Raw genomic sequence first — 144179 nt, 5'->3', positions numbered from 1 at the left:
TTCCATATAACCTGACTCCACCCGTTGCCTCTTCAGAGCAGTTTCTCAGAGCTGTCTGAAAGTTGGTCTCTCAGACTGCAGTCCTCATTTTGCCCTAAATAGAATTCTCATGTTGTGCAAAATTTTATTTTCAACCATTATGGCAACCAACGAAGTGACCCAGAGTGGATTTCCCTCTTTCACCTGAACTCCACAAGGAACCAAAGCCTTGGTACCAGCCCTCTTCCACCTCCTTGGGGATTCCAGACAAACTGAGTAAGTCTTCCCTGGTTCTCAGATCCCTTGTATTGTTTGGTGATCCTGAGTTTTATTGGGCAGTGTATAGCAGGTACTTGTTCCCTCCAAGTTGAAAGATACTGGAAGCCAAGTTGAGAGATACCAGGGAATGCTTGCCCAGGTGAAGATACTGGGAGTGAGGGCTGGTTGAAAGACAGCAGTGTTTGGCTCCATTGTAGGAGACTAAGTGGTCTTGGCTGAGTGGTTAGATAAACTGATCTGATGCTTTCCCTCAATTCAGCTGCCTTAATAGAAATTGTGGGGATAAAAGTGAAGACAATTACGATGATGTGATCACTCACCTAGAGCCAGACCTCCTGGAATGTGAAGTCAAGTGGGCCTTAGGAAGCATCACTACAAACAAAGCTATTGGAGGTGATAGAATTCCCGGTGAGCTATTTCAAATCCTAAAAGATGATGCTGTGAAAGTGTTTCACTCAATATGCCAGCGAATTTGGAAAACTCAGCAGTGGCTACAGGACTGGAAAAGGTCAGTTTTCATTCCAATCCCAAAGAAAGGCAATGCCAAAGAATGCTCAAACTACCGCACAATTGCACTCACCTCACATGCTAGTAAAGTAATGCTCAAAATTCTCCAAGCCAGGCTTCAACAGTATGTGAACCATGAACTTCGAGATGTTCAAGCTGGATTTAGAAAAGGCAGAGGAACCAGAGATCAAATTGGCAACATTTGTTGGATCATCGAAAAAGCAAGAGAGTTCCAGAAAAACATATGTTTCTGCTTTATTGACTGTGCCAAAGCCTTTGACTGTGTGGATCACAAGAAACTGTGGAAAATTCTGAAAGAGATGGGAATACCAGACCACCTGACCTGTCTCCTGAGAAATGTGTATGCAGGTGAGAGAGTCAGTTCCTAGACAAGTTGATAGGGAGTCTAGGGGTCCCCAAGGAGAGAGGGGTCTGGAATTCTCAAGGAGGAAGAAAGGACAAGCTTTTTTTTTTTCTTTTCTCCACATTCCTTAGGATTATATAACAATAATGTATCCTGCCTAAGGACAGTCTTTGGATTCAACCTTTTGTTACCTTAAGATGTAAATTATGGGAGTGGGTCCGATGAAGTCTTTACAACCTCCAGACATTCTTTGGATTATATAACCTCATTGTTAACACTAGCAAGCGGGTACTCTTTCTGCCCCCTTCTGATGCCTATGTCAGAAGCTTTCTCTATCTCCTTTATACTTTAATAAAACTTTATTATACAAAAGCTCTGAGCAATCAAGCCTCGTCTCTGGCCCCGGATTGAACTCTTCTCTTCTGGGGGCCAAGAATCCCGGTGTATTCGCGTGATTCAACAACAACCTTTCATCTTGGGGGCTCGTCCGGGATGCTTCAGGACAAGGTAAGGATGCTTGGAGCTTTAGTTCTTTGTTCTCTTAGCGAACACTTTTTCTGCTGGGCTTTACTAACTCTACCATGTGCTTGTGTGAATGAATGGCAGGCCCTGCGTGAAGCAAGTAAGGGGCCCTGCTCTGCGGTTCCACAATGATCTAATATGGCTTATGGCAGAAACCTGTCAGGGGTTTATACCGACCTGCCAATGCCAAGAGGCACCCAATGTCTCCTTCGGGAACCGACCAGAAATGGGCAAAGCGTGTGGACCGAACTCTCCTTTCTCGGTCAAACTTTTTGGTCTCTTTGACCATTTCATAACTCCTTGGGAATTAGAAGTACTAACCTAATCTATCGGATCATAGACTTTCAAGGGATTTGTGATCTATATTTTATTGTGTACTGTGGCTTAGGTCCCAAACTTGGATTGGTAGTCAAGAAAGCGCCTAGCCTCGCTAGGAATCGGAAGTTTGGAAGCTAGATGGAGCTCTAGCTCCCAGAACATCTCTGAGGTTAAAGGTTACTCAGATTGGGACGGCGATGGGTTTTTTTTTCCCCTTTGGTAACGCCGGCTCTTAGTGGATCAGAGGAGGCTGTTATACTGGTGTGGTGATGCTTGGAAAGAACATCTGTTTTATGTTCACGTCGGTCTTATTGTGGTCAGGAAATACTCAGGGTCGTGCAAAGGCACTCAAGTGACGAATGTTTCCCACAGTGGTTTTAGCTTGGGAGGCATTCCGGAAGGTTACTCTGATTCACCCCGGGTGACATCAGAGGCAAGCAAGGTTAAGGGTGAAGAGCTGGACGTCAAGTAGGGATGCTATCAAGTCTACCCCTGGTACATCCCCACCCCATCTCGGTGGTAGAACCGGGAGGGACGAGTACGGCACCTGCATCGGTAAGGGACAGACTAAGTCCGACCAGGAAGGAAAAGCTTTTGGTGTAACGTCTGTCTACACCCCCATCTAGAGCAGGGAGGGACGCCTCCGGTAGAAAAAATGGCGCTGGTTGCTTTTTTTCTCTCTTACAGATGGGTGCTAACAATTCCAGCCTCACTCCTTTGAACTGTGTCCTGAAAAACTGGGATAGATTTGATCCCCAGGGCTTAAAGAAGACACACCTGGTCTTCCTATGTGATACTGCATGGCCACGGTATCCATTGGAGGACGGCGAACGGTGGCCAGTTGGAGGATCTCTTAAGTATAATACTGTTCTACAATTAGACCGGTTCTGTAAGGAACAAGGGAAATGGGTAGAAGTAGCATATGTGTTGCCCTTTTTCTCTCTGCGAAATATGCCAGACTTATGCCCTAAGGGTATAGATTTGGGCGTGAAATCTTCAACTCCCTCCTGTCCTCTTACTTTGCCCCCATGCTGGGGACTCCAAACTGGGATTCAAACTGCCCACATGGAGGTCCAAACAACTCCTGTCTCATTACGACCTCAGACTACTCTGGTTTCAGTAGAAACTCAGACCACCAAAGTAAGAGATGAGATGGAGGACAGGAGACAAAGAGAAGAGGAAAAACAGGTTTCTCCAATCTATCCCTGGGATCATATGCGCAGAGCAGCCAGAGAGACTGAGGAACAGCCACACAAGCTGTTGCCTCTTTATGAAACACCCACCAGGAGAAATAATCAGTCTGTGAGAGTTAATAAGCCTTTTTCTTATCAAGAAATACAAAGAATCAAGGAGGATCTGGGAGACTATTTAGAGGACCCAGAAAAATATATTAGAGCTTTTAAAGGTGTTACTCTGCTTTATGACCTCACTTGGAAGGATCAAAGACTCGAGTTCTGGGGAAAGTGGTTGCTTATGGAGATGAATGGCTTTGTAATGAATCAGTAGGGAAGAGGGAGAACGAGATAGCGGCCCTCCCCACTGGGAATCAGGCGGTCCCAACTATAGAACCAGACTGGGACTACAACACAGCTAAAGGAAGATGGTCAGAGTCATTTTGTTAGATGTATTCTTGAAGGACTTAGGCAGGCATGTTCTAAGCCTTTAAACTATGGCAAATTGGCAGATATAGAACAGGAGGAAAAAGAAGCTCCTGGTAAATTCCTAGATAGACTGAGAGAAGGCCTTCGCAGATTCACTGAGATTGATCCCGAAAGTGAAGAGGGAAAAGTGATCTTAAAGGATAGATTTCTCACTCAGTCGGCTCCAGATATCCGCCGTAAGCTATTAAAACAGGCGTATGGACCAAATCAGTCTTTAGATACTCTGTTACAACTGGCTCAGACAGTCTATTATGGTAGGGAATATGAGGAAAAGAAAGAAAGGCAAAAAAAAGACAAAGGAAAAGGCGGAAAGCCTTCGCCATGGCTATGAAAAACGTTCTTAAACAGCCTGAGAAAAATGCCCAGAGGGGCCCAGGTGAAAAGGGATGGGCTTGCTACTACTGTGGAAAGGAGGGGCACCTCAAGCGGGATTGCCCTCAGGCATCTAAGCCGCCCCTGGCTCCATGTCCGGTCTGCAAAGGACCACACTGGAAGAGAGACTGCCCCCAGAGGCGTAGGTCTCCCGGGTCGGACTCTCAAGACAATCAGGACTGAAGGTGCCCAGGGGTCCCCACACAAGCTCCCGTCCTAATTACACCTGAGGAACCCCGGGTATTAATAGTTGTGGGGGGCCAATCCGTCGATTTCCTTTTAGATACTGGGGCAACTTATTCTGTGCTCACTGAAGCCCCTGGCCCACTTTCTTCCCTATCCGCTTCGTAATGAGACTGTCTGGACGAGCCAAAAGGTATTATTTCAGTTATTCTTTATCTTGCAACTGGGATTCTGTGCTGTTTTCACACGGGTTTCTGATCGTGCCAGAATCTCCCTCACCCCTTTTGGGAAGGGATATACTGAGCAAGGTCCATGCCTCTGTTTTTATGAATATGGAGCCCTCCCTTTCTCTCCCTTTAGTTGAACAAAATGTAAATCCTAGAGTATGGGCTGATGGAAAATCTGTGCATCGAGCACAAAATGCTATTCCTGTAGTTGTTAAGCTCAAAGACCCACATGTATTTCCACATAAGAAGCAGTATCCACTGAAACCTGAAGTTAAGGAAGGGTTAAAACCCATCATCGAAAATTTAAAGGAGCAGGGACTATTAATTCCCTGTAACAGTCCTTGCAACACTCCTATTTTGGGTATAAAGAAATCAAATGGTAAATGGAGACTAGTTCAAGATTTACAAATAATAAATGAGGCTGTAGTTCCTTTACACCCCGTGGTGCCTAATCCTTATACTCTATTGTCTGAAATTCCTGAACAAGCCAAATATTTCTCAGTAATTGATTTAAAGGATGCCTTCTATTCAGTGCCTTTGGCGGAAGAAAGCCAATTTCTATTTGCCTTTGAAGATCCTACACAGCCAGCTTCTCAGTTAACCTGGACAGTTTTGCCCCAGGAATTTTGTGACAGTCCTCACTTATTTGGACAAGTTTGTCACGGGATCTGCAAAACTTTAATAGCTCTGAAGTAGTGGTGTTACAATATATAGATGATATTTTGCTCTGTGCTGAGACAGAGGAAGCTTGTTCGCGAGCCTCAGAAGATTTCTTAAACTTTCTGGCAGACTGTGGTTACAAGGCATCAAGAGAAAAGGCTCAGCTTTGTCAATAATCGGTTAGATATCTGGGCCTAATCATATCAGAAGGGACTAGGGCCATAGGCCCTGAGAGAATTAAACCTATACTAAATCACCCCCTACCTATGACTTTAAGACAATTGAGAGGATTTTGGGGAATCACAGGTTACTGTTGCATTTGGATTCCGGGCTACGGGGAACTTGCCCGGCCTTTATATAAACTTATAGCTGAAACTCAGCAGGCCCAAACTGACAAACTGGTTTGGTCTCCAGAAACTCAAAAGGCTTTTAAGGTTCTTCAGACTGCTCTCCTGCAAGCTCCAGCTCTGAGCTTGCCCACGGGGTCAGAATTTAATTTGTTTGTCACTGAAAGAAAAGGTGTGGCACTGGGAGTTTTGACACAACCCCGGGGGCCTCACCAGCAACCTATTGCTTATCTATGCAGAGAATTAGATGTAGTTTCACGTGGGTGGCCCCACTGCCTAAGAGTAATTGGGGCAGCGGCTTTATCAGCACCTGAAGCTTTAAAAATAATTAATGGACGAAACCTTACTGTATTGACTTCTCATGATGTGAGTGGAATCTTAAATTCTAAGGTTAATATTTGGATGACAGACAGTAGGCTTCTTAAGTATCAGTCATTGTTGTTAGAAGGACCAGTAACTAGGCTTAAAGTTTGTGGAAATTTAAATCCTGCCACTTTCCTTCCTAAGAAGGAAAATGAAACACTTGATTACGATTGTTCTCAATTCCTAACTTTAAACTATACAGCTCGGGAGGATCTAAAGGATACCGCATTAGACAATCCTGACATGGAAATATTTACAGATGGCAGTTCTTTTGATCAGGATGGAAAGCGTAAAGCAGGTTATGCAGTGGTGACTGCTGAACAGGTTTTGGAAGCAAAATCTCTCCCCCAGGGAACCAGTGCTCAGTTGGCGGAGCTTGTGGCTCTGACCTGAGCTCTAGAGTTAAGCAAAGGGCAGCGGATGGGCCTGATAACCTATGCGAGCTTACTTCTGCTGACTCCAAATATCCTGAGTCTGCTGTTGGATCCTCAAGAAAATGCCTTCCTGTCCTGGGCTCACTCTTATGCTGCATTCCACAATCGGTCTAACTGCTGGGTCTGCGGAGCACTCCCCTCTTCGTCAGTGGAAGGCTTCCCATGGTGGACATCCGCACTTCAAGGAAAAGACTTTCTCCAAGTCTGTGAATACCTTCAACAACAATCACATGCGATGTTTCTTCTTCATCTGATGACATCTACCAACCCTAAAATGGACTGGTGCAACACTTTGTACTTTAACTACGGACATAATGTGACTTTTATTTTCGATTTTAACTTGTTTTAATGACTATGTTGCCTACATCTGTAATTGTATAACTGGATTTGTTCTAGCCGCATGAAAGCTTTTAAGTTACAAATGGTTGCTCAAACTCCTGCTACTGCTGTAGCTTCCTCCAGCTACTATTTGGGGCCCCTGGATCAGATATCCTCAATATGAGGATTAGGAGAATATGTTGCCTCACCAATTTAGGGACAACGCCCCTTGTCAGCTCGGAAGCAGTTATGGAATGAGAACGACGCCCCTTTTCCCTAGGCAACATAATTCTCCTAAAAGAAAAGGGGGGAATGAGAGAGTCAGTTCCTAGGCAAGTTGATAGGGAGCCTAGGGGTCCCCAAGGAGAGAGGGGTCTGGAATTCTCAAGGAGGAAGAAAGGACAAGCTTTTTTTTTTTTTTTTCTTTTCTCCACATTCCTTAGGATTATATAACAATAATGTATCCTGCCTAAGGACAGTCTTTGGATTCAACCTTTTGTTACCTTAAGATGTAAATTATGGGAGTGGGTCTGATGAAGTCTTTACAACCTCCAGACATTCTTTGGATTATATAACCTCATTGTTAACACTAGCAAGCGGGTACTCTTTCTGCCCCCTTCTGATGCCTATGTCAGAAGCTTTCTCTATCTCCTTTATACTTTAATAAAACTTTATTACACAAAAGCTCTGAGCGATCAAGCCTCGTCTCTGGCCCCGGATTGAACTCTTCTCCTCCGGGGGCCAAGAATCCCGGTGTATTCGCGTGATTCAACAACAACCTTTCACAGGTCAAGAAGCAACAATAAGAACCGGACATGGAACAATAGACTGGTTCCAAATGGGAAAAGAGTACGTCAAGGCTGTATAATGTCATCCTGCTTATTTAACTAATATGGAGAGTATGTCATGAGAAATGCTAAGCTGGATGAAGCACAAGTTGAAATCAAGATTTCTGGGAGAAATATCAATAAGCTCAGATACGCAGATGACACTTCCCTTATGGCAGAAAATGAAGAAGAACTAAAGAGCCCCTTGATGAAATTGAAAGAGGAGAGTGAAAAAGTTGGCTTAAAACTCAACATTCAGAAAACTAAGATCATCTCTTCCCATCACTTCATGGCAAATAGATGGGGAAACAGTGGAAACAGTGACAGATTTTATTTTTGGGGGCTCCAGAACCACTGCAGATGGTGACTGCAGCCATGACATTAAAAGACACTTGATCCTTGGAAGAAAAGTTATGACCAACCTAGACAGCATATTAAAAAGCAGAGACATTACTTTGCCAGCAAAGGTCCTAGTCAAGGCTATGGTTTTTCCAGTAGTCATGTGTGGATATGAGAGTTGGACTATAAAGAAGGCTGAGTGCTGAAGAATTGATATTTTTGAACTGTGGTGTTGGAGAAGACTCTTGAGAGTCCCTTGGACTGCAAGGAGATCCAACCAGTCTATCCTAAAGGAAAGCAGTCCCAAATATTCATTGGAAGGACTGATGCTGAAGCTGAAACTCCAATATTTTGGCCTCCTTATGTGAAGAACTGACTCATTTGGAAAGACCCTGATGGTAGGAAAGATTGCAGGTGGGAAGAGAAGGGGATGACAGAGGATGAGATGGTTGGATGGCATCACTGACTCAATGGACATGAGTTTGAGTAGGTTCCGGGAGTTGGTGATGGACAGGGAAGCTGGGCGTGCTGCAGTCCATGGAGTAGCAAAGAATCAGACACGATTGAGCGACTGAACTGAACTGAACTGAAAAGTGAACATGTTACATGAGAGCTTTGCTTTGAAGCAAAGGGGCAAGACTCCTCCTGGCTGATTATAGCTTTCTCAGATGATTGAGAAATTTACAGGAGTGGTGCAGGAGAGTCCTCATAATGTGCAGTGGTCCCATATGGAAACCCACTCATTAAATAAAACACTTGCTTGCCAGGAATCTAAAATAAGAATTGGCTATTTAGTGATCCAAGAAACTGGATCTGCTAAAGGGAGAAAACTAAGACACATAAGAAAGCTGAAACAACGCTGGGATGATGCCTTGGAGGAGTTAAGCTCACGGGAGCACAGTGGCCCACCACACAACTTCATTTGTAAAGTTTATCCCTGACGAATTCAAGTAAAACGGGAAATAAAATCTCTCAAGTGGAGAAACAAGGAGCATTAGAAAATCAACCTCTGACTAACACCTCAGCCAGATTCATGTACAATATGTACGGAGCTCATACTTGCAAGTACCTAGTTATTTGGGGAAAATATACTAAAAAAGATCTCAACTTAAAATGGCCAAATTGGGATTCTTTTGATATTTCAAAATTGATATTTTTGCACAGACAATTAGAAAAAGCTAGCCATAAGATCAAATAGACTAAATGGAATGCTTATTTTGATTGGTATTTAGAAGCATCTAAAAGAGGAAATGATAGGGTTCTTTGCAGGAAACCAACAAGAAAATGCTTGAAACTATATGAGGACTAAAAAAAAGGTCACTAGCACTGATTGTCCTCTGCTTCTCCTGTGTATCCTCTTCTATCTGAATTACCTGGCTCTGATGCTATCTTTTTCTCTTCCAACTCCTTTGCCTCCTGCTGCTCCCTTCCCCAGCAAGGGAAGATTAAAAAAAAAAAAAAAAAAAAGCAGAAGTGATTATATCTCCCTTTAAGGTGAAACCTATTACAGGGAGAGGTCAACTGTCCTTGGTGCTTAAATACACACCCTGGACCCCAGCAGAACTTAGAGTCTTGGCTAAAGAATTTTCTCCATCTGAGTCAAAATCCATTGGGATTTGCTAAGAATTTTGTATTAACTATCCAGACCTACAAACACAGGTTTTTAGATCAGTATCAATCAGTATTTACCATTTGGAAATTAAAGGATATTTTGCCCTAAAAATGAGGGAGCTCATTTATTACATACACAGTTAAGGTTAAAAAGCTGGCTTGGTAAAAATATCATTTCAGAATTCTGACTTTAAACAAAGGCCTTCTAAAGGGGAACTTGCATTTCTCAGTGTCTTTGAGATGTAAATTACTTTCCTAGGACTTTCTTTGTACGTGTGCATTTGTATGTACATGTTTTGAAAACTTGACCTCTGTCACACTATTTATGAAAGTAAACTCTCCAGAGTTTACTTAGGTTACATCCTCCCCCACTGTCTTCTGAAGAAACCTCTTGCATCTTAGTGGTTTGAATCACTATGGTATATATATATATATATAATATATATATATATATATTATATATATAATGGTTTTATTAATGGCCACATATTGGCAACACTAACAAATCAGTGAATCTAGAGCACTCTCATTATAAACAGCTGTTTTATTGGTAGCTATAAAAACAAAAATCAAATTACACGTTGAAAAAATATATCTAATGATTAACCTAATAAATTATTTAGTTTAAAACAAGAAAAACTGGCTTGGAAAGCTTCCTTTGAGGTCTTTGCTTCCCCTCAGTGGGTCTTACAGATGCTAATAAGAGTATTAGAATAGTTAATGTTAACAGGAAAAACTTGTAAGGAAAGTCTAGATACTATTTCCAACAAGGTAGAATTTTTTTTCTTTTTTTTTTTTAATTTATTTTAATTGGAGGTTGATTATAATATTGTGATGGTTTTTGCCATACATTCACATGAATCAGCCATGGGTGTACTTGTGTCCCCCATCCTGACCCTCCCTCCCACATCCCTCCTCATCCCATCCCTCAGGGTCATTCCAGTGCACCACCCTGAGCACCCTGTCTCATGCATCAAACCTGGACTAGTGATCCCTTTCACATATGATAATATACATGTTTCAATGCTATTTTCTCAAATCATCCCACCCTCGCCTTCTCCCACAGAGTCCAAAAGTCTGTTCTTTATATCTGTGTCTCTTTTGCTGTCTCACATATAGAGTCATCGTAAACATCTTTCTAAATTCCATATATATGCGTTAATATACTGTATTGGTGTTTTTCTTTCTGACTTACTTTGCTCTGTATAATAGGCTCCAGTTTCATCCACCTCATTAGAATTGATTCAAATGCATTCTTTTTAATAGCTGAGTAATATTCTATTGTGTATATGTACCACAGCTTTCTTATCCATTCATCTGCCGATGGACATCTAGGTTGCTTCCATGTCCTAGCTATTGTAAAGAGTGCTGCTATGAACATTGGGGTACACGTGTCCAAGGTAGAAGTTTTTAAAGAATTATCTCAAGTGAATAATGAAATCTTTAGATGGTTATTTAAAATGGGACAAACAAAATGGACATTTATGTCATTAAAACAGAAGGTTTTAATATTACTACACTGCTGCTGCTGCTAAGTCGCTTCAGTCGTGTCCAACTCTGTGCAACCGCATAGACGGCAGCCCACCAGACTTCCCTGCTCCTGGGATTCTCCAGGCAAGAACACTGGAGTGGGTTGCCATTACTACACTACTTAAATGGGCCAAAAGTGACTCCCTACTTGTCCCTAGCATTGAAAGCTAGACAAGAGCATTCTATTTATCCCAGTTTTAAAATATTTAAGAGGCTAAAAAAATTTACACTGAGATGCCTGACCAGCAATTATTTGAGGCAACACTTAGGCCAAAGAGCCTGAATTCCTTGGCTCAACACCCCTGTGGGGATCCTGGAGCCTTTTATATAAAAGTGGATAAAATGGGCAGGAAATTAAATAAAGAAGAAAAAAGAAGTCCTAAAACTCCTCCTGTAAGAGCAAAGCTTGTTGATATGATCCTCAGTCAGTTCAGTTCAGTTCAGTCGCTCAGTCATGTCGACTCTCTGTGACCCCATGAATCGCAGCACGCCAGGCCTCCCTGTCCATCACCAACTCCCGGAGTTCACTCAGACTCACGTCTATCAAGTCGGGGATGCCATCCAGCCATCTCATCCTCTATCGTCCCCTTTTCCTCCTGCCCCCAATCCCTCCCAGCATCAGAGTCTTTTCCAGTGAGTCAACTCTTCGCATGAGGTGGCCAAAGTACTGGAGTTTCAGCTTTAGCATCATTCCTTCCAAAGAAATCCCAGGGCTGATCTTCAGAATGGACTGGTTGGATCTCCTTGCAGTCCAAGGGACTCTCAAGAGTCTTCTCCAACACCACAGTTCAAAAGCATCAATTCTTCGGCACTCAGCTTTCTTCACAGTCCAACTCTCACATCCATACATGACCACTGGAAAAACCATAGCTAATGAAGAGTAAAGTCAATGATATAAAAGTTGACAGAATTGAGATGAAAGTGTATAACACTGGTGTATTTGAATGTACCTTAAATAAGATGATTATATTTCTTTTGTTTAATTATATTGTGGAATAGGCATGTTTCACTGGGGAATTCGTCCCCTGTGTGGTATTATAAACAAAGCATATAAATCTGCACCTCAGTTAATATTAAAGAAAAACAGTAGGGTTACCTGAGCCATACAAATAAATAAAAACTGTAAACTAACATTCAAGGGCTAATACAAATAAAAATAGTGATTTTGTTGTGGATTTAATTTATAAACTCGGAAAGAAGGTCTTTGCTGAATGCCTTATATAAACCTTTGAGGGCATGTGTCAACTAAATGCACAACATAAAAGTTGTGAGTTAAATTTTATTTGGAGCAAAATGAGGAGTGCAGCCTGGGAGACAGCACCTCTGATAGCTCTAAGAAACTGTTCCAAAGAGCCAGGGAGGAAAGATCAGTATATATGTGATTTTGGTAAAGGAAGAATACATGCAATTAAGCACATACTTTTCCAGAAGGTTTCTACCAGTCTTATGAAGCTTTTGCTAGTCATGAGGAATAGTCATCTCCATGAAGGATTTTAGTGCTTTTCTATATATGTGGAGATACAAGAATTGGGTTCATAAAATCAGTTCCTGAAAATATCTAACTGAAAATCTGTCCTGCCAGTTTTTCCTTGAACACAAAGTATCTCATTTCTACTCTACACAATTAATTCCTTTCAAGGGGTATTGAAGATCAGCAGCTATAGCAGCATATGCTTTAATCCTTTTAGAGGCAGATGGCAAGTACCCATGGCAAGTGCCAATTTGTAGTTAACAGGGCCCCTTCTTGGTCATAAATTTAACCATACTTTGGGAGACATTTCATGACCATTTCAATCCTATGGTCCTAGGAAGTCTCATTCCTATGTTTGGCGAAGGTTTCACTGATAGTCCCCTCATTATGGTATTACTGGACTAGGTCTTATCAACAGTAATCAAAGGGTTCTGGGCCAACCTGTTTTACTCAGATTGTTATGGTCAGGGAAAATTCCCTCTTGTTGTATCCATATCTAGAGTTATACTATTACAATCACTGATCTAATATAAAACTATTTTTGTAGGAGGCTCTGTCACACATTTGGTAATATACGAAACAACAATCTTATAAAACTGGCAAAGTATAAATAACATAGCTAGCAGTATTATTAAAGTCATAAGTAAGAATTAAGCCAAGAACTTCCATTAGGTGTTATTCAGTTGCTCAGTCGTGTCTGACTGTTTGCAACCCCTTGGTCTACTGTATGCCACGCTTCTCTGTCCTTCACTATCTCCCAGAGTTTGCTCAAACTCTTGTCCATTGAATCGGTGATGTCATCCAACCATCTCATCCTCTGTCTTCCCCTTCTCTTCCTGCCTTCAATCTTTCCCAGCATCAGGGTGTTTTCCATTGAGTTGGCTCTTCACATCAGGTGGCCAAGTGTAGCCCAGTATATACTCAGATCATCTAACTTTGTCTGTTCTGTACCAATCTTTATCTTTCAGGGAAATTATACATTGGCATTGTTCATAAGGATCCCAGCCCAATTTTCCAATGTTACTAGGCTGGTTATCCTTAGTATAATTTGATTGTTCCCAGATAAAGGAGGGCCTTAAAACTTAAATGACCACAGCTTGGTGTTAACCACATAAATCCATCCCATAATTGTGGGAAGTTTTATTCTTTGGCTAAATTTTTGCTTGTTGCTCTGACTGAGCTTGAGTGACTTAGAGGAAAAATCATATTTATGGCCAGGGTCAAAGCAGGTATGTATTACATACAGGTAATTGGCCAGAACCCAGCAATTAGATTGATTTTTTAAAATTAGCATACGATTGTGTCCATGATAGAAAACATATGCAAAGGTCCAAGAAGTCAAGAAAACAGTATAAACTAAACGATCATATGAATCAGGTCCAGCATCTTGGGTAAACAATTTTCTGATGTTGTCTTCTTGGCCTGTTTTAAATGTTGTTTCCTTTGAGCATTGTTTTAAGGTGAGTTTGAGGTCACCAGTCTGGTGCAGGGGCATATAGAAGTGGCAATTAATCCAAGAGTCAATTTCCCTTGTTTCACTGTGCATGAGCTAGTTAAGAGTACATGATAAAAAGTCCTTCCGTCCAGGTTGGAGGTAATCCTTTAAATTGTGTCTTTTCCAGTATACATAATCCCTGCTTGCAGGTTTTGGGGCATCTTATCTTCATCCAGAGATTACTGAGATAAGCCTCAGAAACAAAACTTAGAGTGTCCTTTAAATAATTTAATTAACTTAAAGCATAACATCAAAGAACTCTCTGTGAAATGAGTCAGTAAATACAGACCTCCATTAGTGTAACTGGTATTTAATGTTCATTAAAACATTATCTTTTTCTCTCTAAAATTTCTCTCATTTCTACCAAATACATCCAAATTAAAACTAAATTATGGCAAATAAGAAAGTCTGGTTTCAGTAAACTTGGCCTGATAATAATTTATATAACTATAATTGATCAAGTAGGCTTTTTGCTTTGCTGAAACTTATAAAAATCATATTTATTTATTTTTTAAATTATTTGGCTGTAATGGGTTTTAGTTGCAGCCCGTAGTATCTTTGATATTCATTTGGACATGCAGAATCTTTAGGTGTGGCATGTGAACCCTTGCAGCACGTGGGATCTAGTTCTTTGACCACGGATTGAACTTGGGTCCCCTGCATTGGGAGCGCAATCTTAACCTCTGGACCACCAGAGAAGTCCCTTTTTGTTTATTTTTAATTGGAGGATAATTGGTTTACAATATTGTGTTGGTTTCTTCCATATAGCAAAATGAATCAGCCATAGGTATACATATGTCCCCTCCCCCTTGAACCTCCCTCCCACCTCTTATACCATCCCACCTCTCTGGGTTGTCACACAGCACCCATCTGAGCTCCCAGTGATATATAACAGCATCCCACTAGCTATCTAAATGATGCTAAAGCTGAAACTCCAGTACTTTGGCCACCTCATGCGAAGAGTTGACTCATTGGAAAAGACTCTGATGCTGGGAGGGATTGGGGGCAAGAGGAGAAGGGGACGACAGAGGATGAGATGGCTGGATGGCATCACTGACTCGATGGACGTGAGTTTCAGTGAACTCCGGGAGTTGGTGATGGACAGGGAGGCCTGACGTGCTGCAATTCATGGGGTCGCAAAGAGTCGGACACGACTGAGCGACTGATCTGATCTGATCTGATATATGTTTTACTCCTACTCTTTCAATTCATCCCACCCTTTCCTTCCGCTGCTGTGTCCACTAGTCTACATCTGCATCACCTTGGCTACCCTGCAGATAGGTTCATCAGTATCTTGTTTCTAGATTGCATATGTATGCATTAATATACCAAATTAGTTTTTCTCTTTTTTGAAATTTTAATTGAAGACTAATTACTTTACAATATTGTAGTGGTTTTTGCCATACATTTAAATAAATCAGCCATGGGTGTACATGTGTACCCCATCCTGAAACCCCCTCCCACCTCCTTCCCTACCCCATCCTTCAGGGTTGTCCCAGTGTACCGGTTTTGAGTGCCCTGTTTCATGTATTAAACTTGGACTGGTGATTTCACATGTGGTAATATACATGTTTCAATGCTGTTCTCTCAACTCATCCCACCTTCGCTTTCTCCCACAGAGTCCAAAAGTCTCTTCTTTATATCTGTGTCTCTTTTGCTATCTCGCATATAGGGACATCATTACCATCTTTCTAAATTCCATATATATGTGTTATTATACTGTATTGATGTTTTTCTTTCTGACTTACTTCACTCTGTATAATAGGCTCCAGTTTCATTCACCTTATTAGAACTCATTCAAATGAGTTCTTTTTAAAAAATTAATTTATTTTAATTGGAGGCTAATTACTTTACAATATTATAAAGTTTTTTGCCATACATTCACATGAATCAGCCATGAGTGTACATGTTTCCCCCATCCTGAACCCCCTTCCCACCTCCCTCCCCAACCCATCCCTCAGGGTTGTTCCAGTGCACTGGCCCTGAGCACCCTGTCTGATGCATCGAACCTGGACTGGTGATCTCTTTCACATATGGTAATATACATGTTTCAATGCTATTCTCTCAAATCATCCCACCCTCGCCTTCTCCCACAGAGTCCCAAAGTCTGTTCTTTACACCTGTGTCTCTTTTGCTGTCTCACATATAGGGTCATCATTAACATCTTTCTAAATTCCATATATGTGTGTTATTATACTGTATTGGTGTTTTTATTTCTGACTTACTTCACTCTGTGTAATAGGTTCCAGTTTTATCCACCTCATTAGAACTGATTCAAATGCATTCTTTTTAATAGCAGAGTAATATTCCATTGTGTATATGTACCACAGCTTTCTTATCCATTCATCTGCTGATGGACATCTAGGTTGCTTCTATGTGCTAGCTATTGTAAAGAGTGCTGCGATGAACATTGGGGTACACGTGTCTCTTTCAATTTTGGTTTCCTTGGTGTGTATGCCCAGCAGTGGGATTGCTGGGTCGTATGTATGCCCTAATTTTTATGATTTCTTTTCTTCTACTAACCCTGGGGTTCTTCATTTCTTCTTTTTGTAGTTGCTTTAGGTGTAAAGTTATTTGATTTTTCTCTTGTTTCTTGAGGTAAGCTTGTATTGCTATGAACCTTCCCCTTAGCACTGCTTTTACTGAATCCCATAGGTTTTGGGTTGTCATGTTTTCATTTTCATTTGTTTCTATGCATATTTTTATTTCTGTTTTGATTTCTTCTCTGATTTATTGGTTATTTAGAAGCGTGTTGTTTAGCCTCCATATGTTTGTATTTTTAATAGTTTTTTCCCCATAGTTGATATCTAATCTTACCACATTGTGATCAGAAAAGATGCTTGAAATGCTTTCAATCTTTTTTAATTTACCAAGGCTAGATCTATGGCCCAGGATCCTGGAGAATGTTTTGTGTGCACTTGAGCAAAAAGGTGAAATTCATTGTTTTGGGGTGAAATTTCCTATAGATATCAATTAGGTCTAACTGGTCCATTATATCATTCAATGTTTGTGTTTCCTTGCTAATTTTCTGTTTGGTTGATCTATCCATAGGTGTCAGTGGGGTATTAAAGTCTCCCACTATTATTGTGGTAGTGTTAATTTCCCCTTTCATACTTGCTAGCATTTGCCTTACATGTTGCAGTGCTCCTATGTTGGGTACATATATATTTATAATTGTTATATCTTCTTCTTGAATGGATCCTTTGATCATTATGTAGTGTCCTTGTCTCTTTCCTTGGCCTTTATTTCAAAGTCTATTTTATCTGATATGAGTATTGCTACTCCTGCTTTCTTTTGGTCTCCATTTGCATGAAATATCTTTTTCCAGGCCTTCACTTTCAGTCTGTATGTGTCCCTTGGTTTGAGGTGGGTCTCTTGTAGACAACATATATAGGGGTCTTGTTTTTGTATCCATTCAGCCAGTCTTTGTCTTTTGGTTGCAGCATTCAAACCATTTACATTTAAGGTAATTATTGATAAGTATGGTCCCATTGCCATTTACTTTGTTGTTTTGGGTTTGAGCATATAAACCTTTTCTGTGTTTTCTGTCTAGAGAAGATCCTTTAGCATTTGTTGAAGAGCTGGTTTGGTGGTGCTGAATTCTCTCAGCTTTTGCTTGTCTGTAAACGTTTTGATTTCTCATTCATATTTGAATGAGATCCTTGCTGGGTATAGTATTCTGGGTTATAGGTTTTTCTCTTTCATCACTTCAAGTAGGTCCTGCCATTCCCTTCTGGCCTGAAGAGTTTCTATTGAAAGATCAGCTGTTATCCTTATGGGGATCCCCTTGTGTGTTATTTGTTGCTTTTCCCTTGCTGCTTTTACTAGTTGCTCTTTGTGTTTGATCTTTGTTAATTTGATTAATATGTGTCTTGGGGTGTTTCGCCTTGAGTTTATCCTGTTTGGGGCCCTCTGGGTTTCTTGGACTTGGATGGCTATTTCCTTCCTCATTTTAGGGAAGTTTTCAACTATTATCTCCTCAAATATTTTCTCATGCCCTTTCTTTTTGTCTTCTTTTTCTGGGACTCCTATGATTCGAATGTTGGGGCGTTTGACATTGTCCCATAGGTCTCTAAGATTGTCCTCATTTCTTTTAATTCTTTTTTTCTTTTTTCCTCTCTGCTTCATTTATTTCCACCATTCTATCTTCCACTTCACTTATCCTATCTTCTGCCTCAGTTATCCTACTGTTGGTTCCCTCCATAGTGCTTTTAATCTCATTTATTGCATTATTCATTATTGATTGACTCTTTTTTATTTCCTCTAGGTCCTTGTTAAACATTTCTTGCATCTTCTCAATCCTTGTCTCTATAGTCTATTTATCTGTAACTCCATTTTGTTTTCAAGATTTTGGATCATCTTTACTATCATTATTCTGAATTCTTTTTAAGATAGACTCCCTATCTTCTCCTCTTGTTTGGTTTGGTGTGCATTTATCATCTTCCTTTACCTGCTGAATATTTCTCTGCCTTTTCATTTTGTTTAGATTGCTATGCTTTGGGTGGCCTTTCTGTAGGCTGGAAGTTTGTGGTTCCTCTTTATTGTGGAGCTTGATCCCTGTGGGTGGGGTTGAACTATTGGCTTGTCAAGGTTTCCTGGTTGGTGGAGCTTGCATCTATGTTCTGGTGGGTGGAGCTGGATCTCTTCTCTCTGGAGTGCAGTGAAGTGTCAAGCTATGAGTTTTGGCGTGTCTGTGGGTTTGATGTGACTTTGGGCCGCCTGTATTTTGATGCTTAGGGCTGTGTTTCTGCATTGCTGGAGAATTAGCATCATATGTCGTGCTCTGGAACTTGTTGGCTCTTGGGTGGAGCTTGGTTTCAGTGTAGGTATGAAGGCTTTTGGATGAGCTCTTGTCTATTAATGTTCCCTGGTATCAGGAGTTCTCTAGTGTTCTCATGTTTTGGAGTTAAGCCTCCTGCCTCTGGATTTCAGTCTTATTCTTACAGAAGGCTCAAGCCTTCTCCATTCATACAGCACAGATGATAAAACATCTAGGTTAATAGTGAAAAGATTCTCCACAGTGAGGGACACCCATAGAGATTCACAGAGTTATATGGAGAAGAGAAGAAGGAGGAGGGAGATAGAGGTGACCAGGAGGAGAAGAGGAGCAGTCAAAGGGGGAGAGACCAATCTAGCCAGTAATCAGTTCCCTAAGTGTTCTCCAAAGCCTGGAACACCCAGAGAGATTCACAGAGTTAAGTAGAGAAGAGAAAGGGGATGGAGGAGGTAGAGGTGAGCTGGAGGAAAAACGGGAGAGTCAAAAGGGGAGAGCAATCAAGCCAGTAATCACACCCCTAAGTGAAAATGGATTTTGAAGATTAAATTCTTAAAGGTACAAAATTGATAACAAATACCAAAAAGCAAAGATTAGAAATATGGAGTAGAGGTTAAACTCTCCAAAATACAATATTAAAAATATACAACCAAATCAATCAAAAATTATAAAAAAAATAGGGACTTCCCTGGTGGTCCAGTGGCTAAGACTCCAAGATCCCAATGCAGTGGGCCTATGTTCAATCCTTGGTAAGGGAATTAAATCCCACATGCTGCAACTAAAGACCTGGTGCAGTCAAATAAATGAATATTTTAAAAGAAAAGTTTTATATTTATATGAAATTTGCTTTAAAATAGGGTCTTTGTTTTGTAGGGTAGTATTAGGTTATAAAAATGAAAATTAAAGGAGCAGTAAAGAACTTGAAAAAATTAAAAGATGATAATATTAAAAATATATCTAGAGTTTCTCTGAAGCTGTTGTGGGCAGTGGGGTCAGTTCAGTTTCAGATAATTCCTTGTTCCAGCTTGTACTTCTTCTCAAGGTCTGTAGGCCCCTTCCAGTGTTTAGTCAATGTTATCTACAGGGTTTTGATCTGTTGTACTTGTCACCTCCAGAGTGGTTCCCTCTTCTCTGTTTATTTCAGCTTCCTCTGTTTGCAAGTCTCTTCAGTGTCTAATTTCCGCCCAGACACAAGGGGGCAAAGGTGGTCACTTATTTAGGCTCACTTGTTCAGTTGTGTTGTGGGGTGGGAGGGACACTGCAAACAACTATCACTGGTGTGTGTAGGGAGTGCTCACAGTGTATAGACCACACTGGGTTTGCCCCAGCTCATGGTGGCGTGTGCTTTCCAGGTCTACACTGCTTAGGCTCCAGGTTGCTGTGCAGGGGTACTGTCCAAAGCAGGCCCTACTGTTCGTGCACTTCCAACGTCTAAGCTGTTCAGATTCAGGTTCTCAGGTACTCTGCAAGGGCACAGACTCGGTTGGGCCTGCGTTTTTTGCCCTTCTCAGGTTTGAGCAGCTGAGGCAGCCAGGTGCTTGGTGAGTACACTGTCCCAGGTGGGCTGTGCGTCTTAATCACCTTCCCAGTCCTGGCCTCTCGGTTTCCCAGGTGTGCCTTGGGAGGACCGTCTCAGTTGTGCTGTGTGTCTCCTCTCGGGAGCTAATCTCAGGCTGCGACCCTCGTGGCAGATGTCAACCATTCAGGATCCCAGAAAGACGTGGTTAGCAACTGGGAGCCTCCTCACAGTTTGGTGGAGGATGCCAGTCTCTGGGGCTGAGATTGCCCCTTGCCTTGCTGCTCTGGCTGTCACATGCCTGCCTCTCTGCCTCCAGCAGGGGGGAGGGGCCTGTATGCAAATGGCTAGCTCTTCTTTGGCATCCATTCAATCCTTTGTTCTGGGTGGGCCAGTCTTCATGATAGGTTAGAGCCTTTTGTGAGAAAGTCCTCTTTTTTTTTTTTTTTTCCTCTCTGGCTATCCCACAGTTTGGGTTGCTATCTCACGTTAACTCCCTCAGATTGTCCTCAGGGCATTCAGGCCTGGTCCTTACCCTAAGCATGTAGCCCACGCCTCCCTGTCCAGCCCCCACTCACTGCTGGTGGACGCAAGCGTCTGGGCTACTTCTCTGCTGGGGTTGTGGTTAGGCGTGTATTCTGTGTTTTGTTGTTTTTTCCTCCAGTTTTGTTGCCCCCTGAATTCAAAAACTACCCACAGAGGCTCTGGTGAGAGGGTTTCCTGCTGTTTGGAAATTTTCTTCATGACTACCTCCCCAGGACCAGTCTCCTTCCCTAACTCTTTTGTCTCTCTTTTTGTCTTTTATATTTTGTCCTACCTCCTTTTGAAGAGAAGGGGCTGCCTTTCTGGGTGCCTGGTGTCCTCTGCCAGTGTTCAGAAGTTGTTTTGTGGAAGTTGCTCAACATTCAAACAATCTTTTGATGATTTTGTGGGGGAGAAAGTGGTCTCCCCGTCCTATTCCTCTGCCATCTTGGGACTGCACCCCTGTTTTTCTGACTTCACTCTGTATAATATGATCTAGGTTCATCCACCTCATTACAACTGAGTCAAATGTGTTCCTTTTTATGGCTGAGAAATATTCCATTGTGTTTAGGTACCACAGTTTCTTTATCAATTCATCTGTCGATGGACATCTAGGTTGCTTCCATGTCCTAGCTATTGTAAATACTGTTGCAATGAATATTGGGGTACATGTGTCTTTTTCAATTCTGGTTTTCTCAGTGGATATATCCATTACTGGAATTGCTGGGTCATAGGATAGTTTTCAGCTTCTTTGGTGGCTCAGATGGTAAAGAATTTGCCTTCAATGCAGGAGAACCGGATTCAATCCCAAAGTCAGAAAGATCTCCTGGAGAAGGGAATGGCTACCAATTCCTGTATTTTTGCTTGGAGAATTCCGTATTCTTCCCTGGCAGTCTACAGTCCATGGGGTCACAAAGAGTCAGACATGACTGAGCAACATTTTCACTTCATGGTAGTGTTATTCATTCTTTTTAAAAGAATCTCTATACTGCTCTTGATAGTGACTGTATCAATTTGCATTCCCACCAACAGTGCAAGAGGGTTCCCTTTTCTCCACACCCTCTCGGGATTTATTGTTTATGGATTTTGGGGGGATAGCCATTGTGACCAGTGTAAGGTGATACCTGATTATAGTTTTTAATTTGCATTTCTGGAATAATGAACAATGTTGAGCATAATTTCATGTGTTTATTAGCCATCTATATGTCTTTGGAGAAATGTCTGTTTAGGTTTTCTTTAAGTTTAATTATGTCCCATTTGTTTATTTTTGTTTTTATTTCCATAACTCTGTGAGGTAGGTCATAGAGGATCTTGCTGTGATTTATGTCAAAGAGTGTTCTGCCTGTGTTTTCCTCTTAAGAGTTTTATAGTTTCTGGTCTTACATATAGATCGTTAATCCAGTTTGAATTTATTTTTGTATATGGTGTTAGTAAGTGTTCTAATTTCATTTTTTTTACATGGCTTTGTCCAATTTTCCCAGCATTATTTATTGAAGAGACTATCTTTTCTCCATTGTGTATTTTTGCCTCCTTTGTCAAAGATATGGTGCCCATAGGTGTGTGGGTTATCTCTGGGCTTTATCTCTTGTTCCATTGGTCTGTATTTCTGTTTTTGTGCCAGTACCATACTGTCTTGATGACTGTAGCCTTGTAGTATAGTCTGAAGTCAGGAAGGTTGGTTCCTCCAGATCCATTCTTCTTAAAATTGCTTTGGCACATTGAGTCTTTTGTATTTACATACAAATTGTGCAATTTTTTGTTTTAGTTCTGTGAAAAATATCTTTGATAATTTGATAGAGATTGCATTGGATCTGTAGATTGCTTTGAATAGTATAGTCATTTTCACAATATAGATTCTTCCAGTCCATGAACATGGTATATCTCTCGAACTGTTTTTGCTGTCTTTGATTTCTTTCATTAGTGTCATATAGTTTTCTGCATACAAGTCTTTTGTCTCTTTAGGTAAGTTTACTCCTAGGTATTTTATTGTTTTTGTTGCAGTGGTGAATGGGATTGTTTCCTTAATTTATCTTTCTGATTTTTCATTGTTAGTGTATAGGGATGCAAGGGATTTCTGCGTATTAATTTTATATCCTGTGACTTTGCTATATTCATTGATTAGCTCTAGTAATTTTCTGATGGCATCTTAGGTAGAGTATCATGTCATTTGCAAACAGTGAGAGTTTTACATCTTCTTTTCCAATCTGGATTCCTTATTATTTCTTTTTCTTCTCTGATTGCTGTAGCTAGGACTTCCAAAACTATGTTGAATAATAGTGGTAAGTGTAGGCACCATTGCCTTGTTCCTGATCTTGAAGAAATGCTTTCAGTTTTTCACTGTTGAGAGTAATGTTTGCTGTAAGTTTATCATCTATGTCTTCATTATTTTGAGGTATGTTCTTTCTATACCTACTTTCTGGAGAGGTTTTTTTTTTTTTTTAATGTCATAAATGAGAGTAAAAATTTTGTCAAAATCTTTCTCTGCATCTATTGAGATGGTCATATGATTTTATCTCTCAGTTTGCTAATATTGTGTATCACATTGATTGATTTGCATATATTGAAGAATCCTTATATCCCTGGGATAAAGCTCAGTTGATCATGATGTATGATTCTTTAAATATATTGTTAGATTCTGTTTGCTAGAATTTTGAGGTTATTTGCATCTATGTTCATTAGTGCTATTTGCTGTAATTTTCTTTGTTTGTGGCATCTTTTTAAGCAGAATTGAAACATTTATCTTTTCTGTCTATCTGCTCCATCCAGAGATTGTAAAATGTTAGGTTTCCAGCAGCTTTATCAGATAAATCAGGAAGGCTACCTCACTAACAAGTACAGAAATCATAAGATATTTGGGGGACCTTGTAAAGAGAGGAATTCACCTAGATCTCTTAGGCGAAATTACTGCAGATGGTGACTGCAGGCATGAAATTAAAAGATGCTTGCTCCTTGGAAGAGAAGCTATGCCCAACCTAGACAGCATATTAAAGAGAAGAGACATTACTTTGCCAACAAAGGTCCATCTAGTCAAAGCTATGGTTTTTTCAGTGGTCATGTATGGATGTGAGATTTGGACTATAAAGAAAGCTGAGTGCCAAAGAATTGATGCTTTTGAACTGTGGTGTTGGAGAAGACTCTTGAGAGTCCCTTGGACCGCAAGGAGATCCAACCAGTCCTTCCTAAAGGAAATCAGTCCTGAATATTCATTGGAAGGACTGATGCTAAAGCTGAAGCTCCAATACTTTGGCCTCCTGATGCGAAGAACTGACTCATTAGTAAAGACAATGATGCTGGGAATGATCGAAGGCAGGAGGAAAAGGGGATGACAGAGGATGAGATGGTTGGATGGCATCACCAACTCGATGGACATGAGTTTGAACAGCCTCCAGGAGTTGGTGATGGACAGGGAAGCCTAGCATGCTGCAGTCCATGGGGTCGCAAACAGTTGGACACGACTGAGCAACTGAACTGAACTGATAATTAGTTTGAGGGGAAGGTTTTCCTTCTACCTGGAAAATACAGACTCAAACCAGTAACTTTTCAGACAGAAACCATAAAAATAGTAACCATTTTCACCAGTTCATTGAGTTCTTTTGTTAACTCTTTTTGTTAGCAGTTTATGAATGTCATTAAGATTCTTTAATTTCTTGTCCAGTTTAGTATAATGGTCTGAAAGTTAGAAACTTGTATTTTAACAAAGATTCTTTCTGTATATCTTCTTGAAGAGAAAGCATTTTGCAAAGGCATTACAGTGAAACCGTAAGTGTCTATAATGACAAAAGACTTACGAAGGCACGTTTAAATCTGATTACAATACAACTGACAAAGAAGCTTGATTACTGCTATGACATATAACACTTTAAGATAACAACTAGAATTATGACTATCATTTTACCAGAACGTATCACATTTTTGGGAATTCCATATGATTTCTCAATTATTTATATTATTAATATTTACCATACAATATAACTTAAGAATATTTATTACTCATTTGACAATACTTCTCATGTAATTTAACATACCAAATTAATCTAATTAGCTTAATATTTCTCTTTGGGATATTTCAGGGGCCCTTTGAAGCATCCTGAAATTAGACAGAAGTCAAAGGACTTCATTAAATTTTGATTTAGTAAATTTTATCAATAAATATCAAGAGGTTAAAACATTCAGATAGGATCATAGGTCACTGTGAAACAATATTTATTCACTTAGTTGAAGTTGCAATAAAAGATTTCAAAGTCTAATACAGAGTAGATCACTTAAAAGTAAGGAACTTAAAATCTGTTATCAAAGGTAGTTCATCATCTTAGGAAAACTTGTACTATGCACAAAACTCTTTTTTCAGGGTCTGCTTTCCACAAAGCTTTCTCGCTTTCTGTAGCCATCACTTAATTTGCCCATCTAGTAACAAACACCTGTAAGTCAGACCTACTACCTTTTTCCTTAATAAAATGCAATTCCATTCCTCAGACCTTCTTTACTAAAAAAATGCATCCCACTTTTCTTATGCAACCATAAACTGTCCTTTATATCAGCACTCTAGATTGGTGAACACAAATACTTGTGATAATTTCTAAAAATACTTGCTTTCTTATAGAGAACATTTCAGGATGTACCTAACATATTCATTAATAGTGCAAAATATCTTTAACTTATCTGTGAGAGGAAGCCAGTGCTCAGTAATTAATGTTTCAGTATCTTATTTTATTTGGGAGTGACCTACCTATTCAATAACTTCCATCATTTAATTTTGCACAACCCTAGATTTTCAAGTTACCAAAATCTGAAGAGATTTAAACATAATTATTCTTAACAGATTTTATCTAAAAGTCCTTATCTCATTTACATTTCTTTTCTTAAAAGTTTCTTCACATTGAGTTACTTTCCTTGCTTACAAATTTCCCACAGATATAATAAGATCTTATTCAGCTTATATTAAACCTAGCCACAATAAAAGTATTATACTTAATGTTGATACTATAAGTGCTTACTTTTCTTTAGACCAATTAAATCAGAGCTTATTACAAATAAACCTTAGCAATACTATCCAAAGACGTATACTGAAACATACATATGTCCAGCCAGACACAACAAGATATCCAGCTTCATCCTCTAGGCTTAGTCATGAATCAGATATCACAGTATAAAACTCACTAGTTTATAAATAGCAGTTGGAATTTTTAAAAAATTTAAGGCTTCATACTCCTTTTTCCCCCTTCAGTTTCAGAAATTAAAGTTAATCTACATAAGATGTGATTCTGAGATGTGTCTATCATGAGATACGTCTACATAAGATGTGATCCTCAAGGCACAGGAAACAAAAATCAGGTTCTTTATATAGGACTTATCCCTTCAGAACTTATTTTCTTTCAAGCAAACTTTCTCTGTGGGTTGGAATGAAACTGGTTGGAAGTCAGTTAACCTTCTACTGGTATTGTGTACTTAATTGGCACAATTGAAGGTTCTTCGTTTTCATAGATACACCCTTTTATTTCTTTTAATGATTCTGAAAACTTGATCAGCCAGCGTAACAAATGTTTGTGTGTAACTTGGACCAACCTACATTGTCTAATTATTAGAGTAGTCAAATCCAGATCTAAGGCTTCTAAAAAGGCAGAATTAAGTAAAGGATCATTTTGATGGTTAAAGAATGACTCAGGTGTCAAGCCAGAATATTGTTTAGAAGTTTTTTATTTTTTTTCAAACCATTCCTAACAATCCAGAATTGATTCATTCGATCTTTGCTTGCACTGTTGAATCTCTGTCCACTCTACAGTTTTAGGAAAAAGCTCTGGGATAAATTTGAATTATTTTTGAGCTAATTCCTTACATTCATTTTGAGCCTATGTTTCCAAATCCATTAAGGGATGTTTCCATCCTGCTTCCTCTATTCATTCCCTTGTTTTGCTTTCAGAAACTAACAGCTGTAATAATTGATACAGATCTGAAAATTTGGGCTTGTAGGACTGGATGGTTAACCTGAATTCCTTAGCAAATCCCAATGGATCCTGACTTTGATCAGGAAATTCCTTAGCTAAAGCTTTAAGTTCTCCTTAAGGGAGCTATAATTACTTCTGATTTTTTTTTTTTTTTTTTAATCCTTCTTTGCTTGAGCAAGGGAAGCAGCAGGACATGGAGGCATTGGATAATTTGGAAGAGATAGCATCTGGCCAGTTAATTCAGAAAGAAGAGGATACTCCAGGGGAGCAGAGGGAGAGACAGTAACAGAGTACCAGCAGCCTTTTCTGTTCTGATACAGTTTCAAGAGAAGTTTCTACATACCAAAGTAAGTATTTCATTCAGTCTGCCTGATATTATGGCCAGCTTGTTTAACCGTGTATATCAATTTTGGAATATCAAAAGAACCCCAATTTGGCCATTTTAGGTTGAGAGCTCCTTTAGTATAATTTCCCCAGTTAACTATGTACTTGCAAATATGAGCTCTATACGTATTATACATGAATCTGGCTGGAGTGTTAGTCAGAGGTTGGCTTTCTGAAGCTCCTCATTTCTGTTTTTGAGAGATTCTATTTCCCATTGTTTGTTGAATTTGTCAGGGATAAAATTCACTGCTGAAATTGTGTGATGGGCCTATGTGTTTCTCGTGAGCTTAATTCTTACAAGTGTCACCCCAGACTCATTTCAGCTCTTCTTATATGTCTCGGTTTCTTTCTTTAGCAGTTTAAGGCCACCATGAGTGCTCAGATTGCTGAATGGCCAATTCTTATTAATGACCCCTGGTGAGCAAGTGTTTTAGTTAATGAGTGGGTTTCCCTATGGAACCACTGCACAGTATGAGGACATGGCCTCTACTACTCCTGTAAATTTCTCACTCACCCGAGAAAGCCATAACTGGCCAGGAGGACTGTTGTCCCTTTTCTGTGGAGCAAAGGTCTCATGTATTAATAATAGTTTCCCTTTTATCCCTACAATTTCTATTAAGGCAGCCAAATTGAGAAAGTGTCAGATCGGCCTTTTACCTAACCACTCAGCCAAGACTGCTTAGTCTCCTACAGCTGAGCAAACCCTGCTATCTTTCAAACAGTGCAATGGGCTGCTGCTGGTACCAAAGCTGCACTTGTTCACAGAGTTCAGGCAAAGGAGGGAAGTCCACTCTGGGTCACATCACTCGTTGCATTACAACTGTTGATTTAAAAAAAAAAGCACATTGTGAGAGCTGTGAGTTGTTTCATGTTGGGCAAAATGAAGACTGTGACCTGGGAAACAGCATCTCAGATAGCTCTGAGAAGGGCTTCCCAGGTGTCAGTAATGGTAAAGAATCTGCCTGCTAATGCAGGAGACATAAGAGACACAGTTCCGATCCCTGGTCAGGAAGATCCCCTGGAGGAGGGCATGGGAACTCACTCCAGTATTCTTGCCTGGAGAATCCCATGGACAGAGGAGCCTGGAGGGCTATAGTCCATAGAGTCGCAAAGAGTTGGACATGACTAATTGACTTAGCATGGTTTTGGTGGAGGGGGAATACATGAAATCAAGCACATATTTTCCCAGAAGATTTCTACCAGTCTTGTGAAGCTTATTCCAGTCACAAGTAACAGTCATCATCATGAGGGATTTTAGTGCCTTTCTAAATATGAGGAGATACAAGAATTGGGCTCCTTAAATTGGCTCCTAAAAATAACTATCTGAAGACTTGTCCTGCCAGTTTAACCCTGGGTACAAAGTGCTTCATTTCTGCTTTCCATTCTGAATTACTTTCAGGGTGTGTTGAAGGTTGGTGGCTTCAGTAGCACACGATTCCTTCCTTGTAGAGGTAGATGGTAAGTGCCCATAACATGATAAATTGGCTCTGCAGGTGGCACTAGTGGTAAAGAACATGCCTGCCACTGCAGAAGACACAAAAGACTCAGATTTGATCCCTGGATTGGGAAGATCTCCTGGAGGAGGGCATGACAACCCACTCTAGTATTCTTGCTTGGAGAATCCTACAGACAGAGGAGCCTGACAGGCTACAGTCCATTGGGACACAAAGAGTTGGACACAACTGAAGGGACTTAGCATGCACATAGGCATGATATATTAAACTCTAAAATTCTAGGACATAGAGCTCATAAGACAAATTTCAATTTCATTATAAAATCTTATTATTGATTAATCTTTTAGTATCTTTTAGGTGACAGACCTATTCTTAGGGGAACTAAAAGCAACTGTCTTTCTCTTGCAAATCTCTACAAATACCAGAATGTAAATATCCAGTCTCATCACTTCATGGCAAATAGATGGGGAAACAATGGAAACAGTGACAGACTTTATTTTCTTGGCCTCCAAAATCACTGCAGATAGAGACTGCAGCCATGAAATTAAAAGACACTTGCTCCTTGAAAGAAAAGCTGTGACCAAACTAGACAGCATATTAAAAGGCAGAGACATTACTTTGCCAACAAAGGTCTGTCTAGTTAAAGCTATTGTTTTTCTAGTAGTCATGTATGGATGTGAGAGTTGGACCATAAAGAAAGCTGAGCACCGAAGAACTGATGCTTTTGAACTGTGGTGTTGGAGAAGACTCTTGAAAGCCCCTTGGACTGCAAGGAGATCAAGCAAGTGAATCCTAAAGGAAATCAGTCCTGAATATTCATTGGAAGGACTGATGCTGAAGCTGAAACTCCAATACTTTGGCCACCTGATGCAAAGAACTGACTCATTTGGGAAACACTGAGGGCAGGAGAAGGGGATGAGAGAGGATGTGATGGTCGGATGGCATCACTGACATGATGGACATGAGTTTGAGTAGGCCCCGGGAGTTGCTGATGGACAGGGAAGCCTAGCGTGCTACAGTCCATGGGGTCGCAAAGAGTCAGACACAACTGAGCGACTGAACTGAACTGAACTGAAATACAGTCCACAAGGATGAGACTGAGCCTAATTAGGTCAATCAGGCAAGACCAGAAATCAAGGGAAAAATTGACAAAGTTGTAGTTTTAAAATTCAAAATGCTGAGAATAACTCCCTTAGCCAAGCTTTACAAATAGTAAAGCCTTAGTCATCTGAGGAAACAGCTTTAATCTATTCTAACTGTACTTTTTAAACTAATAAGTTTACATAGTAATACCTGATTCATAACTTAGTTTTTTTTCTGTTTTTTTTTTTTTTTTTTAAACCTTGTATTATTGAGGGACTATAGCTGAATAACAGTGTTGTGCAGTTTCAGGTGAACAGCAAAGGGATTCACCCACACATGTATATGTATCCATTCTCCCCCAATTCCCCCTATCATCCAGGCTGCCACCTAATACTGAGCAGAGTTGCATGTGCTATACAGTAGTTCCTTGTTGATTATCCATGGAAAATATAACATTGTGTACATGTCTATTGCAAACTCCCTAACTGTCCCTTCTGCCTGGCAACCATAAGTTCATTCTCTAAAGTCTATGAGTCTGTTCTGGTTTTGTAAGTTCATTTGTATAATTTTGTTATAGATTCCACATATAAGGGATGTCATATAATACTTCTCCTTCTCTGTCTGACATACATCATTCAGTATGACAATGTTTAGGCCCATCTATGTTGCTGTAAATGCCATTATGTCAGTTTTTTAATGGTTGAGTAATATTCCACTGTATATATGTACCACATCTTTATCCATTCCTCTGTCAATGGGCATTTAGGTTACTTCTATGTTTTGGCTATTGTAAACACTGCTGTAATGAACATTGGGGTGCATGTATCCTTTGGGTACAACAAGGCCGTATATTGTCCCCCTACTTATTTAACTGCTATGCAGAATACATCATGCAAAATGCCAGGTTAGATGAATTCACAAGCTGGAATAAGGATTTCCAGGAGAAATCCCAATAACCTCAGATATGCAGATGATATCACTGTCAATGTAGCATGTGAAAGGAACTTAAGAGCTTCTTGATGAGGGTGAAAGAGGAGAGTGAAAAATCTGACTTAAAACTCAACATTAAAATTTAAGATCATGGCGTCTGGTTCCATCTGATGGGCAGGGCCATGCTCAGTACATCTTTAATCCAATATTCTGTTGATGGGCTGGGCTATGTTCCCTCCCTGTTGATTGACCTGAGACTAGACTATGGTGGAGGTAATGAAGATAATGGTGACCTCCTTCAAAAGGTCCCATGCACACACTCCCACACTCAGTGTCCCTGACCCTGCAGCAGTCTACTGCCGACCCACGCCTCCACCAGAGACTCCTGGACACTGACAGTCAGGTCTGGGTCAGTCTCTTGTTGGGTCACAGCTCCTTTCTCTTGGGTTCTAGTTCATACAAAGTTTTGTTTGTGCCCTCCAAGAGTCTGTTTCCCCAGTCCAGTGTAAGTTCTGTAATCAAATCCCACTGGCTTCAAAAGTCAAATTCTCTGGGAGTTCTCAGTCCCTTTGCCAGATCCCCAGGTTGGGAAATCTGTTTTGGGTACTAGAGCTTTCTTAACAGTGCGAGAATTTCTTTGGTATAATTGTTCTGTTGTTTGTGGGTCATCTGCTCGGTGACTCTATGGTGGGGTTAATGGCAACCTCCTCCAAGAAGGCTTATGCCACAGGCTGTGTGACACAGGTAGCTGCACTAAGAACCCCTGCCCCTGCAGGAGGCCGCTGATGACCCGAACCTCTGCAGGAGACACAAACACAGGTCTGGCTCAGTCTCTGTGGGGTCTGTGAACAAGACCCAGATTGCCCCAAAGTCAGTCTCTCCCATCCAGAAGATTCCATAAACCTCTTATCCTTATTCGTCAGAGGGCAGACAAAATGAAAACCATAATCACAGAAAACTAATCAAACTTATCACATGGACCACAGCCTTGTCTAACTCAATGAAACTATGAGCCATGCCATGTAGGGCCAGCCAAGATGGATGGGTCATGGTGGGGAGTTATGACAAAACGTGGTCCACTGGAGAATGGAGTGGCAAACTACTTCAGAATTCTTGCCTTGAGAACCCCATGAACCATATAAAAAGGCAAAAAGAACACTGAAATATGAACTCCCCAGGTAAATCAAGGTAAATTAGAAGTGGTCAAGAGGAGATGTGGAGAAGGAAATGGCAACCCACTCCAGTATTCTTGCCTGGAGAATCCCAGGGACAGAGGAGCCTGGCAGGCTTCTGTCTGTGGGGTCGCAGAGTCAGACACGACTGAAGCGACTTAGCAGCAGCAGCAGCAATGTGATACACCACTTTAACAAATTGAAAGATAAAAACCATATCATTATCTCAACAGATGCAGAGAAAGCCTTTGACAAAATTCAACATCCATTTATGATAAAAAAAAACAAACAAACAAACCTCCAGAAAGCACAATAGAAGGAACATACCTCAGGATAATAAAAGCCATATATGATAAACCCACAGCAAACATTATCCTCAATGGGGAAAAATTGAAAGCATTTCTTCTAAAGTCAGGAACAAGACAAGGGTGACCACGCTCACCACTACTATTCAACATAGTTTTAGAAGTTTTCGCCACAGCAGTCAGAGAAGAACAAGAAATAAAAGGAATCCAGATTGGAAAAGAATAAGTAAAACTCTCACCATTTGCAGATGACATGATCCTCTACATAGAAAACCCTAAAGACACCAGCAGAAAATTACTAGGGCTAATCAAGGAATATAGTAAAGTTGCAGGATATAAAATTTCTGTGTATTAACACAGAAATCCCTTGCATTCCTATACATTAACAGAAAACAGATTAAGGAAACAATTCCATTCACCATTGCGATGAAAAGAATAAAATACTTAGGAATAAACCTACCTAAAGAAACAAAAGACCTATATATAAACTATAAACCCTGATGAAAGAAATCAAAGAGGACACAAATAGATGGAGATATATACCATGTTCATGAATCGGAAGAATCAATATAGTGAAAATGAGTATACTACCCAAAGAAATCTATCAGATCAGATCAGTCGCTCAGTCGTGTCCAACTCTTTGCGACCCCATGAATCGCAGCACGCCAGGCCTCCCTGTCCATCACCAATTCCCGGAGTTCACTCAGACTCACGTCCATCAAGTCAGTGATGCCATCCAGCCATCTCATCCTCTGTCGTCCCCTTGTCCTCTTGCCCCAATCCCTCCCAGCATCAGAGTCTTTTCCAATGAGTCAACTCTTCACATGAGGTGGCCAAAGTACTGGACTTTCAGCTTTAGCATCATTCCTTCCAAAGAAATCCCAGGGCTGATCTCCTTCAGAATGGACTGGTTGGATCTCCTTGCAGTCCAAGGGACTCTCAAGAGTCTTCTCCAACACCACAGTTCAAAAGCATCAATTCTTCAGTGCTCAAACTTCTTCACAGTCCAACTCTAACATCCATACATGACCACAGGAAAAGCCATAGCCTTGACTAGACGAACCTTTGTTGGCAAAGTAATGTCTCTGCTTTTGAATATGCTATCTTGGTTGGTAGATTCAGTCAATCCCTATCAGGCTACCAATGGTATTTTTTACAGAACTAGAACAAATAATTTCACAATTTGTATGGAAATATAAAAATCCTCACATAGCCAAAGTAATCTTGAGAAAGAAGATTGAAACTGGAGAAATCAACCTTCCTGACTTCAGACTGTAGTACAAAGTTACAGTCATCAGGACAGTATGGTACTGGCACAAAGACAGAATTTTGATCAATGGAACAAATTAGAAAGCCCAGAGATAAATCAACACACCTATGGACACCTTATCTTTGACAAAAGAAGCAAGAATATACAATGGAGAAAAGACAATCTCTTTAAAAAGTGGTGCTGGGAAAACTGGTCAACCACCTGTAAAAGAAAGAAACTAGGACACTTTCTAACACCATACACAAAAATAAACTCAAAATGGATTAAAGATCTAAATGTAAGACCAGAAACTATGAAACAAGGAAAACATAGGCACAACACTCTGACAGAAATCACAGCAAGATCCTGAATGACCCACCTCCAAGAATAATGGAAAGAAAAGCAAAAATAAACAAATGGGACCTAATTAAGCTTAAAAGCTTTTGCACATGAAGGAAACTAGAAGCAAAGTGAAAAGACAGCCTTCAGAATGGGAGAAAATAATAGCAAATGAAGCAACTGACAAAGAATTATTCTCAAAAATAGACAAGCAGCTCCTGCAGCTCAATACCAGAAAAATTAATGATGCAATCAAAAAAATGGGCCAAACAACTAAACATACATTTCTCCAAAGAAGACATACGGATGGCAAACACATGAAAAGATGCTCAACATCACTCATTATCAGAAAAATGCAAATCAAAACCATAATGAGTTGCCATCTCAAGCCGGTCAGAATGGCTGCCATCAAAAAGTCTACAAACAATAAATGCTGGAGAGGGTGTGGAGAAAAGGGAACCCTCTTACACTGTTGGTGGGAAGGCAAACTAGTACAGCCACTATGGAGAATAGTGTGGAGGTTCCTTAGAAAACTGGAAATAGAACTGCCATGTGACCCAGCAATCCCACTGCTGGGCATCCACACTGAGGAAACAGAATTGAAAGAGATACGTGTATCCCAGTGTTCATCGCAGCACTGTTTACAGTAGCTAGGACATAGAAGCAACCTAGATGTCCATCAGCAGATGAATGGATAAGGAAGTTGTACATATACACAATGGAATGTTACTCATCTATTAAAAAGAATGCGTTTGAATCAGTTCCAATGAGGTGGATGAAACTGGAGCCTATTATACAGAGTGAAGTAAGTCAGAAAGAAAAACACCAATACAATATATTAATGCATATATATGGAATTTAGATGGAGAAGGAAATGGCAACCCACTCCAGTATTCTTGCCTGGAGAGTCCTGTGGATGGAGGGGCCTGGTGGGCTGCCGTCTATGGGGTTGCACAGAGTTGGACACGACTGAGGCGACTTAGCAGCAGCAGCAGCATGGAATTTAGAAAGATGGTAATGATGACCCTATCTGTGAGACAGCAAAAGAGATACAGATATAAAGAACAGACTTTTGGACTGTGTGGGAAAAGACGAGGGTGGGATGATTTGTGAGAATAGCATTGATACATGTATATTACCATATGTGAAATGCATCACCAGTCCTAGTTCGATGCATGAAACAGGGCAGTCAAAACTGGTGCACTGCAACAACCCAGAGGGATGGGATTGAGACAGAGGTGGGAGGGGGTTTTGGGATGGGGGACACATGTACACCTGTGGCTGATTCATGTCAATGTATGGCAAAAAAACACCAAAATATTATAAAGTAACTAGCCTCCAATTAAAATAAATTGGTTCAGTTCAGTTCAGTCATTTAGTCGTGTCCAACTCTTTGCCACCCCATGAACCGCAGCATGCCAGGCCTCCCTGTCCATCACCAGCTCCCGGAGTTTACCCAAACTCATGTCCATTAAGTCGGTGATGCCATACAACCATCTCATCCTCTGTCGTCCCCTCCTCCTGCCTTCAGTCTTTTCTAGCATCAGGGTGTTTTCCAATGAGTCAGTTCTTCGCATCAGGACTGGTAAATGTAGATAAAGGTTTACCAGTAAGTATATACCCTTATATGGGAGAAGGCAATGGCACCCCACTCCAGTACTCTTGCCTGGAAAATCCCATGGACGGAGGAGCCTGGTGGGCTGCAGTCCATGGGGTCACTAAGAGTCGGACACGACTGAGCGGCTTCACTTTCACTTTTCACTTTTATGCATTGGAGAAGGAAATGGCAACCCACTCCAGTGTTCTTGCCTGGAGAATCCCAGGGATGGGGAAGCCTGGTGGGCTGCCATCTATGGGGTCGCACAGAGTCGGAGACAACTGAAGCAACTTAGCAGCAGCAGCATACCCTTATATGGTCAGGGTAGTGTATTAATCACTTATAAAGATAGGATTAAAATTAAAAGACAAAAGTAGTAAAAATAGCTATAACTACAATAGTTAAAGTTGTAGCTAATTATAACTACAAATAAAAAAAGTGTAAAATATGATAACATAAAATGTGGGGAAGAGAGTAAAAATGTTGTTTAGAAAGGAATCAAACTAAGGTGTTATATATAAAACAGTGAACAAAATGGCAATAAGCAATAGTTTAATAAATTAATTGCATAATAATTGCATATAATTTAAATGCAAGTGGACTAAATTCTGCAATCAAAGGACCTGGAGGGACTGGATAGATTAAGAAAAAGACTCATCTATATGCTTCCTAGAAGAAATGCACTTTAGATAAAAGTGGGAGGGTAACAGGTAGGAAGATCAGAGGTCCTCAAGGGGCAGGAGGAAATAAACTGCAAGTGGCAGATTTTTTTTTTCCCCCTTATCTGTTGACAAAACATGTTCTGCTTAAGACTAACCTCTTTTTTTCTTTTCTCAAACCTTGGACTGATAATGGCTCAACCACTCAACCTTTATTCTTGTCAATTGTTTTATGGCCAGAGATGACACACCTTGTGCCATCCTATCTCAAAGATGCATATTGTGGGATAGGGACATGGTGAAACTCCCTCAGTCTTGAGTCATTTCTTTTATCTGATTAGAAGCTCGCTAACAGACAGAAAATGCCTTGCTAAAAACTAGCAGGCAGGCATTCTTTCTGCCCTCTTCTGATGTATATATCAGAAGCTTTCTCTATCTCTCTTAAACTTTAATAAAATTCTGTTACACAGAAAGCTCCAAGTGGTCAAGCCTGGTCTCTGGCTCGGGATCAAAATCCTCTCCTCCAGAGATCATGAATCCTGGCATAGCATAAGGCTTGCAGCAGCAACCTTTCAAAAGGACAGAAAAAGACTGAAAGCAGAGTTGGAAAAAGGTGTCCCATGTAAATGGAAATCAAAAGAAAGCTAGGGTAATTTTACTTATATCAGTCAAAGTAGACTTTGATTGTAATAAGAGACTAAGAAGGATACTACATAATTATAAAGGGATTAATCTACCAAGAGATTATAACATTGTAAATATTTATGCACTCAATATGTAAGCACCTAAATATATAAAGCAAATATTAATAGACCTAAAGAGAGAAATAGATTGCAATACAATTACAGTAGGAGATGTTAATGGACCACTTACATCAACGTGTAGATCATCCACCAGATGGAAAATCAATCAGGAAATACTGCCTTAAGTGATATTTCAAACTTGATGGAGTTAGATATTTACAGAACATTCCACCTAAAAGCAACAGAATGCACATTCTTCTCAAGTTCACACACAACATTTCCCAAGATAGATCATATATTAGGTCACAAACTTGAAATTATGTCAAAAATATTTTCTGACCACAATTATATAATCTAGAAATTAATTATATGAAAACTGGAAAATTCAGAAATGTATGGAGATTAAGCCACATGCTATTGAAGTAGGTCAAAGAAAAAGTCAAAAGAGAAATTAAAAATACCTAAGATAAATGAAAATGGAAGTGGAACATACCAAAACTGATGGGATGCTGCACAAGTAGATGTAAGAGGGGAGTTCATAGCAATAAATGCCTACTTTAAGAAACAAGACTCAACAACCTTGCACCCTAGGAAACTAGAAAACGAAGGTCCAGTGAAGCCCAAAGTTAGTATGGGAAGGAAATAAGAAAAATTAGAGAAGAAATAAATGAAATAGACACATAATAGAAAAGATCAATGATGGAGCTGGTTACATGAAAAATAACAAAATTGTGAAAACTTTACGTATACTGACCAAGAAGAGAGAGCAATCAATGAAATTAAAGAAGAGATGTTACAACTGATACAACAGATACATGCACCCCAAATTCATAGCAGAATTATTTACACTTGTCAAGATACAGACGCAAGCTAAGTTTCCATCAAGAGGTGAATGGATAAAGAAGTTGTGGTATGTATATAGTTATCAATCTCTCTCTCTCTCTCTATATATATATATATATACACACACACATATATACATATATATATATACACCATATATATATATATATATATATATATATATATATATATATGGATATATCAGTTCAGTTCCATTCAGTTGCTCAGTTCAGTTCAGTCACTCAGTTGTGTCTAACTCTTTGTGACCCCATGGACTGCAGCAGGCCAGCCTTCCCTGTCCATCACCAACTCCTGTATTTTGCTTAAACTCATGTGCATCTAGCCAGTGAAGCCAGTTTGCTTCACAGGAGTTAGCAGAGAAGGCTCTAGGGAAGAATAAAAAGAGGATCAGATCAGATCAGATCAGTTGCTCAGTCATATCCGACTTTTTGCGACCTCATGAATGGCAGCACACCAGGCCTCCCTGTCCATCACCAACTCCTGGAGTTCGCTCAGGCTCACGTCCATCAAGTCAGTGATGCCATCCAGCCATCTCATCCTCTGTCGTCCCCTTCTCCTCCTGCCCCCAATCCCTCCCAGCATCAGAGTCTTTTCCAGTGAGTCAACTCTTCGCATGAGGTGGCCAACGTACTGGAGTTTCAGCTTGAGCATCATTCCTTCCAAAGAAATCCCAGGGAAGATCTCCTTTAGGATGGACTGGTTGGATCTCCTTGCAGTCCAAGGGACTCTCAAGAGTCTTCTCCAGCACCACAGTTCAAAGGCATTGATTCTTGGGTGCTATGCCTTCTTTACAGTCTAGCTCTCACAACGGTTTTTGACCACTTGGAAGACCATAACTTTGACTATATGGACCTTTGTCAGCAAAGTAATGTCTCTACTTTTTAATGCTATCTAGGTTGGTCATAGCTTTTCTTCCAAGGATCAAGCGTCTTTTAATTTCATGGCTACAGTCACCATCTGCAGTGATTTTGGAGCCCAAGAAAATAAAGTCTGTCACTGTTTCCATTATTTCCCCATCTATTTGCCATGAAGTGATGGGACCAGATGCCATGATCTTAGGTTTTTGAATGTTGAGTATTATTAAGCCAGTCTTTTCACTCTCCTCTTTCACTTTTATCCTGAGCCTCTTAAGTTCCTCTTCACTTTCTGCCATAAGGGTGGTGTCATCTGCATATCTGAGATTATTGATATTTCTCCTGGGAATCTTAATTCCAGCTTGTGTTTCATGCAGCCCGGCATCTTGCATGAAATATAAGTTAACTAAGCAGGGTGACAATATACAGCCTTGACATACTCCTTTCCCAGTTTGGAACTAGTGCATTGTTCCATGTCTAGTTCTAACTGTTGCTTCTTGACCTGCTTACAGATTTCTCAGGAGGCAGATAAGGTGGCCTGGTATTCCCGTCTCTAAGAATTTTTCACAGTTTGCTGTGATCCACACAATCAAAGGCTTTGGCATAGTCAATAAAGAAGAAGTAGATGCTTTTCTGAAATTCTCTTGCTTTTTCTATGATCGAGCGGATGCTGGCAATTTGATCTCTGGTTCCTCTGCCTTTTCTCAATCCAGCTTGTGCATCTGGAAGTTTTCGGTTCACATACTGTTGAAACCTAGCTTGGAGAATTTTGAGAATTACTTTGCTAGTGTGTGAAATGAGTGCAATTGTGTTGAAACATTCTTTGGTATTGCCTTTCTTTGGGATTGGAATGAAAACTGACCTTTTCCAGTCCTGTGGCCACTGCTGAGTTTTCCAAATTTGCTGGCATATTAAGTGCAGCACTTTCACATCATCATCTTTTATGATTTGAAATGACTCAGCTGGAATTCCATCACCTCCACTAACTTTGTACTTAGTGATGCTTCCTAAGACCCACTTGACTTTGCATTCCAGGATGTCTGGCTCTAGGTGAGTGATCACACCATCGTGATTATCTGGGTCATTAAGATCTTTTTTGTATAGTTCTTCTGTGTTTTCTTGCCGCCTCTTCTTAATATCTTCTGCTTCTATTAGGTCCATAACATTTCTGTCCTTTATTGTGACCATCTTTGCATGAAATATTCCCTTGGTATCTCTAATTTTCTTGAAGAGACCTCCCGTCTTTCCCATTCTATTGTTTTCCTCTATTTCTTTGCATTGATCTGTGAGTTAGGCTTTTTTATCTCTCCTTGCTATTCTTTGGAACTCTGCATTCAGATGGGTATATTTTTCTTTTCTCCTTTGTCTTTCACTGCTCTTCTTTTCTCAGCTATTTTTTAGGCCTCCTCGGACAACCATTTTGCCTTATTGCATTTCTTTTTCTTTGAGATGGTTTTGATTACTGCCTCCCGTTCAGTGTCATGAACCTCCATCCATAGTTGTTCAGACACTCTGTCTATATATATATATATAAAGTGGAAAAGTGAAAGTGTTAGTCACTCAGTCATGTCTGACTCTTTGTGACCCCCATGGACTGTAGCCTGCCAGGCTGCTCTGTCCGTGGATTTTGTCAGGCAATAATACTGGAATGGGTAGCCATTCCTTTCTCCCATGTATCTTCCTGACCCAGAGATTGAGTCCAGGCCTCCTGTACTGCAGGCAGGCTCTTTACCATCTAAGCCACCAGGGAAACCTTACACACACACACAAACACAGAGGAATACAGCTCAGCCATAAAAAATTTTGCCATTTACAACAACGTGGATGGGCTTGGATGGTATTACACTAAGTGAAACAAATCAGAGGAAGACAAATACTGTACGATATCACTTATATATGAAATCAAAAAGAATACAACAAACTAGTGAAAATAACAAAAAAGAAGCAGACTCACAGATACAGAGAATGAAGTAGTAGTACCAGTGGGGAGATGGAAAGGGGAGGGGCAAAATTTGGATAGGGAATTGAGGTTAGAAACTACTATGAATATAAAATATAAGCTACAAGGATATATTGTACAACAGGGAATATATTACATGCAATAATTTAGCCAGTATTTTATAATAAGTATAAATGTAGTGTAACCTTTAAAAACTGTGAATCACTGTATTCTACACTTGAAATTTATATAATATTGTACATGAAGTATGTTTGACAGAATTTACCTGGGAAGCCATTTGGACCTGGATTTTTGTTTTAGGGGATTTTGTCCATTACCGATTCAATTTCTTTACTAGTAACCAGTTTATTCATTTTCTATTTATTTCTGATTCAGTATTGAAAGACTATATGTTTCTAGGAATTTATCCATTTCTCCTAGGCTGTCTAATTTGTTGATATATAATTATTCATAGCATTCTCTTAGCCTTTGTATTTCTGTGGTATTGTAATTTCTCCTCTTTCATTTCTGATTTATTTGGACACTTTTTCCTGGTGAGTCTGGCTAATGTTGTATCAATTTATTTATTTATTATTATTATTATTTTTACTTTACAATATTGTATTGGTTTTGCCATACATCAACATGCATCCGCCACAGGTGTACATGTGTTCCCCATCCTGAACCCCCCTCCCACCTCCCTCCTCATACCATCCCTCTGGGTCATCCCAGTGCACCAGCCCCAAGTTTCCTGTATCCTGCATCGAACCTGGACTGGCGATTCGTTTCTTATATGATATTATACATGTTTTATGTTGTATCAATTTCATCTTTTCAAATAACTAACTTTTAGTTTCATTTATCTGTTCTATTGTGGGTTTTTTCTCCATTTCATTTATTTCTGCTCTGATCTTTATGATTTGCTTTATTCCACTAACCTTGGGGTTGGTTTATTTTTTCTAGTTTCTTTAAATATACATTTAGAGTTTTTGCTTCAGATTTTTCTTATTATTTGAGGTGTACCTATATCACTATGAACTGCCCTCTTAGAATTACTTTTGCCTCATCCCATGGGTTTTGGAAAGTTATATTTGTGTATTCATTTGTCCCAAGTTAATTTTTTATTTCCTCTTTGATTTCTTCATTGATTGAGTGATTGTTGAGTAGTATGTTGCTTAGTCTCCACATGTTTGTATACTTTCTAGTTTCCTTCTTGCAACTGAGTTCTAGTTTCATTCCATTGTGATTGGAAAAGATGCTTGACTTGATTTCAAACTTTTTATATTTATTGAGACTTGTTTTGTATTCTAGCCATGCAGTCTATCCTGGAGAGTATTCCTTGTGCACTTGAAAAGTGTGTTCTGCTGTTTTTGGATCGAGTTTTCTATATATATCTATTTTTTTTTTAATTTAATTTTATTTTATTTTTAAACTTTACATAACTGTATTAGATTTGCCAAATATCAAAATGATTCCGCCACAGGCATACATGTGCTCCCCATCCCGAACCCTCCTCCCTCCTCCCTCCCCACTCCATCCCCCTGGGCCGTCCCAGTGCACCAGCCCCAAGCATGCAGCATCGTGCATTGAACTTGGACTGGCAACCCATCTCACACATGATATTTTACATGTTTCAACGCCATCCTCCCAAATCTTCCCACCCTCTCCCTCTCCCACAGAGTCCATAAGACTGTTCTATACATCAGTGTCTCTTTTGCTGTCTCGTACACAGGGTTATTGTTACCATCTTTCTAAATTCCATATATATATCTATTAAGTCTATACAGTCTAATGTGTTTTTTAAGGCCGTGTTTCCATATTTATTTTCTTCCTGTGTGACCTATCCCTTGATCTAAGTGGGGTATTAACATCCCCTACTATTATTGTATAGCTATCTATTGCTCCCTTTATTTCTGTTAAAATTTGTTTTATCTATTTAGGTGCTCCTATATTAGGTGCATAAATGTTTACAAATTTTGTGTCCTCTTGTTGGATTAACCCTTTTTTTCATTCTGTAATGTTCTTCCTTGTATTTTATTACAGTCTTTGTTTTAAAGTCTATTTTGTGTGATACAGAGTATTGCTACTCCAGCTTTCTTTTGTTTTCCATTTACGTGGAACTTTTTCCATCCCTTCACTTTCAATCTATGCATGTCTTTAGATATAAGATGTGCCTCTTATAGGCTGCATGTAGATGGGTCTCAGTTTCTGTCTTCTGTTTTTTAACTTACCTAGTCAGCCACCCTATATGTTTTGATTAGGGCAGTTAGTCCATTGACATTTACAGTGATAATTGACTTCCCTGTTGGTCCAGTGGTTAAGACTCTGCCCCTCCAATCCAGGGGACAGGGTTTCGATCCATGACTGGGAAAGTTCCACGTGTTACATGATGTGGCCCAATAAATAAATAAATTAGATAAGATGATAATAGATATGCACTATTGCCATTTTGTTAATTTTCATTGTGTTTTTTGTTGTTTTGTGTTATCTTTTTTGTCAGTTTCTTTCCTTCTACTTTGATGGATTCCTCAGTGTTATATTTGGATTCTTTTTTCATTATTTTTTGTTATTCATTGTAGGTTTTTAGTTTGTGGTTATCATGAGGTTCATATATAATGACCTTTACATGTATCTGTGTATTTAAGCTGATAGTCACTTAAGTTAAAAGTATTCTAAAAGCACTACACTTTTCCTCCCCCCAACACATACACACTTTTGGTGTCATATTTTTACCAGTCTTTATTTTGTGTATCTCTTAACTACTTATTGTTAAGTAAATCATCAGAAATTTAAGTATTTGTTTATACATTTGCCTTTACCAGTGAGATTTTTCTTTCATATTCTTTTTTCTAGTTGTGGCCTTTTTCTGCCAAACATGACCCTTTAACATTTTTTGTAAGGCCAGTTTAGTGGTAATGAACACCTTTATTTTTTGCTTGTCTGGGAAACTATCTGTCTGTCCTTCAGTTATGAATGATAAACTTGCTGGATCATGAGTTTTTTCCTTTCATCATTCTATATCCTGTTACCCCGTTATGGCCTGTAAAGTTTCAGCTAAGAAATCAGCAGATAATCTTATGGCATTTCTCTTGTATGTGATTAGTTGTTTTTCTTTTGCTTCTCTTAAGATTTTCCCATTAACTTTTGCCATTTTAATTATAACATATCTTGGTGTGAATCTCTTTGGGTTCATCTTTTTTGTGACTGTCTGTTTTTCCTGTGCCTGGATGTGTTTCTTTCCCCAGGTTAGGGAAGTTTTCAGCCATTATTTCATCAAATAGTTGTTTTTTTTTTTTCTCCCCCTTTCTCTCTTCTCCTTCCAGGACCCCTATGATGTTCGTGCTGGTATGTCCAACGTTATCCAAGAGGTCCTTTAAACTCATCTCATTTAAAAATTTTTTTCTTTTTGCTGTTTTGTGTGAATTCCATTATTCTATCTTGCAGATCACTACTCCATTATTCTGCATCATCTAATCTGCTGTTTATTCTGTTTAGTATGTTTTTATATCATTTATTGTATTTACATTTCTGATTGGTTCTTTTCTATATTTTCTAAATATTTATTACATTTTTTCATTGATTTCCTCCAGTCTTTTCCTAAGTTTGGTGAGCATCTTTATAATCATTTCCTTGAACTCTATATCAGGTAAATTACTTACCACCATTTCTTTGGGATTTTCTTCTGGGGTTTTATTCTGTTCTTTCACTTGGAACATATTCTTCTGTCTCTTCATTTTGTTTGAGTTTTGTTTCTGCTTCTGTGAATTATGTGAAACATCTAAGTCTCCTGGTTTTGAAGAAGTGGCCCTGTGTTTGAGTGTCCCATGTATAGACTGCTTGTGTCTAGTGACTTTGACAGGTCAGCTGCAGCTAGAGCAGCCCTGGCTGGGGAAGTCCCTAGGGAACACTGAGCCACAGGTCACCTTGGTTGGATAGCTGGGGCTAGAGCTAGAGCCACTGTGGGCTGGGAGGAGTTCAGGGGGATTCAACAATGGCACAGACCAGTGCCTCTGACCCCAGAGAGGGCCCCAGCAGTTCCTTGCCCATTTGGCAGAAGCTCTAAAATAGTAAACAGGTTTTTTCCTGTATAATCTAGGTTCCCTATAAACGTTTTTTTTTTTTTTTTTTAAATTTTTGGTTCTTTGTTTTCGTGTTTTGTGTGTGTGTTTGTGTCCTAACATGGGTGTATGCTCAGGCCACTCAGCTGTATCCCTCCCTACTCTATCTCATCCTGAAGGGGGGTAGGGTTCTCATGGATACCATATCTATGTCTTTCCTACTTATTTCTGTGTGGTCCTTTATGTGAAATAGTTGTTTAATCAGCCTTCAGGGCTTCTTCAGGAGGAATTGTTCTATATGTAGGCATAGATTTGGTATTTCATGAGAGGAGGTGAGCTCAGAGTCTTCCTATGCTGCCATCTTGCTCTTCTCCCATTTCCTTTAATATTTTGAACAAAATTTCTTTAAACTAATGGTTACTTTGAAGTCTCTGATGTCAAATATGACATCTAGTCCTGCTCACATGCAGTTTTTGTTATCTGCTTTATTTCCTGTTTATGAGTCACATGGTCTTTTTTTTTTTTTGGATGTCTCATAATTTTTTTTATTTTTGAAAAACTAGCCATTTTAAGGAATTTGTCAGTTACTGGATTCTAACCTCTTACCCTCTCCAAGACTTTTTTATTGTTCTTTTCCTATTGTTGTTGTTGTTTTTGATGGGCTGTTTTAAAGAAGTCTATTACTTAAATTGTGAAGCTTTTGATGTTGCTCCTCAGAGGGTAAAGTTTCAAGTATATGCATAGTCACTTTGGGATCAGAAATTTTAGCAATGCTCTCTTTGATTATCTCTTTCTCTGAACTCTCTTTTAAACTGATTTATATATCATTATACATCACCTATTAGGTGCCACTAATTACTAGATGACTGTCATAATGTTTTAAACAATGCTCTGAGGAATAAATTTCTCATTAATCTAATCCAGTTAAATTCATGAAATGATAGTTGTTGAAGGCTGTCTTTGGGAGTTGTTCTACTTCAAGGAGGCCTCTCTCTTCTTAGCTATATCTTTCTGTGGTTCTCTCCAGTGAACTAGCTGTCTATGGTATATCTTCTTGCTCTTAATTGAGAGGAACTAATGATTTGCAGACTGTCCTTGGACTTGTGTACACTGTTTCACATAGTCATTTGCTCATGGAGATTTCATGCTCATTTTCTTGTGGATTGCCTCTAACCCTAGGAAAACTCTGAAAAACTACTATGGGTACTGGGTGGAGTGGTAGTCTATTGAAGTACAGACTTATTTCCCTCTGTGAAACCTCTGACCTATAAGAAAGCTGGGACAAGGGGGAGAAGTCAGAATTCCAGTATTCAAGGTCTGACACACCTGCAGTAGAATATCTATCCTGTCAATAGGGACTGAGTTAAGGAAAGGAGCCCTTAAACTCTTGGCTACACTCACTAGGGATTCAGTCTTTTCAATTTGGAATTTTAGGGTACAAAAAAACGCTGGCAACCTGTCATTTGAGGTTGATATGGCAAGCCTTGATTGGAAGCTAGACACAGACCTTACATGCTTCAAAAATTTTTACTTAAGATGGATCATAGACCTAAACATAACATGCAAAACTATAAAAATTCTAGAATATAACATAGAAGATCTAAATGACCTTGGGTTTGACAATGACTTGTTAAATTCAGCATCAAAAGAATGATTCATTAAAGAAAGAAATGATAAATTGGACTTCATTAAAATGAAAATTTTCTGCTCTGCAAGACATTGTCAAGAGACTGAGAAGGTTCAGACTAGGAGAAAATATTTGCAAAAGATATATCTTATAAAGAACTGTTCTCCAAAATATAGAAGAAACTCTTAAAGTTCAATAATAAGAAAATAAACTGATTTTCAAATAGCCAAAAATATGAACAAACATTTCACTATAGAAGAGTTACATATGGAGAATAAGTTTATGAAAAGATGCTCAACATCTTATGTCATTAAAGAATTGTAGATTAAAACAACAGTATCACTACATACCTGTTAGAATGCCTAAAATTCTAAATACTGACTATGTCAGATGTGGCCAAGGATGTGGAGCAAGAGGAACTCTTATTCATTGCTGATGGGAATGCAAAATGGAAGAGAGTTTGGCAGTTTCTTACAAAATTAAACATTGACTTATTGTGCCATCCAGCAATCACATTTCTAGATATTTATCCAAATGAATGAAAACTTAGAACTACACCAAAACCTACACATTAATGTTTATATTGGCATTATTAATAATGGCCAAAAATTGGAAGGAACCAAGATGTTCTTTAATAGATGAACGGATAAACTATCGTTCATTCACAAAGTGAAACATTATTCAGGGATAAAAAAGAAATGTTATCAAGCCATGAAGAAACATGGAGAACTTTTAAATTCATATTGCTAAGTGAACGAAACCAGTCTGTTAGTTTATTTTATGAATTAGGATATAGTTTATCTTGGGCAACATTCCATGTACAATTGCAAGGAATATGAATTTGACTGCTATTGTGTATAGTGTTCTACAAGTTTCAGTTAAGACAAGTTGATTCTAGTGCTGTTTATGTCTTATTAACTTTCTAGCTAACTGTTTTGTTAAACGTTTTTCAGTTCAGTTCCGTCGCTCAGTTGTGTCCGACTCTTTGCGACCCCATGGACTGTAGCACGCCAGGCCTCCCTGTCCATCACCAACTCCCAGAGTTTACCCAAACTCATGTCCATTGAGTCAGTGATGCCATCCAGCCATCTCATCCTCTGTTGTCCCCTTCTCCTCCTGCCCTCAATCTTTCCCAGCATCAGAGTCTTTTCCAATGAGTCAGCTCTTCGCATCAGGTGGCCAAAGTATTGGAGCCTCAGCTTCAACATCAGTCCTTCCAATGAACACCCAGGACTGATCTCCTTTAGGATGGACTGGTTGGATCTCCTTACAGTCCAACGGACTCTCAAGAGTCTTCTCCAACACCACAGTTCAAAAGCATCAATTCTTCGGCGCTCAGCTTTCTTCACAGTCCAACTCTCACATCCATACATGACCACTGGAAAAACCATAGCCTTGACTAGATGGACCTTTGTTGACAAAGTAATGTCTCTGCTTTTTAATATGCTGTCTAGGTTGGTCATAACTTTCCTTCCAAGGAGTAAGTGTCTTTTACCATCTGCAGTGATTTGGGAGCCCCCAAAAATAAAGTCAGCCACCATTTCCACTGTTTCCCCATCTATTTGCCATGAAGTGATGGGACCAGATGCCATGATCTTCGTTTTCTGAATGTTGAGCTTTAAGCTAACTTTTTCACTCTCCACTTTCACTTTCATCAAGAGGCTTTTTAGTTCCTCTTCACTTTCTGCCATAAGGGTGGTGTCATCTGCATATCTGAGGTTATTGATATTTCTCCCGGCAATCTTGATTCCAGCTTGTGCTTCTTCCAGCCCAGCGTTTCTCATGATGTACTCTGCATATAAGTTAAATAAGCAGGGTGACAATAGACAGCCTTGACGTACTCCTTTTCCTATTTGGAATCACTCTGTTGTTCCATGTCCAGTTCTAACTGTTGCTTCCTGACCTGCATATAGGTTTCTCAACAGGCAGGTCAGGTGGTCTGATATTCCCATCTCTTTCAGAATTTTCCACAGTTTATTGTGAGCCACACAGTCAAAGGCTTTGGCATAATAAAGCAGAAATAGATATTTTTCTGGAACTTGCTTTTTCGATGATCCAGTGGATGTTCTAACTTTTTTCATCTAGGTATAATTGACAACATTAATTTCAGCTGTACAGCATAATGATTCAGTATTTGTATACACTGTGAAATGATAGCCACAATAAGTCTAGATTCCCTCTGTCACTGAGATAAAATATGAAATATAGTATTATTGACTATTATCACCATACTGTAAATAATATCCAAAAGCCTTATTTATGACTGGAAATTTGTATTTCTTGACCCCCCTCACCCATTTTGCTCACCCCTCAAACCCCTCCCCTCCAACAATAACCAGTCCATTCTCTGTGTCTTTGAGCATTTTTTTTTTTTAATTCCACATAAGTGAACTCATATTTGTCTTTCTCTGACTTATCTCACTTAGCATAATACCCATAAGGTCCACCCATGTCACATATGACAAGATTTCATTCTTTTGTGTGTGTATATGTCTACTTAAATTCTCTGCCTGTTTTTTGAATTGGGAGATTTTTATCATTCAATCGTAGGTGTTATTCATATATCTTAGATATTAACCCCTTGTTAGATATGATTTATAAATATCTTCTCCCTAAATTTAGTAGGTTGCCTTTTCATTTTGTCAATGGCTTCCTTTGCTGTGCAGCTTTTTAGTTTAATGTAGTCCCATTTGTTTGTTTTTGCTTCCCTTGCCTGGGGAGATATATCCAAAAAATATTGCTATGATTTATGTCAAAGTGTCCTGCCTATGTTTTCCCCTTGGAGTCCTATGGTTTCTGGTCTTACAACTAGATCTTTAAACCATTTTTAGTTTATTTTTGTATATGGTGTTAGAGAATGTTCCATTTCCAACCTTTTATATGTAGCAGTCCAGTTTTCCCAGTACCACTTGCTGAAAAGATTGTCTTTTCCCCATTGTATATTCTTGCCTCTTTGTCATAGACTAATTGACTCTAAGTGTGTGGGTTTATTTCCGGCCTTTCTATTCTGTTCCATTGATCTATATGTCTGCTTTTGTGCCAGTACCATACTGTTTTGATTACTATAGCTTTGTAGTATAGTTTGAGATCAGGGAGTGTGATGCTTCTCTAGTAATCTGTAAGAGTAAAGTATTGAAATCTCCAGATATAATTGTGGGCTTGTCTGTCTCCCTGCAGTTCTCTCAGTTCTTGGTTCAGTTATTGTTATGTCTTCTTGGTAAATTGCCGTCTTTATCATTATGTAATGTCTATCTTTATCTTGAGTATTTCTTCTTCTAAAGTCTAATTTTTTATATTAATGTAGACTCTCCAACTTTCTTTTGATTAGTGTTTGCATAATACAATATTATCTATTTTTATTTGAAATTAATTTCTGGTAGAAAGCATTTACTTGGGTTTCATAGAAGATTTTAATAACTAAATATATTATGGGACTATACAAGATTTCCTATATTGTTCTTGAATTGGTTTTGTTAAGTTACATTTTTCTAGGAATTCTTTAGTTTCCTTTAAATTTTCAATCCTATTCATATAAATTGTTGAAACTGTTCCTTACTCTTCTTAATCTCCCTTTTCATCTTTGTTTTCCCTTTCTTTCATATTATTTCCCTGTACCTTTTCATCTTGATGAATCTCCCACATTTTTGTCTATTTTATTAGCTTTCTAAAAGAAATGTGAAATTTTATTGACCTTCTTTGTCTTTATTTTCTATTTTATGAATTTATGCTTTTGCCTTTAATACCTTCTTCCTTCTGCTCCCTCCTCCCTCATTGTTCCTACTATGTTTGTAGGTTGGATACCTAGCTGATTAATTTTCACCCTGCCATTTAATATGCGTATTTAAGGCTGTAAACTTCCCTCAAACCATGCTTTCATCGTGCTTTTTATATGTAGTATTTTCATTATGTTTAAACATTAAGTATTTTAATTTGTCCCTTATGATTTCTTTGATCCATTTATTTTTGTGTTTTTAATTGCAAAATATATGTAGATGTTTTATTTACCCTCTTTATTAACATATAACTTAATTGCAATATAGCCTGACAACATGGATGCTATGATACCAATTCTATAAATTAGTAAATAATTTTTTAATGGAGAATCAATTATTTTTTGAACTTTATTTTTTCTTTTTGATTTTTTTATTTGGGTGTGCTGGGTCTTTTTTGCTGTGCAGGCTTTTCTCTAGTTGTGGAGAGTGGGGGCTACTCTGGTAGATGGGCTTCTCATTGGGGCATCTTGTCTTGTTGTGGAGCACAGGCTCTAGAGCGTTCAAGCTTTGTTAGTTGTGGCTCCCAGACTCTAGAGCATAGGCACAGTAGTTGTGGTGCATGGGCTTAGTTGTCCTGTGGCATATGGGATGTTCCTGAACCAGGGATAAAATCTGTGTCTCCTGCATTGGCAGGTGGATTCTTTACCACTGAGCCACTAGGGAAGTACCTTGAATTTTAATTAATTCTTAATTTACAACTATTCTTGATTTACAGAAAATTGCAAAGGTGGTACAGAAATTTTCCATATACTCACACCTAGTTCCCTCTGTTTTACAAAATCTTTCATTGTTATAATACATATTTTAGAATTAGCAAAGTAAAAATGATACATTATTAACTAAAGCTATATCATGCAAATTTACTCAGTTTTTACCTAATATCCCCCCCTTTTTTCTCTGTTTCAGATCCCATGTAGAATACTACAAAGTTTCTCAACAAAACATTAGCAAACTGAACCCAACAGCACATAAAAAAAGAATCATACACCATAACCAAGTAGAATTCATCCCAAGTTCAAAAGGATAGTTCAATATATGCAAATCAATCAAGGTATTTTTAATTTCCTCTTTATTACTGACCCATTCATGGACCACAGCCTTGTCCAACTCAGTGAAATTAAGCCATGCCTTGTGAGGCCATCCAAGAACAACGGGTCATGGTGGAGAGTTCTGACAGAATGTGGTCCACTGGAGAAGAGAATGGCAAACCACTTCAGTATTCTTGCCTTGAGAACCCCATGAACAGTATGAAACGGCAAAAGGATAGGACACTTAAAGATGAACTCCCCAGGTCCGTAGGTGCCCAATATGCTACTTGAGATTAGTGGAGAAATAACTCCAGAAAGAATGAAGGGATGGAGCCAAAGCAAAAACAACACCCAGTTGTGGATGGGACTGGTGATAGAAGCAAGGTTCAATGCTGTAAAGAGCAATATTGCATAGGAACCTGGAATATCAGGCCCATGAATCAAGGCAAATTGGAAGTGATCAAACAGGAGATGGCAAGAGTGAACATCGACATTCTAGGAATCAGCAAACTAAAATGGACTGGAATTGGTGAATTTAATTCAGATGACCATTTTATCTACTACTGTGGGCAGGAATCCCTTAGAAGAAATGGAGTAGCCATCATGGTCAACAAGAGTCCGAAATGCAGTATTTGGATGCAGTCTCAAAAACGACAGAATGAGACGGTTGGATGGCATCACCGATTCAATGGACATGAGTTTGAGCAAACTCCAGGAGTTGGTGATGGACAGGGAGGCCTGGCAAGCCACAGTTCATGGGGTCACAAGGAGTTGGACACGACTGAGCGACTGAACTGAACTGATTGACCCATTGGGTTTTTGGTAGCATGTTGTTTAGTCTCCATGTAATCATTTTTTTTTCATTTCACTTTCTGTGGTTAATTTCTAGTTCTATTCCACTGTGGTCAGAAATGATGCTTGAAATAATTTCTGTACTCTTAAATTTGTTGAAGCTTGGTTTGTGTGATAATAAGTGGTCAATCCTAGTGAATGTTCCATGTGCACTTGAAAACAATGTGTATTTTTCTTTCTTTTTTTTTGATGTAATGTCCTAAAAATATCAAGTCTGTTTTATCATTAAATATTTCTGTTGCCTTATTGTTTCTGTCTGGAAGATCTTTCCATTGATGTGAGTGGGGTGTTAAAGTCTCCTACTATTATTATATTCCTGTCAGTTTCTTCCTTTAGGTCTGATATGTATTTGGGTGCTCCTATATTAGGTGTATATATGTTGATGAGTAGAGAATCCTATATTATCTTATCATTATATAGCGTCCTCCTTTATCTTTCTTCACGCCTTTGTTTTAAAGTCTATTTTCTCTGATATATGATATTGTGACACCTGCTTTATCATTTCCATTTGCATATTTTCCATAGTCTCAATCTGTGCGTGTCCTTTGCCCTACAGTGGGTCTCTTGTAGGCAGCGTGTCATAGGCTCACTTTTTCCCCCAATTTGCTACTCTGTTTCTTTTGGAGCACTTAGTCTCTTGACATTTGATGTAATTATTGATAGTTATGTATTTATTGCCATTTTAAACCTTGTTTTGTCACTGATTCTATGTTTCTTCTTTGTTCCTTTCTTTTTCTATTTTTCCTTTTGTGGCTTGATGATTTTCTCTCATATAATGCTTATGTTCTTTTTTTTTTTTTTAATCTATTGTATGCTTTTGATTTGCAGTTACTCTGTCAAATATGTAAACCCCTTCATATATCTACTTACCTTAGACTAGTAGTAATAGTCTCAATATTCTGGGGGAAAAAATCTACATTTTCCTACTGTCTACCCCCAAATTTCATGATTTTGATGTCCTCTTTTACATCTTTTTTTTTTCTTGCTGTTCATTGTGGTTATCACTTTTACACATTTTCTTTTTTTCAAATCTGTGTATTGACTTATTTTCCAGTTATGATTTTCCCTTTCCTATGTATTTTTACTTCTTTTCTAGAGAACTTCCAGTATTTCCTTTAGTACTGCTATATTCTTATTTTTTGCTTCTCTGATAAATTCTTCCTCTCTCCTATTCTAAGTGGGTAGAGTATCCTAGTTGTTGATTTTCCCCTTTCAGGACTTTGAATATATATCTTTCCACTTCCTTCTGGCCTGCAACATTTCTGTAGCGAGATCAGCTGTTATCCTTATGGGGGTTCCTTTATAATTAACTGTTTTTCTCTTGCTTCCTTAAGAATCCCATCTTTAACTTTTTCCATTTCAGTTAAAATGTCTTGGTGTAGATATGTTTGGGTTTATATTGTTTGGGATAAACAAGCATCCATCTTCTGTGTTTCCTGTACCTGGATTTCTGTTTCCTTCTTTAGGTTTTGTAAGTTTTCAGGCATAAATTCTTCAAATATATTTTTGACACCCCCTTTCTCTTTCTTTTCCTGGAATCCTTATTATGCATTGTTTGGCACACTTTATATTATCCCATGGGTCTCTTATATTGCTTTCATTTTTTCCCCCCAATTTGGCCTTCTGTCTGCTATTCTGATTGGATGATTTCCATTTTTCTATATTCCAAGTCACTTATTCATTCTTCTCCATTGTTCATTCTGATTTTCATTGGCCTTAGTTGAGCTTTTCTCTGCAAAACGAGTTTTCTAATTGTTCTTCTTTATAGTTTCTGGTTCCTTTTTACAGTACTCTGCATTTCTGTAGATAGCCTTAATTCCTTCAGTATTTTCATTATTTCCCTTTTGAACTCCGTGTCTGTTATACTGAAGAGGCCTGTTTTATTGTTAATTTTTTTCAGGGAAATGCTCATTCTTTTAACTGGGAGTGGTTCCTCTGCTCCATTTCACCTATATTTACCTAAGTTTAGGAGATACATCAATTGTGGTCTTGGAGAATTATTTGTCTTTTGCCCCTTTCCTTAGCCTTTGCTGTTTTCCCCTTGATAGGGGGTGGGCAGATGCAGTGGTGGGTGCCTGACCTTGGGGTTCTCAGCTCAGGCAGACAGCTCAGGTGCACACCTGGGACATATGATGGTAGCACAGGAGTTTACAACCACTCCTTGAGTTTGGATGGGTGTCAGCAGGGGCCCAGGACCACTCCTGGTATCTGGGCAGGTGGTAGTGATTTCCAACAGTCCCTGGAGCCTGTGTAGGTAGTGTTCTGCCCTCTGTGAGCATTCACACAGGGAAAAAGTCTATAATCCAGTGCAATCCCTCCCCTCATACACCCCACAAACAATGGCAACTGGACTCTAAGGTGGCCCAGGCTTCCTCCGCTTACACTCCCAGCCACAGTTGCACTGGATTCTGCCGGGAGACAGCACGGGAGTCCCCACCCATAACAAGATTATGTGGGAAAGTTCTGGTGGGCAAGGTGTGCCAGAACTCGAGGGGTGCCCCTCTGGGCCTGCCTGAGCGTCTACCCCAAAACCAGAGTCTGCCTGCTTTACTGCTTTGTGCTTTCACCTACACCTCTGACTTTACAGGGGGCTGTCCCCCACCACCATCTCTCTCTCTGAAAGAGTTAACTTACAGCTCCAGTTAATAAAGCTCCTGGGCGTGACAAGAGTGTTTTAGTTCACAAACCCCTCAGATGGCTAACTTGCCTGACAAGTTTACCGGGACTCCTACAGCTATGCATACGATTGTTTACAGTCTCCCAACTGCGAGAAGCACGGGAAGCTTAAGATATTCAAATAGCTTAGAGCCTCTCAGAGAGTTAGAAGCTGTCAGAATAAAACTAGTAGAAGATTTCATTGATGAGCCGATGCTTGCTGCCAAGTTTCCACATCCCCTGTATTGTATCCTTGAATGTGTATTAATTTAGTTGGTATGTAGAAAAAATAAGTAGTGGCCTTGGTGTTAGCGACTTTAGACCCTTAAGGTAATAAATTCTTTCCTTTGTTGTAAACCCACTGCACCTCTGCCCTATAGGAATGTAACTTTATCTAACACCTTTGGAGGATGGCGCCAAACTTTAAAATAATTACTGTTAGAGAAAATAAGTCTTATGGTTGACAAACCTTTGTCAGAGTCATAAAATGTTAATAGGCCTTCTGGCCAGAAGATGATGTAAATCTTTTTGTATTTGTATACCATAAATTTACAGAAAAGAAAGCCTGGTCTCAATAAGGATCAAAGACTGCTGACTTTGCATGATTTCACACCCCCATTATCCTCTATGTGCAACTTATAGTATAAAAGCCCCTGTTGAAAATAAAGCTATGGGCCTTGCTCACCAAAGCTTGGTCTCCCTGTGTCGTTGTTTCCTTTTCCTCCTTTTCTCTTCTGTTCTTCCTTCATGCCAAAATAATTTGGAGCCCGGGGGTCCTCTGTGACCACTTATTTGCCTGGGCTTCTAAGACCCACTCGAGAAGGTGCCTAAGGTGGGGCACCTTCCGCTATTCGAGAGGGCACCTGCGGCCTCCGTGGTCAGAGCAAGTTTGGTGTCATGAACTTTATTGATTTCCCACGTAAACCAGTTATTATTGAGCCTCTAATAAATCTCTCAGCCTTTGCTATCCCTTAATCGCCAATGCCATCATCCTGAGGGAATCCCTGGATCCAACCAGGGCTGGACCCGGGTAGGATTCCTACTCCTTCCCCAGCCTGTCTACCCATAGCCTATCCCAGTCCTCTCACAGGGTTTTATCTCTGAAGCCCGAGTTTCAGTATCCAGCCTCCACCAGCACTGGAAGATGTGCGTGTCAGGCTGAGGAGTGCAGGACATCAGCACTGACCATCTGTGCAGTTCTCCCTCTGCTCTGGCTGCAGAGAAATGGCTATTGCATTTTCCTCTGAGGCTGTGAAACTCCTTTTCTTCTTTCACAGTTCCCTCCTAGGGGTGCAGGTCCCATCTTGATTCCTTTCTTGCTTTCCTTTTTCCCACCCAGTTACACTGTGACTTTCTTGCCTTTTTAGCAGTCAGAGGTCTTCTGGCAGTGTTCAATAGATATGCTGTGAAAATTATTCCACATGTAGATGTATTTTTGTTTTATTTATGAGAGAGGGTGAGCTTTACATCCTATTTTCTGCCATCTTGTTCTTTCTCCCAAGAATCAATTCTTGCAAGCATTCCAAATGTACTTCAAATGAATTGTGTTTTCTGTAACTCAAGTCAGAAGTGTATATATTTCCATTCACATTTTGTAAGGCTTGTAATTTGTGTTGTTTAAATCTTCTGTATGCTGTTGATTTGTATATGTGATTTCTCAATAACTGAAAAGAGCTCTCAGTTGCTTGGTGGATTTTTCATATGAAATATTATGTGACACAATATAGTGTTTTTAAGTAATTCTAATGACATGGAAAAATGCTTATTTATTTTCAAATGAGCAAGTTGGAGATTAACAAGTACAATGTCAATTTTAAACTGTTACACTTTTTTAAAGTTGTAAAAGGAAACATGCAAGTGTTAAGATTTTGAGTTGTAAAATTATATTCTTTACTTTTTTATTTATACCTTTCACTTTATTTTTTTAACTATGACCACCTGTTACTTTTATCATCAAAAATAAGACTATTTTTTTTTTTTTAAAAAAGAACAAGCCCAGCCCAATGCAGTCAATCTCATGACATTTTCCGCTGCTATCTTCACTCAGAAGGCCATACTGTTGTCCCCCTGTATACTTGTTGTTCTCTTGCTCCTTCAGGTACTGGACTCATTGCAGATGAATATCCGCCAAAGTGAGAGACAAGAGAGTGACACCATCTCTCTAGGAGCATGAAACCACTTAGTTAAACTGGCTTTGGCAGCCACAGTCTGCTCCTGGTATCAATCTCAATGACCTACACAGGGAACAGATGTCTTTAAAAGCTAAAATGCCCATCTTATATAACTGGAAGTTTCCCCTCTTCTAAATCTTTCTTCTGATGAAACAATCTTTTAAAACCCTTCTCCAAAGCAGCTCTTCTTTTTTGTTTTAGATAGTATATCATGCTTTGTGGAATGACAAAGGTCCAAGTATTGACTTTTCATTGTACTGTTTTCTTATGCCAATATCTGGTGTTTGGGGTTGCCTGAAGTCATTCTGCCCACGGTTTCTGGCCCATTAATCCTATTAAAAAGAAAAAATAAAATAAAAATGGAGCTATATGGTACTATTTGTGTCATTTCCTCTGTCCTCAACCCCTTTAACACCCTGTCATTGAACCAGAGGGTTCTTCTAAGTTGCAAACTTTTTTGGGGGTTCTTTCTTTATAAAGGTCAACAGAAACCTCCACAAAGGCAGACCTACCTGAGAAGAGAGGCTGGTAGTGACCCGCACGAGTAGCAACAGAAATAGTGCAGCACAACAACTTATCTTCAATCTACCTTTAAAAAGTACAAGTTCATGAAGTGAGTCTCAGTGCTTCCTCCAATTAAGTAAAGGATTTTATGACTTCCTTCAGTTCTCTCTTCTCCCTCCCTCCCTCCCTTCATTCTTCAAGGAAATGAGTTCATTCCTATCTTCACTCACAAACAGCAGAGATCATGGTTTGCTTCCTTCAATCATGTAGACTTTTAGGTCTAATACCCACTAAAATGTCAAGCATTTGTTACTCTATAATGGGATATCATAGTTTCCCTCTCCTTCCTCTCTGCACTGCACTCCTTCTCTCCACATATCCAGAGAGAAACATGAGGTCACTCCCAAGATTCACTGAAGCTTCATTCACTCATTCACAATAAGGCTCTTCCCAGCTGGGGCCTGTTACAGACATATGGCCTGGGGGAAGGGAAAGAAAAAACACTTGCTAAAACCCATCAGCATGGAGCAGGAAATGAAAAGTGGCTAGAGAGAGCAAGGAGTGCACTGCGATTCTGAAGAAAGGAGAGGCATGATATAAGATAAGGCATCAGAAGATGTGATTATGGGTGTCCTGAGCAATCATTGAGAATATCTGAGAGGTATAAGACTTTCCACTTTTCCCATACCCTATCTTTCCCATTTCCAAGAGACAAAAAGTAACCAGGACTCCTGACAGTTTACTATTAACCCCTAAGATTTGTGTCCTTACATACCACATGTATGCAAATCTTAAAATCTCTGATGAGCAAGTTAGAAAGGGATACAAGCTCTCCTACTGATTTCATAATCAGTTGAGACATCAAGAGTAAATCCCGGGGCTGAGGTCCAGTTGCTGGCCGTGGTTAGTGTCTGTGGTGGCTGCCAGGAGATAAGATAGGAGTTGGTATTAGGCTGATTAATATGAGTATTCCCCAACTAAAGCAGTAATTATGACAAATTCAACCCCAACTTTAGCATTCATACCTCCTTGGTTCTTAACAGATGGAAAGAAGTGATAGTGAAGGAGAAAAACTCCCAGTGCCAGAGGAAGTAGAAAGTTACGGTTTTTATTTGCTTTAATCAGTATATCTCAGTCATGGGACTGAAGGAAAAAGGATTATAAACACAGGGGCTGGGGTTACTTTCAAATCAACTAACTGCCTTCCTTCCATAAAGCTGGGGTTTTATGTTGCTGAAACTTAAAACTCATCTCTGGGGGCCTATATTCTATATTTCAGCATTGGAGATCTGGCAGTTTTTGACTACATGAGGTCCTTTTTATGGGAAGTGATAGTTCATATATACACATAGAGTACAACTTCTGAAAACAGAAAGGAACTGAGAGGGCTAAGTATGCAATTGAAAAGAGCAACCTGTGGTCTGGAGAGTCTTCAAGAATGTGATCTCTCTGTTGAGTCATGCTTTGCAAAGCTGAGATGAAGAGGCTGTAGTCATCCTTTGAATTTTTTCCTTTTCTTCTCCTTCATGAAGTCTTCTACCAGCTTCTCCTGAGGAATAAATATATCGCAGCCCCCACAGGAGGGGATAGGCTGTCTGAAGGCCTGGTCACTCTAACACACTGGCTCTAAACCTTCATTGGAATATTGACTTGTTTGAAGACTATAACAAAAGAAAAAGGACTGCATGCGGTGTCAGAGGGCTCCCAGAGACTCACCCTAAACTTTACCTTCCAAGTTCTAAGGGCTATTTCTTTGCATCAATTTCCAGCCCTCCTTCCCAACAACACAGGGAACATCTACAACAGGGCCACTAAACTGGATGTATCCTGACCCTAAATGGCTTTTACAAAGTGGTTTTGTTATTCATCCACTGATGTGGGCTTTCTTTTGTCTACTCTTTACCTTAAAAGCTCAATTAGATAATAGGACTGTGTCTTGTTCTGAATTAATATGTGTTTTTTAGGAACTGTGCCTATCTTTTAAAGGACAGTTCTAGTTCACTCCTCAACTCAGAGGCTCAGAGGCCAAAGCATATTATGGAACACAGCCAACAAAAGCATGTACCATGTAATCAAGCTACATCAAGGTCAAGGAGAAATTTTGATCCTAAATCTTTTTCTGACACTTTCAGATGACCAGCCTTCTGCTCTTTCAAAGAGTTAGGAGACAGCAACAGGATTGCACCAGTGCTAAGGGCCAGCAGTCTAACCCTAACCCTCGCCTGGGATTGCTGTTTATTTTCACACAGGATATGTGACAGACCAAAAGGGAGAAACATATGGCACACAGCAAAATGTCAGGCATAGAATAAGCACTTGATAGAGAAGGGAATCATTTTAGATGTGCATTCTGCCAGCCAAAACCTCAGTGCAATGGGCAAACAACGGTTTTTGCATCTTCTAGTAATTTCCACCCACTGCATCCTTTCTTCTCTTGCACCTGCACAGTTGTCATGTGCCAACCCCTAGATCATTCTTCAGTCACTGAAACCTATTTTATCTAGCCCTCAGTGTTCATTCCTAACCTGGCTTTTGCTATAATCCTGGGTCATTTCAATACCCAAGTAAACAACCATCTGACATCCTAGCATCACGGGTATCTTGATCACTCCAGTTTTTAAATTTTACCATTCCAAAGTTCAGTCTCTGATATAGATCCTATCATACCATTTTCCAAAGACTCAGCACCCATCTTGATCATACTAAGGCCACTTTTTCTATGTAGACTCTGACCTTCCTTCCATATACAGTCTGGATCCTCAAATCCATTGGTGTGTAACTCTTCTCTTGCTAGCTGTCCATCCCTCAATCATGCTCATTCAGTCATGTCTGACTCTTTGTGACCCTCTGGACTGTAGCCCACCAGACTACTCTGTCTATGGAATTTTCCAGGCAAGAATACTGGAATGGGTTGCCATGCCCTCCTCCAGGGGATCTTCTCGACCCAGGGATAGAACCTGCATCTCCTGTGGCTCCTGCACTGGCAGGCGGATTCTTTACCACTGAGCCACCTGAGAAGCCCCTAAAGCCCCATCCCTCAATCAAGCAAAATCAATTCTAGGCGACCGAATGCTACTTGTGACAATGGCCCAAGATTACCTTTTCTTTTCCTGAGTCTCTAATCAAGTTTCAAACTAGTTGCTCACTTTGATATGGCCTGGATATTTCTTAAGACTCTTGTTTCTGTAATCCTGTCCCTGGTCAGCTTCCTCTCACCCACCTCTACAATTACAAATCTCCAACACCCTTATCAGTACTGTTTCTAATTCCTATTCTTATCACTATGCCCCAGTAAAGAGGTAACTCCTTTGATCTAAGGCTAGCCCTCTGCCTATGTTCTAAGAGCCATACGTCATCATCTCTCTCCCATATGTACAATATCTCCCTTCTCCCTTGCCTTTTAGTGTGTGAGTATGCTCAATTTTCTCCTATATTAAAAGGGAGCTTATATGATTCACTGTAGGGCCTTGATGGAATGGTTTAACGTGTATTCTAGTTGTCACATCTTCTAATAGAAGGCTTCTCATGAAGCAATAATGATTAATCACAGTAAATAAGAAAAAGGAAATATGAGCCTGTTGAGTGGTGAACATAAACTAAAGGCCTACCTGTTAATGTAGGTAAGGGGTTAGCTGAGGTAAAGTTGAAAGGGGAAAACTGTGAATACCAGCAACAGGAGCAAACCCCAGACTGTGAGGATGAGTTTCTGATCAATGATCACTCTGGTCCTACCCAAGGAACAACTCGTAGCAAGTGTAGTGTAGTAACAGCAGTGGTGGCAGCGGCAGCAATGCAACATCTGCAAGTAGCCAAGACTAAAATACAGGCATGGAAACAGAGTATTTCATGGAAAACACAATATTAAATATGACATATATATGGCACGTATGCTGCTAATCCCCTTCCCCCACCCCCAGCAAACATCACTAATTAGTTATAATCCTCTTTCATACTGAGTTGACACCTGGCTTCAGAACTGTTTTTATAGAACATAATAAAGACAGGTACTATCAATCAACTGGAGATGGTTCTTGAGATGAAGTATATTTGCTGTCTTTGCACTACACAGAAAAGTCCTTGGCAAAAGAATTAGAAGACAGGAGTGAGCTTCAGAAGAAAGCATACTGAAGACAGCTTGGACGTTGTAGGCAACTGGCGGGGACAAGATGAGCCCATGGAGATCACAGAGCAGGCGCCCAATTAATGTCTGTTGATGATTCATTTTTTCATTCAACAAACATTTAATGAGGCCTACAATGTGCACCGGATTAGGCACTGCGAATACAAAGATGAATAAGGCACTGTCCTTGCCTGTAAGGAATTTAGAGTCTGGTAGACGAGAGCCATAGACACGGACAATGATAATACAACCTGATAAGTGCTAGGACACTTAGCAGGTTGTATTATATCCATCCGAGTAGGATTTCTTCAGGTTGCTGTTGGATCCATGAAGTCCTCCCAGCCACCAGGGCCTGCTGTTGTTTCTGTCATGCGGTGAATGTCCCAAGAACTAACAATGATAGCTGTAATTTATAGCGTGCTTATAACACACACTTTACAATATCCTCATGAACACCCTGCAAATTAATTATTATATATTAGATTAAGAAACTGAGGTTCAATTAGGTTAAGTAACATGCCTTAGATCACATAGCTAGTAATAGGTTTCAAATCCAGTTTTGACCAATTCCAAAGTATTTTTCTACATTTTTTAGGATAACTTTATTCAGTTTAGGTATTATACAAAATTTCAACAGTTTTATATTTGGAAATAAGAGCAAATGCAATAGATTAGTGATCAGGGCATGGACAAAAGTCATCTGGTTTCCCAACCTATTTCGCAGAGGGGAAAAAAAAACAGCAGAAAAGTGACTTCCCTCTAGCATGCCACTGAAAACCTTGAGATCAGGTAGCTTTACTTTCTTTTGCAAACCCCAACATCCTTATTGACAATATAAAATGTTAAGTACCTTTAGTTAACTATGTTTTTTAAATCCTTGTCAAGGTTAACATCATTATCAACAGCTACAGTTCATATAGCATTCAGCATACCCCACATCTGTTCCAAGCAATTTACACAAATAATCCCATTAAATCCTTATATTCCCACCCCCACTCATCATTGCAAAAAGATATCACTAATTCTATTTTACATAAGAAGAAATAAAGTACCACAGAGAGGTGAAAAACCATGCTCAAAACTACACTGGTAAGTATGAGACTAGATCTGAGTGCAAGGCCCAAACTGTCACTGTACTGTTTTGCTGTCCTGCTCAGGGCTTCCTCTTCCAACCCTTCTCCCCTCCACTGCTCTTCAGCATGGCTAGTTATATAAGGTTCACTGAAAATACAAAAGGTCTACTTAAACATACTTTCCAATCAATTATTCTAGTCACAGAAGGCCATTCTCTGAATCCTCTGAGCCTTAAGGAGAGAATTTGCCAAATATTGTATTTATATTGCTTTGAGAAACAAGAAAATCAATTCAGGATATATTTATATTTTTAATTATTGTAAATATTTTTTGCCAGGAGATATAACCATAAACATTCAAAAATCCTTAAACAAAATAAAGCATTAAGACAATAACAACCAAGGCCATTTCTTCCTTGAGAGGGTATAAAAGCCTCCAGTTTTGGTAAAAAATATTTTGGAAGATACGTGACAGTGTGGGTAGCCCTGCTACTGATGAGAAGGATCAAGAACTTAGTAACACTATGAGAAGTCTGTGGCTCTTCAGTTGTCTTTCTTAGAGTCGACATTTCACATATGGCTGCCCCACCCCCTAAAGGAACTTGCAAAATCTGTGCAGCCAAGCCCTGGTCTTGAAGGAACCAATGGCAACGCCTAAATAAAAAAACATGGAAGGATCTTTCATGAAGGTCGAGGTGGGGATGGAGGATACCCATTTGCCAGTCTGAAAGCCTGAATTTTCCCATGTTCTAATTATATCTATAATTTGTTTAACATTGTATTTAAGAGGTTATCTTCATTGTCACTCCTTCCAGCTTTAGATCATTTATCATCTTAACTACTATAGTATCCTTCTAACTGATCTCCCTGTCTAGATCTGAAAATCTTCCATAACTTACTACCATCTCAGTGACCATCAAAAGCATCCCCTTCTTAAAATACTCAAAATGAAATCCAAATTTAATTTGCTTTGATTCAAAATAAGACTTCCCTGGTGGCTCAGACAGTAAAGTGTCTGCCTATAATGCGGGAGACCTGGGTTCAAACCCTGGGTCGGGAAGATCCTCTAGAGAAGGAAATGGCAACCCACTCCAGTACTCTCTCACCTGGAACATCCTATGGACAGAGGAGCCTGGCGAGCTATAGTCCATGGGGTCACACACGACAAGAGTCGGACACAACTGAGCAACTTCACTTTCACTTGATTCATTTCACACTATATAAAGGTCTATTCCCAGCCCACATTTACAACCTAATTTCATGAACTAACTGTAATTCCCAATTTATCATTCTATTTCTAATCTCCATACTTTTTCTGCTTAGTCAACCTTTACTTTTTTTGAGATTCAGCTTAATCATCAGTTCCTCTAACCTTTGCATGTCCAGATTCAGTCAAATGATTTCTCTTCTGAATCCCACAGTATCTTGTACATACCTCCATTGTAGAGCATACCATACTGTTGTAATTCTCTGTGTACATGTCAAACTCTCACTAGGCTGAGAACTCCTTGAGGGCAGGAATCATGTTTAATTCATCTCCATATCCCCATCACCCAGCACAGTGTATGGCAGCAAAAAGACGGCAGAGAGAAGCTGAAGATGCAGAAAAGAGAACAATAAAGCAATATTCTTGAACTGAGGCATAATACAAATGTAATGAGTGAGTTGAAACTGTAGAAAGATATATTTTAGCTCAATGTTGCAAAGAGCTCTTAAAAGAAGAGTCAAACTAACTCAGGGAGTTCCCCACTACTAAGTGCCCTTACTTGGAGGCTAAAAGACTGTTTCTTGGGTATATTATAAAAGGACTTGAATTAGGGTCAAATTAAAATAACCTGTTTTAGATATGAGATTTTTTTTTTTTAAGGTCCTTCCACATCCTTGAAGTTCTAAATCTACAACCTATGCTATAATCAAAAGAGCCATCACTCTGAGCCCATGAGAGAATGGTGGCTCCCAGAGACCAGAGACTCTCTGGACAACAGCTGAGGTCTTATTTCATTCCTATTCATTAGTAGACTGTGCAATATAACTCATTTTCCAGTGGCCTGCTTCCCAGGCGACCCTTGACCCTGAAGGAAGAAATACTTTAAAAGCTTTAAAGGCCACCAAGTAGAACCACATAACCCAAGATATCTTCTATGACCTGCTACCTAAAGCCTTACATTTCTTCCTTAAATGTGACCTTAAAGTGCATGTAATCGAACCTTTCATATGGGGAGATTCTCAAATTCCACTAGGTTATTACTTCCAAAAGTATTTTCACCTTTGGACCTTCTTGAACCTATTACTCCATTAACTAGAATTGCCTTTATGCAACAAAACCAACTATCCTTGACTTCATAAGACATCTGAAAACAAACTGTCCATTTTGGAGTTGTTTCCCAGAATCTAAATGTCTCTAATTCCTTTAATGCTTTTCATAGGACCTAAACTTAATACCTCTCTGTATCCTAGATGGTCTCCTTTAGCTACCTCTTAGAGAGTTGCTCTTAAAACTGAAGCAAAACCATCAAGTGGAAAAGGATTCTTATCTCTATGAGCTTTTTGTAGTGAAAACACAGTTACCTCTACACTGGAGGGTTTGAAGATTTTTAATGGTTATATATACTATAAACAATAAACAGAGTTCCCAGAAGCTTGCAGGATGGAAGAAGCATTTTGAAATCAATAGGAATGCAAGTGATTTCTGTGTACTGAACCTTGTATCCCATGACTGCTAAATTCACTGATTAGCTCTAGTAATTTTCTGATAGTTTGTTTTGGGTTTACTATGTATAGTATCATGTCATCTGCAAATAGTGAGAGTTTTACTTCTTTTCCTATCTGGATTCCTTTTATTTATTTTTCTTCTCTAATTGCCATAGCTAGGACTTCCAAAACTACATTCAATAATAGTGGTGAAAGTGGACACGCTTGTCCTGTTCCTGATTTTAGATTGAATGCTTTCAGTTTTTCACCATTGAGAATAATATTTGCTGTGGGCTTATCATATATACCTTTACTACGTTGAGGCAGTTTCCTTCTATGCCCATTTATTGAAGTGCTTTGACCACAAATGGGTGCTGAATTTTGTCAAAGGCTTTTTCTTCATCTATTGAGATGATCATATGATTTTTATCTTTCAATTTGTTAATATGGTGTATTACATTGATCGATTTGCATATATTGAAGAATCCTTGCATCCCTCGAATAAACGCAACTTGATCATGGTGTATGAGCTTTTTAATGTGTTGTCAAATTCTGTTTGGTAGAATTTCATTGAGGATTTTTGCACCTATATTCAATGATGATACTGACCTGTAATTTTCTTTTTTTTTCGTTGTCTTTGCCTGTTTTTGTATCAGGGTGATTGTGGCCATGCGGAATGAGTTTGGCAGTGTTCTTTCCTCTGCAGTTTTTTGAAAGAGTTTCAGAAACATAGGCATTAGCTCTTCTCTAAATGTTTGATAGAATTCCCCTGTGAAACCATCTGGCCCTGGGCTTTTGTATTTTGGGAGATTTTTTATCACAGTTTCAATTTCGGTGTTTGTAATTGGCTTGTTCATAATTTCTATTTCTTCCTGGTTCAGTCTTAGGAAGTTGAACTTTTCTAAAAATCTGTCCATTCCCTCTATGTTGTCCATTTTATTAGCATGTAGTTGCTCATAATATTCTCTTATGATCCTTTGTATTTTAGTGTTGTCTGTTGTAACCTCTCTTTTTTCATTTCTGATTTTGTTGATTTGATTTTTCTCTCTTTTTTCTTGATGAGTCTGGCTGGAGGTTTGTCAATTTAGTTGATCTTCTCAAAGAACCAGCTTTTAGTGTTATTAATCTTTGCTATATTGTGAAAATGACTAAACTATCAAATGCCATCTACAGACTCAATGCAATTCCTATTAAATTACAAATGGCATTTTTCACAGAACTAGAACAAAAAATTTCACAGTTCATATGGAAATACAAAAGATCCTGAATAGTCAAAGCAGTCTTGAGAAAGAAGAATGGAGCTCAAGTAATCTACCTTCCTGGCTTCAGACTACACTACAAAGCTACAGTCATCAAGACAGTAGGTACTGGCACAAAAACAGAAATATAGACCAGTGGAACAGGATAGAGAGTCCAGAGATAAACCCATGCATCTATGCTGCTAAATGGCTTCAGTTGTGTCCGACTCTGTGCGACCCCATAGACGGCAGCCCACCAGGCTCCTCTATCCCTGACAAAGGAGGCAAGAATATACAATGGGGCAAAGACAACCTCTACAGTAAGTGGTGCTGGGGAAACTGGACAGCAATGTGTAAAAGAATGAAATTAGAACACTTCCTAATGCCATACACAAAGATAAACTCAAAATGGATTAAAGGCCTAAATATAAGACCAGAAACTATAAAACTTTTAGGGGAAAACATAGGCAGAACACCCGATGACATAAATCAAAGCAAGATCCTCTATGACCCACTACCTAGAGTAATGGAAATAAAAACAAAAATAAACAAGTGGGACCTAATTAAACTTAAAAGCTTTTGCACAGCAAAAGAAAGTAGAAACAAGGTGAAAAGACAACCCTCAGAATGGGAGAAAATGATAGCAAAGGAAACAACTGACAAAGAATTAATTTTCAAAATATACAAGCAGTTCATACAACTCAATACCAGTAAAACAAACAACCCAATCAAAAAGTGGGAAAAAAGACCTAAACAGACATTTTTCCAAAGACAACATACAGATGGCTAACAAACACATGAAAAGATGCTCAACATTGCTCATTATTACAGAAGTGGAAATAAAAACTACAATGAGGTACCACTTCTTACCAGTCAGAATGGCCATCATCAAAAAGTCTACAAACAATAAATGCTGGAGAGGGTATGGAGAAAAGGGAACCCTCTTGCATTGCTGGTGGGAATGCAAATTGATACAGCCACAATGGAAGATGGTATGGAGATTCCTTAAAAAGCTAGCAATAAAACCACCATATGACCCAGCAATCCCACTGCTAGGAATATACCCTGAGGAAACCAAAGTTGAAAAAGACACATGTCCCCAGTGTTCATTGCAGCACTACTTAAAATACCTAGAACATGGAATCAACCTAGATGTTCACTGACAGATGAATGTACAAAGAAGTTGAGGTACATATATACAACGGATTAGTCATAAAAAGGAATGCCTTTGAGTCAGTTCTAATAAGGTGGACAAACCTAGAGCCTATTATCCAGAGTGAAGTAAGTCAGAAAGAGAAATATAAATATTGTTCCCTAATGCATATACATAGAATCTAGAAAGATGGTACTGAGTAATTTATTTGCAGGGCAGCAATGGAGAAACAGATAAAAAGAACAGACTTATATACATGGGGGAGGGAAGGAGGGAGAGGGTGAGATATATGGAGAGAGTAACATGGAAACTTACAATATGATATGTAAAACAGAAAGCCAATGGGAATTTACTGTATGACTCAGGGAACTCAATCAGGGGCTCTGTAACAATCTAGAAGGGTAGGATGGGGAGGGAGATGGGAGAGAGGTTCGGGAAGGAGGGGACATGGGTGCACCTGCCTGATTCCTGCTGATATTTGAAAGAAAACAACAAAATTCTGTAAAGCAATTATCCTTCAATTAAAAAATAAATTTTTTTAAAAAGAATTTATTATTAATGAAAATGTAAACAACATATAAAAAGATATATAACTCAATTCTAGTGAACATAGGATTTGAATATACATTTCTCTAAAGAAATACAAATGGCCAATCAGCATACAAAAAGTTGCTCAACAGAGATATACTAGGCAAAACCACATGAGATACAAGATACAGATGTTCCTTGAACAACATGGGTTTGAACTACATGAGTTCATTTATAGATGGATTTTTTTCAGTACTAAATACTGTAGTACTAGATAATCCATGCACATGAGGAACCTCAGGAGGAATAGCATATATGGAGGGCTTACTATAAGTTACATATAGATTTTGCGCTGTGAGGAGGAACAGTGCTCCCAACCCCTGTGCTGTTCGAGAGTGAACTACACTTAACATCCACCAGGATGGCCATTTATAAAAGAAAAGTGAGAATGGAGATAAACTGACATCCTCATAAATTTCTTGGTGAAAATGTAAAATGATGCAGTTACCTTAGTAGCCTGTCAATTACTCAAAAGAGTATATGGAGAGTTGCCATATTACAAAGCAATTGTAACACAAAGTAAATAACTGAGGAAAATGTCCACACAAAACCCAAAATATCGTTCAACTGATGAATGAATAAAACAAGGTTAATCCATAAAGTGGAGTATTATTCAGCTAAAAACTGGAATGAAGTACTAACATATACTATGTGTGTGTGTGTGTTCTATCACTCAGTTGTGTCTTACTCTCTGAGATCCCTTGGACTATGGCCCACCAGGCTCCTCTGTCCATGGAATTTTCCAGGCAAAAATACTGATGTAGGTTGCCATTTCCTCCTTCAGGGGATCTTCCCAACCTAGGGATTGAACCAGTGTCTCCTGCATTGACAGGGGAATTCTTTACCACTGAGCCACCTGGGAAGCCCAATCTTAATGAGAGGCACTTGGAAAAACGTCATCTATGATGGAGAAGTTGGGTGATATGGACACAACCATATGTCCTCCTTGAAGAGTAAATGGACAAAAATCCACTCAACTCAATTGAGACAGTGGTGTGCTGTTGATATCCCCACTGCATTTTATATTCTGCTTCATTACAGCAATTTTCTTATTAGGCAGAGGTTGTTTTGCATGTCTGTCCCCCACCCCCATCCCCTAAGTGTGTGCTGCAGGCGGGCAGGGTCTGTGTCATCCTGTGCCCTGGAATCTGATGCTACATGAGTTCAGTTCAGTTGCTCACTTGTGTCAGACTCTTTGTGACCCCGTGGACTGTAGCACACCAGGTCTCCCTATCCATCACCAACTCCCAGAGTTACACAAACTCATGTCCATTGAGTCAGTGCTGCCATCCAACCATCCTCTATTGTCCCCTTCTCCTCGCCTTCAATCTTTCCCAGCATCAGGGTCTTTTCAAATTAGTCAGTTCTTCACATCAGGTAGCCAAAGTATTAGAGTTTCAGCTTCAGCATCAATCCTTCCAATGAATATTCAGGACTGATTTCCTTTAGGATGGACTCGTTCTATCTCCTTGCTGTCTAAGGGACTCTCAAGAGTCTTCTCCAAAACCACAGTTCAAAAGCATCAATGCTTGGGTGCTCAGCTTTCTTTATAGACCAGCTCTCACTTCCTTACCTGACTATTGGAAAAACCATAGGCTTGGCTAGATGGACCTTTGTTGGCAAAGTAATGTCTGCTTTTTTAATATGGTGTCTAGGTTGGTCATAACTTTTCTTCCAAGGAGAAAGCATCTTTTAATTTCATGGCTGTAGTCACCATCTGTAGTGACAGAGGCCCCCAAAATAAAGTCTGTCACTGTTTCCATTGCTTCCCCATCTACTTGCCATGACGTGATGGGACCAGATGCCAGGATCTTCGTTTTCTGAATGTTGAGTTTTAAGCCAACTTTCTCACTCTCCTCTTTCACTTTCATCAAGAGAATCTTTAGTTCTTTGCTTTTCTGCCACAAGGGTGGTATCATCTGCATATCTGAAGTAATTGATATTTTTTCTGGCTATCTTGATTCCAACTTGTGCTTCATCCAGTCCAGCATTTCTCATGATGAACCAGCATACAAGTTAAATAAGCAGGGTGACATTATACAGACTTGACATACTCCTTTCCCAATTCAGAACCAGTCTGTTGTTCCATGTCCAATTCTAACTGTTGCTTCTTGATCTGCATACATATTTCTCAGGAGGTGGGTTAGGTGGTCTGGTATTCCCATCTCTTGAAGATCTTGTTGTGATCCACACAGTCAAAGGCTTTGACATGGTGAATAAAGCAGAAAGAGATGCTTTTCTGGAACTCTCTTGTTTTTTTGATGATCCAACAGATGTTGGCAATTTGATCTCTGGTTCCTCTGCCTTTTCTAAAACCAGCTTGAATATCTGCAAGTTCACGGTTCACATACTATTGTAGCCTGGCTTGGAGAATTTTGAGCATTACTTTGCTAGAGTGTGAGACTAGTGCAATTGTGCAATAGTTTGAGCACTCTTTGGCATTATGTTTCTTTGGGACTGGAATGAAAACTGACCTTTTCCAGTTCTGTGGCCACTGCTAAGTTTTCCAAATTCGCTGGCATATTGAGTGCAGCACATTCACAGCATCATCTTTTAGAATTTTAAATAGCTCAACTAGAATTCCATCACCTCCACTAGCTTTGTTTGTAGCGATGCTTCCTAAGGCCCACTTGACTTCACATTCCAGGATGTATGGCTCTAGGTGAGTGATCACATCATCATGATTGTCTGGGTGATGAAGATCTTTTTTCTATAGATCTTCAGTGTATTTTTGCCACCTTTTCTTAATATCTTCTGCTTCGGTTAGGTCCATATCATTTCTGTCCTTTATTGTGCCCATCTTTGCATGAAATGTTCCCCTGGTATCTCTAATTCTCTTGAAATGCTCTCTGTCTTTCCCATTCTATTGTTTTCCTCTATTTCTTTGCATTTGATCACTGAGGAAGGCTTTCTTATCTCTCCTTGTTATCCTTTGGAACTCTGCATTCAAATGGGTATATTTTCCTTTTCTCTTTTGCCTTTTGCTTCTGTTCTTTTCATAGCTATTTGTAAGGCCTCCTCAGACAATCATTTTGCCTTTTTTGCATTTCTTTTTTGGGGGATGGTCTTGATCACTGCCTCACGTACAATGTCATGAATCTCCGTCCATAGTTCTTCAGGGACTCCGTCTATCAGATCTAATCCCTTGAATCTATTTGTCATTTCCACTGTATAATTCTAAAGGATTTGATTTAGGTCATACCTGAATGGTCTAGTGGTTTTCCCTACTTTCTTCAATTTCAGTCTGAAGTTGGCAATAAGGAGTTGATGATCTAAGCCATAGTCAGCTCCCGGTCTTGTTTTTGCTGATTGGATAGAGCTTCTCCATCTTTGGCTAAAAAGAATATAATCAATCTGATTTCAATACTGACCATCTGGTAATGTCTGTAGAGTCTGAAGACTCTGGAGCGTATTCTCTTGTGTTGTCGGAATAGGGTGTTTGCTATGACCAGTGTGTTCTCTTGGCAAAACTCTATTAGACTTTGCCCTGCTTCATTCTGTACTCCAAGGCCAAATTTGCCTGTTAGTCCAGGTATCTCTTGACTTCCTACTTTTGCATCCCAGTCCCCTAAAATGAAAAGGACATCTTTTTTGGGTGTTAGTTCTGGAAGGTCTTGGAGGCCTTCATAGAACCATTCAACTTCTTCAGCATTACCTGTCAGGACACAGACTTGGATTACTGTGATATTGAATGATTTGCCTTGGAAATGAACAGAGATCATTCTGTCATTTTTGAGATTGCATCCAAGTACTGCATTTCGGACTCTTGTTGACTATGATGGCTACTCCATTCTTCTAAGGGATTCTTGCCCATAGTAGTAGATATAATAATCATCTGAGTTAAATTCACCCATTCCAATCCATTTTAGTTTGCTGATTCCTAAAATGGCAACGTTCACTCTTGCCATCTCCTGTTTGACGACTTCCAATTTGCCTTGTTTCATGGCATGGACCACAGTCTTGACTAACTCCACGAAACTATGAGCCATGCTGTGTAGGGCCACCCTAGACAGACGGGTCATGGTGGAGAGTTCTGACAAAACATGGTCCACCGGAGAAGGCAATGTCAAACCACTTCAGTATCCTTGCCTTGAGAAACCCATGAACAGTATGATAAGGCAAAAAGATAGGACACTGAAATATGAACTCCCCAGGTTGGTAGGTGCCCAATATACTGACACCACATAGCAGCATCTAAATCACCAAAACATGCTAAGTAAAAGAAGCTAAACACAAATGTTACATATTGTATGATTCCACTCATATGAATGACCAGAAGAGACAAATTCATAGGAACAAAAAGTTAGATCAGTGGTTTCCAGGGTTAGCAAACAGGGAAAATGAGGAATGACTGCTAACGGGTCTGGGGCTTCTTTCTGGGGGGAATGAAAATGTCTTACAGTAAGACAATAATGATGGTTGCAGAACTCTATGAATATACAAAAAACTACTGAAACTTTAAAAGGGTAACTTTTATGGTATATTAATTATGTCACAATATAGTTGTCTTGTTTCGTTTTTAAAGAAGTTAACTGCCTTACTCAGAGTCGCACTGATTAGCAGGGTTGCTAACATCAGTGTTCTTACTATAAAATATTTAATCTTGTTATTACAAAACTGAAATGACCCTTGTTAGCTATAAATCCAGACTGACACCAAATAATGGTTACCAGTATTTTGACAATGCTGCTGCTGCTAAGTCGCTTCAGTCATGTTCGACTCTGTGCGACCCCATAGACAGCAGCCCACCAGGCTCCCCTGTCCTTGGGATTCTCCAGGCAAGAACACTGGAGTGGGTTGCCATTTCCTTCTCCAATCCATGAAAGTGAAAAGTGAAAGTGAAGTTGCTCAGTCATGTCCGACTTCTAGCAACCCCATGGACTTGCAGCCCACCAGGTTCCTCCATCCATGGGATTTTCCAGGCAAGAGTACTGGAGTGGGGTGCCATTGCCTTCACCTATTTTGGCCATAAGTTAAGGTAAATTAAGTGTGCCAGCATCAAACTTCCCAATATGTGTTACACGTAACACAAAGCATGTTGGCAAAGATTTGAGATAAAATACCACATGGAGATTAGTCTTACCATTGAAATATTTTCATCCACTAGCACACGTAAGCCTTTCAATGACACCATGAAGTCAGAAGATGATCCCATAATACAGCTGGGCCAAATGATGATCTAGCAGAGAAGTAGCAGAGGCAACACTGTAAAAAAACCATCACCAAAGAACTTCAAAACCAGAAAAGTACCACATTTGACCATAGGTGGTGAAAAATCTTAGCAGGACCACATCTATATAACAGAGGGGTGCTCAGCCACCAACTAGCCACTTATTTTTAATAACAAGAAAACATGACAATTCTGTACCAATGTAAGGCAGTAAAAAAAATTTTTTTTTCCTTAATGGTAGAAAAAGTCTGTGCTGTGCTTAGTCCCTCAGTCATGTCCAACTCTCTTTGCGACCCCAAGGATTGTAACCTTCCATGCTCCTCTGTCCATGGGGATTCTCCAGACAAGAATACTAGAGTGGGTAGCATTCCATTCTCAAGGGAATCATTCCAACCCAGAGATCGAACCCAGGTCTCCCACACTGCAGGAGGATTTTTTACCATCTGAGCCACCACGGAAGCCCAAGAATACTGGAGTGGGTAGCCTATCCCTTCTCCAGGGGAACTTCCTGACCCAGGAGTTAAACTGGGGTCTCTTGAATCACAGGCAGATTCTTTACCAGCTAAGCTACCAGGGAAGCCCCCAGAAAAAGTCTAAGACCTACCAAATATATTTGAATTACCTTGGTGACTATGGTTTAGATTAATGCTGTTCAACAAATAACAACAGCAAGACAGAAATAATGACCATTCACCAATATAAAACTCAGGGATACATTTTTTTTATCATGATTAAACTAATATTGGCAGTATAACAAATCATAGGACTGTAGTTTCATAATATAGCAAGTAACAGGACCTCCAGAACCAATCAGTCCATGGTTGACAGATCCTAATACCAAATTATTTTGCTAGTTAACAAAGTTCCACACAGTAAACTGGAGGAGCAAATGAAGGCTAAATGGTTAATACTATTAGAATATGCCCAGTCTAAATAGCAACACTGAACTAAAAGTAAACCATGAAAAGTTCTGCATGTAAAGCAGTATAATATACTGAGCAACTCAGGTGACAACACTAAAGCATACCACCTAAACAAGTTTTGCCATTAAAGAAAAAGATTCTGGGGGCCGGTCCTAAGACGGCAGAGAAATAGGACAGGAAGACCACTTTAACCTCCACAAATTCATCAAAAGATCATTTGAATGCTGAGCAACTTCCATAAAACAACTTCTGAATGCTGGTGGAGGACACCAGGCACCCAGAAAGGCAGCCCATTCTCTTTGAAAGTAAGCAGGACAAAATATAAAGGACAAAAAGAGAGACAAAAGAGTTAGGGATGGAGAGCCGTCCCAGGGAGGGAGCCGTGAAGGAAGAGAAGTTTCCATACACCACTCTCTCACCAGCAGGTCTGTGGGGAGTTATGGAATCTCAGAGGGCAACGTAACTGGGAGGGGGGAAAAAAAGTCCACAGAATACATGCCTTAACTACAACTCCCAGTGGAGATAGCCCAGATGCTCACATCTGCCACAGCGAGTAGGGGGAGGTGGGGGGTGGGGTGGGGGGGAGGCACAGGTTGTATGCTTAGGGTAAGGACCAGGCCTGGATGTCCTGAGGACAATCTGAAGGAGCCAACATGAGATAGCAACCCAAACTGTGGGATAGCCAGAGAGAGAGAAAAAGAGAGAGAAAGAGGAAAAAAAAAAAGAGAGAGAAATTTCCCACAATTAGCCCTAACCTAAGTCATAGCCTGGCCAGCTCACAGAACAAAGGATTAAGCGAATACCAGAGGAAAGCTAGCTGGCTGTGGACTGGCCCATTGCCCTGCAGGAGGGAGAAAGGCAGGTGGATGACAGCCAGAGCTGGAAGGCGAGAGGCAATCTTGGCCCCAGAGATGGCATCCTCCAAACTGTGAGCAGGCTCCCATTTGCTAACCAAGTCTTCCTAGGATCCTGGACGGTTGACATATGCCAGGAGAGTCACAGCCTGAGATCAGCTGGGACCAGAAAGGTGATAAGAAGCACTGCACACCTGGGATAGTGCACTCACCAAGCACCTGGTGGCCTGAGCGCCTCAGACCTGGGAAGGGCACAAAATGCAGGCCCAACAGAGTCTGTGCCTTTGTGGAGTACTCGAGAACCTGAAACTGAGCAGCTTAGACCTGGGAAGTGCATGCAATCCAGGGCCCAATTGCATAGTTCCCCTTCAGAGAAACCTGGAGCCTGGGCAGTGTAGACTGGGAAAGCACAGGTGCCATGCTGCTGCTGCTGCTACTGCTGCTAAGTCGCTTCAGTCGTGTCCGACTCTGTGTGACCCCATAGACGGCAGCCCACCAGGCTCCACCGTCCCTGGGATTCTCCAGGCAAGAACACTGGAGTGGGTTGCCATTTCCTTCTCCCATGCATGAAAGTGAAAAGTGAAAGTGAAGTCGCTTAGTCGTATCCGACTCTTTGCGACCCCATGGACTGCAGCCAACCACGCTTCTCTGTCCATGGGATTTTACAGGCAAGAGTACTGGAGTGGGGTGCCATTGCCTTCTCCAATGGTGCCATGAGCTGGGGCAAACCCAGTGTGGTCCATATACTGTGAGCACTCCCCACACACACCAGTGATATTTGTTTGCAGTGTTCCTCCCTCCCCACAGCACGACTGAACAAGAGAGCCTAAGTAAACGACCACCTTCGCCCCCTTGTGTCAGGGCAGAAATTAGACACTGAAGAGACTTGGAAATTTTTAAATTTTTTTTTAAATTTTTTTATTTTTAAGTTTTTTATTACTTCTTTAATTTTCATTTTTATAACCTAATATTATCTTGCAAAAAAAGACCCTATTTTTAAACCAAATTTCACATATACATTTTATAATTTTTGTTATTGATTTGGTTTCGTATTTTTAATATTGTATTTTTGAGAGTCTAACCTCTACTCTAGATTTTTAATCTTTGCTTTTTGGTATTTGTTATCATTTTGTATCTTTAAGAATCTAATCTTCAGTACCCATTTTTACTTAGGGGTGTGATTACTGGCTTGACTGTTCTCTCCCCTTTTGACTCTCACTATTCTCCCCCAGGTTACCTCCATCTCCTCCCTCTGCCTTCTCTTCTCTACTTAACTCTGTGAATCTCTCCGGGTATTCTGGGCTGTGGAGAACACTTAGGGAACTGATTTCTGGCTAGACTGGTCTTTCCCCTTTTGATTGCCCCTCTTCTCCTCCTGGTCACCTCTATCTCCCTCCTCCACCTTCTCTTCTTCATGTAACTCTGTGAACCTCTCTGGGTGTCCCTCACTTTGGAGAATCTTTTCACTATTAACCTAGATGTTTTATCATCAGTGCTGTATAGATGGAGAAGTCCTGAGGCTACTGTAAGAATAAGACCGAAAGCCAGAGGCAGGAGGCTTAAATCCAAAACTTGAGAACACCAGAAAACGCCCAAATCCAGGGAACGTTAATTGACAAGAGTGGGTTCTTCACCAGCTGAGCCACCAGGGAAGCCCAAAAGCCTACATACCTACCCTGAAACCAAGCTCAACCCAAGACCCAACAGGTTCCAGAGCAAGACATACCATGCTAATTCTCCAGGAACACAGGAACATATAGCCCTGAGTATTAAAATACAGGCTGCCTAAAGTCAAACCAAACCCATAGACACCTCAAAACTCACTACTGGACACTTCATTACATTCCAGAGAGAAGAGATCCAGCTCCACCCACCAGAATACCAATGCAAGCTTCCCTAACCAGGAAACCTTGACAAGCCATTCGTCCAACCCCAGCCACAGGCAGGAACCTCCACAATAAAGAGGAACCACAAAGTTCCAGCATACAGAAAGGCCACCCCAAACACAGCAATCTAAACAAGATGAAAAGGCAGAGAAATATTCAGCAGGTAAATGAACATGATAAAAACCCACCAAACCAAACAAAAGAAGAGGAGACAGGGAGTCTACCTGAAAAAGAATTCAGAATAATGATAGTAAAGATGATCCAAAATCTTGAAAACAAAATGGAGTTACACATAAATAGTCGGGGGACAAGGATTGAGAAGATGCAAGAAATGTTTAACAAGGACCTAGACAAAATAAAAAAGGGTCAGTCAATAATGCATAATGCAATAACTCAGATCAAAAGCACTCTGGAGAGAACCAACATTAGAATAACTGAGGCAGAAGATAGGATAAATGAGGTGGAAGATAGAATGGTGGAAATGAATGAAGCAGAGAGGAAAAAAGAAAAAAGAATTAAAAGAAATGAGGACAACCTCAGAGATATCTGGGACAATGTCAAACGACCCAACATTCAAATCATAGGAGTCCCAGAAGAAGACAAAAAGAAAGACCATGAGAAAATACTTGAGGAGATAACAGTTGAAAACTTCCCTAAAATGAGGAAGGAAATAGCCACCCAAGTCCAAGAAACCCAGAGGGTCCCAAACAGGATAAACCCAAGGTGAAACACCCCAACACACATATTAATCAAATTAACAAAGATCAAACACAAAGAGCAACTATTAAGAACAGCAAGGGAAAAGAAACACACAAAGGGATTCCCATAAGGGTAACAGCTGATCTTTCAATGGAAACTCTTCAGGCTAGAAGGAAATGGCAGGACCTACTTGAAGTGATGAAAGAGAAAAAGCTACAACCCAGATTACTGTACCTAGCAAGGATCTCATTCAAATATGAGGGAGAAATAAAAAGATTTAGACAAGCAAAAGCTGAGAGAATTCACCACCACCAAACCAGCTCTTCAACAAATGCTAAAGGATCTTCTTTAGACAGGAAACACAGAAAACATGTATAAACTCAAACCCAACACAAAAAATGGCAACAGGATCATAGTTATCAATAATTACCCTAAATATAAATGGGTTGAATGCTCCCCAGAAGACAAAGACTGGCTGAATGGATACAAAAACAAGGCCCCTATATATTCTGTCTACAAGAGACCCACTTCAAACCAAGGGACACATACAGACTTAAAGTGAAGGCCTGGAAAAAGATATTTCATGCAAATGGAGACCAAAAGGAAGCAGGAGTAGCAATACTCATATCAGATAAAATAGACTTCGAAATAAAGGCTGTGAAAAGAGACAAAGAAGGGCACTACAAAATGATCAAAGAATCAATCCAAGAAGAAGATATAACAATTATAAAGATATATGCACCCAACATAAGAACACCTCAATATGTAAGGCAAATGCTAACATGTATGACAGGGGAAATTAACAGTAACACAGTAATAGTTGGAGACTTTAATACCTCACTCACACCTGTGGATAGATCAACTAAACAGAAAATTAGCAAGGAAACACAAACTTTAAATGATACAATGGACCAGTTAGACCTAATTGATATGTATAGGACATTCCAAACCAATGAATTTCACCTTTTTTCTCAAGTGCACATGGAACATTCTCCAGTACAGATCACATCCTGGGCCATAAGTCTAGCCTTGGTAAATTCAAAATAATTGAAAGCATTTCAAGCATCTTTTGTGATCACAATGCAGTAAGATTAGATGTCAACTACAGGAAAAAAACTATTAACAATACAAACATATAGAGGCTAAACAACATGCTTCTGAATAACCAACAAATCACAGAAGAAATCAAAAAAGAAATCAAAATATGCATAGAAATGAATGAAAGTGAAAACACGACAACCCAAAACCTATGGGATTCAGTAAAAGCAGTGCTAAGGGGAAGGTTCATAGCAATACAAGCCTACCTCAAGAAACAAGAGAAAAATCAAATAAATAATCTAACTTTACATCTCAAGCAAGAAAAAAGAAGAAATGAAGAAGAAAAAGAAGAAATGAAGAACCCCAGGGTTAGTACAAGGAAAGAAATCATAAAAACTGGGCATAAAAAAATGAAAAAGAAACAAAGGAGACTATAGCAAAAATCAACAAAACTAAATGCTGGTTCTTTGAGAAGATAAATAAAAGAGACAAACCATTAGCCAGACTCATCAAGAAAAAAAGGGAGAAGAATCAAATCAACAAAAAGAGAAATACAAATGGAGAAATCACAACAGACAACATAGAAATACAAAGGATCATAAGAGACAACTATCAGCAATTATACGCCAAGAAAATGGACAACTTGGAAGAAATGGATGAATTCTTACAAAAATACAACCTTCTAAAACTGAACCAGGAAGAAATAGAAAATTTTAACAGACCCATGACAAGCATAGAAATCAAATTGTAATAAAAAATCTTCCAAAAAACAAAAGCCCAGACCAGATAGCTTCACAGCTGAATTATACTAAAAATTTAGAGAAGAGCTAACACCTATCCACCTGACCTGCCTCTTGAGAAATTTGTATGCAGGTCAGGAAGCAACAGTTAGAACTGGACATGGACCAACAGACTGGTTCCAAATAGGAAAAGGAGAACGTCAAGGCTGTATATTGTCACCCTGCTTATTTAACTTATATGCAGAGTACATCATGAGAAACACTGGACTGGAAGAAACACAAGCTGGAATCAAGATTGCCGGGAGAAATATCAATAACCTCAGATATGCAGATGACACCACCCTTATGGCAGAAAGTGAAGAGGAACTAAAAAGCCTCTTGATGAAGGTGAAAGAGGAGAGTGAAAAAGTTGGCTTAAAACTCAACATTCAGAAAACGAAGATCATGGCATCTGGTCCCATCACTTCATGGGAAATAGATGGGGAAACAGTGGAAACAGTGTCAGACTTTATTTTTGGGGGCTCCAAAATCACTGCAGATGGTGACTGCAGCGATGTAATTAAAAGATGCTTACTCCTTGGAAGAAAAGTTATGACCAACCTAGATAGCATATTCAAAAGCAGAGACATTACTTTGCCAACAGAGGTCTGTCTAGTCAAGGCTAAGGTTTTTACAGTGGTCATCGATGTGAGAGTTGGACTGTGAAGAAAGCTGAGCGCCAAAGAATTGATGCTTTTGAACTGTGGTGTTGGAGAAGACTCTTGAGAGTCCCTTGGACTGCAAGGAGATCCAACCAGTCCATTCTGAAGGAGATCAGCCCTGGGATTTCTTTGGAAGGAATGATGCTAAAGCTGAAACTCCAGTACTTTGGCCACCTCATGCGAAGAATTGACTCATTGGAAAAGACTCTGATGCTGGGAGGGATTGGGGGCAGGAGAAGAAGGGGCCGACAGAGGATGAGATGGCTGGATGACATCACTGACTCAATGGACCTGAGTCTGAGTGAACTCTGGGACTTGGGTGATGGACAGGGAGGCCTGGCATGCTGCGATTCATGGGTTCGCAAAGAGCCGGACACGACTGAGTGACTGAACTGAACACCTGTCCTACTCAAACTCTTCCAGAAAATTGCAGAAGACGGTAAACTGCCAAACTCATCCTATATGGCCACCATCACCCTAATACCAAAACCTGACAAAGATGCCACCAAAAAAGAAAATAACAGGCCAGTATCACTGATGATCATATATACAAAAATCCTTAACAAAATTTTAGCAAACAGAATCCAACAATATATTAAAAAGATCATACATCATTACCAAGTGGGCTTTATCCCAGGCATGCAAGGATTCTTCAATATTCGCAAATCAATCAATGTGATACACCACATCAACAAATTGAAAGATAAAAACCATATGATTATCTCAATAGATGCAGAGAAAGCCTTTGACCAAATTCAACATCCATTTATGATAAAAACCCTCCAGAAAGCACGACAGAAGGAACATACCTTATGATAATAAAAGCTATATATGATAAACCCACAGCAAACATTATCCTCAATGGTGAAAAATTGAAAAGCATTTCCCCTAAAGTCAGGAACAAGACAAGGATTCCCACTCTTCCTACTGCTATTCAACATAGTTTTGGAAATTTTGGCCACAGCAATCAGAGCAGAAAAAGAAATAAAAGGAATCCAGATTGGAAAAGAAGTAATTCTCTCACTGTCTGCAGATGACATGATTCACTACATAGAAAACCCTAAAGGCTCTACCAGAAAATTACTAGAACTAAATCAATGAATACAGTAAAGTTGCAGGATATAAAATCAACACACAGAAATCCCTTGCATTCCTATACTAACAATGAGAAAATAGAAAGAGAAATTAAGGAAACAATTCCATTCACCACTGCAACAAAAAGAATAAAATACTTAGGACTAAATCAACCTAAAGAAATGAAAGGCCTATATATATAAAACTATAAAACACTGATAAAAGAAATCAAAGATGACACAAAGAGATGAAAAAATATACCATGTTCATGGATCGGAAGAATCCATATAGTGAAAATGAGTATACTACCCAAAGCAATCTATAGATTCAATGCAATCCATATCAAGCTACCAATGGTATCTTTCACAGAACTAGAACAAATAATTTCACAGTTTGTATGGAAATACAAAATAACCTCGAATAGCCAAAGTAATCTTGAGAAAGAAGAATGGAACTGGAGGAATCAACCTGCCTGGCTTCAGTCTATACTACAAGGCTACAGTCATTAAGACAGTATGGTACTGGCACAAAGAGAGAAATATAGATCAATGGAACAAAACAGAAAGCCCAGAGATAAATCCACGTACCTATGGACACCTTATCTTTGACAAAAGAAGCAAGAATATACAATGGAGAAAAGACAATCTCTTTAACAAGTGGTGCTGGGAAAATTGGTCAACCAGTGGTAAAGAATGAAACTAGAACACTTTCTAACACCATACACAAAAACAAACTCAAAATGGATTAAAGATCTAAGTGTAAGAGCAGAAACTATAAAACTCCTAGCGGAAAACATAGGCAAAACACTCTCTGACATAAATTGCAGCAGGATCCTCTATGACCTACCTCCCAGAGTAATGGAAATAAAAGCAAAAATAAACATATGGGACCTAATTAAAATTAAAAGCTTTTGCACAATGAAGGAAACTATAAACAAGGTGAAAAGACAGCCTTCAGAATGGGAGAAAATAGCAAATGAAGCAACGGACAAGGAATTAATCTCAAAATATACAGGCAGCTCCTGTAACTAATTCCAGAGAAATAAATGACCCAATCAAAAAATGGGCCAAAGAACTAAACAGACATTTCTCCAAAGAAAACATACAGATGGCTAACAAACACATGAAAAGATGCTCAATATCACTCATTATCAGAGAAATGCAAATTAAAACCACAATGAGGTACCATCTTACACCAGTCAGAATGGCTGCTATCCAAAAGTCTACAAGGAATAAATGCTGGAGAGGGTGCGGAAAAAAAGGAACCCTCTTACACTGTTGGTGGGAATGCAAACTAGTACAGCCACTATGGAGAACAGTGTGGAGATTCCTTAAAAAACTGGAAATAGAACTCCCATATGACCCAGCAATCCCAATGCTTGGGATATACACCGACGAAACCAGAATTGAAAGAGATACGTGCACCCCAATGTTCATCGCAGCACTGTTTACAAGAGCTAGCACATGGAAGCAACCAAGGAGTCCATCGGCAGACGAATGGATAAAAAGGCTGTGGTACTTATACACAATGGAATATTACTCAGGTATTAAAAAGAATGCATTTGAATCAGTTCTAATGAGGTGGATGAAACTGGAGCCTATTATATAGAGTGAAGTACGTCAGAAAGAAAAACACCAATACAGTATATTAACGCATATATATGGAGTTTAGAAAGATGGTAACGATGACCCTATATGTGAGACAGCAAGAGACACAGATGTAAAGAACAGTCTTTTGGACTCTGTGGGAGAAGGCAAGGGTGGGATGATTTGAGAGAACAGCATTGAAGAATGCATATTACCATATGGGAAACAGATCACCAGTCTAGGCTCAATGAATGAGACAGGGTGCTCAGGGCTGGTGCATTGGGATGACTCTAAGGGATGGGATGGGGAGGCAGGTGGGAGGGGGGTTTGGGATGGGGTACACATGTAAACCCATGGCTGATTCACGTGGGTGTATAGCAAAAACCACTACAATATTGTAAAGTAATTAGCCTTCAATTAAAATAAATAAATAAATTTTTAAATTAAAAAAAATTCTGAAAACAAATGATACACAGCTGAAAGTAGTTTAGCAAACAATAGTCGTTGCTAGATAATACCAGCTAAATTAAAACATTCATCACTGCATTATATATATGGATGCTAGATAATTTTTTAAAGTAATAATCTGGAAAACAGGGTATAACTAAATGTTAAATATAACATTAACACATATTATCCTTTTTGGAACTTATATCAGATTGTCTCAGGGCATATGCTTACTAGGGCAGTGTTATGTTTAACAAAAGTAAGCTGAAGTTACTGCAATAATAGAACAATAAAAGTATATTATAACAACACTTGGAAATTTTGGAATAGCACATTAAGTCTTTAACAATATACGCCTTTAGGAATTTTTTTCATATATGGAGTAATGTACTCCAGTGACGTCAACTGGTTTTAGGAGAAACACAGTCCTTAGTACCTGATGTAAAGACATCATCCATGTATTTTTATTTTGTTATTAAATTTTTAAAATTGCTAGTGACAAACCAGAGTAACAAAGCTAAAAGTAAGGATATTGAATTAAACCAATTGTATATCAGCACTACACTATACTGCACACAAACACTGATGTCATATTTTATAAGCCAGAACCTATAATTGAACAAAATTAAGAAATGAAACAAGCACCCTTGAAATTCCTCAAATGAATTTTTGGCTAACTGCATAGTCATTAGGTTACTGTACTCTCAATCAAAACCATACTTGTGATGTAAGCAAAAGAGTGATATGTTGTGGATTAATACAGTACTAGAGTCTTGCGGGGAGAGGGGACCTTTGTGTCCATAAGGCGACAACAAACTTTGAAATATTTCCCGACACAAAAACCTCCATAAATTCAGGAGCAAGACACCTAAAATTATAGGAAAACAGCCACTGTAACAAACACAAAACATACACTAATCTACTTTAAAAATGTCACATACCTCAGTGAATGTGGAGATAAAGTTAATGACTTTAGAATGAAATAAACAGCTTTAATCAACACAAAAATATTTTTGACTCTTTAGTACTATTAGATTGTGACGTTAATGGAAGTTACCATTAACAACTTCCATTTTTGGAAGAGAGTAAGAGACCAAGTTTCTGATGAGAGTGATAAACCTAACATATCTGAAAGGCATCATATTATGGGTAAATTGAGTAACAGAGTTTCCATTTCGTCTCCTCTTTGTCCATTAAACCATGTAAAATCTGAATTAACTTTTCTTGGAGTTATAGGAGTTAAAACCTCACTCCTATCATGTTATGGAGTATGTACAGTAATTGGCAAGACCACTACTTTACATATCTGATGATCAAAGTGATCCTCAAATAAGAAAATCACACTGTAGATAATATGCATGCCATATATAACCTACCACAGTTGAGAATCACAGTGCCCTCAAGAACCTTACAATATTATTGTTTTCTTACCATCAGTGGAGCATTACATTGAGAGTAATAATCCCTGAAAGGAAGTATGCAACCAATACCACCAATACAAGCTGTGGAAAATTAAGTACTGGTAAATTTCTACAATCACTGCTTCTTGTTCAAAGAAATACACAGCATTTAGAGGTATACTGTAAATTGTTGAATAAGACACTAAAGGGACCAGTAAACAGCCTTATTAATATCTTCAACAACCAGAAAACACAAACTTAACAAACTATTGGACCTTAAAACCCTGTTACTCCTTAAAATTACTTAAATGTCTAACAATAAAAGACACTCAACAACAATCCTAAAACATATCAGTGACTCAGAATGGAGGAACCATACTGTAATGTTACTGAAAAACTGGGGAGCATTTCTGGTCTGTAGTGATTTCACAAAGGGTGCTGACATGTAGACAAATGAGGTATGACATAAAAGCTATTATAGTGGTTATCTTGTGTCCACAAGATGGCGCCAAATTCCTACCAATCTCAATATTTGGTTTCATAACAGAGATACTAAACTGCACTGCTGATGACACTTACCGCCTACATTTATATGAACATCAAACCATCTACATTCCCAAAGGGCAATGATGCATGTACCAACTGAATACAAGTTTGGATTAGTTCCAACTTGTCTACAGTTGAGTTACAAATCTGGAAATGCCCATTACAACCTATGAAAATGTCACACTATTACGTAACTCAGATTTAACAGGCAGTGGAATTAATAATGAAACAAGGGCCATAAAATATTGGAGCCCAGAGAATGATGCATATATTTACAACTAAATTTACCTATGTAATTTGACTTGTCAAAGGTCCCTTCAGAACCAAACTTAGAATGCAAGCTCATCACCTGACAAATAGCAGTGTGGGTAAATTTAGTACAAAATATCATTTAACTCTGAGACAGTGCCAAACCTAATATTTAGAAATATGCCAGGATAAAAGTAGCTATCAATATGTTGGAGAAGGCAGTGTTGTAAAATAATTTGCAAATGATAATGGTAAAAAATCAAATATGTTTATGAAATGTTCAGCATAAAGGACCAACAGCATACATAATATGACTGCTTCTCCACCAAGTGCCTTTATTACTGACATGCTGATCTCCAACGCTGCAAGCAGTGCATTACTAGGAGTAATTTTCTTAAAATTCATCTAACAGCTTATAAAGGATAATACTATAAGGACAAACAAAATATACAAATCCATGGTAATGGGTCTTTTTGTCCAAAACACAGCACCAAATCTATCAAGACTTACAAAAGATATGATGGGTAGTTGCCAGATATTCAGACAAAAATGACTCCCTAAAAAAGCACACAGGCACCTAAGGATACCTAGCAAATTTTCCTGTTAAAAAAAACTTATTGTACTGGCACAGAATCAAGGGATCCTAATAAAGTGCAACTGCAAGAGACCCTGAGATGTTGACTTGTAATATCACCTCTACAGGGGCAAAGCAGAGAGAGTAGGCAACTGGGAAACTCCATACATTCATACTGTTAGGTATATTACAGGAGTAGCACTACTTAATGTAAAGGATAGCTATCTCTGCCATAAAGTGATAAGACCAAACTGCTCATAGAAAACTGATCCTAGTAATATCAAATGGCTACATTATTGCACTACAAATTCCAATTAGTGGTTCAATATTTCAAAGATGGGTGCCAAATCTGTGACTTTATTGAACAACTTGACTGTACTGCCTATTTGCACAAGATGGAAGTAGCCCAACCAGGTAAATTAACATTGCACCAAAAAACACTGACTGGCTTATTATACACATACTCGTGAATATATAGTTCCGAGAAATAAAGGACCTTAAAATACAATGAGTTTTTCAATAAGCATTAGAATTCTGCCAAAAATTTTACTAGGGCTAAACTTTGGAACATGGTGCTCTGCACCAGAGATTTGCAAAGGATGAGACTGTGCCATTACATTTGATTTTCTTGCTCATTTGTCCATAGAGAAATGAAAAGTGGAAATTTGTTACAATCATATGCATGGGAAGATTTGCTGAGTTTAGCTGCTAGTTGGGTGTTACATTACATCTAAAGAATCAATTAAACTAGAAAAATGGAGTAGCATCACGTCTAAGACATTTATCCTCCCTCAGGACAGCCAATTCCCCAGCAGTGGCTGTCTATAACACGGCAGTGTACAGGAGTTTACTTAGGAGATGGACAACTAGAAAAGCGGTTATGTGCTTCCAAAGAACCAAATATTTCAAAGACAATTTTTTTTTTAAACCAAGAAAGCCCATCCATACTACCAATGTAGGGAATTGTCCATATAACCTTAACTTAATGAAAATTAAAGTAACATGTATCTAGCCAGTAGAATGCTTAAAAGGAACAGCAATGGCTACTAATAGTATTAACAGAGATTATCTGGGAAAATACAACCCAGTCCATCCATGGATAGTTGAGAACCACAAAATTCAGACTCCTAGTTAGCTAAGACAAAAAGTGCTAGCACTATACAACAGCTTCTTGTCCACTTATAGGAAAACTGCCCTTAGATCCAACGGGTGGAGAATCTATTGCAAACGTGATTCACAAAGAGTAGGAGCACTATGGGTGACAAAATTATGTTAGTTTATTCTGGATAACAAGTTCATTGAAGACAGGCACTATTACTAACTAGGCATTAAAGAATTTCACCATCTAAAAGATTGTTACGTATGAGCAAAGCTATCATTAGGCAATTCTGGTTTCTTCTAAGTACTGGGGTGCATGATGGAAAGCATTTCACAATATGCTGAGAGGTTCTAGAAAAGGGCCTTTGTATGGATGGGGTCTAGGACAAACTATAATGAGACCTACGTTTCTAGTTCACACACTCTAGCACAATATAGAGGGAGCAGCAAAGGTGAACTAACCTTCACTTCCAATGATGTCACAGCATGGTACTCCTTCAAATCACTGAAAAAGCCAGGCATGGAAGTGTATTCATGGATCCCACCAATACTCCACGGATACAATAAAAAGTATTTATCTCCCCCTCCCCCTGCACCTTGTGGAAACCTGACCCTGTTCATAGTTCCCACATGTACAAAACCATATGCTTGTCACTTAAAAACTCCATTTTTGTGTATGTGTGCTAGAATCTGAAACTGATGATTCAGAAGCCGGTTTTATTCCCATCTATGCCAGTATGTCATTTTAAAAGCTTAAAATAAACCAAATCTTTCCTTTCTTGACTGCTTTTAGTATGTGGTTGATGGTTAGATGTGAACCAGGAAGTGCAAAGGAACCTTAAAAACTAAGCACAGAAAGCAACTCATCCAAAGGATGGGTAATTCAATACAGGGTAATAAAGGCAAAGTGCAGTGGACATTCTGGCAGTGATAAAAGATTACCTGTATCAATGTCTGTGGGCCTCACAAAACTCCATGGGCTAAGTACAACACAAACTAAAGGTATCAGGCTCATTCCTCCTCCCAACGAAAGCAAGAATAATCTTTGTTGCCTTCACTGCAAGCCTGTTCCAGATGATTCTTGAGGTCAATGCCCGCAACCATCCTTCTAGTTAAACCATCTCACTACATCCTGCTCTAGTCCTAACATAAGGTATGGGATTTCTTAAATCTTTTATTTTGGAGTCTCATCCAAGACTTCCTAACTGTAGAGTCCATGCTGAACTACTGCATTTAGTTAAACGTGCAGTGAGGACAGTGAGCTCCTGAGATGAACACCAAGAGTTCATCATAGCAGCATCTGTCTGGACAGCCTTCTGGCATTGGTAAGCAGAAGCCAGTGAAAAGTACAGTGAACTCAAAGACATCCCATCCCTAGGGACAGCTGGAATTTCACCAATACTATGATAGGAGACCCCTCAGGGGACCCAGAATCTTGTCTTGGGGAACAAATGTCAAATGTTGCTTCCTATTGTCCAGTAGGGGAATTCTCATCTTTAAAGAGTTCTGGCTTCCTTTATTAAGTGAACATTAGTTCCAGTAGCCTCTGAAACTTCTCAATAGGTTAACTTCTCTTAACCTTATCCTCAAGTGTAAAACATGGAAACTAAAAAGTGCTTAAAGTCAAGTTACTGAAGCAGATGGCCTACAACCTAATGTCTGTAGTTATGTATGTTGCTTAAGTATCCTGTACCTACCAGACAGGAAGATTCTTTGAGGCCTGTTGAAATCCACAAAAAAATCTTTAAGATCTTAACAGACTTGATTACCCATTGTAATCCCTCTCCCATTAACCCCCAAATTGAATAGTGGTAAGTACTAAGGAAACACTATTAGGACACAGGCTGGCACATCAATCCCACAGGAATGAGAAGCCAGGAAGAGTGGAGAGGATTCTCAGATGTAATAATGAAGGCATTTCAAGTTTGGAACTTTCTGTATAGAGATGATCATCCCTGAGGTCCTTTTTCAACATAGTGAAGAGCTTGGGAGTGAAACGGAGAAGAGGCAAAAGAATAATTTTTTTTTCAAAGTCACTGCTAATAACTATAGTGATTATAGTTCACTATAGTTCACTCACTCAATGAGTGAGTGAGTGAAAGTCGCTCAGACGTGTCCGACTCTTTGTGACCCCCATGGACTATACAGTCCATGGAATTCTCCAGGCCAGAATACTGGAGTGGGTAGCATTTCCCTTCTCCAGAGGACCTTTCCAACCTAGGAATCAAACCGGGGTCTCCTGCTTTGCAGGCAGATTCTTTACCAACTGAGCTATGAGCTATGAGGGAAGACTATTCAATTAGTATTAGTTTCAGTTCAGTCGCTCAGTCGTGTCTGACTCTTTGCGACCCCATGAATCGCAGCACGCCAGGCCTCCCTGTCCATCACCAACTCCCGGCGTTCACTCAGACTCATGTCCATCGAGTCAGTGATGCCATCCAGCCATCTCATCCTCTATCGTCCCCTTTTCCTCCTGCCCTCAATCCCTCCCAGCATCAGAGTCTTTTCCAATGAGTCAACTCTTCACATGAGGTGGCCAAAGTACCGATAGGGCTGTATAATAGAGCTGGGGTGATCCCCCACTAAGGTGACAAAAACCTGTATCCCCTGATTTCTACAAGATATGCATCCTTCCCTCCATGCTGCCCCAAATACTTCCTCTGCTGCTCATCAGCTTGATATCACATTCCCATTCCACAGGAAACCACCCCTTCCCTACTGCTTTGGTGGCCTAAAATGGCAGCCACAAGCAGTCCCTCTCCTAGCACTTGAACTCACTCAGAGTGTACACAATCACTGGCTCCCAAAACACACATAACCAGGACGGGCATTAAGGGGGCAGTGGTGAGGCTGAGCCCTGCCAAGAAGATGAGATGATATGAAGATCATATGATGAGATCTTCATATGAGATCACTACTGAGATCACGTGATGATGTCAGACTGATGACTGATTTCTTCAAAGCACTATGCAGTTTTCTTTGAAACTGATTCCAGATAGATCTTCCATCCCTCCCCTTCTTCCCTCAAACCCTTATTCCTAGCTATCTCCCTTACCTGAACATGAAAAGTGAAAGTGAAGTAGCTCAGTCGTGTTCGGCTCTTTGCGACCCCGTGGACTGTAGTCCGCCAGGCTCCTCCATCCATGGGATTCTCCAGGCAAGAGTACTGGAGTGGGTTGCTATGTCCTTCTCCAGGGGATCTTCCCAACCCAGGGATTGAACCCAGGTCTCCCGCATTGCAGGCAGACGCTTTACCATATGAGCCATCAACTCTCAAATACAATACCTAATAGCATCAAACTATACGACAGGAAATACTGACTACCCCACAGCTATTCCTTATCTTCCTCTTAATTGTTTCTTAATAGATGAAAAGCCAAGACTCCAAAATCCCTGAAACGTCAAAAGCAAAAGTACTAAAAGAGCTCATACAGTTTGCCTGAGTTTTCAATCTAGCTTAGGGCAGGCCAGACAAGCCACCCACAGCCAACCCTTAGATCTCAGTGTTCACACATAGAAACTGATAGGGCCTAATCAGGCAATTAGTCTATTCAACTTTATAGAATATGGATTTGTATTTCTTCTCTTAACCATACATCCCTTATCTTGAGGCTCGAGAGTGGCACCATCCACCCCAAAATAGCTCTGGTGTTAACAGCCCCAAAGAAAAATTCTCCAAGCCAGGCTTCAACAGTACATGAGCCGAGAACTTCCAGATATTCAAGCTGGATTTAGAAAAGGCAGAGGAACCAGAGATCAAATTGCCAACATCCACTGGATCATAGAAAAAGCAACAGAATTCCAGAAAAACATCTACTTCTGCTTTATTGACTATACCAAAGCCTTTGACCATGTGGATCACAGCAAATTATGGAAAATTCTTAAAGAGATGGGAATACCAGACCACCTTACCTGCCTCCTGAGAAATCTGTATGCAAGTCAGGAAGCAACAGTTAGAACTGTAATGGAACAACAGATTAGTTCCAAATTGGGAAAGGAGTACCTCAAGGTACTGTCACCCTGTTGATTTAACTTATATGCAGAGTACATCATGCAAAATCCTGGGCTGGATGAAGCACAAACTGGAATCAAGTTGCTGGAAGAAATACCAATAACCACAGATACACAGATGACACCACCCTTATGGCAGAAAGTGAAGAGGAACTAAAGAGCCTCTTCATGAAGGTTAAAGAGGATAGTGAAAAAGCTGGCTTAAAACTCAACATTCAAAAAACTAAGATCCAATCCTATCACTTCATGGGCAAACAGACGGGGAAACAATGGAAACACTGACAGACTTTATCTTCTTGGGCTCCAAAATCACTGCAGATGGTGACTGCAGCTATGAAATTAAAAGACGCTTGCTCCTTGGAAGAAAAGCAAAGACAAACCTAGACAGCATATTAAAAAGCAGAGACATCAATTCGCCAACAAAGGTTCATATAGTCAAAGCTATGGTTTTTCCAGTAGTCATGTATGGATGTGAGAGTTGGACCATAAAAAAGGCTAAGCACTGAAGAATTGATGCTTTTGAACTGTGGTGTTGGAGAAGACTCTTGAGAGTCCCTGGGACAGCAAGGAAATCAAACTGGTCAATCCTGAAGGAAATCAACACTGAATATTCATTGGAAGGCCTGATGCTGAAGCAGAAATTCCAATACTTTGGACACCTGATGCAAAGAGCCAACCCTGATGCTGGGAAAGATTGAAGGCCAGAGGAGAAGGGGACCACAGAAGACAAGATGGTTGGATGGCATCACCAACTCAACGGACCTGAGTTTGAGCAAGCTCCAGGAGATGGTCAAGGACAGGGAAGCCTGGCATGCTGCAGTCCATGGGGTTACAAAGAATCGGACATGACTGAATGACTGAATAACAACAAGAACTGGAAGTCCAGTCGTTAGGACTCTGTGCTTTCACTGCCAAGGACCTGAGTTGGATCCCTGGGTGGGGCATTAAAATGGACTTCCCTGGTGGCTCAGATGGTAAAGCGTGTGCCTGCAATGCAGGAGAGCTGGGTTCAATCCCTTGGCCGGGAAGATCTCCTGGAGAAGGAAATGGCAACCCACTCCAGTATTCTTGTTTGGGAAATCCCATGGACGGAGGAGCCTGGTAGGCTACAGTCCATGGGGTCACAAAGAGTCAGATACGACTGAGTGACTTCACTTTCACTTTTACTTGGGGCATTAATATCCTACAAGCCATGCTGAGTGGCCAAAGGAAAAAAAAATGCAGAATATGCCCTATTTAAAAAATAAATAAAGGATTTCTTCAGATTCCTCCATTTCCTGGTGGCCTCCTAGTTACCACACCAGAGGCTCAGCCATTCACCAGTTCCTTTGGCTGGTTTCCAGTAAAATTCTTACCTCCCTTACTGCCTATGATCCTCTGCAGCCTTGAAAATTATGATCCCCTCATTGGATCTATCATTTGTGCTCCTTGTAACAAAAACTTTACAAAAATAGAGATAAAATATAAAAATGTATAATAAATCTGGTCTTTAAACCCTGTTCGAAGCACAGATCTCCCAAAAAGCCTGAGTGATGGAATGTTCTTTTGTTATTCATAAGAAGTCCCTTTTGAGCACACCTGAATTTATGCTAACAAAGTGACTCAAAATGGGCTCTTAGTTTCCAGAGAGAGGGAAGTGCCATGCCAGGAAAACTAAGCGTACTAGTAGATTGTTGGAACTTTCAGCCCTATCCTCTAAGACCTGCAGAGAGAGCAAAGGGGTTGGAGGCTGAACTAAGTGGCCAATAAGACCGAAATAAAACTCTAGAAACCCAGAGCTCAAGGAGCTCCCTTGTTGGTGAACACTTTGATGTGCCAAGAAGGTGACATATCCTGAGCCCAAGGGGCGAGGGCATGGAAACTCCAAGACTCTGTCCTATGTATCTTTTTCACTTGGTTGCTCCTGAGTTGTATCCTTTATAATAAGACTGTAAATATAATTATAGTACTTTCAGGGAGTTCTGGAAATTATTCTCCCAAATTAACAAACCCAAGATGGTCACAGGAATCCCTAGATTTAGCTCACTAGTCAGAAGGTTAGGTTGCCCTAAGAATTATTAAAGGGAATGCGGTCTTCACAAACACTTTTCGGATCAGGTGTTAATTTGAGGTAGTTAGCATCAGAATTTAATTAAAGCCAGGTGGTGTCAGAGAGTCAGCAAGCTAGTGTCAGAACAGTATCAACCTCTCACTGTCAACCTACCAACTAACTTAATTACTGACTTTTTCCAACATAGTATGTTTTCATTAAGAAAAAAAAAATCAAAGAAACCAAACACCCCAGAAGAAATAATAATTACTTATGTACACCCGTCTCAAAAGATAACTAATATACACAATATTTGAAAGCAAGTATCCTCCAACTGAAAAATAAATTTTTAAAAACTTTTTAAAAAAAAAGATAATGTGAACATTCTGTGTCTAGACAAACTTCAACACTTTAAATTTTGATGCAGAAAAATGCATCAAAGGGGTTATAGCAAGTTCTTCAATTTCTGATAAGGGAAAAAAATAGTATTGCTTGAATTATGCCCATCTAGCACAATCAGTTTTTAAATCTTCTGAAATGGAGAGGCCTGTTACTTTAAACTGTTGTAACTCTGTTTTCTAATTAAATTCATGTGAAACCATAGAACAAAACTTAACTATTCCCTTGGGCTTCTTTCATAAAGAATGGTTCCTTGAAGACCAATTTCCAAATTAATGTGTGGGGAAGGAATGACACCCAATTTTTTAAATTAACATACTTCTCTCAGTTAACTATTTGCAACAGTATGATGAGGAAAAAGGGAAATAAAAAAAGTCAATATATCAAAGATTTTGTTTAAAATACTGGGGGCTGTCCTAAGATGGTAGAGGAATAGGATAGGGAGACCACTTTCTCCCCCACAAATTCATCGAAAGATCATTTGAACGCTGAGCAAATACCACAAAACAACTTCTGAACGCTGGCAGAGGACACCAGACCCCCAGAAAGGCAGCCTATTGTCTTCAAAAGGAGGTAGGACAAAATATAAAAGATAAAAAGAGAGACAAAAGAGTTAGGGATGGATAACCGTCCTGGGGAGTGAGTCTTAAAAGAGGAGAAGTTTCCAAACAGCAGGAAACCTTCTCACCGGCAGGTCTGTGGGAAGGAAAAAAATAAATAAATAAAACCCACAGATTATGTGCCTAATGGCAACTCCCAGCGGAGAAGTACCCGAGATGCTTGCGTCCACTGCCAGCAAGCGGGGACTGAACAGGGAGGCACCGGCTGCACTGCTTAGGGTAAGGATGGGGCCTGAATGCCCTGAGGGCAATCTGAGGGAGCTAACCTGAGATAGCAACCCAAACCATGGGATAGCCAGAGAGGAAAAAAAAAAAGAGGAAAGAGAAAGAGAGAACATTCCCATGAAAAGCTCTAACCTAAGGCACTGCCGGACTGCTCACAGAACAAAGGACTGAGCAAATACCAGAGGAGAGTTAGCCCACTGCAGACTGGCCCATCCCCCACCGGTGGTGGTGGTGGTGGCAGCCAGAGCCGGAAAGGGGCAAACTTGTCCCCAGAGACAGCATTCCCTACCAAACTACAAGCAGGCCTCCAGTTGCTAACCAAGCCTTCCAGGGATCCTGGACAGTTGACATCAGCCAGGAGGCTCGCAGCCAGAGATCAACTCTCCAGAGGAGACACATGGCACATCTGAGACAGCGTACCCAGGAAACCAAGCAGCTGGGACCGGGAAGGTGATAAGACACACTGTACCTGGGGAGAGTGTGCTCGCCAAGCACCTGGTCGCCTGAGCTGCTCAGACCTGCGAAGGGCACAAAATGCAGGTCAAACACAGTTTGTGCCTTTGTGGAGTACCCGGGAACCTGAACCTGAGCGGCTTAGACCTGGGAAGTGCTCGCAACCCAGGGCCCACCTTAGACAGTTCCCCAGCAGAGCAACTTGGAGCCTGAGCAGTGTAGACCGAGAAAGCACACACGCCATGAGTGAGGGCAAGCCTAGTGTGGCCAAGATACTGCAAGCACTCCCCAAACACACCAGTGATATTTGTTTGCAATGTTCATCCCTCCCAGCAGCACAACTGAACAAGTGAGCTCAAATAAATGACCACCTTCGCCCCCTTGTGTCAGGGTGGAAGTTAGATACTGAAGAGACTTGCAAACAGAGGAAGCCAAAATAAAGAAGAGGGAACTGCTTTGGAACTGACAGGTGCAACAGATTAAAAGCCTATAGTTAGCACTGGCTACATTGGAAGGGACCTATAGACCTTGAGAAGAAGTATAAGGTGGAACAAAGAATTACCTGAAACTGAACTGACCACACACTGCCCTCAACAGTGCCAGAGAAATCCCTAGATATATTTTACTATTATCATTTTTTAATTTTTTGAAAGTTATTTATTACTCCTTTAATTTTCATTTTTAAAACCTACTATTATCTTGAAAAAAAAAGCAGATCCTATTTTTAAAGCAAATTTCATTTTTTTTATATACCTTTTGTGATTTTTAAAAAACATATTGCATTTTTGAGAGTCTAAACTCTACTCTAGATTTTTAATCTTTGTTTTTTGGTATTTCTTATCAATTCTGTACCCTTAAGAATCCAATCTTCTGTATCCATTTTTACTTAAGAGTGTGATTACTGGCTTGATTGCTCTCTCCCCTTTTGACTCTCCTTTTGCTCCCCCAGATCACCTCTATCTCCTTCCTCCCCCTTCTCTTCTCTACTTAACTCTGTGAATCTCTTTGGGTGTTGTGGGCTGTGGAGAAAACTTAGGGAACTGATCACAGGCTAGACTGATCTCTCTCCTTTTGACTCCCCCCTCCTCTCCTCCTGGTCACCTCTATCACCTTCTTCTGTCTACTGTTTTCTGTGGAACTCCGTGAAACTCTCTGAGTGTTCCAGACTGTGGAGAGCAAATAGGGAGTTGATTACTGGCTAGACTGCTCTCTGTCCTTTTGATTCCCCCTCTTCTCTTCCTGGTCACCTCTATCTCCATCCTCCATCTTCTCTTCTTCATGTAACTCTGTGAACCTCTCTGGGTGGCCCTCACAGTGGAGAATCTTTTCACCATTAACCTAGATGTTTTATCATCAGTGCTTGATGGATGGAGAAGTCTTGAGGCTACTATAAGCATAAGACTGAAAGCCAGAGGCAGGAGGCCTAAATGCAAAACTTGAGAACACCAGAAAACTCCTGACTCCAGGGAGCATTAATCAACAAAAGCTCATCCAAAAGCCTCCATACCTATGCTGAAAGCAAGCTCCACCCAAGAGCCAACAAGTTTAAGAGCAAGACATACCACGCTAATTCTGCAACAAAACAGGAACATAACCCTGGGAACAAAAATACAGGCTGCGAAAAGTCACACCAAACCCATAGACACCTCAAAACTCACTATTGGACCTTTCATTGCACTCCAGAGAGAAGAGATCCAGCTCCACCCACCAGAACACTGGTGCAAGCTTCCCTAACCAGGAAACCTTGACAAGCCACGCGTCCAACCCCACCCACAAGGAAGAATAAAGAGGAACCAAAAATTCTTCCACAATAAAGAGGAATCAAAAATTTCCAGCATACAGAAAGGCCACAGCAATCTAAACAAGATGAAAAGGCAGAGAAATATTCAGCAGGTAAAGGAACATGATAAAAACCCACCAAACCAAACAAAAAAGGAGGAAATAGGGAGTCTACCTGAAAAAGAATTCAGAATAATGACAAAGATGATCCAAAATTTTGAAAACAAAATGGAGTTACAGATAAATAGTCAGGGGACAAGAATTGAGAAGATGCAAGAAAAGTTTAACAAGGACCTAGAAGAAATAAAAAAGAGTCAATCAATAATGAATAATGCAATAACTGAGATCAAAAGCACTCTGGAAGGAACCAACAGTAGAATAACTGAGGCAGAAGAAATATATATAAGTGAGGTGGAAGATAGAATGGTGGAAATAAATGAAGCAGAGAGGAAAAAAGAAAAAAGAATTAAAAGAAACGAGGACAACCTCAGAGACCTCTGGGACAACATTAAACGCCCCAACATTAGAATCATAGGAGTCCCAAAAGAAGGCAAAAAGAAAGGGCATGAGAAAATACTTGAATGGTAGGACATACTTAAAGTGATGAAAGAGAAAAACCTACAACCCAGATTACTGTACCCAGCAAGGATCTCATTTAAATATGAAGGAGAAATTAAAACCTTTATGGACAAGCAAAAGCTCAGAGAATTCAGCACCACCAAACTAGCTCTTCGACAAATGCTAAAGGATCTGCTCTAGACAGGAAACACAGAAAGCGTGTATAAACTCAAACCCGAAACAACAAAGTAAATGGCAATGGGATCATACTTATCAATAATTACTTTAAATGTAAATGGGTTGAATGCCCCAACCAAAAAAGACAAAAGCTGGGTGAATGGATACAAAAACAAGACCCCTATATATACTGCCTACAAGAGACCCACCTCAAACCTAGGGATACATACAGACTGAAAGTGAAGACCTGGAAAAAGATATTTCACGCAGATGGAGAACAAAAGGAAGCAGGAGTAGCAATACTCTATCAGATAAAATAGGCTTTGAAATAAAGGCCATGAAAAAAAGACAAAGAAGGATACTACATAATGATCAAAGGGTCAATCCAAGAAGAAGATTTAACAATTATAAATATATATGCACCCAACATAGGAGCACTGCAATATGTAAGGCAAATGCTAACAAATATGAAAGGGTAAATTAACAGTAACACAATAGTGGGAGACTTTAATACCCCACACACACCTATGGATAGATCAACTAAACATAAAATTAGCAAGGAAACACAAACTTTAAATGATACAATGGACCAGTTAGACCTAATTGATATCTATAGGACATTTCACCCTAAAACAATGAATTTCACCTTTTTCTCAAGTACACACAGAACCTTCTCCAGGATAGATCATACCCTGGGCCAAAAATTTAGCCTTGGTAAATTCAAAAATACTGAAATCATCTCAAGCAGCTTTTCTGATCACAATGCGGTCAGATTAGATGTCCACTACAGAAAAAAAAAATATTAAAAATACAAACATATGGAGGCTAAACAACATGCTTCTAAATAACCAACAAATCACAGAAATAATAAAAAACAAAATCAAAATATGCATAGAAAGGAATGAAAATGAAAACACAACATCCCAAAACCTATGGGATTCAGCAAAAGCCATGCTAAGGGGAAGGTTCATAGCAATGCAAGCCTACCTCAAGAAACAGGAGAGAAATCAAATAAATAACCTAACTCTACACCTAAAGCAACTAGAAAAGGATGAAATGAAGAACCCCAGGGTTAGTAGAAGGAAAGAAATCACAAAAATTAGGGCAGAAATAAATGCAAAAGAAACAAGAGACCAGAGCAAAAATCAACAAAGCTAAAAGCTGGTTCTTCGAGAAAATAAACAAAATAGACAAACCATTGGCCAGACTCATCAATAAACAAAGGGAGAAGAATCAAATCAAGAAAATTATAAATGAAAATGGAGAAATCACAACAGACATCACAGAAATACAAAGGATCAAAAGAGACTACTATCAGCCACTATATGCCATTAAAATGGACACCTTGAAAGAAATGGACAAATTCTTAGAAAATCTTAACAGACCCATCACAAGCACGGAAATTGAAACCATAATCAGAAATCTTCCCAAAACCAATACAATGTTGTAAAGTTAAATAAAATAAAATTAAAAAAAAAAATCTTCCAACAAACAAAAGCCCAGGACCAGATGGCTTCACAGCTGAATTCTACCAAAAATTTAGAGATGAGCTAACACCTATCCCACTCAAACGCTTCCAGAAAATTGCAGAGGAAGGTAAACTTCTAAACTCATTCTATGAGGCCACCATCACCCTATACCAAAACCTGACAAAGATGCCACAAAAAAAGAAAACTACAGGCCAATATCACTGATGAACATAGATATAAAAATCCTTAACAAAATTCTAGCAAACAGAATCCAACAACATATTAAAAAGATCATACACCATGACCAAGTGGGCTTTATCCCAGGGATGCAAGGATTCTTCAATATATACAATGCAAAAATATACAATGGAGAAAAGACAATCTCTTTAACAAGTGGAGCTGGGAAAACTGGTCAACCACTGGTAAAAGAATGAAACTAGAACACTTTCTAACACCATACACAAAAATAAACTCAAAATGGATTAAAGATCTAAATGTAAGAGCAGAAACTAAAACTCCTAGAGGAAAACATAGGCAAAAGACTCTGACATAAATCATAGCAGGATCCTCTATGACCCACCTCCAAGAGTAATGGAAATAAAAGAAAAAATAACAAATGGGACCTAATTAAACTTCAAAGCTTTTGCACAACGAAGGAAACTATAAGCAAGGTGAAAAGACAGCCTTCAGAATGGGAGAAAATAATAGCAAATGAAGCAAGTGACAAAGAATTAATCTCAAAAATATACAAGCAGCTCCTGAAGCTGAATTCCAGAAAATTAACAACCCAATCAAGAAATGGGCCCAAGAACTCAACAGACATTTCTCCAAAGAAAACATACAGATGGCTAACAAACACAGGAAAAGATGCTCAACATCACTCATTATCAGAGAAATGCAAATTAAAACCACAATGAGGTACCATCTTACACCAGTCAGAATGGCTGCTATTAATAAGTCTACAAACAATAAATGCTGGAGAGGGTACAGAGAAAAAGGAACCCTCTTACACTGTTGGTGGGAATGCAAACTAGTACAGCCACTATGGAGAACAGTGTGCAGATTCCTTAAAAAACTGGAAATAGAACTGCCATACAACCCAGCAATCCCACTGCTGGGCATACACGAGGAAACCAGAATTGAAAGAGACACGCGTATTCCAATGTTTATAACAGCACTGTTTACAATAGCCAGGACATGCAAGCAACTTAGATGTCCATCAGCAGACAAATGGATAAGAAAGCAGTGGTACATACACACAATGGAATATTACTCAGCTATTAAAAAGAATACATTTGAATCAGTTCTAATGAGGTGGATGAAACTAGAGCCTATTATACAAATTGACGTAAGTTAGAAAGTAAAACACCAATATGGTATATTAATGCATATATATGGAATTTAGAAAGATGGTAATGACGACGCTATAATGCGAGACAGCAAAACAGACACAGATGTAAAAAACAGACCGTTGGACTCTGTGGGAGAAGGTGAGAGTGGGATGATTTGAGAGAATAGCATTGAAGCATGTATATTATCATATGTGAAACAGATCGCCAGTCCAGGTTCGATGCATGAGTCAGGGTGCTCAGAGCTGGTGCGCTGGGATGACCCCGAGGGATAGGATGGGGAGGGAGGTGGGAGGGAGGCTCGGGATGGGGAACACACATACACCCATGTCTGATTCATGTGAATGTGTGGCAAAAACCACCACAATACTGTAAAGTAATTAGCCTCCAATTAAAATTAAAAAAAAATAAATAAAATACAAATAAGCTTAAGTCACCCTTTGACATAACCTAAAACATCAAAAAATTTTACATGTCCCAAAGAGAACAGAAATCATATATTTAAACTCACTCTTATCAAAGGGCCCTCTTTCTTCCCTTAAGCTGAGTCTGAATGTGATCAATTATCAAATGCTCTAATTTTGATCTATTATTATAGATTCAGCCCAAGTACACAGAAAAGAGTTAACATAGCAGGCCTAAAACTACTAAAAGGAAGGCAGTCTTCAGGAAACTACTCAGAATGGCCTGCTTGCATGGCTGGCCCTTGGGTGGCACCAGGAAACTTTACTGGTAAACAGTTCCCTACACTGATAGCAAACTTTCCCTAACTGATAAGGGTGGCTCACTATGCCTAAATTGCTTATAAAAATAATGTGGATCACAGTGAATATCTACTTTCCTTCTGGAAGTCTGGAATTTTGGTACATGCTAATCAGAAAGGGCCTACATGACCAGCACACAATAAAAGCCTTGGTTGCTGAGTTGCATAACAGGCTTCCCTGGCAGAAACACTGCACACATGTTACTGTGCTTCTATTGCTGGGGATGCTCTGTGTGACTGCTCAGGGGAGGGAGGAAGCAGAAGGAAGCCTGCATAGGACTTCTCCATAAAATTCCTTATGCTAATTTTAGAAAGGCTACATATCCTTACTATCTTAGCCATAACCTTATGCTGAATCCTGTGATCTAGTGACTCCCAACACATCATCCATTTTTTGATATTAAGTAGCCAAATCATACGGGCCACCTGTGGTTTCCTTGATGTTTCAAAATGCATTTTACAACCAAGAATTAAATATATTTACATTTTAACAAGTAGATTTTTTGGTTATAATTAAATCACTGGATTAGAACTATCAATAAATGAGGCTACATCTATCATATAACTTACAACTTAGTAACTATTTCTGACTTAGAACAAAATGTCAAGCTGGTGTTTAAGCAAAATAATGCACTTTCCCAGCTAGGCAGGTTTGTCTTGCTTTGTTTTTGAGAGGGCTCGTTTCTACCCTAAAAGAAAAAAAAAAAAAAGTATATTTGTTTCCTAAACTTGTTCCCAGTGAGACACTCTTCTTCTTACTGATAGTTCTTTTTAGATATTAAATTGTTATTTGCAGTTAAAATATCTTATATCCCACTTTCAGTTAATGACTTTACTATCAAGTTCCAGGCTACTAAAAGCAGGTATGCATACCTTTCAATTACAAATATTTCATGTAATCCTCTCTAGTTGTAAGAGAGTTAACTGAGACTGGTTGATACGGAGTCAAGGCCCCTTTAAGGAGGTGAACATTCTTTTTCACAATCTTTTTCCTTAGTCATGTAGGAGATGCTTCTTTTAAGCCTCTGAACAGGTATTGCAACAATATATCTCGCTTGAGACCTGGTCTTTCTTTAGGTCTGGAACTAATGATTACACAGCACAATAATACAGCTTACTCATGGCTATGCCTTTCTTAGACTCTATGTTAGTGATTGTAATTGTAAAAAATCTTGCCTGGGAACCTGTTTCTTAAGACTTGTACCCCTGATTACACATCAACAGTGTATCTTTCCTGGAACCATAGTACCTGGCTAATCTTGTGCCCTGGCTAATCTTGTATGGAAGTTATCTCAGGATGTATGCCTTGGGAAAGGGTGTGGTGGAACTCTTACAACCTTGAGGTATTCCTTTTATATATTCTCAGCAGCTAGTTGAGAAGTATATAATGCCTTGCTTAAACTAGTGAGGGTGGGTACTCTCCTACCCCCTTCTGGTGCCTTTCGCTGGAGGCTTTCTCTATCACTGTTACTTTAATAAAACTGTTGCACCAAGCTCTGAGTGACTGAGACCCCCATCTTTGGTCCCAGAGTGAATTCCTCTCCTTTGGAGACCACGAACTTCAGCACTGTTCACTGTAAGCTATCAGCTGAATGACTTCAACAAGGGTAAAAATCCTTTGGTGGCCCACTGTAGCCAACCTCCAGCAATTGTGCCTCAGGAACAAGACAAACCATATACATGCTGCTGTATCTGAATTGACTAAAGTAATTCTCTAGGTACAATTAGAAAATGAGGGAGTTTCTCCTAACAAGCTATAACCACTGATTTTTACCATATTCTCCAATACTTCTCCAAATGCATACTTACGTTCAAGCCTGCTGCCAGGGACATGTCGACACTCAGTCTTTTGTCATGCTCTTTTCCATGGAAACAAACCAGGCTTAAGGGCCCTGAAAGAATCCATTGCAACTTCTGTGACTAAAAATTATGCTTGTTAAGGAAACAATGAGTCAACTGTACAAAGATAAATTACAAGGATAATCATCATAGCTAACATATAATGAGAGGTAAATAATCTTCAACATGCCAATTTAAGTTACTACAAGAAACATACCCATCTATCTAACCAGAATATTTATTTCCACACAAGGAGCATATTCTTTGTTTGTAGCCAAATTACAATCATGAAATTGTTTAATCAGGACAGAATCTGAACAGGAGGCATAATTAGAGAAAATATGTGCTCAATAACATCAAAGACATTCATGTCTATACTCCAAAAATTTAACAGTGATTTTAGTTGAATGATGGGATTACAGCTTAACTGCATTCTTTATATCCTTGTATTATCTGAATTGGTTATAAAATAATAGTACCTCTATTTTATAACCAGGAAAAAAAAGTACTTCCATTTTTAAATAAGCTAGGAAAAATAACCAGCTATTAAAATTAATAAAAAATTTTGGCTACATATGGCATAAAATTCCTAAGGAATAACATAACAAATATTGGGGGGAATCTATGTGATGAAAATTATGATTATTAGGACATTAAAAAAAACTTGACTAGATGTCTCTAGAAGAACTGTTACAAGCATATTAATTCTTTCCAAATGAATTTATAAATCAGATGCTATTCACAATAACTATTCTTAAGTGAGTTTATTTTTTTTTAAATGAAGCAGAATTTTACAAAGAAATTCTTAAATTCAAGTTAATGATGAATTGGAGATCAGCAGCTAAGTAGAATCAATCAAACTGCGAAAGAATAAAACAAGATTTGCTATGAACAAGGAAGGAACAGAACAGGGGTCAGCAAACTATAGCCAATGGGTCAAACCTGGCTGCAGACAAATTTTGCATTTGCTGTCTCTGGTTGATTCCCTGAGTGAATAGCTACAACAGACTGTGTGGCCCACAAGCCTCATATATTTGCTATTTGGAATTTTACAGAAAATTTTACTCTTGCAATAGGTACTTTAACTTTTCTGTCATGTCCATAGACTCTTCTCTAAGAGCTTCTAAGGGAGTGCATGAAGGCCAAGAGAAGGCTAATTTACAAGGTAAATGCAATGCACGAATACCCACAAGTACAGAAGCTGGAAGGTAGCAAAATAAAGATTGAGAAGTCAGTGAATAGCAAAAGAAGTATGAACAATAATAAGGGACTTTAAAAATACTGATGCCCAAGGCAACTAAATCACAGTATTCTACCCTGGTTTATTTTTAAAGTTCCTCAGTTGATTCTAATGTACAGCTCTGATAGAGAAGCACTGACCTAGGAGGAATAGCAAATGCAGAGTAGCTGAGTGATATCAATGATGTAGCATAAGAGTAATGAACCAAACCTTAATGAATGAACTTTAACCTGCTGTTAAGGTTCAAATCCAGAGATGTTTGAATCCAGTTCCCATAATCAATGTTGTTCCTATATTTAAATTTCCATTAAAGCCCCATATTCCACATTGTTCAACATATTTATATACAATAAACCCCTGTTAATGAGATAGGCTAAGTGATTTTTCATTTCTTGAGACAAAAAGAGCCAATATAGTTCAGAAATTTGTATCAGAAATATAGTCGCATGAAACAGACCCCCAGCAGAAATATAAAACATTTGAAATTGTTAGAATATGACAGTAAGGTGAAAAATCATACACAATTTCCTCCAGACACCAGGATTCAATGTCTTTTAGAAGTCCAGGTTATGTTGTACCAAAGCCTCTAATTAGATAATTGCCTTTGTGACTCATACATATACCCACTTAGGGTGAAGCACTGAGGCAATTGGTAGTGGCTGTATTATAGCAACTACAAAAAATAAGGAAACTAGGGTTTGACAGTTATTTCTCTTCTGACAATGATGTGCAAATTCCGAAATAACCATGAGGTGCTGACCCTGGAAAGCATGACTGTATCTCTGTCGTAGCTAGACATGGTGCTCAGTTACCATTCTAATAGGCATAGAATAACATGGATTAGATCATAGTTTACTAAGTTTGAGAACCATTGGACTAAATGTGTCCAGTGTTCAGGCTCTTACAAATATACTCTCACATCCTTCTCAACACCACCACCCTATCTATGGTCACAGCTGTAGCATAGCCCTAATGACCAGCTGTTGTTTCACATTATCTAGTGTTACGTCCTCTCCACTGAGCACAGTTGATGGGACCGATCCATACATTGCCAGCAGCTTATGACATGCCTAAACATGAAAAGGCACTGCACAAATAAAAACAAACGAGGCCAATTACATTCTCACTCTTTGGAATTTAAGTAGAAACAATGAAAACTAGGTCATTACCAGTGAAAGCTGAAGCTGAAAGCCTCATCAAAGTAGGGTAGTGGCAAAGTCATTCAGGAGGAAGAAAAAAAAGAGTAGAGAGGAGAATAGAATGTAGAATAGCAGATCAAATAGCTAATTCAAGTCAACAGCACAATGGAAAAGGTCTACAAACTCAATGTGCTTAAGTGCCTAGAGCCACCACAGATATAATTTGATGCCACATTATTGTAAGATTCCTATGAAATCTCTATCTTCCTTACTGTGGATATCTTACTGTGTATCTATATGTTAAATGTCTATATCTTGAGCTAATCCTGTGTCTTTCTTAAAAACTATTTTCAATGTGAAGTTTTTAATGATGTTATAAAATGAAAAATGCATTTAAGTTCTTATTTTTGCAAACGACTACATATTCTTTAATCTATCTTCTTCATGTATGCAAACATTTTTCTTCCCACAGTATAATGTGTCTGCCATGTTTATGTACAATTTAGAATGGTACCTAGAACTTGGTAAGAACTCTGTTAGTTGTTACCTTTATCAGTGTGAAAACTAGATAGTCAAAAGTCCACAGAGTTAAATAATTGAAAAATTGACCACCTTCTGCACCCTGTAATACACACTCACCTAAAATACAATTGCTTGAAATACATAAAATAGTATATCATATGAGTATATGATTAAAAGAAAGCTTTTGGGGCACTGGAAATCTGTCAGTGTATGTGTTTATGAATAAAGGGGAGGTGGCACTCGTGTAGGTGCTAGGTCTTCTTTCGTGAAACCAGAAATCCTATGTAATTTAGAAAATAACGTAGAGTTGGGATACATAACCAGAACTTTGGCAGGAAGTAAAATATTTAGACCTGGTTATTACTTGGTGGTGGGGCAGAGAATAGACAGACCCACTACAACTCAGGCTAGAATGTTAAGGGCCTACAGGAACTGTGACAAAGTTATTGTCACAGGACCACACATCCAATGAAGTTAGGTTTTGGTACAATCATAACAGAGAAACTAAAGAGGTCAAAAAGATCACAGATAGGTGGATACTTCTAAAATTGGCAGGGAAATTTCTAAAGTGGCCTCATGATATCACTTCAGACTGTAGCATTTGGCTAGACTTACTCTCCAACATTTCTGCTTAAGTAAGAGCTGGAAAAGTATAAACAGAAGTATCTTTAGAAATGAGAAAATGAGATGAGGGTCACATGGGCTTAGTGGTCCAAGATATAGAAATGCAACACACCTGAATCAAGTGGTGGCTACACTCAGTCTCATCCAAGGCAACCTGCTCCACTTATAGAGCTCTGGAGATGAGGCAGTCTCAGAGAGCAATGAATTTTAGTGTATGACCTATCCTGTCATCCAGAGCAGAATGTACCAGGTGTGAGACACACTACCCAAGTGCTGTGTCATTACATGACTCAAAAACTGACTACCTAAGCAGGGGTGAGTTAAGTCACTTAAATCCTTGCATTGAGGAATCAACTTTGTGAAATGCAAAAAGAGTGAAGCAGAAGGAGCTGAACATTAAATGACAGTGCTAGGAAACATGAGGTACAGCCAAGGATACTGGTGCAATAAGCAAAGTTTAGTAGTGAATAACTGAAAATTTATGAGGAAGCAGAATATAAATAAATCTAGGAAGTAAACTAAAGCTCAAGTGATAATGAAGAAGGCAAAAAAGCAGAGAAAAGGAGGAATTATTTCATTTTCTTTAGTTTTTAATTGTCTTATTCAAATACAGGATTTTCTTTATTTGGACTCCTATGAAACTTTTGTCTACCTTAGAACTTGGCCACGCATAGTCGTGGGTGGTCCAAATTGCCTCACTGACCCAAGAGAGGTCTGTTTCTTGAAAATGAAAGAGGCTACAATACCAGAGATTGCTAACAGGATTCCAGCCATAACTGAAGCTCCCCAAAAATGTGAGTCTGCTGGAACTGGTTAGTGTCACAGTAGGAGATAAGGAAGTGAGAATTCCGCGCCCCCACCCCCCACCCCATATATTAGAATAGAATGATAATAGCCACTCTGGAGTTCATCTCCAGAACTCTATGAGTGGAAACTCTACATGATAAAGCTGCTAATTAGGCATTTAAAACCATCCAAGATGAGGCTGTGAGGGATCTGGGAACTGCTAACTGTTGCAACAGAGTAACTTCCAAGTTTCTCTTTAATGGCCAGGTGGTAAATATTTTAGGTTTTGCAAGCCGTATGGTCTATGTCACAACTACTTTGCCACTGTAGCATAAAAGCAGCCAGAGACAATACATAAATGAATATGCGGCCATTTTCCAATAAAACTAAAATCTGAATTATGTACAATTTTCATACATTATAACGTGTTATTCTCCTTTTGAATTTTTTCAACTGTTAAAAAATGTAAACACCATTTGTCACTCATAGGCTGTAAAAGAAAAAACAAAAACAAAACAAGTGGTGGGCCCATAGGCCATAGTTTTGCTGACTCTTGGTATATAGAAATGGAAGGTTGTAACAAAGATGGTCATGCAGGTATTTTTTAACCTGAAAGATTATATTTAACATACTCAAGGATACTCTAATGACAGCAAACTTTCTGTTTAATGGACTACTCCTGTTCTTTTTTTAAACTATCTTAACCATTTTTAAGTGTATAGTTCAATAGCATTAAGTATATTCATACTGTTGAGCAACAAATCTCTGTATCTTTTTCATCTTGCAAAATTCAAACTCTATACCTGTGAAACAACTCCTCATTTCCCCCCTCCCCTCAGCTCCTGGCAACCACCAGATATTTAAGAAACACTGTGCCAAAAGAGATCTGCCTATAGAAGGGATTTAGCTCAGAGGATGCCAGCTTGCTCACACTATTCCACGCAGTGCCTTATAAAGTTGTCTAATCTACACTAAGAAACACAATTACATTGGATCAAAGATACACATACATATAAACATATAGCTGGAACAAAAATTTCACAAAATACTTACCGTTTGCCAGATGGAGGATAATATTTTTTTCATTTTTAAATTCTATCTTCATCTATTCTTTCCTAATCTATTCTAATCTATACAATTCCGTTTAAAACTATGGCCTAGTTTTACTAGTACCCAAGGAAAACTGTTAACCACAAGCCAAACTAACACACTCATGTTTTACACCATATGGGAAAAAGGTAACACTACAAACAAATCAAAATTATAAAGAAGCAGAAGCTGTGGGGTTATAAAAACATTTATTTATAAACACACTGGGTTGGCCTGCAGCATTTAAACAAATTTAAACTAATGGCTCAAACTCAGGCTCCTTGTGGAAATTATGTCAATATTGGGCTGCATTTTTACTGGACAAAAATCAACAGGAGCCAAGGAGCCAACCCATGACTGGGTTGCCTTCTAATTTTAGAGCAATTAAATGACTTTTATCCTTTGGCATGAAAGGTTCATGTTCCAGTGGACCATAAACCCAAACATTCCCCCTTAGAAGCATCAAATGCTCTTTACCATTGAATTTGAACTCTTTTCTTCTTTTAAGAGAATTCTCTGTTCCATTGTCTATCAAAAGCAGATCAACAGAACAAAAACCAAAACAAAACAAAAAGCAAAGTTTCAAGAAATTAAATATCAAAACCATCTTATACATTTATTCCCAGGTGGAATAAATGTCCCAGGTGACCTTGCATGCATTTGCAATTGCAACCCCTGAAACAAAGGATGGAAACTAGAAGAAATGAAGCAAAGTAAAAGAAACAGAGACTAAGTGCATTAATTATACTAATGGCAACTGCAGAACACAAAAGTAAAGACCCAAAAACTCCTGCTGCTGGTACATAAGTATCTAACTAAAATGGGATAAGTCAGGCCTGGTACACTTATGAGGGCTTCCATTGTAGCTCAGCTGGTAAAGAATCCGCCTGCAATATGGGAGACCTGGGTTCCATCCCTGTGTCGGAAAGACCCCCTGGAGAAGGAGATGGCAACCCACTCCAGTATTCTTGCCTAGAGAATCCCATGGACAGAGGAGCTTGGTGGGCTACAGTCCATGGGGTGGCAAAGAGTTGGACATGGCTAAGTGAGTTAACACACACTATTCTTAGGAATACATTTGTATTCTTAGGAATTAGAACTGGGCTATCAAAAGTATTAGCTATGTGAACTGAAGCTGAAAGGATAGATAGCAAGCCAACACAATGAAGACAGGTGAGGCTGCAAGGGCCAAAAGCAAGCAAAACTTATGGCAAGGTAAAGCCCTCACAACTTTAGAAATCAACTATAAGCTAACAAAAATAAATACAGTATACAATTCTTTGTGGGGGTGAGGGGGGCGGGGAGATGAAGCTCTAAGTAAGCAGAATCTATGAATAAGCTAAAAATATGAGGTAGAGAAAAAAGTAAAACAAAGTGAACTGGCATGTCGATAGGCACGGCATTTCCACATAGAAATCAATAGGGGGAATGTCCTAGACCTGCCAAATAACAACTGCCTCTACAGTCTCAGGAAACTTAACCCACAGACAGATTCACAATTTAATGACAACTGGGCAGCACAGAGAACAAGACACGGACAGATAGTTTGCAGAGAGAAAGATGATATAGAATGGAGGCCACATCTACAGAGACTGCACAAGCTCAAGTTATGAATGAGAAAAAGAAAAAAAAAAACCTAAGTATTCAGTAGCTTAGTAAGCAGAGACATCACTTTGCCAACAAAGGTCCATCTAGTCAAAACTATGATTTTTCCAGTAGTCATTTATGAATGTGAGAGTTGGTCTAGAAAGAAAGCTGAGTGCTGAAGAATTGATACTTTTGAACTATGGTGTTAGAGAAGACTCTTGAGAGTCCCTTGGACTGCAAAGAGATCCAACAAGTCCATCCTAAAGGAAATCAGTCCTGAATATTCATTGGAAGGACCTATGTTGAAGCTGAAACTCCAATACTTTGGCCACCTGATGTGAAGAGCTGACTCATTGGAAAAGACCCTGAGGCGGGAAAGATTGAAGGCAGGAGGAGAAGGGGACGAGAGAGGATGAGATGGTCGGATGGCATCACTGACTCGATGGGCATGAGTTTAAGCAAGCTCTGGGAGTTGGTGATAGACAGGTAAGACTGGCATGCTGCAGTCCATGGGGTTGCAAAGAGCTGGACATGACTGAGCAACTGAACTGAACTGATTCAGTAGCTAGGAGGCAGAGGAAGACCGAGTACAGAGTATTGAGGAAATCAGATGGAAGTAGAAATAAGATGACATGCAGAAAATAAGAGAAATAAACTGAATCACATTAATAATACCACAATGGAGTCGAGTTCTGTAAACTTCTTAAACTGATCCAAATGAGCCCATTTCTTACAAAAAATTTTGGATTGCAAAGAATAAACCCTGAAAAGGAATATAATGTGGAGTTGGTTATTTTGAAGCAATAAGGTAGTTGTTTGTGGTTGTTGCTGTTCAGTAGCTAAGTCATGTAGACTCTTTGCAACTCCATGGACTGTAGCCCGACAGGCTCCTCTGTCCATGGGGTTCTCCAGGCAAGAATACTGGAGCAGGTTGCCATTTCCTTCTTCAGGGGATCTTCCTGGACCAGGGATTGAACCATGTCTCCTTCATGGGCAGGCAGATTCTTTACCACTGAGCCACCAATGTAGACAGCCAAGCAAATCCTTTCGCTATCACCTGTGTGCTCAGAAACTTAAAATTGTGAAATATGGACAGAAACAGGTGATCAGTAGTGGAGACTACAGGTGAAACACTGCTTTAAGAGGTTATGATGGGAGATGAGTCATGAACATGAGGAAATCCACTATGACTAAGCAGAAACTTTGAGAGCAAAAGTTATTAAAGCAGAACAACACAGAGCTGATACTGGCAAACAGCCTACAGGCCAAATCCAACACCATCCCTCTTTTTTATATAAATATGGTTTTACTGGAACACAGCCACATTTGTCCGTTTATGTACTGTTTCTGGCTGATTTCACTACAGTGGCAAAAACCACATGGTCTACAAAGCCTAAAATATTTACTATCAGGCCCTTTATAGAAAAAGTTTGCCAACTTCTGCCACAGAGGACAGAATAGGCCAGTGGTAGCAAAACTGAGAAGTCACAAAAGAGAAACAGGGGCAGAAAGAATATTTGTCATGTTAAAAAGCAGAACACTAAAGATTCTGAAAATTTTTCTGCTGAGATCCCCACTAGTACTCTTACTATTACCCCCAAACCCTGAATTTGCTGGACATTTAGACAAACTAAATAACACAAACCAAAGAGAAGATCCTCAGGGGTAAAAGATTTGTATTTAAAAGTAAATAAAGCATGAACTATATGAAACTACAAAGATAAACTATATTTATCTTTACTATGAAATGCAAGGGGAAAATAAACCATAAACAAAAAAGATACTTGAGATACATAAGCAACTTCTATGTCAAATCGAGGAAAATATATCCATGACATATATGGTAGATTAAAAATCAGTGCAAAAAATAAACTCAAAAATAAGTCCCAAGAAAGGTATTAACTGTTCCATCTCATTAGGAATCAAATAAATTAAAATATCAAGGGAGACCACGTCTCACTTTGCAACTGGCAGATTTTTAAGAGCCATAATGTAGTATATTAGTAAGGATGTGGGAAAAAATAGGTATTTGCATACATTAGAGGAATTAAACTTTTAATCCAGCCATAGGAAACAAACATGGAGATGTGCAAAAACTTATTTATAGGATGTTCACATTAAGCATTATTCACACAAACTTAGAAAGGCAGCAATTGAACAAACACCCAAATACCAGATACAAATTATTTTTTTACATTATAATGCCAATTAAAATATGTTTGTGCTGTGCTGTGCTTGGTCGCTCAGTTGTGTCCGACTCTTTGCCACCCCCCTGGACTGCAGCCCGCCAGGCTCCTCTGTCCATGGGGGTTCTCCAGGCAAGAGTACTGGAGTGGATTGCCATGCCCTCCTCCAGAGGATCTTCCCAACCCAGGGATCAAACCAGGTCTCCCACATTGCAGGTGGATTCTTTACTGAGTCACCAGGGAAGTTCAGTTGATTATTAATTTTTTTTTATTAAACAGATGTTTAAGATGGCATGGGACATGCTTGAGATCTGCTAAATTTAAAAGCTTAGGCAACAAGGTTTCATTAATAACCCTAACATCAACAACTGACAAAGACTGTCACTCCAACCAAAACCTCACTTTGAACATAGAAACAAAGTAGTAAAAAATCAAATAGAAAGTAAAATTTAAAAATAGCAAAGGTAGCAAACCTAATTCAATATTATTGAAAACTAGGAAATTTTATTCTGGAAATACAAGGTAGTTTCATTACAAGGAAAGGTATTAAATATAACAAATACAACAAAAAGGGCAAAGAAAAACATTTACTTCCATGTTTAAGGCTTATTTGACTGAGATCCCTGTTATTACATCCAGATCACATTTTGAGACATCAATGGGAGGATTAATTCCTCCTAATCCTGAAAGCCATTTAGGGTTTGATATAGCTAATTACCAAAGCCATAGCCCCCTACACTGACTGCTAGGAGAGTGATTATATCAAGTAACCTGTGAATCAGATTCACTTTTGGGCCTACGTAGGGTAGAAGACATTCTGAAGAAGGCAAACACTGGAAATGATAATGTAAGAAGAAGAAATAACAAACATAAAGACAGTCATTTCTAAGTCATGCAAAGAAAGACATGTGGCAAGGAAAAGGATCCTTTAAGGGATGATAATATTAACAACATGGTCCATGAAGATTCTATTACTCTACCAAGAACTCAAGCCAATATCTAGATGACTATTAAGTCATGCACATAATGCACAGATCATGAGACACTTTCCAGTGCTAACTCAAGTATAGCTGTGTTACTGTTATTACAAGTATTTTAAATAAAAATCACCCTGAATGTTTGCTTTATCACTTCAAGTCTTCCTGTCTTAAAGACTTTATGTATATGTATTGTAGAGCAAGGATGGCATGCTATGGTCCATGGGCTGAATCTGGGCTGCTCCCTGTTTTTGTTAATGAAGTTATATTGGAGCACAGTCCTGCCCACTTGTTACCATATTGTCTATGACTGTTTTCATGCTAGAGAGTGTGACACCCAGCTCTACCACTGGCTGTCTGTTTTACAGGGGTGGCAACACCTCTCCAATCCTCAGTTTCATTATCTATAAAGTAGGGGAAAAAATCCTACTTTCCAGAGTTAACTTAAAATTAGATAACAAATATGTGTAAAGCACTTGCCTAGAACATAAAAGGTGCCTATAACTGATAAGCACTACTATTAATATTATATGATTTCAGAAATTTCCAAAAGCTGTGTGTAGGTGCTAGATGACTAGCCTAAAGAGAAAAGAAAAAGAAAAAACAAGACCTGCTATCACAAAAGCAAGAGAGGATGGATAACATGGCTAGAGAAGTACTAGGAAAAGAAATGGCATTCAGACAGGAAAAGCCAAATTTATACAATGCATTTGGGCCCATATAGAGAAAGTGACAGGACTTTTTAAATTGCATGCTAACATTCATATCCTTATATGTAAACAATGTCATTTCAAAATACGTTGTGGTAAATGACACAGAACTCAGGGACTCTCTTTGTATCAATGAATATTTCCGACTTTTCTGTAGGGAAAAGACCACTTTTCTATCATTCAGGTTACCTGTGCAGGCTAATCTACCTAATTATGCCAACAGAATTATCCAAACACACCAGAGAAAAACCAAGAACATTATGTTATGAAGGCACCATCTCAAGACCGTCCCTATGAGAAAAGGTGACTTTTATTGCTTCCATGAAAAATGGCAGATACCAAGAAATGATCTGACCCTTGGGTATTAACTTTGGATAGAGGAGCTTAAGATAGGGGTGGCTTCTGCAGAGATCTCCCAAGAATGGCCATTTTATAGATGCTGCCTCATTTTTAATTATGAACCATTTCAGTACTCCTTGAAGCCTATTAGGGGGTCAATCCCCGAGAAGCCAAAAATGAATGCTAGTCCAGTTTAAATGGATTATACTAAAAGATGCTGCTACCTCTGAAATTACTAATCCAAAGTGCTATATTCTTGTCTGCTGCTTAAATAATAAGCTTCTGCTAATGAGCTGGCTTTTGACAAGATGTATGCAGCTCCATAGGCTGATAAAGAAAAACTCAATAAGTCTGGTTTGAAAGAATAGACTCTCACCAAAGGGACTGTAATCAGTGCATGCTGACATTATTTATGGCATGCAGCTTATGCCACCTAGTTTACTTAGGAACCATTTCAATTCTTCTGATCCTCTGCAGGGGTGATCTCAGACTGGGTAAGCATATAACCTACCCCAACTGTTTTGAGAAGGATATATTGTAGAATAAACTGCAGGCTTTAAAATTACTGGCCCCTGGAAATGACATTCCTACAAGCCTCCCTAATAGGAGTCAAGACAATGTCAGTCTTTCCTCCTTCACTTACCTTAATCACTTTGTTACCTTAACCACTGAGAAGACCCACTCTTCTGCTGCACAGGCACTCACATGGAAAATCTGGTAGACTCTCTAAAACACTTTTCAAAGATATTCTCCACAGTTCAGCCTAGTGAGGGGTTACAAAAAGGAAAAAGATGCTTTCATCATCTGTGACCCTCCTATACTCAGTTTGGTCAGCCTCTATTGCACTGAGAGAGGGTGGAAGGTACTAAACAGGAGAATGGGAAGTGGGGAGAAAAGCACAGTATTTTTAGGTCCAACTCAACAATTTTTAATGCCATTTTTACACCAAAATGGAAAAACTTCTGATTTAACATTTATGATACACTATTTATTGGTTATTTATTCTTTTGTCTACTCTCACAGGAATGAAAGTCCCATGATGGCAGGACTTTGTTAATATCTAGAACAGTCTCCAGCACTCAGTGAGCACCTAATAAATATATGTTGAAGGAAGAGGGGAAGTGCCACATCAGAACCATCTCTTTTCTACCAACTGGGGAACCCCACCAAACCACCAGCAACTTACCAAGACTTCCCAACCATCTCACAAGGACATCCAGGGCAACGATGCTTCATTCTGGTTTGCTGGTAAACCCACTGGGCACGATGCCTCAGGATAAGTGACAAGTAGGTCTTGTTACTTGTTGCTCTTGACCAGTGACAAGGTTTCTAGCTGCCCAAGAATCTGCATTTTTAACAAGTATCCCAGGTGACTGTATGAATAATAAAAAAATTACATCATGGACATTTCCTTTATTAGAGGAGCACAATCTCAGAGGCTATTAAAAAAACCTTTCAGTGTGGAATAAAAATGTTTGTCTCACATGGCCTCCATGGACTTAGATGGAATCTAGAGAAAGCACTAGGTGGAAGACACAGTACTGGGCTAGGATTCAAATCTATTTTCTACACCAACTAGCTATGATCTTGTAAGAGATCATCTACAAAAATGCAAGAATGGGAGAAGGAGAGTTAGGCTCAGTAGTCTCTAGTATAGTCTGAATATTTTAAGACCTTTTTTCATGTCATAATGGGAAGATATGAAGTAACTGCCTAGGCCTAGTAAGACTACCTTTCCTGGCCCTTCCCACTAACTGGGCAAGCCCACCAGAGCCACTGACCACTTACTAAGACTTCACAATGGTTTGATAACCATGTGCAGGATGCTGACTTGAGCCTCTTCCAATTCTCTAGTAACCTCACTGGCCAGGCAGGGCTCAATATACCTCTTCACCTGTGGCATGGTTTCTGATCAAGTTTGGTGTCACCTGTAGGATAGGGAGAAGGAAGAAGAAACAAAGGTAAGAACAGTCAAAGTATGACATCTAGCTTTAATTTTACTTTTACCACCTTAAGACAAGTCATCTAGGTCCACACCATGGACCTCAGAATTCACTCTTGTCAAGCACTATTATTAGCATCACAATTATCTTCTTTATCTGGCAAAGACTCTTACAACACCCACATTTAATAAGGATCCTTGCCTCTATTTTTTTTATGGGTTAAATATTTTTTTTTTTTTTTTAAATGAGACATCTTGGGTACAGAGGCACCAAGTAAATATACCAAAGCAGTAGAAGTCAGATCTGAACTAATGCTGATCCTCCTAGCTGCCTACCCTCTTTAGAGCTCAATCAATATCCTATCTTTGAAAGGAGGTAAACTTGGTATCTTAGGGGCCCTTATGGCAATTATGACTTTTTATTCCATGCTGCTGCTGCTGCTAAGTCGCTTCAGTCGTGTTCGACTCTGTGCAACCCCATAGACAGCAGCCCACCAGGCTCCTCTGTCCCTGGGATTCTCCAGGCAAGAACACTGGAGTGGGTTGCCATTTTATTCCATATTCCTGACTAAAAGTGAACTAAACCTCCATCTAATCATCATATGGCACTCGGTTCACACTGATAAGGAAAGCTAACAAAACCCTGGGCTTTGGACCAAGGCCTGTCATTTACAATCTCAACTCCCACCAGGACTGACCTTACCCATATCAACTGTGTGCATTACCAAAAGGATCACGAGGAGCTAGGTAGGCCCATGGCTAGTCCTCTACCTCCAAGACCCAACCACAAGGAGGAATGTAGCTCTGAGACCTGAGACCCACACAGGATAAGCCAAAGTCCCCAAAGGGTTCTTTCTAAGGAAGCAGCCTACTGCCTCTATGTTTCCCAGTCCCTAGCTGCTTTGCATGAAAAGCAAACCCAGAAATCTAGCAATTCAGTGATGACCCAAAGCCCAGGATATTAATTACCATTAGATGCTGGCAACACCAGCTACTATAACTAGACTTCCTCTTACTGCAGGGAAGTGCAGGCAACCTTCAAATCCCAGAAGACCCAAGGAGCAGTTTCTCAGGGTTTATTTTTAACTGTTTCACCTACAGTTAAACAGAATACAGTGTTCTATAACTTACTAGTGATAATGAAGCCCAAGAGAAAGCTCTCCCACCGTAAGTTAGGAAGATTCATACTGGATAGTGTAAGCGTTGGGGGGTGAGGATGAGGCAGCTTTGATGGGTTTGAGCCCTCTCTTTATTGGATAAAGTAAAGCAGCCATTGCTGCACACCCATAAGCAGCTGTTCCCATCAGCGATTTTTTAGCTTATTAAGTCCAAAGGGGCAGGGGTGGGAAAGGAATGTGTATAGGTCCTAATTGGGAAATACACAGTAAGTGTAAAGCCTGACTCATGAAATGCCTGCACTAAGGAACCAAGAATAATTAGTAGTTAGTGCCTTTCTCTAAAGATAGAGGTCTTATTTCCACCATACCCTATTTTCACCTGGCCCAGCTCTTTTCCAAACTAAACTGCTCCAGTTCCCAGCTTCCTCACCAACCCATTTATTCCACTTCTGTTCAGGTCAGCAAATTTCTAAATAGAAACCATTTCAATGTTTGTCTTAACTTTGCTGGTCATAAACACATCATGAGAAAAAAAATTCCAGAAATACATTAAGAATAGAAAGCAAAAGTCATAAAATCCCAGAAAGTTTAACACTTGGGATATATTCTTCTTTACAACTTTTATGTACACATACAAACATGAATTTTTTCTTTTTATTGGAGGATAATTGCTTTAAAATATTGTGTTTGTTTCTGCCATACATCAACATGAATCAGCCACAGGTATACGTATGTCCCTTTCCTCCTGAATCCCCCCCATCTCCATCCCCATCCCATCCCTCTAGATTGTCACAGAGCACTGGGTTGAGCTCCCTGTGTCACACAGCATAATCCCACTTGCTATCTATTTTACATACGGTAATGTTTGTATTTCAATGCTACTCTCTCCATTTGTCCCACCCGCTCCTTCACCCACAGTGTTCACAAGTCTGTTCATGTCTGTGTCTCTACTGCAGCCCTGTGAATAGGTTCATCAGTACCATCTTTCTACATTCCATATGCATGCATTTTATTTAACAAACTGGATGAAACCATGGCCTTTCTTTCGATTAATACACTGGGTACATCTTTCCAAGTCAAAAATTCATCTACAAGACTATTTTTAATGCCTGTGTTGTATTATTACATGAATACACCAAAAAATTTATTCAAATTCCTATTAAAGAACGGTAAATTTTTTCCATTTTTTATTGCTATGAACATTCCCATACCTAAATCTTTTAAAATATCCTTAAAATATTTTTGAAGAACATTTAAAATTTATTTAGAATATTTAGAGTATAGCCCTAGAAATGAAACTGCTAGGTCAAAGGATATGCAACATTTATTGTGGCCACTAATATATATTGCCAAATTGCTCCTACAAAGGATTACATGGAAATTGGATCTATCCCACCAACGCTGCTGCTGCTATTCGCTTCAGTCGTGTCCGACTCAGCGCGACCCCACAGACGGCAGCCCACCAGGCTCCCCCGTCCCTGGGATTCTTCAAGCAAGAACACTGGAGTGGCTTGCCATTTCCTTCTCCAATGCGTGAAAGTAAAAAGTGAAAGTGAAGTCGCTCAGTCGTGTCCCACTCCTAGCGACCTCATGGACTGCGGCCTACCAGGCTCCTCCACCCATGAGATTTTCTAGGCAAGAGTACTGGAGTGGGGTGCCATTGCCTTCTCCATCCCACCAACGCTAGTGTAACATTTTAAAACCTTTGCCCATGTGATAGATGTTAAGGGTAGTATTGCATTTTTTTTTATGAATACAGATATTTTTTACTTAAGAGAATTACAAAGATAAGCAAGATATAGCCTCTGCCTTTGAACTTAAATGAAAGGAAACAGACACAAACAGGTAACATTTACTATTATCATATTCATGATAAAAAAGGTTTCAGTTCATGGAGCCTCCTTTGAGTCTGCAGCTATTGCCAATAGAGAAGGTCCAAGAGAATATTATTAAACAGCAGCCCCAATCTTAAAAATCCATTTACTAAAATTCCAAGGAGTTGGGCTAATGCTATCACATCAGTGGCACTTGCTATCACTTTGTTGTTTCTCCTTCCTCAGTTCTTAAAGGAAAGAACCAAGTGGAAGCTGCCCAGGGAACAACCTGCTCCCTCTCCCCGCAAGCCAGTGAAGTGAATGAAGTGTACAGCAGTATATTACTGGAAGCATTTACTGATGCTGGATCTGAACTTCCATTTTTCCTTCTCCTATTTCCAGTAAACAATGATGAGCTGCAGTCATTTTCTTTAGGAAACAAAATGTCTTCTCTTCTTGAGACTCTTATTCCCAGGCAAATATGTTTATACATAATAACCATGCCAACTTGGAAAATAACAGATAAGAATCAAAAGAAATTACTTTTCAGCACCATGATGGGCCAGATACAAATGAAATCAAAATAGATGCCAACACAAGTACTTTTAAAATCCCACCCAACAAAGATGGAGGGATAGGCAATAAAGCAAATACACCAAAATATTAATTGCACCATCTAGGTGGTGAGTATACAAGTTTTCACTGCCAATTCTTCCAATCTTTCTGTATGAAAATTTTCATAAAATGCTGCAAAAAGTTCAACAAGCAGCTTGAAAATAATGCTGTAAGGTTTTTCCCTCCATTTTACTGCTAGAATGAGACACTCATTCTCTTAATTTTGCTTTTTTAGATCGAGATTTCTTGCATCAGACTTGGAGCTCTCCAACTTTTTAATGAAGTGAAATGAATGACAATATACTCAGGCAGGTTACCAACACAACATGTGGTAGGTTAGGGAAGGTTGAGAGAGGAGGACCCTAAGCTCCTGGAAGTGCAGGCTCACCACCTGTTATGTCTGAATAAGTGACTATTTCAGAAATCCCATTTCTCAGTTAAAAATTAACATTCAGACCCTCTAAACATTTGCCTCAGCCTACTTTTCTGCTTTATCTCATATGAATTCCTTATTTTCCATATTCTCATTGCAAAGAGCTGTGTAGGAAGGAGGGGGGCAAGGGATAAGGAACCAAAGCATGATATGCCCATATGCTTGAAGTTAAGATATAACAAAAAGAATTTTTATTTCTAGGGTTGAAGCTCAAAACTTGATGTTGAAGGACATGGTACAACTGACAGACTGCAGGACTCTGGGGAAAGCCTTATAATCAATCTCCTAGTTTGAAGTGTGTCCTGATTGGCCCATCTGTAAAACAGGAAGAAGACTCATCATAATGATCAATGAGGTAAATAAATGAGTTTCTGAGATGTTAAAAGTATCTCTAGTGAATGGGGAGGGGAATGAAGCCACGACTGTTGAGTAATGATCCAAGATAGGATAGGCAATCTTTTTCCAGGGCTAGGCTTTGAGGGTCACCATGTCTCTGATGTGGCTCCTCACTCTGCTGTTGTAGGTCAAAGAGGCCACAGACAAAACATCAACAAATAAGCATAGCTGTGTTCCAACAGAACTTTATTTGCACAACTAGGCAGACCATGAGCTGTGTTTGTCCACCTCTGATCTAGAATGTGAAGCCTACATAGGAATACCATTTGGAGGACCTGAGGAGGAGTGAAAAGAGGATGAGTCTACATATAGGAACCATTTAGCAAACACCAGACAGTAAGGATGCGGCTCCTGATCTGATAGCTTTCACCCAGGTTCCACCAAGGAAGAGACTGTCAGCAGCAGCAATAGTAGCAACATCTGTAAATACCAAGGACTGAAATCCAAACACAAAAACAGCATTATCTCATGAGAAATTCTTGAGAAGATATATCCATAACTAGAAAGAAACAGCAAGTTTCTGACTACACACATTTTGAAGAAACAGTTGACAGCTCAGAGCCTGTGGAGATCACGTTAGCAGGCACACAATAAATGTTTGTTGATGAGCCATTCATTTATTCATCCAATAAACATTTACTGAGGCCTACGAATGTGCCAGGCTGGGCTCTGGAGATGAAGACACTGTCCCTGCTCTCAAGGAGCTCACAGTCTAACTGATAACAAAGGAAGGGAGACAGGCATATACACAGACAATTACAATACAACCTGATAAGTGCTGTAACACTTATCAGGTTGTATTATAATGGCCGATGTAAAATTCATTTCCAGGGGGCGCTGCTCCAGGCTGCTGCGGGCTGTAACATCAAGAGAGGGGAGGAACAAACTGAAGAAATCAAAGGTTAAGTGCTTTTGGGCTATTTCAAATATGCAGGTTCTCCCTAACTCCTGATCATAAATGAATTTGGGAACTAAATACTGGCATGACATAAAATGGGACTCCCACTCTTAAGGTAGGTACAGACCTCCAGTAAAGGACCTTCTCAATCACCTCTACAAAGCAAGCTTTGTTGCTGTTACTTTGTTTCATTTTGCTTATTATACTCCAACCTTCCCACCATACACATAAGCCTATTCTTCAACTAGCTGAAAAAATGCTGAAAAATGGGAATTTACAACTAGATTAATTCCATATAACTAGGTAACAAAAAGCAGTAACGGCTCACTTGACACCTCTATATCCAATAATCCCCCTTAACTGAAAAAATAAAAATTAGAATGTGACTAAATATAAAGGAGATAGTATATAGCTCATGGAGTGGGAATAATAATTTAGAATGTTCTAATTAGTAAATATAATTAAACAGATTCTGAACCATAAATAACAGACACAGTTTCAGGAAACCAAAATAAAATACCTTACCACTCTCCAAGATCTTTGAGAATATATAATCTAAATCACTTCCGTATTAGAAATAAGAAAAATAAAAAAGAGGTTAACACACTCTTCCCAACACCTTCTCAAAATTCAGCGAGAGGTAGTAAGAGACTCTTGAGGAGAGATTACTAGTGTTAACTAGTCATTTGGTTCACATGATTTTATACAAAGATAGGATGGAATTTTTGTGTGTCACACAGTTCTTAATAAAGCCTAGGTTTTTAATGGCTCTTTTGTCTCTGCACCAGCAAACTGAACTGATGACATCAATAAATTGTTTCCATTTACACTGAGATCCCTGTCTTGGGACCCAGTGTCTCTGAGGCCACTATTTTCTACACTTAACATACCATTTTCCCCTAAAGCCATTACATTGCTCTTTTCTTCCCTGTTTCATTCTGCCAATTGTCAGCCCACATGCACAATGTCTTCTCAGGTGTTGCAGTTTGTTCCTCTTACCACATTACATCTCCAAAGAGTTCCATGTCATCTACAAATGTGAACATTACACCTTGTACATATCCTCCCCCAGATCACTCATAATAACATCAGTCCCCCAGTGGATGTGGGAAGGGTGGCTAGGCTACCATTTTGTGTCTTATCTACATTGGTTGCCATGTCTTATTAGAGGCAAAATGTTGCCATGTCTTCCCCCACACCCATAACCAGGGAGCATCACTGCTGTGCAGCAATCAGTGCTTTCCTTTCAGATAAAAAGAAATAGCTATCTATTTAAAAAACAGATAAATGTTATCTCAAAATGGCTACCAAGAATTTCACATGTATTCCATGCAGTAGTTGTCTTTTTTTTTCATACTCAATGGCAACAAACATATACCAGGTGTGTATGTCAACAAATGACAAGGGGTAATAGATTCTTTATATAGAGCACATAATATAGAGCTCTTACAAATATACAGCATTCAGACCCAAGTTGAATAGTTCACAAAAGGAAATAATAGCTAATAATTAGCATTTGAGAATCCAGCTGCATCAATAATACAGAGAAATGTACCATAAATCAAAGATACCATTCTTATACATGTAAAATTACAAAAAAAAAAAAAATTTATGTAGCTGCTGCCAAGTCATTTCAGTCATGTCCGACTCTTTGAGACCCTATGGACTGTAGCCTGCCAGGCTGCTCTATCCATAGGATTCTCCAGGCAAGAATAATGGGAGTGGGTTGCCATTTCTTAATGTAACTAAATGGGTACAAAAATTGACATAATGTTTTGGAATGCTATTATGGCAGGTCTTTAAAATGTTCAAAGTTTTTGATGAGTAATTGTAATTCTTAACTCTATAATATAAAGAATAACTCAAAAGAGAGAAACAATAAAAACTAAATGAAAAGACATTAATCATTAACTTAAAATACTTAAAATCTTAAGTACTTCCACACAATAAAATATCATGAAACCATTCGATGACAATTACAAAAATATTTAACATGGAAAAATGCACATTATAAACACAAAACATGACATAAAATAGTATAAATATATGATCCCTGTAGAAAAATTCAGAAAGAATGAAAAGAAGCAAATACATTTATTAACACTGGTTATCTCTGTGAGGTGAAATTATGGATCTTTTTCCCTCATATTTTCCCCTCAGACGAAGCTACAATGAATATTTACCACATTTCTAGACTGACGGAACTATTCAAACTTAATGGAAGAAAAACCACAAAACAGTTGACTGATTTGACCACATGATTTCAAATTTCTACTAACCAAATATTTAAATACAAAAATTAAGAGGCAAACAATAACCTGGAGTACATATTTATAAATTACAGAAATTTGAGTAATAGCCTTTATTTATAGAACACATTAAAATAGATAATAATAATAAAACTAAAACTCCAACTGATAAATCATTTAAGACATGAACTACCATCATATGAAAGAAAAATCAAGCTACTAAGAAACATATGGAGGAAAAAAGAATCCAAACTTAGAATCAAAGAAATGCAAAATTAAAGTAATACTGGTTTTTAATCCATTAAAATAACGTTTTTGACTACTCAATGCTTGTGTAAATTGGTACAATCTTTTCAGAAAGAAACTTGGCAATACATATTAAGTGTTAAAAATGTTCATACCCTTTGACATAGTAATTTCACTTCAAATGAATCTATCCCAACCAAATAATAAATGAAATCCATGTATTTTCTGTCTTTTATTATAAGAAAGAAAATTACAATTTTCTTTCCTTTACAATTAACATTGCTATCAAACACCAAAATATTAACAATGGGTAAGGAAAAAATCTCTACTGCAGCAAATGACTGGTTGTCTTAAAGCATCAGACCAGATCTCAAATCTGGCAAAACAAGAAGGGTGTGTCCAGCCTGCCGCAGTCGGCCATTTTAAACCCTCTGCAGAACAAAAAGCATAGAAGACAAGGGTAGGTAAGGATGACCACCCCACTAGGCTCCAGATCAATACTTTACTTTTTGTCTTCCACATATGTAACCTTATACAATGCACTGAGTAAAAATTAGCAAATAGGTCTCCTTTCTTAAATAGCATAGGTTAAGTTATGAATAAAATTTGAAATCGTAAGTGGAGGGTCCTTTAAATTTGCCGCATCATTTTGGTGGTTAAATATAATGTTTAAGAACACAGAATTCTGAAGCCATACTACCTGGATAAAAATCCAATCTCAGTCACTCAAAAGGATATAAAGCCTTGGATTTACTTTATCTGTATCCCTCAGATTTCTCATTTGTAAAAGATGAATAATGGTACTGCTATTTCATAAGACTGTGGAGAGTACTAAATTAGTTAAGGCATGTGTAAAAGCATATAGACCCAGTACATGACACATAGTTTAAGCTCCAAATACGTTTAAGTTTAATTATTATTATAGTTAGGCAAACAGGCCCCGAGAAGGAGAAAGACCAGTATTAGATCACAGCTAGGATTACTTAAAAGGCCTATTTCAATTTTGAATCCTGTGCCTTTTCTTCTACATATTTAACTGCTAAATTACTAGTTTTAGCGATGATTAACAATAGATCTTTACTGACAGCCCTCTAAGAGCCATGACAGTGCTGCTGCCTAAAAATAAAACAAAATAAAAGAAAATCGTCCCCCTAGATGAAACCGTGCTCAAAGTTCTACACACACACAAAAAATAATAATTTAGAAGACAGGGTGTGAAACCCAGGTCACCTACATACTACCGTCACCATTCGCCTAGATACCAGGTTTAAAGCAAAGTGGAACAAGGACTTGGAAACAGCCAAATCCTCACCCCTACATCCTCAAGGGGAGAAAATCAAGGGCTTCTGACCAACTGTAGATTCTCACAGTATTGCAACCACTGAGTTCTGCTACTCTGATGGAATGAGAAGGTGTCCAGAGCCAAGGACACCGACCCACTATCTCCGTGTCCAACAGAGAGCCCTCCAGAGGCGTACTGCCCGAACGTGGCCTTGTCACGAAGTGCTCGCGTTTTACGCATTTCTTACACACAGCCAGCTGCTGCAACCTTTTGTAAAATCATCATCGCCTCCGCATTTTTAAACCCGCATTATTCATAGGCCAGAGAGGGGCTAAGATTCTGAGTCAGTATTTAGTGGATCTAGCCACAGCGTAGGACAGCTCCGACTCAGGCTGATCCCCTCACCCAACCAGAAAGGTCGATCTGCTCCTCTGCAGGCCCTCATAGACCAAGATGGCCAAGCAAAAAGACAACTTACCTCCCCCCTCGCCATTTTGCAATCTTAATTACGCGTACGCTGCGCGCCTCCTCGCGTCATTTCGCTTGAAATACGCATGCGCCCCTCTCCCCCTCGCGTTAAATCCAACCCTCACAATGTCGTCTCAAATGCGCATGCGCAGCTTCACTCCCGCGGGTACCAACTACCAACAACTTTCCTTTCTTAAATACGAATTCCATACCCACTCCGCGCCCCAAGCCTTGCGCATGCGTATCTCCGGCTGTCCCTAGTGGAGCGTCCCCGCCCCCCACCCCCACCCCGCACATCAGACTACAAATACAGTGGACTCTCCGCGGATACGATGGACTAACTGTACTAAGCCATTCTATATAGGAGACTTGAGCATCCGCGGAATTTAGTCTTCGCGGGGGTTCTGGAACCAATCCCCCACGGTTACCAAAACACGACTATATACCTGCGTGCTACCGCGTCGTGCATCCTCACACTCTCAAGTATATTTGCGCACCGCGTCTGTCCCCCGACCTCCGTTTTTTATATATAAGTGCCTGATGATATCTAGATGTGCTTCTCCCTACAATTGTGCCCCAGTGCTCAATAAAGAAGAGCCATTACCAGCCTTCCTTGATAGGGGTAGGTGTGATAAACTAGGTAAGTGGAATACGGGAAAGACGTCAAAGCGTGCAGGTGTTCAGAGCAGATGCCAGCTCTAGATAGAATACGCCCTGACTCCCAGGGAGGGGCTTAGAGTACCCTCGGTTTCCGTAATAAGACCTACCACCCTGAACAAAGGCAAAGAAAGCTCTCATAACCGCCTAGTATTACAGCCCCGACCTTTAAATACATCTTCTACTGCATATGAGGAAATCCAAGAAATTTTAATGCAGGGAACATTATGGAAAATGCCGACGCTCAGGTGCTCAACCTTGATTAAAGGAAAGAAGCCTGTATTACTTTTACAATGGGAACTAAATGGTCAACATCCTTTTGTAGGTCTGAGGCCCGTACTGTCCCCCATTTTTTCCTCTCGTGAACGGGGAGAACACACAAATTAAGGATCCCCCTGGCCCGAGTTCCCTCCTCCACCCTCCATGTTCTTCCCCTATGTCGTTCCTTTACCTCCTGGCTGAATCGAAGGTCATAGCATAAATTCTTAGCGCCGGCCGTCCCAAAATATGGTGAAAGGGAACGACGGCACAGAGTTCGAGGCGCAAGAGCAGGCCAAGGTGGCAGTGGACAGCAGGCTGAGGACCAGCCCTGCCTCCAGCCGCAACGCTGATATCCGGAGAGGACCGCCTCCAGGATAGCTGCAATGTGCTTCAGGCGCATGCGCCGAGCACGCCCTCTTCTCCCGACCCCCGCCCCCACTCAAGCCTAGCTCTCTGCAAGGCAAACTTTTCGGCGGTCTTCACCCTTTCACCCTTACGCAGGTCCGTAGCTCATCCTGCTTCTTCAACATTTTCTCCCCTTGGTCACACCGGCCTCCGCCACATTTCCCTCAGCCCCTTTCCTCATGTATCCTTCTCCTGTTCTTAGCCCACCATTTCAATGCCATTCTCCCCCTTGGCTGCCTTTGTTCGGTTATCCTTAGTGGCCTATCCTTGTATTCTTGGCCTTGCCTGATCTGCAGCCCTATTGGTCCTCTTACTCAGCCCCTTGCGTGTCTGATACTGCAAACTGTAAAAAAAAAAAAAAAGGCAAAAAATACTGTTTAAAAGGTATTATACCCTCACAATCTTCTCCAAAGCAGCTCTCAAACTGCTCCAAAAGAGCTCTCAACTAGCTAGTGTTGGGCAAACAATGCCTGGTTGATGAAGAACCAACAGAGGAGACTCAGAGGCAGGGAACCAAAAGACTTTATGCACAGAGCATAAAGGGAAAGGGTGTTCAATTAGTTTGGGGGTAAGAAGGATTATGCAACACCTTTTTCTTTCTCTTCCTAACCCTGGTATTGTCTGGCCATTAAAAATACTGTTCAGTGTCCTTCAATGTTAAATGCAAGGCTTGTCTTCTGTGAGAAATTCACGTAGTAATTTTGAGAGAAGTGTATTGAATAGACTCTGAAATAGACTCCTCCTTGAATTTGAGAAGCAGAGAATACAAAATAATGTTTTGTTTCCCATTATGATGTTTTACTTTGGTGGCTGGTTCTTCTTGCTTTCTAAGAAAGCCAGTTTGGAAATACCAAAATTTAAGCCTCCCCCCCGCCCCAATTCCATAAATTCTGAGACCTGTAAAATGTGTACATCATCCTCTCTAATTGTTAAGAATGTTGAGACCAAAGCTTTCCCCTTAAGATCAGGAACAAGATAAGATGTCCACTTTCACAACTTAAGTTTGGCAATTTAATGGTGGTTCTAGCAAATGTAAGAAGTCAAGGCAAACTCGAGATGTAGAAAAAGCATTTGACAAAATTCAATATGGCTGAGCCACTAGTTGCATTTACATGGTTATCATTACGTTAATGTTGGCTATTGACCAAATCAATATTAGGAGAAAGGTGAAAGTGGGGGAAGGCAAGTGGAGTGCTAGAGCATAAAGTGTACCAAAAGATGATGTAGGTAAAAGAGGGCTAAATGTTTATTCTCTGAAATGGAAAATCATAGATAATGTCTAAAATGGAAATATCAAGAAGTCATAATATAAGCATTATTTATAGTTATGAACCAAACTATGAGTTAAAATCATTTAATGAATTGAAAGATTAATGGGTCACCACCAGCATTTTTTACAACATGACAGAAAACATCAAAGTGCACTGCAAGAGGACTTCCCTGGCAGTACAGTGGTTAAGACTTCATGCTTCCAGTGTAAAGGACTCATGTTAGATCTCTGATCAGGGAACTAAAATCCCACATGCTGCACAGTGCAGCCAGAAAGAAAAAAAAGTACATTGCAGGGAATTGGTAGTCCAGTGGTCAGAACTGCATGCTCTCACTGTGGAGGGCCCAAGTTCAATCCTTGGTTAGGAAACTTAGGTTTCACAAGCTGTGTGGCACGGCAACATATATATATGTTGTTGTTCAGTCATTAAGTCATGTCTGACTTTTGTGACCCCATGGGCTATAGCCCACCAGGCTCCTTTGTCCATGGAATTTCCCAGGCAAGAATACTGGAGTGGGGTGCCATTTCCTTCTCCAGGGGATCTTCCCAACCCAGGAACTAGACCTGCATATCCTCAATTAGCTGGCAGATTCTTTACCACTGAGCCACCAGGGAAGCTTGTATAGCCATAAGCCTACATATGGCTATTATGGCCAACATAATTTTAAAGGTGCATTGTAGACATTAAGAGTAATTATTTTTTTCTTAAACTTACTTGAGTTATAGCACACACTCACATACATACCCTCTATTGTGATATAAAATACATTTCTCCCTTCATTCCTTCATGTCTCAATTAAACCTGCTTGAAAATCTATACTTTAAACTACGGGCATGCATTACTTTAATAAAAATATAAACCTATAAAGGAATTTAAACATGATAATATGGTTTATTTAATGAACATATATCAAATTTTAAAACAGAATTTTTGCCATTTGAAACAATATACGAAGCACCATTTAATTATTTAAGAATAAAGTTCATTACATTACTCTATATTTGGCATGTGCACATGCTCTTTATCTATAACTTTTATTAGTTTTTGAAAACATTTTTCTTTGTGGTTGCATTTATGAAACCAGTTGTACATTCCGATCAAGTCATATTGAAATTAAAGGGCAATTGCTACATTCACTATTCTTGTGTCTATACATTTGTACTGGCTTCCTGAAAAAAATTCACATGCAAAACATATAGCTAACTAGTAACTTAAAGAAAAATATTTATTGTGGATTTTTAAAATTACACAACCTAAACCTTATTTCAAAAATTGTAAAATTTAGAGAAGGAAAATAAAGAGGAAAAAGTCTTATTGAATCATATAGCTCCAAAATAGCTAGAGGTTATATTTGAGTGTCTAGCTTTCTATACTTGTTTCTATATCTATATAAATGGACATGTCCATAAATCCTTATGAGTTTTATATATTATATAAACAACTTAGGAAACAGAGAGGAATACTGTCCAGTATTTAAATTAAGGTTTTTAATTTATTTTCCAAGGAATATCATGTTCTTCATACTGAGTGATTCAATCATATATGTTTTGTACCTTAAATGGTTATGATGATCTTGAAAACTAAGATTCTTGCAATAGGCTAAATTGTGGGTAAATCTTCCTGTGGCATTTTACAGATTTTTTTCCATTTTATGTATATCATATTTTTATAGACATTTGTATTTCATTTTTAACCCCCACAAATGAATTACTCTAACTTGTCATAATTTATTTCTGGATTAGATACATCTCACACATATTTTTCCTATGTCTATAGCACATGTATAAAAACTGGTCATCTACTAGACCACAAAGCAGACCTAAGACTTAATTATATGAAATCCTACAGAGCATATTTTCTGAACAAGAAGGGATTCAAACTCAAACTTCAAGACCCAAGAAACGTTTATTTAATTGAAAACTAAACAAAAACGGAAACCACCACTCAGCCGTGCTTTGGGCTTCAACTACAGGAGAAAAGTCAGGTGGGAGGGGCTGCTGGAAAGCCTGTGACACAAGAATGGGACCGTGCGCAAGCCTTGTGTGACGTCACTGAGGCCCCTAGAGAAAAACTGCCAGTTCTGTCTAAGGCGCCGTAAGGGGAGTTGTGTCGGGGCCTCCGGGGCAGCAGTGGACCCACTCACTCGCGGATCCCACCACAGCCATGAGCAGTAAGGAGTGCTTCAAGTGTGGACTCGTTGGCCACTGGGCCCCGGGATGCTCTAAAAGAGGAGGAGCTCGGGGGCATGGAGCTAGAGGCCGTGGCCGTGGAGCTCAGTGCATTTCAACCACCCGACCCGTCATCTGTTACCGCTGCGGTAAGTTTGGCCATTATGCTAAGGACTGTGACATCTGCTACAACTGTGGGAAAAGTGGCCACATTGCCAAAGACTGTGCCGAGCCTAAGCGAGAGGGAGAGCGTTGCTGTTACACCTGTGGCAGACCAGGCCATCTGGCTCGTGATTGTGACCGTCAGGAAGAGCAGAAGTGCTACTCTTGCGGCAAAAGGGGCCACATTCAAAAATACTGCACCCAAGTCAAGTGCTACCGTTGTGGCGAGATTGGCCACGTGGCCATCAATTGTAGAAAGATGAATGAGGTCAACTGCTACCGCTGTGGCGAATCCGGACATCTAACCTGGGAATGCCCAATTGAGGCTGACGCTTAATTTTTCCCTTTGTTCCCTACCTCTTTTTGCTGACTGATAATTGTATTATTGTCTCTGAAACCTCTTCTCTGACCAAAGATTGATAGATTGAGGCTACTTCCGGGTCAGTGAATTTTAATTACCATGTTAAAAGAGGAAAGGGCTGGTTAAATAAAAAAAAAATCTCAAAAAAGTTACTCACTTGTAGATGTCTTATAATTAATATGTTTCTGCATCACTGATGACTCGGATCATTGAACATCCTGAGCGTTAGGCAACTTCTAGATTCTTTGAATGCATTTTGATTTAACATTTAAGAGCCACTGTGTGCCAGCCACTGTTTGAGGAATTGGATACATATCAGTGAATAAATCAGACCAAGTTTGCAAACACAGGCCTAGAATCTATTAACAAGTAAAATAGTGTGTCAGATGAAAATAAATTGCCATAAAGGAAAAAAAAACAAACACCAGTTAAAAGGATAGAGAATGTGTGTGTGGGGACATATATTTCTGTCTTAGATACACAAGGCACCCTGAGGAGGTGACATTTCCTCAGAGACTTGTTGCACAAATAAAGCTGATCCTAGAAATGTCTATGATCTTGCCAAGTAGCTTTAACTTTAGTTATGTATTGATTGCTTTGATTTATTTGAACTCATTAGCTTTTAAATGACATTGAAATACATCTCTATCTGGTCTTACATAAGTGTATAGTTTAATGACAATAACCCAGAAAAATATGTATAATGTGTATAAGTAGCTTTGAGAGAGAACAGTGAGAAAACAACCAAACAAAGAAAACCATAGCAGCAAATTGTGAACATAAAGATACTGGTGATTAGTTAGACATACATTTTTTAATATATTTAAATTTATTTTAATTAGAGGCTAATTACTTTAGACATACATATTTTTAAAAATCTAAGAAAACAGGTGTAAACATTAAGATTCAACATAGATTGGGGCTTTGGTAATTTCAAAAACACATTTTTGCAGGTACAAATATTATGTTTAGGAATTTCTAAAAAATACATTTTCACAGATATGAATATGTTCAATTTCATATGCTATGGTCCATTTTTTAAAAATCAGATCTGAAAAACTGAAGTTCTACAAAATAGAAAAGGCAATTTTAGATTTTAAATAAAACCTGGGATGAGGAGTGGTAACTGTTGGTGTCAGAAGAAAATTGAAGTTGTGATGAAAAATGACTTACAAAATAATGATGATGACAATACTACATATCAAACAGAATGTGATAGAATTTATATCAGAAAAGGTAGTGTAGGGGGTACAGTTCATGATCCATAAACTCAAATGATCAAAGAAATATATCTGGTTTTATAACTGAAGACACATTCTGTTTTGAACGTCCATAAGACTTGATGTGTAACCTTTCATCCCCATCTGAAAGACTCTTTCAATTCAGCTGAGTTTGACCTTTTGTGACCCTCTTTTGTTTCTAGAAATTGATTCTGTCGCTCTCTGTGCTGTCTAAACAAGATAAACTCAATCACACTACTAGCCTCTCAATGGAGCAATTGCGGCAATCTCAGTCCGGTCTGTCAAAACACAGCTGAAAACTCCTATTATATCACACTGAGCCAAACAAATTCTTGAGTCTCATCGTGGTGCTGAGCTCTATTTAGGGGAGGAACACAGGAATCTGCTTTTGAATTCTGTACCCCCTTTCCCCCGCAACCATCTGGTACTTCATTTCCCATGCCCTCAGAATCCTGGCCCAGAGTTGGAGGAGGAAAAGAGGCAATGTCCCTTTATTAAGGACACACACATCAATGAAGGCCTCTTTAAATTCCCTTTAGGCATCTTTTCTAATTTCAGAGGAAGGAAGCCTTATTTTGACTCACCAGTACCCTGTGCCAGAAGTTACAAAATGGTAGCCCTCTTACTGAATCAGGTCCACAATATGTTTGACCTGCACGTTATCAACATTAGATGCCAACATCTAAAAATTGGAACATTTCCCATGGAAATTCTTTTACTTCTTTTTGGAACAAAACCAAAGATCAGGAAGCAATAGGCACTCATTTCTGTGTGGAAAATTTTAGCTGGAGGTAAGCAGCGCTCTCTTCCTCTAGCCAAGTCACAAGTTCCCTCTTTAACTTCAGAGAAAATGAGGAAGGAATTGAAGCACTTTACTTCAAAAAAAAATCAGCTAAACACGAAGATAGTAATGCGGGGAAATGAGGGACAAAGCTATAAAGCATACAGAAAACAAATATCAAAATGACAAAAGTCCTTTTTTTTTATCAGTAATTACTTAAATTGTCAATCAATAGACTCTCCAATGAAAAGATCGGTATTGAAAGAATGGATAAAAACACATGATCCAACTACATGTGGTCTAGAAGAGATTCATTTTATATCCATAGACACAAATACATTGAAAGTGAAAAGATGGGGGGGGGGGGAAATCCACACAAATTGTAACCAAGAGAGCAGAGATGGCTAGACTAATATCAGCCAAAATAGACTTTAAACCAAAAAAGTCTACAAACAAAGACATTATGTATTAATAAAACGCTTATCACCAGGGCTTCCCTGGTGGCTCAGAAGGTAAAGAATCTGCTTGCAATGCAGGAGACCTGGGTTTGAACCCTGGGTCAGGAAGATTCCCTTGGAGAAGAGAATGGCAACTCACTGCAATATTCTTGCCTGGAGAATCCCATTGACAGAGTAGCCTGGTGGACTACAGTCCATGGGGTCGCAAAGAGTCGGACACGACTGAGTGACTCACACAACATTAATAAAAGGTTCAATATAGTTATATCTGGGAGAAGGCAATGGCACCCCACTCCAGTACTCTTGCCTGGAAAATCCCATGGACAGAGGAGCCTGGTAGGCTGCAGTCCATGGGGTCGCTAAGAGTCGGACACGACTGAGCGACTTCACTTTCACTTTTCACTTTCATGCATTGGAGAAGGAAATGGCAACCCACTCCAGTGTTCTTGCCTGGAGAATCCCAGGGATGAGGGAGCCTGCTGGGCTGCCGTCTATGGGGTTGCACAGTGTCGGACACGACTGAAGCGACTTAGCAGCAGCAGCATAGTTATATCTTATTGGCCAGAGTATGGAGGGATGAGGACCCCATACATTACCACTGGGGGCAGAAAATTCATATAACATTTTTGGGAGTCAATTTGGCATTATAGGTCAAAAACCTTTAAAAAGTCTTTATCCTTTGAAACAAACATTACACTTCTGGAAATTTAAGAGAATGATCAAAGATATATACTCAAAACGTATATTAAAAGTAGTGTTCACCTCAACATTATTTATTGAACTGATACACAAGAAACATTTATCTTTAAAGGGCATGGAATCTAAAATGGGACACATTGACACATGTATAAGATAAAACACATTGCTGCTACTAAAAATCATGTTATAGCAGAATGTTTATTGACACAGAGAAATGATCAGGCTATCAAATAAATAGTACATACACTGTAACATAGATATTTTTCCTGTTATAAAAGCTCTGATTGATTGTACTTTCTAAAACAAGAGTAAATGCCAAAAGTAAATAAATTAAAAAATTTAAACTCCCTAGGTATTTTAAAATGTATAAATCACTTACTAAATAAGTGTAGGTTCAAAAAAGTAATCACAATGAAAATTGCCAGCAATTTAGAAGATGGAAACAAAGCTGATGGACTCCAGCCAAAAACAGTATATCAAAGCAAAATATTTTATTACATTATAATTCAGATTTTCTTTAAAAAACTTAGATAAAACTGCAGAAATTAGAGAAATGAAAAAAGATCAAAACCAAAAAAATTTAAAAACAAATAATTCACAACTGATAAAGAATCAGCTTCTTTGAACAAAATAAATATATTTAAAATAGAAAAACCTGAAGAAGATACATGTACTTTTTTAAATGGAAGGAATGCATAAATATAGAAATTAGGAATGTGAAAATGTATCTGGAAAAAAGGCCGGAGCCAGAGAGATTGTTGTTGTTCAGTTTCTCAGTGATATCTGACTGTTTGCAAGCCCATGGACTGCAGCACACCAAGATTCCCTGTCCTTCACTATCTCCCAGAGTTTGCTCAAACTCATGTCCAACCACTGAATGGTCTAGTGGTTTTTCCTACCTTCTTCAATTTCAGTCTGAATTAGGCAATAAGGAGTTCATGATCTGAGCCACAGTCAGCTCCTGGTCCCTTTTTCACTGACTGTAGAGCTTCTCCATCTTTGGCTGCAAAGAATGTAATCAATCTGATTTCACTATTGACCATCTGGTGATGTCCCTGTGTAGAGTCTTCTCTTGCATTGTTGGAAGGGGGTGTTTGCTATGACCAGTGCATTCTCTTGGCAAAATTCTGTTAGCCTTTTCCCTGCTTCATTTTGTATTCCAAGGCCAAATTTGCCTGTTACTCCAGGTGTCTCTTGACTTCCTACTTTTGCATTCCAGTCCCCTATAATGAAAAGGACATCTTTTTTGGATGTGAGTTCTAGAAGGTCTTGGAGGTCTTCATAGAACATTCAACTTCAGCTTCTTCAGCATTACTGGTTGGGGCATAGACTTGCATTACCGTGATACTGAATGGTTTGCCTTGGAAATGAACAGAGATCATTCTGTCATTTTTGAGATTGCATCCAAGTACTGCATTTCAGACTCTTTTGTTGACTATGACAGCTACCTCATTTCTTCTAAGGGATTCTTGCCCACAATAGTAGATATAATGGTCATCTGAGTTAAATTCACCCATTCCAGTCCATTTTAGTTCGCTGATTCCTAAAATGTCGACATTCACTCTTGCCATCTCCTGTTTGACCACTTCCAATTTTCCCTGATTCATGGACCTAACATTCCAGGTTCCTATGCAATATTGTTCTTTACAGCATTGGACCTTGCTTCCATCACCAGTCACATCCACAACTGCGTGTTGTTTTTGCTTTGTCTCTGTCTCTTCAATCTTTCTGGAGTTATTTCTCCACTGATCTCCAGTAGCATATTGGGCACCTACTGACCTGGGGAGTTCCTCTTTCAGTGTCCTATCTTTTTGCCTTTTCATACTGTTCATGGGACTGTGAGGAGATACCCCACATCCAAGGGCACAGGAGAAGCCCCAGAAAGACTGTAGGAGGGGCAAAGTTGTGTTTAGAATCAAACCCCATTCCCACCAGAGATGCTCAGAGGGCTGAAACAAACCTTGTGTGCACCAGGACCCAGGGACCCCACAGAGACTGAGATAGAACTGTCTTTGAGCATCTGCTGTAGAGGTACGGGTTGGCGGTGGTCTGCCACAGGGACAGGGGCTCTGGGTGTGGGTATGGCATAAGTCCTCTTGGAGGAGGTGGCGATTGACCCCACCATAGAGCTGCCAGAACTTACATAGGACTGGGAAATAGACTCTTGGGGGGGCATAACAGAACCTTCTTCACCAGGACCCAGGAGAAAGGAACAGTGACCCCACAGGAGCCTTGCCTGTGGGTGTCCAGGAGTCTCCAGTGAAGGCGTCGGTTGGTGGTGGCCTGCTGCAGGGTTGGGGGAACTGGGTGTAGCAGAACATGCATGGGATCTTTTGAGGGAGGTCACCATTACCTTGAGATTGCATCCAAGTACTGCATTTCAGACTCTTTTGTTGACCATGATGGCTACTCCATTTCTTCTAAGGGATTCCTGCCTGCAGTAGTAGATATAATGGTCATCGGAGTTAAATTCACCCATTCCAGTCCATTTTAGTTTGCTGATTCCTAGAATGTTGATGTTCACTCTTGCCATCTCCTGTTTGACCACTTATAATTTGCTTTGATTCATGGACCTGACATTCCAGGTTCCTATGCAATATTGCTCTTTACAGCATCAGACCTTGCTTCTATCACCAGTCACATCTACAACTGAGTATTGTTTTTGCTTTGGTTCCATCCCTTCATTCTTTCTGGAGTTATTTCTTCACTGATCTCCAGTAGCATATTGGGCACCTACTGACCTGGGGAGCTCCTCTTTCAGTATCCTATCATTTTGTCTTTTCATACTGTTCATGGGGTTCTCAAGGCAAGAATACTGAAGTGGTTTGCCATTCCCTTCTCCAGTGGACCACATTCTGTCAGACCTCTCCACCATAACCCACCCGTCTTGGGTGGCCCCATGGGCATGGCTTAGTTTCATTGAGTTAGACAAGGCTGTGGTCCTAGTGTGATTAGACTGACTATGAGTTAGACAAGGCTGTGGTCCTAGTGTGATTAGACTGACTAGTTTTCTGTGAGTATGGTTTCAGTGTGTCTGCCCTCTGATGCCCTCTTGCAACACCTACCCTCTTACTTGGGTTTCTCTGATCTTGGACATGGGGTATCTCTTCACGGCTGCTCCAGCAAAGCGCAGCCGCTGCTCCTTACCTTGGACAAGGAGTATCTCCTCACTGCCACCCCTCCTGACCTTGAACGTGGAATAGCTCCTCTAGGCCCTCCTGTGCCCGCACAGCCACCGCTCCTTGGGGGTTGCTCCTCCTGGCCGCCACCCCTGGCCTCGGACACAGGGTAGCTCCTCTTGGCCGTTGCTGCACCATTGCATCCTGGCACTCACGGCTGCTGCCCCTGACTTTGGACGTGGGGTAACTCGTCTTGGCCACCGCTGCTTGGGCATGGGATCCTCCCAGCTTCTGCCCCTGATCTCGGATGTGGGGTAGCTCCTCTCGGTCACACTATGTGCACCGTCCCAGCCGCCCACACTGTGTGTGCCGTTGTAATGATCTCTGTTCGTTTCCAAGGCAAACCATTCAATGTCACAGTAGTCCAAGTCTATGCCCCAACCAGTAACGCTGAAGAAGCTGAAGATGAACGGTTCTAGGAAGACCTACAAGACCTTTTAGAACACCCAAAAAAGATGTCCTTTTCATTATAGGGGACTGGAATGCAAAAGTAGGAAGTCAAGAAACACCTGGAGTAACAGGCAAATTTGGCCTTGGAATACGGAATGAAGCAGGGCAAAGGCTAATAGAGTATTGCCAAGAAAATGAACTAGTCATAGCAAACACCCTCTTCCAACAACGCAAGAGAAGACGCTACATATAGACATCACCAGATGGTCAACACTGAAATCAGATTGATTATATTCTTTGCAGCCAAAGATGGAAAAGCTCTATACAGTCAACAAAAACAAGACCAGGACCTGACTGTGGGTCAGATCATGAACTCCTTATTGCCAAATTCAGACTGAAATTGAAGAAAGTAGGGGAAACCACTAGACCATTCAGGTATGACCTAAATCAAATCCCTTATGATTATACAGTGGAAGTGAGAAATAGATTTAAGGGACTAGATCTGATAGATAGAGTGCCTGATGATCTATGGACGGAGGTTCATGACATTCTACAGGAGACAGGGATCAAGACCATCCCCATGAAAAAGAAATGCAAAAAAGCAAAATGGCTGTCTGAGGAGGCCTTACAAATAGCTGTGAAAGGAAGAGAAATGACAAACAAAGGAGAAAAGGAAAGATATAAGCATCTGAATGCAGAGTTCCAAAGAATAGCAAGAAGAGATAAGAAAGCCTTCCTCAGCAATCAATGCAAAGAAACAGAGGAAAACAATAGAATGGGAAAGACTACAGATCTCTTTAAGAAAATTTGAGATACCAAGGGAACATTTCATGCAAAGATGGGCTCGATAAAGGACAGAAATGGTATGGACCTAACAGAGGCAGATGATATTAAGAAGAGGTGGCAAGAATACACAGAAGAAGTGTACAAAAAAGATCTTCACGACCCAGATAATCACGATGGTGTGATCACTCACCTAGAGCTAGACATCCTGGAATATGAAGTCAAGTGGGCCTTAGGAAGCATCACTACGAACAAAGCTAGTGGAGGTGATGGAATTCCAGTTGAGCTATTCCAAATCCTGAAAGATGATGCTGTGAAAATGCTGCACTCAATAGGCCAGCAAATTTGGAAAACTCAGCAGTGGCCACAGGACTGGAAAAGGTCAGTTTTCATTCCAATCCCAAAGAAAGGCAATGCCAAAGAATGCTCAAACTACTGCACAATAGCACTCATCTCACACGCTAGTAAAGTAATGCTCAAAATTCTCCAAGCTAGGCTTCAGCAATATGTGAACTGTGAACTTCCGGATGTTCAAGCTGGTTTTAGAAAAGGCAGAGGAACCAGAGATCAAATTGCCAACATCTGCTGGATCATGGAAAAAGCAAGAGAGTTCCAGAAAAACATCTATTTCTGCTTTATTGACTATGCCAAAGCCTTTAACTGTGTGGATTACAATGAACTCTGGAAGATTCTGAAAGAAATGGGCATACCAGACCACCTGACCTGCCTCTTGAAAAACCTGTATACAGGTCAGAAAGCAACAGTTAGAACTGGCAGTGGAACAACAGACTGGTTCCAAATAGGAAAAGGAGTATGTCAAGGCTGCATATTGTCACCCTGTTTATTTAATTTATATGCAGAGTACATCATGAGAAACGCTGGGCTGGAAGAAGCACAAGCTGGAATCAAGATTGCCGGGAGAAATATCAATAACCTCAGATATGCAGATGACACCACCCTTATGGCAGAAAGTGAAGAAGAATTAAAGAGTCTCTTGATGAAAGTGAAAGTGGAGAGTGAAAAAGTTGGCTTAAAGCTCAACATTCAGAAAACTAAGATCATGGCATCTGGTCCTATCACTTCATGGCAAACAGATGGGGAAACAGTGGCTGAGTTTATTTTTTGGGGGCTCCAAAATCACTGCAGATGGTGACTGCAGCCATGAAATTAAAAGATGCTTACTCCGTGGAAGGAAAGTTATGACCAACCTAGATAGCATATTCAAAAGCAGAGACATTACTTTGTCAACAAAGATCCGTCTAGGCAAGGCTATGGTTTTTCCAGTAGTCATGTATGGATGTGAGAGCTGGACTATAAAGAAAGCTGAGCACCGAAGAATTGATGCTTTTGAACTGTGGTGTTGGAGAAGACTCTTGAGAGTCCCTTGGACTGCAAGGAGATCCAACCAGTCCATCCTAATGGAGATCAGTCCTGGGTGTTCATTGGAAGGCCTGATGCTGAAGGTGAAACTCCAATACTTTGGCCACCTGATGTGAAGAGCTGATTCATTTGAAAGACCCTGATGCTAGTAAAGATTGAGGGCAAAATGTGAAGGGGATGACAGAGGATTAGATGGTTGAATGGCGTCACCAACTCATTGGACATAAGTTTGAGAAAACTCTGAGAGTTGGTGACGGGCAGGGAGGCTTGGCGTGCTGCGGTTCATGGGGTCGCAAAGAGTCAGACATGACTGAGCGATTGAACTGACTGAACTGATAATCCTGAAGACACATTGGTACATAGCATATATAATTCATAGCAGAGTTATTCACATTAGCCAAGAGACAGAAGCAACTATAGTGTCCATTGACAGATGAATGGATAATCAAAATTGTTATAAACATGCTATGAATGGTTATGCAGCCATAAAAAGGAAGGAAATTCTGATACATACTGTAACATTAATGAACCTTAAAGACATTATGCTCAGTAAATAATCCAGACACATAAGAGCAAATATTGTATGACTCCACAGTATGAAAAGCCAATCTACAGAATGGGAGAGAATATTTGTAAACCGTATGTCTCATAAAGGGTTAATAAAATATATAGGCAACTTACAGAATTAATTCAGTAGCAAAAAGAATAATCTGATTAAAAATGGGCAAAGGACTTGAATAGACTTTTTTCCAAAGAAGACATTCAAATGGCTAACAAGTATATGAAAAAGTGTTCAACATCACTAATCATCAGTCAGTTCAGTTCAGTCGATCAGTTGTGTCCAATTCTTTGCAACCCCATGGACTGCACCATGCCAGGCTTCCCTGTCCATCACCAACTCCTTTCTCAAACTCATGTCCAACGAGTCAGTGATGCCATCTAACCATCTCATCCTCTGTCATTCTCTTCTCCCACCTTCAATCTTTCCCAGCATCAGGGTCTTTTCAAATGAGACAGCTCTTTGCATCAGATGGCCAAAGTATTGGAGTTTCAACTTCAGCATCAGTCCTTCCAATGAATATTCAGGACTGATTTCCTTTAGGACTGACTGGTTTGATCTTGAAGTCCAAGGGACTCTCAAGAGTCTTCTCCAACACCACGTTCAAAAGCATCAGTTCTTCACCAATCAGCTTTCTTTATGGTCTAATTCTCACATCCCTATATGACTACTGGAAAAACCATAGCTTTGACTAGACAGACCTTTGTCGGCAAAGTAATGTCTCCACTTTTTAATATGCTAAGTTGGTCATAGCTTTTCTTCCAAGGATCAAGCATCTTTTTATTTCATGGCTGCAGTCAGCATCTGCAGTGATTTTTGGAGCCCCCCAAAATAAAGTCTGTCACTGTTTCCCCATCTATTTGCCATGACGTAATGGGACCAGAGTGCTGAAGAATTAATGCTTTTGAACCGTGGTGTTGGAGAAGACTCTTGAGAGTCCCTTGGAGTGCAAGGAGATCCAACCAGTCCATCCTAAAGGAGATCAGTCCTGGGTGTTCATTGGAAGGACTGATGTTGAAGCTGAAACTCCAATACTTGGGCCACCTGATGTGAAGAGCTGACTCATTTGAAAGGACCCTGATGCTGGGAAAGATTGAGGACAGGAGGAGAAGGGGACGACAGAGGATGAGATGGTTGGATGGTATCACCGACTTAGTGGACATGCGTTTGGATGGACTCCGGGAGTTGGTGATGGACAGGGAGGCCTAGTGTGTTGTGGTTCATGGGGTAGCAAAGAGTATGACACGACTGAGCAAGTGAACTCAACTCAATGGGACCAGATGCCATGATCTTAGTTTTTTGAATGTTGAGTTTTAAGCCAGATTTTTCACTTTCCTGTTTCAGTTTCATCAAGAGGCTCTTCAGTTCCTCTTCACTTTCTGCAATAAGGATGGTGTCATCTGCATATCTGAGATTATCAGGGAGATGTAAATCAATACTACCATCATATATCACCTCACATCTGTTAGAAAGTCTAATATAGAAAAGACAAAAGATAACAAGTGTTGCTGAGAGAATGGAACCCTTGTACAATGGTGGAAATGTAAATTGGTACAGCCTTTATAGATACACTGTGGAGTTTCTTAAAAAATTAAAAGTAGAACTACTATATGATCCAGCAACCCCAATTCTGGATATATATCGAAGGAAAATAAAAGCAGGATCTCAAAGAGCTACCTGCACCCCCCGTCCACTGCAGCATTATTCACAATAGCCAATTTAGGGAAACAACCTAAATGTTATGGTATCTATATACCATAAAAATGGTATATTACTGGTATAATGGAATATTATTCAGTTATGAAGGGAATCCTGCTGTTTACATCAACAAGGATGAACCTGGAAGGCATTATACTAAGTGAAAAAAGCTAGAAAAGGAAAGACAAATACTGAATGGTATCACCTATATGTAAAATGTAAAAAAAGAAAAGAAAAGCTAATAGAAATAGAGAGTAGAATAGCTGTTACCAAGGACTTGGGGGTGGGGGATATGGAAAGATGTTGGACAGAGGGTACAAACATTCAGGTATAAGATGGCTAAGTTCTGAGGATCTAATGTACAGAATGGTAACTATAGCTTAACACTACTGTATTGTATACTTTAAATTTGTTGACAGAGTAGATCTTAAGCATTCTTACACACACAAAAAGGTAACTGTGAGATAATTAGCTTGATTATGGTGACTGTTTTACAATGTGTATAAATCATCAATTAGTACATTTTGAATATATATAATTTTATTTGTCTATTATACCTCAATAAACGGAGAAATAAATGGCAACCCACTCCAGTATTCTTGCCTGGGAAATCCCATGGACAGAGGAGCCCGCCAGCTGCAGTTTATGGGGTTGCAAAAGTGTCAGACATGACTTAACAACTAAACAACAACCTCAATAAAGCTGGGGAAAATGGTTAAGATGGGTAAATATTATGTTATACATATACTACCACAATTAAAAATAATAGTAAAAGTACTATCTCTAATTGTATCTCTGCTGCTGCTGCTGCTGCTGCTGCTGCTAAGTCGCTTCAGTCGTGTCGGACTCTGTGCGACCCCATAGACAGCAGCCCACCAGGTTCCCCCACCCCTGGGATTCTCCAGGCAAGAGCACTGGAGTGGGTTGCCATTTCCTTCTCCAATGCATGAGAGTGAAAAGTGAAAGGGAAGTCGCTCAGTCGTGTCTGACTCTTAGCGACCCCATGGACTGCAACCTACCAGGCTCCTCTGTCCATGGGATTTTCCAGGCAAGAGTACTCTAGTAGTGAGTAAATATTGATTTGTTATTATTACTTAAGCTATACATGCTAAAAATATGCTATATGTATGAAATACTTAATGATACTTTTGGAAAGCTAGTAGTTTATAAAGATGTTAATTTCCCCTAATTTATAAATTTAACAGAACCCCAACAGATAGACCTACATGGTTTTTTATTTGATTGTTAATTTTTAAGTAGACAATCAGATTTCTTAGGGAAATATATATATGTAAAAAGATGCAGAAAATATCTGAAAAAGAAAAGCAACTAGGAGGAAATTTTTACTCAGTGCTTTTAACGTTAAAGGGTGTTGGACTTTGACAAATAGCTTTTCTGCATCAATTGAGATAATCATGTGCTTTTCCCTGTTAGCTTTTTTTTGTGTGTTGAACCACTCTTGCATTTCTGGAATATTTCCTACTTGATCATACATATAATCATTTCAATACCATACTGGATTATTTTACTGAGGATTTTTGGAACTATACTCATATGGGATATTGATCTGTTATTTTTATTTCTTGTAATACTTTTATCTGGCTTTAGAATCAGAATAATGCTAGCCTCATAGGATGATTTCCAAAATGTTCCTTCCTCTTCTCTTTTTGGAAGGATTTGAAAAGGATTGGTGTTTTTCTGCTTTAAATGTTTGGTAGAATTCACTAGTGAAGTCATCTGGTCCTGGACTTTTCTTTGTTTGGAGGCTTTTATTACAAATTCTATCTCTTTATTATTATAGGACTGTTCAGATATTGTATGTCTTCTTGAGTCAGAGTCTATAGTTTGTGTGTTTCTAGGAATTTTTATATTTCATCTAAGTTATCTATTTTGTTGGCATATAATTGTTCATAGTATTTCCTTATCAATCTTTCAGTTTCTGTAATGTCAGTACTAATGCCCTCACTTTCATTTCCAATTTTTTAGTAATTTGAGTATGCTTTCATTTTTCATAGTCGGCCTAGCTAATATTTTGTCAATTTTATTGAGTTTTTGAAAACAAACAAACAAACAAACAAACTTTAATGTCTATTGATTTTCTCCATTCTCTCTTTCATTTATCTCTAACCTTTATTATTACCTAGCTTCTGCTATCTTTGGATTTAGTTTTCTCTTCTTTTTCTAGTTCCTTAAAATCAAGCAATGAATTTGAGAACTTTCTTCATTTTTAACATAGGCATTCATAGCTATAAAATTTCCCCTGAGCACTACTTTAACTAAATCTCATAAATTTTTCTATTTTTGCATTCATGAAAGTATTTTCTAATTTCTTCTTTGAATCCTTCATTATTTGAGTGTGATATTAATTTCCACAGAGTTGTGAATTTCGAATTTTATTTGTTATTGATTTCTAATTTCACGCTATTGTGGATAGAGGAGATATTTTGAATGATTTCAATCTTTTTTAATGTATAAGACTTGTTTTGTGGTCTAACATGTCTATCCTGGAGAATGTTTCATCTACACTTGGGAAGAACTTATTCTGGTGTTGTCGGGAAGAATGTTCTGTATACATTTTTAGGTCTAGTTGGTTTATACTGTTGTTAAAAAAACTCTATATCTTTACAATTTATCAGCTGTCCTATTAATTATTGAGTGAATTATTGTATTCTTCAACTACTTTTGTAGAAGAGTCTATTTCTTCTTTTAAGTCTGTAAGTTTTTGCTATGTGTTTTTTGGACTTTG

General features: G+C 39.4%; 1 protein-coding gene and 1 long non-coding RNA gene across 13 annotated transcripts; one reads left to right on the top strand and one right to left on the bottom strand.

Moving 5' to 3' along the window:
• Positions 1-53487: 53487 nt before the first annotated feature.
• Positions 53488-126648, bottom strand: LOC129638515 (uncharacterized). 12 transcript variants are annotated; one of them, XR_008707870.1, is made up of 11 exons: positions 126089-126648; positions 115308-115447; positions 114706-114892; positions 114163-114282; positions 102291-102373; positions 72748-72869; positions 63430-63587; positions 58216-61378; positions 57577-57721; positions 56810-56886; positions 53491-56629 (listed from the first exon to the last, which is right to left on the bottom strand). It is a non-coding gene; the product is annotated as an uncharacterized LOC129638515 (long non-coding RNA). The 12 variants fall into 12 exon arrangements; XR_008707869.1 differs by having other exon boundaries at positions 53493-56629; positions 58216-58350; positions 60410-63587; XR_008707871.1 differs by having other exon boundaries at positions 53493-56629; positions 58216-60600.
• A 2973-nt stretch (positions 126649-129621) lies between these two features.
• Positions 129622-130352, top strand: ZCCHC13 (zinc finger CCHC-type containing 13). Its single transcript, XM_055564681.1, is given in 2 exon segments — positions 129622-130167; positions 130170-130352. Coding segments are annotated over 2 exon segments (489 nt in total). The 5' UTR covers positions 129622-129737; the 3' UTR covers positions 130229-130352.
• The last annotated feature ends 13827 nt before the right edge of the window (positions 130353-144179 follow it).

The sequence above is a fragment of the Bubalus kerabau genome, chromosome X (genome assembly GCF_029407905.1).
Source record: "Bubalus kerabau isolate K-KA32 ecotype Philippines breed swamp buffalo chromosome X, PCC_UOA_SB_1v2, whole genome shotgun sequence".
Classification (NCBI taxonomy): Eukaryota; Metazoa; Chordata; class Mammalia; order Artiodactyla; family Bovidae; genus Bubalus; species Bubalus kerabau.
Note: the sequence above shows the minus strand (reverse complement) of the source record. Positions and strands in the feature narration are given on the sequence as shown.